The sequence below is a fragment of the Callospermophilus lateralis genome, chromosome 1, assembly GCF_048772815.1.
Source record: "Callospermophilus lateralis isolate mCalLat2 chromosome 1, mCalLat2.hap1, whole genome shotgun sequence".
In the NCBI taxonomy this organism is placed as follows: Eukaryota; Metazoa; Chordata; class Mammalia; order Rodentia; family Sciuridae; genus Callospermophilus; species Callospermophilus lateralis.
The window spans coordinates 212,555,364-212,692,284 of NC_135305.1; the positions used below are offsets into that span (position 1 = coordinate 212,555,364).

The following is a 136,921-nucleotide window of genomic DNA, read 5'->3' on the forward strand; positions in this document are numbered from 1 at the left end:
TTTCATTTGTTTCAATTGTTTCTTTTGTTTCAATTTTATTGATTTCAGCTCTGATTTTAGTTATTTCCTGTCTTCTACTGCTTTTGGTATTGATTTTATTATTTTCCTGGGACTTTGAGATGTAATGTTAGTCACTTATTTGTTGACTTGTTTTCTTTTAAGGAATGAACTTCTTAAAAAAAGTACCAGGATATAAAATCAACACCCACAAATCAAAGGCATTTCTGAACATCGGTGACAAATCTTCTGAAAGAGAAAGGAGAAAAATGACCCCATTTATAATAGCCACAAAAATAATACTTGGGAATCAACTTAATGAAAGAGGTGAAAGACCTCTACAATGAAACTACATAATGCTAAAGAAAGGAATTAAAGAAGACCTTAGAAGTTGGAAAGATCTACCTATCTCTTGGTTAGGCAAAATAATATTGTCAAAATGACCATACTACTAAAAGCCCTATACAGATTTCATACAATTCCATCAAAATATCATTGGCATTCCTCATAGAAACAGAAAAAGCAGTCATGAAATTCATTTGGAAAAATAAGTGACCCAGAATAGCTAAAGCAATTCTTAGCAGGAAGAGTGAAGCAGGTGGCATCACTATACCAGACTTGAAACTATACTATAGAGCAATAGAAACAGAAATGGCATGGTATTGACACCAAAATAAACTTGTAGACCAATAGACTTGTAGACTTGTACAGAATAGAGGACACAGAGACAACCCCACATAAATAAAGTCATTTCATATTAGACAAAGATGCCAAAACATATGTTGGAGAAAAGAGAGCCTCTTCAACAAATGGTGCTGGGAAAACTGGAAATCAATATGCAACAAAATGTAATTAAGGCCCCATCTCTCACCATGCACAAAATTCAAAGTGGATCAAGGACCTAGGAATTAAACCAGAGACTCTGTACCTAATAGAAGAAAAAGTAGGTCCAAATCTTCATGATGTTGGATTAGGGCTAGGCCCCAACTTCCTTAATAAGACTCCAATAGCACAAGAATTAAATTCAAGAATCAATAAATGGAATGGATTCAAACTAAAAAGTTCTTACCAGCAAAAGAAACAAACAATAAGGTGGATAGAGAGCCTACAGAATGGGATAAAATTTTTACCACACACATATCAGATAGAGCACTAATCTCTAGGGTATATAAAGAACTCAAAAATCTTAACAACAAAAATCCCAAATAACCCAATTAATAAATGGGCCTAGGAACTGAACCGACACTCCTCAGAAGATGATGTACAATCAATCAACAAATATACAAATATATGAAAAATGTTCAACATCTTTAGCAATTAGAGAAATGCAAATCAAAACTACTTAAAAATTTCATCTCACTCCAGTCAGAATGGCAGCTATTAAGAATACATACAACAATAAGTGTTGGTGAGGATGTGGGGAAAAAGGCACACTCATACATTGCTGGTGGGACTGCAAATTCGAGCAGCCAATATGGAAAACTTGGAATGGAACCACCATTTGATCCAGCTATCTCACTCCTTGGTCTATACCCAAAGGACTTGAAAACAGCATACTACAGGGACACAGCCACATCAATGTTTACAGCAGAACAATTCACAATAGCTAAACTGTGGAGCCAAAGTAGATGCCCTTCAGTAGATGAATGAATAAAGAAACTGTGGTATATATACACAATGGAATATTACTCTTCATTAAAAGAGAATAAAATCATGGCATTTGCAGGTAAATGGATGAAATTGGAGACTATAATACTAAGTGAAGTTAGCTTATCCGAAAAAAAACAAATGCTAAATGTTTTCTTTGAAATGTGGATGTTGACTCATAATGGTGATGGGGCAGTGAGCATGGGAGGAATGGAGAAACTCTATGTAGGGCAAAGGGGAGTAAAGGGAAGGGAGGGGGGTGAGGGTAGGAAAGATGGTGGAATGAGATGGACATCATTGCCCTAAATACATACATGAAGACAAGAATGTGTATAACTAGAGATATGAAAAGTTTTGCTCTATATGTATACTATGAATTGAAATGCATTCTGCTGTCATGTATAACTAATTAGAATAAATAAATTTTAAAAATAACTAAAATAACCATCATCATGAGTCTCTAGTTCAAGATTGAAAAATACCTGTAAATAAAATAATAAAAAATATGTTTTATTAGGAGCATTGAAAGTAGTGGTATTCCAACTTCTAATTATAGCCTGTAAAAACATAAGTGGATCCAAATGTGCTTAGGACACTGGATATAGCCGTGGGAGCGATGGAGTGAGTAACCACCATGGTTTGAGCACCACCAACGCTCCCTTCATGAGTTCCCACCACACACGTGGGCCAGGAGTGCTACCTGCATCTTTCCACCTATTCCCAGCTGTAAACCCGTGAGGCCAGGTGCCTATTCCAACTGTGCAGAGAGGCCATCTCTGTAGAGGTAATGAAACTCCTGTGTATGAAACCCGGGCTTCTGAGTAAGACACAGTCTATTTTTACTTGAATGCAACAGAATATGTTCCACAAGAGGGGAAAGGGTGTTGCTACTCATAAAAATAGAACCACCCCAAGGAAAAATGGATAAGAAATTAGATGAGAATGGCAAAAAAGGAACTTGATTATTACACATCATGCAGAGGAAGATTAAATATAAAAAGCAAAGCAGTGGTGGGGTGGATCAGCAACATGACCAACTCTTAGATTTGGCTACATGAAATTCATAAACTCACATGTTCCCTCTCTAAATTTCAAGATGTATATAAAGAGCTCATGGCAAGGAGCAATGTTTGTAAAAATAACTTCCAATTCTTTCTTTGAACGCAGAATATAAAGATGCTCAGTTCCCACAGAAGCTAAGTATTTGCAATTGCAAAGAGAAAAAGGCTAACAAGGTAAAAAATGTACTTACCCTGGGCAGTAAGGAAAGAACTGAAAAATAAAGCCCTTTAATTTTGTCTTTTGACCTATCAAATAAAAACTATTTCACTCAAGTGACCACCCAGCACTAGAGAGGATGCTGTGAGATGTGTGTCACCTGAAGGAGGGTGGCAAGGCAGTATTTGTGAGCAGGCCATTACTCTCACCTTTGTAATGAATATGGAAGTGGCTTGAATACTCTTCAGGTTGAAATTAAAGAAAGAAATGTCCTCACCTCACTGCACAACCCCCAACCCCTGAGACTCATTTTTCCCAACCTGCTCCTGGGGAGCTCCCTGGATATGTTCTCTTTTTACGGAAAATACTTGATACACTTTCCCAGTCTTTTCCAATAAGACTCTGAACCCATTATATGTTGTCAGCAATGCTCTAAGCATTGAGAGTCTGTGAGATGCTTCTCTTTTTAACATGTTAACCAGTGCAGATGGGTGAGTCAGCACTCAGCTCTCTCAGCTCTGGGCTGGCTGGGTCCATGCTGTCAGCTTCTATTCTTGATGAACATTTCCTGCAGGACCTACCAGGTCTCAGACTCACATGGATGGGGTCTCCAGGAAGGACTCCCTGTGGAAGTCTGGAGTCCACCTAGTTGATGGTGGAGACTCAAGCTCTGTCCCCAGAAAAAGACAGTAGGAGAGGGAAGCCCTGGCCCCCGAGCCAGACTTAGGACTCCAGAACAAGCCACCACATCCTGCTCAGCCTGCGATTGCCTGCTCTGAGGGACAACATCAGGGCATCTACACGTAGCTCCCTGTCTCTGCTCATTAGGTTCAGTCCTCTCCTAATTCCTTCCCCTGAGAACTTGACTTCTCTGGGGGACATTGTTGTGAGCAGCAAGGAAAATGTTCCTTCTCCTTCTATGTTCCCAGGAGATCAGAGCAATTAGCAATTTTCTTTGTCCATAAAATCCTCCATGTTCCAGAAATCCAAACTACTTAGCATTTGTGCCCAACCCTTAGCTACAATTCCCTCAAACATCTGAGCTACTTGGCTTTGCTAGATTCTGTTGATCTCCCAAGCAAGGTCTTATAGAGGGGCATATTTCCCATAATCTTTAGGAAATTGCTATTCCTTCTTTATCAAAGGAGAAAATGTGAAAACTTTTGTTAAAGTCATGGGAATTTGCCAGAACCCTTGGATTCATGATGCTTTTTACAAGGCACTTATGAGTTTCATGCTTGAATATCAAGTTAAAAATGATCATTTATGCCTTCATTTATAAAACATTAGGTAATAATTAGAGATATATTTAGAGATATTCTTGAGTTTGTACAGCATGGACTGAAGTTAAAATCTCACAAGAACTGCTTCATTTCATTTTTACAGATGTACGAGGATTAATTTTTTTTACTTCTGTATAAATGAGGCCCATAGACTAAGAGATCTGCCTCTAATTATGAACTGAGTAAGAAGGAGCTTTCCTCCTGGCCTTCCACATCTCTTGCTCCAGGGCACTGGTCTTCTACCAGGCAAGATGATGGAGACGGGTGGTTGAGGAAGTTTGGGGTTGTTACAACTTTGGATTTTAACTGTGCCTAGCAGGTTGAGTCCAAGGATGCTGCTCAGTGTCCAGCAAAGCACAGGACCCCTCACACCAAGGTGTTGTTTAGCTCAAATGTCAATGGTGGGGAGTTTGAGAAACACTTTTCTGACCAGAATCTTTCCAACTTCAGTGTGAATATGAATCACTTGGGGATCTGGTTGAAATGCAGGTTGTGATTTGGCACGTTGGTGAGGTGAGATTGTGTTTGTCTAAGAGCTCCCAGTTGGCATTGAGGGTGCCAGTTGGTGGTGGATAACTTTTCTTAAGTACACAGGAAAATTGTGTTTATGGCCTACAGCAGAACATTTTCAAGAATACATGCATTGTGCAATGACTGAATCCAGCTAATTTTCAGGTGCATCACGTCACATAATTATTATATTTTGTGGTGAGACACTCAATATCCACTCAGTGTTGTTAAAGATTCTGTAGCTAACTAGAGTCACCAAGTTGTAGAACTCTGAACTCTTCCTCCTGTCTGGCTGAACCTCAGATCCTTTGACCAACTTCTCTCCCCTCAACCCCACAAACCACATCAGTCCTTGGTGATCATCATTTCACTCTTTTTATTTCCATGAAATCAGTGTTTTTAGATTCCACATGTGAGATTCCATATGTGATATTTGTCTTTCTGTCTCCCTAATTTCACTTATTTAGGGACTTCCATTTCCATCTGTGTTGTCACAATTGACAGGATTTCTTACATTTTTATGATTGAACCATACTCCCCTGAGTATACATGAGGTGTTTTCTTATCCATCCATCCATGGACAGACACCTAAGTGGATTCAATATCTGCCTACTCTGGTAAATGCTGAAGTGATATGGAAGTACAGAAGCCTCTGAGATGCCACCGTCATTTTCTTGGATGACCATTTCCAGTGGTGGGACTGCAGGGTCACATGGTGGTTCCATTAATTAGCACTGAGGCTGTGGTCCAGTGTTACAGTCATGTGCAGGCATTCCAAGGCCTTCTCCACCATGAAGGCCTCCATTACCTCAGTTCTGATTTTAGGTGGTCAGAGGCTGGACTCTCTCGCTTGGCTTCTGTCTAAATAAGTTGACATAGCCTCTTGAAGGCTTCCCTTGTGACAGGAAATCAAATTACAAACATAGCCTCCTTATAGACATACTTGGTAGATTCCCCCTTCTTCAGTTTCTGTGTGAACTAAGGTTAAAGCTCACAGGAAATGACCTGCCCAGAGCAGATGCTCCACAGACAGCTGCCATTGTGACCATTACCTTGTCCTCATTGGCTCAGGTCACTGTGACATCACAAGGGTTTCCTGGCAACCCTTGTGATGAGTCCAGCATTGAATGGCTGCTGGAAGATAGTGATGGTGGTGGTGGAGGGGATGTCCTCCTAGGACCCATTCAGGCAGCTCAGAGCCTGAGTCCACCTCCCTGTGCTGTGCTGGACTCATGGACACCGTCACTGACCCACTCAAGATGGCTCTAACTAGGCACAGTAAGGATTTTCAGACTCTTTTCAGTTATTTTACTATGTTCCACTCTGGGGAAAATCTATAAAATTGATATTTCTTGGTGCATCAAATTACTTTGCTTCTCACCTTCCTGGTGCAAATTCATAGAATATAATTCATAAACTTTTTTGGTGCCACTGGAACAATAAACTATTTTTTTTCTCTGATTCTGCCACATGGAGACCTTGTTGTATATTTTACAGTTAGTCATCACTTCCACATTTTCTGCAGAAGGACTGTCCAGCCCTACCCACTACTTTGGGTCTTGACTCTGGACTGAAGCCAGGGATGTCACTCATCATTCCTCAGTGCACAGGAGGCCACACCACAGGGTTCCCTCGCACAGAGGTCAACATGGGGAGTTGAGAATCATCCTTTGTAGACCAGAACTTTTCCAAAATCAACCAACCAACCAACCAACCAACCAAAACCTTGAAGAAAGAAGCCAGGGTCTAGTTTTAGAGATCTGTATCTGTCCTGATTGTCTTCTCATCCAGTAGGTGTCGTCCTCCTTTGTAAGCTGGTGCCTCTGTCCTCTGGATGGTGGAGGTAAGCAGGGTGGGAAGACTAGTCTTGGAGCAGGGCTCCTGGATGGAGGCGTGCACTATCAGTCCCTGTAGAGAGCCTGCACCTCACGGGTCTCTTTTTGGGACCGCTCGCTCATATGACTTGAGTGCCTATTACTATCTCCCTCTCTTGCCTGGAGAGTTTCCGGTTCCTGGTCTTTCCCTCTCCCCTAGCAGTTCCAATTGAGGAAACTCTCAATTGAGCTGTGGTCAGCTCCCTGGTCTCACTACACACCTGTTTGGGCAACTACTGTGTTGGGTTACCTACATTGGGTAGGGGGAAAGGTTGGAAATCTGGTACCTGGCCACTAGAGAGCCTATCTGGGAACTGCCCCCAGATAATACGGCAAGAATGTTGAGCCAAGATGGCGGTGGCCTGCTTTCAGCGCCTGGGTGTCTGGTGAGGTGGAGGGAGCCTGGTGAGGTGGGGAGAGCTGGGTGATGGCGTTGGGCTGCAGGTAGGTAGCAGCTGAGTGACCTGTGTGGGAGCCGAGTAACATCTTGGCTATCTGTGAATGTGTTCCTTGGTGATTCTGCTAAGGCCCTCCCCCAGGCTTTGGGTCCTGCTCCAATGCTGGAAGACCTCCTGGAATGCTGAGTCTCAGAGCCCTGCATGGGGTCACAGCACTGGTGATTTCTGCAGAGAGCAGCTGGATAGGGGTGCTCTAACACCTCAGAGATGCAGTGACTAGGTGAGATCTGCAGGTCTGGCAACACAGGGCCCTGGCAGCTCATTCCCTTCCCACCACCATGTTTTTCCCTCCCAAATGCCTATTGAGCACCTGTTCAAGGCAGGTAGTTCCTGGTCTGGGGCAATTCTATTCTGTTGTTGACTTAATATTTCTGCCTCTTCCAAAATTCATGTATTGAGAACCTGACTCCCAATGGGCCCAATGGACACATCACTTAATCATTCCAAGCCTCATGGATAAGATAGGTTCTTCCTGTCAGACTCGGAAGAGAATTTCAGCTTGGGGTGTCTTGAGGTTAAATCTCTGGAAGGAAGAAGAGATGAAGTAATAGGATGAATTCTTCTGACTTTAATTCTGACTCTTGGGAATAGAGAATCTGCTTGAAAAAGAAGCATTCTTATGTACAGAGCAGTGTCCAGAAGGGGAATTGGTTGTGTGCCCAGTGTTGCCATAATGAGAAACACGCCTAATGAGCAGTCTGAGGAGCTGTATATGTCTCCTCTGCTGCCGTTCCTCAGAATGCTCCACCTTGGACTGACAGGACGTGGCTGTTCTCTTCCTCTCATGGCCAGAGAGCAGCAGCCTCAGGGAGGCCATTCCCCTGCTGTTCCGGGGACAGTGTGGAGAGCATTTTTTTTGTTCTTGGTAAACTTTCTTTTCTGGGTTGTTGGCTTGCAACATTCAGTTTCTCTATTTGAATGTGTATGTTTCTGGACGCTGAAAAGATGCCCTTTCTGTATTTTCATCCCTTATAGTTTTGCTGGCCACCGAGGGAAACTTGGGGGGGGAATGCCACCAGAATCAAGGCAGCTTCTCCTTCCTTGCAGCATCCTAGGGACCCTTGCCTCCTTAGAAGGTTCCTCTCTCTGGTCCCTTTTGCATCCCCTTCTCTTTATTGAGCATATTTCTTGTTTCTTTAAATGCAGAGCAGATAATGACCATACCAAAATGGATCTCCAAGATTACCTGTGATGGGAGACTGAGATCCTGGAGTTCCTGAGCACCATTGCTTCATTCATTAGGGGAAAGTGAATCTGAATTTGACAACTTGCCTTGTATCCATTCCTGTTGGATAGTGTGGCTGGGGTGAGAAGAGCATGAACACATTGGGCTATTGTGTGTATGTGTATGTGCGAGTGTGTGTGTTGGTTTTAGAGCAAGTGAACCTGGGAATGGTATGCAGACAGTCCCACAAATTATGAGGCTCAAAATAATCATGAATTTTTAAACTTTATGATCATCTAAAAATGATGTGCATTATAAAAAAATCTACTTTGAATTTTCAATTTTGATCTTTTCCAGGTTGGTGATAAGTAATACAATACCCTGTAATGATGCTGAACTCTGGTAGCACAGAGCTGGACTCCTGGTCAGCCAGACCATTCCCTGCGTGAGCACCTGAGACTCCACAGCTGCCATGCTACTCAGCTGGGATGTTGGTGGTTTGGGGATGTTAGTGCATTTTTGACTTATGATGTTACAACTCTTCTGGTGGCTTTATCAGGACAGAACCACATCATATATCCACTAGCTTCCACATTCCTAATGGGGGTCCCTGATACAGATCCCAGGACTCAAGATGACAGGTAGAAATCAAATAACAGTGCACTACAATTCAAAGGAAAAATTTTGTAGCAAATTTAATAGTGCAAAAGCAAAGAGTTGGGCAGAATCATTTGTCTTGATGTTTCAGTGGCACAAGATTACTTGGTTCTTCAACATGCTAAATATGATTTTTAAAATATTTTAATGGACACATAACATTCCTAAATTTATTAGGTACATAGAATAATTTGGAAGATGCATTGTATGTGAAATGAACCAATCAGGGTAGTTAGCATTTCCTTCTCCTCAAGCATTAATTGCTTCTACATATTGAGAAACTTCAGATTCTTCTAGTTACTTTGAAATGTTGGAAGGTTTCTATGGCTACCGTTCCTCTCCCCTGCTACAGACCACAGAGCTGCTCCTCCTGCCTATCAGTGTGTGGGAGCTTAGTGTCTCCCCTGCCTTGTTTTCCCTCCCTCCTAAACTTCCCTGTCTCCAGCGACCACGATTCCACTCTCTTTCAGGAGCTGTAGCTTCCACACATGAACGACAGCGGGAGATATTTGTCTTACTGTCCGGGCTCATCTCACTTATAATAATGAGCTCCATTTCCATCCACATTGTTACATGGCAGGATTTCATTGTTTTTTTAGGCTGAATAAGATTCTGTTGTGTTTTGTATCCATCCTCCTACCAATGGACATTTTTTTCCGCTATTGATCCCCTGATGGATGCCCTGGCAGATTCCACATCTTGGGTGTTAACATTGCTGCAATAATCAGAGCTGTGCAGGGATCTCAGCATGGATTCATTTATTTTGCATCTATATGCAACATTGTTTAGCATTCTCTGTCCACATCCCTCTCCACCTTCTGTAAATTAAGTTAAAATTACCTACACATTACCTCATTTGCTTCTCACAAGGTCCTTATGTATTGGGTACCATTATCGTCACATTTACAGTTAAAGAAATGGAGTTTCTGAGTGCATTACTATGTTCATGCAATTGTAACAAATATAATTACTGGGCTGACATTTTTGAACTCAGCAAGTTGCTTTAAGCTCTGAGATCCAAAGAGCTACACATGGATCTTCGCTTAATAAGCATAATCACATCTTGGGATAGATAACCACCAAAGAAAGTATCCTACAGAAGAAATTATAAGGAGAACCTTCTTTTTAAATTTATTTACATGTTCAGTTCACACAAAATTAATTGCATATATTTATGGTGGACTGTGTGATACTTTGCTACCTGTGTAAATGTTAAATGACCAAATTGGACTAATTATCATACCCATGTCCTTGAACGTTTATCATTACTACCGACAGGAAAATTCAAACTCCTATTTTCTAACTACTTTGAAATAAACAAAAAATATGGGTAGCCCAAGGCCCACTTCTGTGCTGTGGAACACTAGAATTTAATTCTCCTATCTGTGTTTTTGTACCCATCAATTAACCCATGTATGTCCTCCCTTCCTTGCTCACCTTCCCATCCTCGGGTTATCACTGTTGTGCTCTCAGCCCCTCTCCCTCTTGGTCTTTCCTCTTGGCACCCTAGTTCTTGTTAGCCCTGGATATCTGAAATGGGCAGCTTCCTCAGGGCCTTTGCACAGTCTGTACCTCCTGCCAGACATTGTCCCTGACGACTTGCTCTTTGTGGCACTTGCTCTTTCTTCCTTCAGATTTTGTTCAAATCTTATTTGTCACCTTCTTTGCTGGTCTTGCCAGAAGTCTGATTTTTATTTTTATTTTTTTTTGATTTTCATCCTATGCTTTATTAGTTGTGATTTAGGAGAGAGAATGGCACTGTTTACACAGCTGTAACATGTCAGGACCTGTATGTAGTACATTATTGGCTTGAGGCCTCCAAGTTGCAGTCCATTCTCAGCAGAATCAATCTGAACTTGAAAACATTCCCTCTAGGAAACATGCACATATCTACTAGTATAAAGCACTTCTTGTACAACTGAAAATAGTATTCACTTGAGTTAAGTCGCAAGTTCTCCTTCCAAAAATTGGCCCTGACTTGTCATCGCTCCCAACATGTTCTCAGTGGGAACAGAGGGCCACAGATGCATCTTAGCTCGGTGCCCAACATCGGTGCATGAGCCACACTCTGCTGCAAACAGACCTCAGACTCTGCAAGTGGGAGTCGCTGGCTGCTTAACATGCGTTCAGAGCATTGCCAATCTAAAATGGCTGCTCAGTAATACTTTAATTGCAGTTTCATGGAAACAAATTGCTATTTAACTGCAATAAGCATTTCTGTGACTTGGCTGGACTGACAATAGGTGAGTTTTAGTAACAAAGCCACAAGTAACATTAACTTGTAAATGGTCTGTGTTTCCAATGGCTCTCAAACTAAGTGGGTGGGGGGAGCAGCCAGAATTGAACTCCCCAGGGAAGGAGTCTCTGAAACACCGCCTTATAATTTAAATACAATTATTTAGGCTATATGGGAACTGTCGATACATAGCTCTTGGATTCACTGTTTATTATATAATTTATTGGCTTTAAGAAATATTTTATATAAATAGTATTGCACATTAAAATCTTACTGTATTGACATTTGAAGCCATTTAATTTAAGAGCTTCATTTTAGATGATTAGTTGTTTCAAATATCAGTGCTAATAAGGGCAAAAGAAAAAGAATTTAAATATAGTTAATATTAAGAGGATGACAATTTCACAGGTTTCATTTTGGTGTGACAGTTTTCTCATTTTGTATTTTATAAGACACTACAGTCCGTGTTAAACTAATTTCCTAATAAATCATGAAGAGCTGGAAATTGTTTCTGTGGCAAACGATTTGGTTTGGAAAGGCTTCAGGCTCCCCTGCTTTGCAGAATGTGTAAATCTAACTAGACAGTTAGATAGGTTAAAAAAAAAAAACAAAAACAAAAAACATTAAACCCTTTTAGAGGACAATCTTTTTACAAAATTGTTTCATTAGCAAGAGTGACAATTTGCATGATTGAGACATTTATATGTATCATAAACATAATTTTTTATCAGGAGTTCAGCAAGGCTCAGTAGCATTTGCTTTTATTTTGTAATTGCACTTGCTTGTAGGGACTGGGACCATCTTGTCCATGATGTGGTTAATATTAAGTCCTTTCAGAAGAGTGGTGTACACCTCACTAGAAGTCTGACTTTTAAAAAAGCATCTTTATCATCCACTCTCTTGCTTCTTACCTTCTTTCCTCTTCTTCCAAGCATCTGTCTTACCTGGCATGTTGTATAATTTTGCAAGTTTGCTTATAATTTTTCTCCATCTTTATGTTGTAGGGACATTTGTTTTTCTGCACGGTTCCTACATTTTCTAGATTATTCCTAGAACATAGTAAATACTCACCTTTTGTTCTTCAAATGCATTAGGATCTGTCACTATAATTGTAGAGTACTGAACTCGAGGAAATGCTGAGAAATGTGGGAAAAATTTTCTTTAAATATTGTAGGATGATGTTTTGAAAGGAGACCAGATTCAGATAAAATATAAAAATTATATGTTTACTATAAATAGAAATGAGAGCAAAATAGAAATTAAATAGTAATGCATCTCTCTCTCTCTCTCTCTCTCTCTCTCTCTCTCTCTCTCTCTCTCTCTCTCTTCTGCTAATAGTCACAGCCACCACATGAAGTCAAGGAATAGCACACAGATTTCAGAATTCATTCTTCTAGGATTTTCAGAGGACCCAGAACTGCAGCCCCTCATCTTTGGGCTGTTCACCTCCACCACCATCCCCAAGATGCTGCTGAACATCTAGACACAGAGCAAAGCCATTACCTACACAGGCTGCATCACCCAGATGTACTTTTTCATACACTTTGCAGGGCTGGACATCTTTCTTCTGACTGTGATGGCCTATGACCGGTATGTGGCCATCTTTCACCCCCTGCACTACACAGTCATCATGAACCATGGGCTCTGTGTGTTGCTGGTTCTGATTTGCTGGACCTTGAGTTTCCCAAATGCTCTGTTACAAAGCTTAATGATGTTGCGACTGTCCTTCTGCACAAATGCGGAAATCCCCCACTTCTTTTGTGAACTTAACCAGGTGGTCCACTGTGCTTGTTCTGACACTTTTCTCAATGACATAGTGATATATTTTTCATCTTTACTTCTGGCTTGCTGTACCTTCACTGGCATCATATACTCTTACTCTAAGATCGTGTCCTCTATCCGTGCAATCTCTTCAGCTCAGGGAAGGTACAAAGCCTTCTCCACCTGTGCATTTCACCTCTCTGTGGTCTCCTTATTTTATGGCACAAGCCTAGGTGTGTACCTCAGTTCTGCTGTGACCCCAAACTCATACTCTACTGCAGCAGCCTCTGTGATGTACACTGTGGTCACCCCCATGCTGAACCCCTTCATCTACAGTCTGAGGAACAAGGACATTAAGAGTGCTCTGAGAAGACACTTGGGAGGGCAACTATAGACAGTAATTTTCCTTCTTTGCCTGGTGAGTCCACTTAACATGATGTGCTCAAGTTCCATCCAAGTTGTGCTGAGTGACAGGACTTCATTCTTTTTTGGGGGGGGGGCTGAATTATAGTTGACCTTGTGCTTGTACTACATATATTTTTCTGCTCTTCAGCTAATGGACACCTTGGTTGATTTCTCATGTTGGCTATTGCAAATAGGGCAGTTAACATGTATATGCAGGTTGATCATAGTTTTTCTTACTCTAACACTTTTTTATTTTGTTAGTGGAATTTATACAACCAACCAGAAATATCATAATGTGCTTTCTGTTTGTGCCTCAACATATAGTTGTCTCCCTGTTTCACTGTGCAAGTCAAAGGGTTTCTTGGTTCTAGAACCTTGAAGTGCCTTGAAGTTCTGCAGCCTTGATGGGGTTCACCATCATCACCTCCTAAAGGAGCCTCCTCAGCCACAAACTGTGGAATAAAGACTTAAACTGGCCCAAAAATATTCTTTGGAAAGAAAGCCTTTTTCATGATAAAAAAGTGATTCTGATGGCTAAGCCCAAAGCTTCAAAGTCAGAAATGGTGATTCTCTGTCAGATGGTGGGAGGAGAGCCTATCTTTCCCTTTATATCCTGCAGTTTCCTTCTCTATATTCATTAATATTCTGCTCTCTCTGATTCTCACACGTTTCTTCCCTTGGCTGCCCTCCTGCTTTCCTGCAGTTATTACTTGTGTTGCATCAGAAAATATATAAAAATTCCTGTTTTGTTTAATATGATATTTGTGCACCATTATTACATCCTGTGTATGACAAAGTGATGGGAGTGTGTAAGACAGCCAGTTCTCATGGAGTGACAGGGAATGTGACAATGAGAAGGTCACCATGAAAGTGAGCTAAGGAGTTACAAATATATTTCCTGATTAGCCAAGATGGCCCTGGGAGGAGACCCAGCAGAGCAGCATCGGGAGGAATCCCATGATGGGCTGATGGGTGGGTGGATAGGTGGATGGGTGGATGGATGGGGGATGAGGAGTGAGTAGAGGGGAAGACATGTAAGAAAGCAAAAGTATCAGAAAGTTTCTTACAGATGTGTGGTGAGTTGGTGGGGCTGCTCTAGGCACAATTCGGTCACCTCAGTGTACCTCTGAAAATTTTAATAATGAACTGTTGGGAAAAGAACACCTGTTGCCTTGGTTGGGAGCAGATCCTGGAGAATGTATGTTTGGAGATGTCTCTGGATAATCAGGTGATACCACCCACACACACTTAAGTGAGAAACTTGACCAATAGCTGTGGACAGTGTTGACCACTGTGGAAATGAGGATGTCCAGAGCCCAACCTGGAGGTGAGGTGTGCACGTCTTCATGGCTCTGTGTCTAAGCACTACAAGCTTCTTACTGTTGGTGGATAGATCAGGGATGGGTAGATCATTGCTGTCACAGAAGCAGAGTGTGGCATACAGACCCTGATTTGCTGACAGGGAAGGGGGAAGGAGACAGAGGGAGATTGAAAAATGTTATTATATAATCTTTTTATTCATGTATGTTAATTATACAGAATGGTGGGTTTCATTGTGCATTGGTATATACATTAAAATAGACTTTATTACTGCTGTATTTGACATTTTTTCCATTATTTTTGTTGGTGGGGTGGTGGGTTGATCTCTTTTTTGACAAGCCTAATGGGTATGCTTCATTCCTGGCTCTAGTCTTCTTTCAAAATGCAAAGACCTCCCTGGACCATATTCCATAAGAATCTGTGCAGACTATGATGATGGTGTACTTTTAGGATGGCATTTTTCATAAGATTTATCCCTGAAGACAGCAACCATACACACATTTATCTCTTTGTTTTCTCTATTCACCAGAATGATATTCACCTGTCATCCACACAGATATCCAGGAACTTCACCTGCTATGTTGGTCCTTACATTCTCATGGTATTGTTTAAATGTATGTGCACTATGTATAGAAAATATAGTAAAGAAGCTTAGGAAACAAAAGGATGGCAAGAAATAAAATCAATTATATACAGTGCTTTTGATGTTCATTGGCACATTTATAAACACAATGTAGTATATATTACACAATGGAATACCATGCAGCTCTCATTCTTTAATTTACAACAACATGAGTGACATTGGAGCATGCCTCGCTAAGAGAAGTATGACAGGCACATTCTGTTAGGTGTCCGTGAAATAAGAAAAACATTATCTTAAACCATTTGCCTTGGGGATAGATAGTAATGCAGATAGATAGATAGTAATGGCTTACTGATACAGTGATTGATACAAACAGATCAGAGGTCATTAAGAATAATCTGTTGTTTCTTATTTTTGGCATCTGTTCTAATATTTGATGACATTATTCCTAATGACCTGGATATTCATGTTCATTTCAGATTGCTGTATTAAAAAACAGATTATGATTTATATTACCTTCTAAGAATTTTGGAGTGATTGAAAGGTATTTTTAAAATTTCATGTATTTTTTATTATAGCATTAAAATTTTAAATAAAAGAGAGGTTCTTTATGCCATATATGTGCATGCACATAGCAAAATTTGATGAATCTCATTCCCCAATAACTTCCTGTCCCTGCAGAGCAGGTTTTTTTTTTCCTCCTAGAAGTACCCTGTAGGTCCAAAGCAGAAGTCTCCATCACCAGAGCCATAACTGGGCCTCTTAGTCAATGTCTTGCATGAGTCATCCTTTGACCATGAGGTTTTAAGAGAATTTAGGAGATTAAAGAGGAACTGAGGACAGCGATGCTTCTGTCACTCACTTACACGCTAATGTGTGTGGCAAAGCTTGTAAAGGGGGAGATAGTTTGTTAATGACAATGGAGGGAGTTGTATTAGTTGGCAGCACTGGAGAGTTTTAAGCAGAAACATGAGATGAAATAATATAGAAAATTCACCAGGTCTTTCTGTCGAGTGGAACCCCATGGTGTGGACAGGGAGTGTCTATACTTTGGTGACTAGATGTGTGCATAGACCCACCGTGACACAGCTGCAGCCATCTGGAGTCTTAGCTACCACAATTGCCCCATAGTAACCCATGGTAGTGTTTCTTGCAGAGTTTCCAGCAAACTCTAGCAGACCAAGCCATCAGCCTGGTGTGTGCAGCTGTACAGCTGGACCTGGCTTCAGGGACGCCCCTGACTTGATATAAGCTTAAGATAAACCAGGTACGTTCTGGCTCAGATGAAGTCATTGTCCTAACACATATATATATATGCTCCTCCTTCTGACCCAAACTGCAGGGATCCACTTGGTGTCACTGTGGTCCAGGACCAGGCTTCTGTCAGTCAGTCCCCAGTAAACTCTGCACTCTGGGTCCATCTGCCTCACTTTCTTAAGCAGGTTGGGGCTGGTTCTCATGCACCAGGCCCAGTTGCTCCAGAACCATGTACATCACCATAAAGAAATCTTCCAGAGTAATTCAAGTATGGTTGAACATTTTAGTCCACAGGATTCTTGGTCATATCTGACTCTAAGTCAACCAAGACATTAAAATTGGTCTCTCAGTGTCGATTATATTTGTAACGTGTATTAGATTCATAATTTTCACCTTACTACACTATGCAGGGTAAACAGGATGCACTTAGGACCATGCTGGAGAGGAACAAGACCATCATGGGGGAGAACAAACACCCGTGATAGCTGGGAAACATACACTATAGTATGTTAAAGTCTGTGTTACCAGAGAGAGTAGTTAAGGAGAGACGAGCAAGGAATCAGGAACACAGGTGTCAAAAACTATACTTTCAGATTGTCTCCTGCTATAAAGTTATACAAATGACCTCAGCTGCCTAATGGAGTTCACACCGCATTAGTGCAAATAATAATCACATTGGACAGTGGGAAATTCAAAATATCCAAAAATTGGTAAAAATTTTGAGAAAGTAGGAAAAATGACAATACAGAAAATTACCATTGAATATTAGAAACAGCAGAAATTTTAATAAAAGGAGTTGTTTAAATTATATAAAGTCATCAAAGTTAAAGAAACTTGACACTCAAAGAAAAATCTTGGAGGAACAAGTTGTACTTCCGTGACCTGACCATGGAACTGCAGTCACTATCTCTGAGGAGGACAGTCCTGCAGTCAGGGAGAGTTCTGGAAAATCACCATTACAGTTTTCCTCAGGGGTATCTTCTTAGAGCGTTCTTGATGTCCTTATTCCTCAGACTATAGATGTAGGGGTTCAGCATGGGGTTAACCAGCTGCACATCACAGAGTCTATTGCACTTGAGTGTGAATTATGGTCACAGCAGAATTAAGGTACACACTGAAGCTCATTAAATAAAATAAGGAGACCACAGAGAGGTGAGACACACAGGTGGAGAGGGCTTTGTACTTGCCCTGAGCTGAAGAGATTGAATTTATGGAGGAAACTATCTTAGAATAAGAGTAAAGGATGCAATCAAGGGGCCCACTGCCCAGCAGCACAGATGTAAAGTACATCACCATATCATTAAGGAAAGTGTCAGAACAGGCAAGTTGGAACACCTGATTAGGTTCACAGAAAAAGTGGGGGATTTCCAAGTCTGTGCAGAAGGACAGTCGCAACACCATTAAGCTTTGTAACAGGGCACGCAGGACACTCAGGATCTAGCACACCACAACCATCAACATGTAGAGCTGGGGTTCATGATGACTGTGTAGTGCAGGGGGTGACAGATGGCCACAAAGTGGTCATAGGCCATCACAGCCAGGAGGAAGTTTCACAAACTGGTAGACTATGTAAAAGTGCATCTGCATGATGCAGCCTTCAAAGCTTATGGCCTTGCTCTGTGTCTGCATGTTCACCAGCATCTTGGGGACAGTGGTGGAGGTGATACAGATGTCAGAAAAAGACAGGTTGCTGAGGAAGGAGTATATGGGTGTGTGCAGGTGGGATACTGAGGTGATGACCAGGATAATGAGCAGGTTTCCAGACACAGTGACCAGGTACATGGAGAGGAACAGCCCAAAGGGGAAGGGTTGCCATCCAGGTTGCTCTGAAAATCCCAGAAGATGGAATTCTGAAATGTGTGTACCATTCCCTTGTTCCACATGGTCCATGTGATGAGAGAGAGAGAGAGAGAGAGAGAGAGACATAGAGAGGGAGTGACAACAACAACAACAATAATCAGACATGCATTACTAACCTTTCAGAAATTGTCTCATTTATGTTACAGCCAAGAAACTATTTTTATGTTTCCTATGTGAATCTTTTCCCCTTTAGGAAACACCCCAACATTTATGATTTCCCATTTTCAGTTTTTCCCAAGAGATCATGTATTCTACCATAACAAATGTCTTTATGCCTTTACAGAACCAAATTCAGTATAAACCCAGTTCCTGGGGCTGTGTAGACAATGTGAAATCAATGCAGAAAAAAGACAAGCATCCCTAAAATCTTTTTTTTTGTTTGTTTCAACACCTTTATTTATCTGTAGGAGGTGACATTCTCTTTCTGTTTTTCAAGTGCCATTTTTTTCAGCCTTCCTTTGGTTGGAGGGGTATATATTTAGTTTGGTTTTGAATCCAGTGAAGACTATGATTGAAATAAAAATGAAAAATAATGTCATGCTTTTCAGATTCTGTTTGTAAAATCTTGTACATTTAGAAGTTTTTGACTCTCTAGAGTTTCTGTGGCATTCAGTGTTTAGAATTGTAGTTTCTGAGGACATTTGGATAACATGCAGTATAACCTAAAACCTTATGATGTAGAAAGATATAAGAAAAAACTTAAATTGTATTACACTTTAGATGATAGAAGATCCTCTGGGCTCTGGATAATAAATCCCCATTAGGAATACAAAAGATATTCCATGATTTTTTTATTCCATAACTTATACTATGGCCTAATAAACCTAGAACAAGTGGGAAATATTATAAATTGAAAATGCCTTGACTGCCATAACCTCATGAATATGCCAGCTGGGCAACACAGTACCTGTAGCCTCAGTGCAGTTCTGAGCCCTTGCAAGCCCTTGCAATATAGAACTGGCAGGGCACATGCTGTCTGTTCTCAGCATCATGAGGGTATCATACAGCCTAACACCAGCCTGGAAAAGAATCTAAGTTCGAAATTCAATGCACAGTTTCTTCAGAATGCACATTACTTTACACCATTGAAAAGTCGTGAAATGACAGGTAGAACCATCAAACCTTGTGGAGAGTCTGTATACTGTGCCCAGGTACCCCTCCTCTGAAACCTGCTCTCATCACTAAAGGTACACACCCACCCAACACACACAGCCCTGTACGCACAGCATGGTGTGATAACACAAGGCTCTTCTCACTCCCAGCCACACCATAAGAAAGAAATGGATTCGAGCTACTGATATCAGATTAACTTGCCTGAACGAATGTAGAATTGGTCATCAGAGACTCAGGCTGTCAATTTTTCATCACAGGTTACATTGTAGTTCCCTTTTTCTATGGCCTTTATCTGTCCTGTGTTAAAAGAAACAATAAAAAATACGCTGAATGAACAGAGGGGGGTGATAAGTGGACCTGGAAGAGACAGAGCTAATAAACTCAGGAGGTCCCCAGGAGACTGTAAGGAAGAAACATTTTCCATTTTTCTAGTGGCATTCCCAGTCCCCTTGATGCCCAGCAAAACAAGAGATCAAAACCACATTAGTCAAGAGAACAGAGTAAGGATAACATCAGAGTGTTGAAAAGCACATATGTCAAACGTCTAAATAGAAGAAACTGTTACCTAGAGACTAAATCAACAACTCACCAAAGGAAATACACCAATAACCACAAATGCTCTTTGTCCTGTTTTGTGAGACAGAATGGCCTTTCATGTGCTCACCCCCATTGATTTCCCCACTGGTCTTCACAGGACTGGATGGCAGGTGAGGAGGGCCTCCGTCTCATTTTCCTCAGGCAGCTCTTTTCTTGGGTCTTAGTCTTTCTTTTTAATTGTTCTAAAGTTTACCACTGACGCATCATGATTGTTCATATTTGGGGTACAATGTGACATGACAATATACATCCACACTGTGTAACCATCAGGTCAGGGTTGTGTGTTCATCCAGCACCTTGAACTTCCATGGTTTCTTCATGTGGGAACAGTCACAAAGCCTCTCCACCAGCTGCTTTGAAACCCACAAGTGTTGTCCACCACAGTTACCACGACATGGGAAGTTATTGCTCCAGGCTGTACCCATGGGCCCTCCTCTCTCTCCAACATGTCCTCCCAGCCTCTGGTAACCACTGTTCTGCTCTCTGCTTCTATGATGCCCTCTCTCTGACACAACAGATGGCTCGTCCTGGTCCTGGTTCTGGACTTAGTCCAACATGGAAGACCCCCTCCCCATAATCTACAAAATTATGCTCCTGCTGTGATGAGTACAACCTTTCACATACAGGACACTCTCCATATGGTATATCCCTGAGGACGCTAGGCCACACACATTTATTTGGCCATACTCTGTGCCATTGTAATGCAAGGGACAAATGAGCAGGGACTTTCATCTGCTATTTTCACCTTTATGCTTTCACAATGATATGTGGATACATGTGCATTATTTTAAAAAGTTTATAGAATGGGAGAAGTTTTTTAATGTTGTGTTAGTATATTAGAGTTATACATCATAATAGGGTTCATTTTGAAGGAAGAAGTTTTGGAATAAAAATAAATGCAAGGCAATAGGACCAGGTTGAATACTTTAGTGTAAAAATAAGTGTAACAAAAAAAATTTAAAGAAGTATTAAACAAAGTAAAAAATATAAAATAGCAAAATTTAATTAAATTGGTACATCCTTAAGTATGTTTATCTGTATATATATATGTGTGTGTGTGTGTGTGTGTGTGTGTGTAATATTCTAGAATAATATATTCCTAAAATTATTTGGTTGAATGAATCAGGAATTATGTTTCAGCATAAATGCAAATTTATTAAATGACAAGATTATATTTGAATGTAGTTGGAAAAGCCTGAAAAGTTAAATAAAATCTGGTGTAAGTATCTGTTTTAGTCAGCTTTTTAGTTTTAACTATGTGACCAAAGGTCACAAGGAAGAAATGTTTATTTAGGAACTCATGGTATCATACATGTCACCCTAAAGATGGACAGCTTTAATGTTTGGGACTTGATGTGAGGCAGAATGTCATGGCAAAGGAGTGTGGTGGAGGAAAGCAGGCTAGGACATGAGGATCAGGAAGCAGAGAGCGCTCCACTCAACAAGGACAAAATATGAATCCCAAAGGCAGGCCCCCAGGGACCCACCTCCTGCAGCCACACCCCACCTGCCTACAGTCACCAGTCAGTTAATCCCTATCAGAGGATTAATTCACTGATTGGCTTGAAGATCTCATAACACCGATCATTTCAGCTCTATACTTTCTTGCATTGTTCCACAAATGAAATTTTGGGTTATCTAAACCATAACACTTTGTATCTGTAGGAAAATTAAGATGGCCCCCAGCTCCATATCTTACCAAAAAATCAGAGGAGTTAAAGAATTTGGTGTAAATGTAACCAATACATTTCAAATGAACCTCCAGGACTAATATATATACAAAATCTATGGGTAGGAGATTTATCTTAAATAAGGCAAGAAACTTCGAAGTATGAAGACAGACACATTTATCTGAATAAAATTTTAAAGTTTTTAAGGCCAAAATACCTGAAAATCAATTAAGAAATAATAATCTGCAATTCTCATTTGGAATGTTTACTGTAAATAATAGACTAGTATCAAAATAGACTGAAATGGTGATTGGGCATATAAATATTTACTGAAAACCAGTAATGCTGGAAGGACACCACTGTAAATCTCAAGCAATCCCATTTACATGGGAAAAACATGAAGAGCTATCAGATTGATGGGCTTGGAAGTTTTCAACAGGTGGGAAAAGGGATGCTCTAATTTTTCTGGAAATGGGAAGAATTATGGTACCTGGGAAAAATATCTAAATGCAGCTTTCAGTACCCAAAGTGCAGGTGATCCCAACCCAGCTTTCTGAGTCAAGGGACCATTGACTTCCTGGCCTCATTGCTGTGCTGTCCTCTGCCTGGTGGGATGTTAGCAAGTCACCCCTCCTGGTATCTCAGTCAAGGCCATCTCCAGCCATTTCCCAGTGTCCCCCAAGTACCAAAATAAACCTAGTCCAGAACCACAGTTTTAAATAACCAACCCCGAAATACCTTTGTAAAAATCATTGTATATTGATTATATTATAGTGGTTTTATGAAGAACGATATCATAGACCATCAGAAGTGTAAATTTTAAGCCATACCGTAAAATATTTTTCAGTCAGTTAAATATTTAGACTTTGTACTTACTTGATAGGACAGACTCTCTAGGGTGCTGTTGAATGTGAGGTAATGGGGGAAACAGGACAGAACCAGATGAGGTATTTGATAAAACCAAATTTTTCCATGTTCATACCTTCACACATATCTTGCTTCAGTTCATGTTAATGTTCTGTCAATTTTTTACTATCATTCTTTTAAATTTTTTATTATTGTTTACTTAAAACAATTATGTGTATTTGTGGAGCACAATGTGAAGTTTTGATGCATATACATGATACAAAATCTCAATCTAGTTAATTAACAATTTCATTACATCACCAATGCATTATTTTATGTGATGAGAACATAAAAACATCTATTTTATTATTATCATACACACATACTAATTGTCTAAATTAATGGGATTCACTGTGATATTTCCACCCATGCAAACATTGTTCACTGATCAAGTTCATCCATTCCTCTACCTGCTCCCACCCTTCCCAGGTGCCTAGCAATCCCTCTTCTACTTGCAGGTCATCTTTCTTTTTCTTGTTTCCACCTATGAAAGGGCAGATGCATTACCTGTGAAAGACCAAACAAGGCTCTTAGATGGAGAAAATGCCCGTTTATTGAGGAACAGCTCTGCATATTTATAGAGCCGGGGGTGGTTTGACAGTTATGACAGTTTAATGGTTGAAGGGTTGACAGTTGGCATGGGGTGCTTTTTGATTGGTGGGTAAGGATCATGTGAGCCAACAGGGCTAGTCTGATTGGTGGGTAAGGATCATGTGAGCCAGCAGGGCTAGTCTGATTGGTGGGTAAGGATCATGTGAGCTAGCAGCTCTTCTCGGGGGATGGGGAAGTTAGTCTTTGGAGCTGGGGCGACTCCCAACAAAGATGAGGTCATCAGCATGAGAGTCAGAAAACACTTTCCGTCAAAGCAGTGATGAAGTTCCAGGAGGCAGGACCTCTGGAAGGCAGGTGGGTCCATGGAGGAGCAATAAAAACTAGGTTCCCTGGGTTATAAATGGATCTCCTGGGAACAGAGAATCAGCAGGAAGAATATTCTGTCTTTCAAGGCCAGTGTCCCTTTGGGGAATAAGAGGGAAATGAGCTAATGAGCAGATAGATATAGGGAGCTGTGGCTCTCTGCTCTGATGTGGTTGGTCCCTCAGTGCACAGCCCTGTGCTGGACAGGTCGTGGAGGTGTCTTTGAGGTCTTCAGTATGCCCAGGAACCCAGCACTTGACTCCTTCCTGTTGTGTTTTCTGGGGACAGAGCTTCAGTCACCATCAAGCCCACCCAGGCAGGACCTTGAACTTCCACAGAGAGACCTTTCTCTCAGAAGTGGTCTCCAGGTGGGTCTGAGAGCTCAGTGGACACTGCAGGAAAGCAGCAGAGAGAACCAAACCCAAGACTCTTTAGCTGAGGTCAGGGGAGAGCCAGGCTGAGCTAGCCCAGAGCAGGGCTCCTGTGGCTGCTTGCTGTCCTGATGGATGATTTATTCACAGGCTGCATTGATTTATAACACTTCCAGAGAAGTGAATGTTGCACTAACACAGGGTTCTCTGCTGACCCTGAAGTGGTGCTAATAGAGGCTGAAGAGAAGGTGGGAGGGAGGTGTACAGAGCTTCCAGAGAAAGAACAGAGACCCAAGAATCTTTGCAATGAAGGGAGTAGAGGAACAGGCTTCAACTGTGGAGGTTCAAGAAGTTAGATTAGGGATTTTTAAAAATGTGTTTGCTTCCAATGAGAAATATTTGATTATGTTTGTGTATTGTTGGCAAGGATCCATATTAAAGATCTTGCAAGTATTATCTTGCAATGGAAGTTCATGGACACACTTCTGATAGTAGTGTCTCTCCTTTTGATATTCACATGGAAAAGCAATGTCACCCCTGAGTACAGATATGCCTAAGAGCCTTACTTTGCAATATCTGTGAGGCTGCATATTTGTGTGGGTTGGTAGGTGGTTACTCTGTATTACAAACTGTCTCCCTGGAGATGCAGGTGCATTTTCCCAATTTTCTTATGCATTCTTATAAAGTATTGGAGTAGCCCCACCCCAAACTCCCTGTTTGTCTTTTAGTTTATTTGTTTCAGGTGTGTATCGAGATATTTGTGGGGAATGTGTGAAAATTTATGAACTTTGTGTAGTCCAATATGTCAATTGGATTATGTTCCCACTTTATTTCTGAAAGAGCCCAGCAATTGGTATTTTTTTACTTGTGAGTTCTTGTTTCACAGTTCTTGGGCATCTCTGGTGCTGGTGGGTCGTGTTTTTTTTGTGTATTTCCAACTTGTTTTCACATTTCTGTTGTTGCTTATTGTGACCCTTAGCTTTTTGTGATCAGGTACATTTCTCAGAGAGGCATTGGCTTCAGCCCTCCCTGGGAAGGCATTCGAGCTTCCTTCCCATTTGATTAAAGCTCATCCCATCTATATTGTGTGTATTAGGATACGCTTACCTTTATATAAAACCAATTCATACTTTCATCATTGTTACCACTGTGCATTGTAGAGGATTTCGTTCATATTTTAATATTTAGGAGTTTTTGGCAATTTATTCCTTAGTTAGGAACCTGGGTGGATATTATTAAGTCATTAATATTTCATAACTTTTCTTTTAGATTTTCATTCAATTTTGTTTCAATCAGTGTGAGATTTTTGCTTGTTTTGGAAAATTATATGAGTCCCATTAATATGCACAATGAGTATAAACAAATAAAAATGATAAAATCAACAAATTAAATAGTGAAAAATAGAATGTGTGCTCAGTAGAGGGGAGGAAGTGTAGAGGAGAGTCAGGAGGAGGTTGTTGGTGGGCACCAACACACATTTATATAAGAGCCATAAATCCTGATGTTCAAGGATAATGACTGCAGCTCATCTTATTCTGTATTTTTATAGCCATAATTTTATATTGATGAAAAAACATAAAATTACTTCAAAACAGTAGACCATCTTTTAATTATATATTCTTATAAAGAATTAGAAGAGAGAAATTAGAAGTTTCCCCACACTGAAAATTGATAAATATTGAAGGAGAAGGAAATGCTGATTATTCTGATTTGAACATTTCATTTTGAATACATATACTGATTTCTCACACTGCACCCTGTTAACATGTACAGGTATTGTGTATCAATTCGGGCTAAAGTTGTAGTTCAATTGTAGAGAGCTTGCCTAGCATACACAAGGCCTTTGCCTTGAGACCCAGCCCTGCCAAAGAAAACAAAAACCAAAATATAATGAATAAATTCATGTCTGGGTATTAAATAAACTTTTAAGATAGAAATAAAACCCATACTCTCATGCCTTAAAGAAAAAAGCACTATACTTGTACTAATTCAATCTATGCTGCCATTCTCTGTTCTATAAAATCTCAGGCTATTTTAAAACTTTTCTTTCTATATTATGCATACACACATGCTCTTACACTTTTATGCAAACACATGAGTACAATCCTATGCACATCATAAATGCTCTCTGCAGTGGCGTAGTATTCTTTTCTAGTTTATCCCCCTAACCTTCTCACTCCATAATTCCTGTGGATTTCCTGAAGACAACTAACTCCATGCAGTTGAAGTATTTCAAAGAATGCACAGTATTTCATAATGGTATTGTGCTACTCCTACTTTCTAGGCCTTTCATATTTGTTCTCAATAATTCACTATTATATCAATGTTGCAAGAATATGTTGCTATTGTTAAGTTCAAACAAGTGCTTCTCAGCCAGTGTTGAGTTGATCTATGTTCTATGACCATCACACTGGCCTATCTGAGTCCCAGTGCCCTGCCTTGAGGTTGGCACATATGCACACACATCACACTGTCATCCCTGTGGCCTCTGACCTTCACACCACACTGTTAGACTCCTAGTGTATATAATGCAAGCTGACCCGATCAAATTATCTTTCTCCTAATGTAGAAATAGCACCCAGAATGTTCATTTTGTAAGCCTCCCCTGGACAAATAAACACAGGGAAAATGCTGTTACATTTTGCTAGATTACACCCTGCATTTAAAGAAGCACACATATGGAGAAAGATGTCAATAGACAGGAAAGTAGTGGGATGAAATGGACACTGGATGGGAGGGGTGAGGTAATCAGCTCAGGGTCCCTGAGAAACCAACAGGAGGAAACCGCTCCCTTGGTTCCAGCAGCATTCCAGCCCGGTCTGTCTCCTGGGTGCCCAGCAAAATAAGAAAGGAGCAGAAATAAACACATCCAAAGTCAAAAATAGAGATGTTTTTATAGTTTCAAAGTGATAAAGAAATGATCCTAAGATAAAAGGATAAAGGGGAATAAATTAACAATTCAGAAATTGTTCCATAAAAGTACAACAGAATCTTGTCATGGTGTTATATGAAAGAGGACCTCTTGTTTTTCCTGTGCCTCTTCCATGTGTCCTTGACCAGTTGGTTTTGACCTGGTGGCTGAGGAGTCCTCTTCCTCACTTCTCTCATGTGGCATCTTTTCTTTGTTATTCTTCAGGTTTGGATGTTAATTTTTTTAACAAAGCCCACAGGTGCCCTCTGGCCCTGGTTCTGGGCTTCAGCCAACCAGCAGAGGTCTCCCCAGCCTTTCTCCACAAACCCATGCACATGTCATGACCCTCCTGTCCTTCGCTCCCTTCGCATTGCTGGGGGCATTGTGTTATAACACATTTTGCTCTCTGTTGTCAGTCTATGACCTGATAAACCAGATACAGGTGAGCAGAGACTTCATCTGCTCTATTCACCTTTGTATTTTCCTAAAGGTAAAGAAGTCTATCTGCAATTACTAGAGAAAAATATAAGAAAGCAGTAAGTTAGGAAATTCAAAAAATGCAAGGAGAATGTAACCATGGTCCATAGAATTTCTTCCAAGCAATGGAGTTCAACAAATTGATCAGATGTCTGGGAGATCCAGAGGCAGACAGACCAGCCAGGACGTCCTCATGATGCTCCTGTGGCCTCCCCATGGAGGTGAATATTTGTCCTCTGCTTTGTCTCTCCATGATTAAAAGCTTCCAGGATTCTCAAGTATATCTCTGAGCCTGGCCCTGGTTTTGGGACCAGGGATCCCCCTGTCCTTTATGTCCTAGTGAAGAGGCTGGGATTCTGTTCATTAGTGAAAGACCTTAGCTGTGTCCCTCAGGATTCAGGCATGAATTTCTAGAACCTCAAGGATGTTTGGGATGTCAGTCTACATCTGGGACATGGTAGGGCATGGTCATCCCACACTGGGCATCTTCTTTCCCACAAGCAGGAGATGAACTTGGCAAACCCAGTACGTTGTCCCACTGTAAGTAAAGAGAGGAGCTGTGGAGCCCTGAGAGAGGAGTCTTCCCAGAGACCTGTTTAGGTGAGTTCAGGCAGACCTGGTGAGCACCAGCTCTAGGAGGCAAAAGGGGCGTAAGAGTTGGAAATTGTCATCAGGGGACATTCTCAGTGCCTTGAATGAGAGGGATGTTAGGTTGAGCTCCTTTAGAAAATCAACCTTTCCTTTTTATCTTTAATATATTCCTCTGATTTGACAGAAATATTTGTCCCTCCTCCTCTTCATTTTTACTATTTTTATGCATGTATTTTATCTGTACCTCCTCACTGTACATTCTTGCTAGTATTTCCCTTTAGTTTCAATCCCCGTCTTCATGGAATCTTTTCTCAGCAAATTGTCTATGATTCTTATCCCTTGTTCTGTGATTACGTAACTCTGCACATAGTCAAATGACTTCAGTAATTTAGCTTGGCTCTCTGATACATTCTTCCTCTTTGCAATAGTCTTCCTATGTTTGGGATCAGTATTGAAAAAATCCACACTAGCCTTATTATGCTTTTTGGTCATCTTGATCCCAGAGTTTCTTTCTCTGTGTCTTTAATTCTTTTACTCCCTAATTCATTTCAGAACCTCCACTTCAACCCCAAGAATCAATTCCCAGCCAAGATATTTCTGTGGGGATTTTTCCATTGACACAAAACAGATAAGATTCACAAGGGGTTACTCTTGGATCTCTATAGTAGGACAAGTCTGTGGTTGCCATAGGGTAGAAAAGCTGCCTAAGAGCTGAGAGAGAGATTGGTGGCAAAGGGTGCTTTCCCAGGAGGAAGCAGTTTTATTTTTAAGTCAGTGAATGTCCTAAGTTGGAGAAAACTTTAAATGTAGATTAAGACTTGTGTCTTGGTGCCAGGGTGTGAATAATAGCACATGGACTTAGCATTTGAGATAACCTGGGTTCCATCCCCAGCCCTGGAAAGAAACCCTTGTATCTTCAGAGTGTCCTTCAGTAATCATTTTCACAGATTGCATGCAGGTATTGGGTTTTCAAAACTTAATTTTGCTTAAACAATTCAGAAAACTTCTCATCTAAGAAGCCCTAGGAAAGTAATGAAAAGAGCTCTGGTGGAGAGTGTCCACCCTGTGCCTCTTGAGGGAACTCTGAGTAGATGTAGGACTGACTTTCTCCTGAATTCAGCTTCCATGGGGAAGACAATCTCTGAGTGTGATAAAGCTTTGTCTTCACATTTTCCTTAACCGAGAGGAGCAACCACAGCCTGGAGAAGATCTCTATGATTATAATGAGCCAGGGAAACTCTTTAGTACTATTGAAACAATATTTCAGGCAATTTCTGCTGGAGAGGACCCCCATGAATGTCAAGAGAGCAGGAAGTCCTTCTTCCAGAACACTCACCTAATCACACCTGAAAAAATCCTCAGCATGGATAAGTCTTATGCATGTGATCAGTGTGAAAAGTCCTTCTGCTACAGCTCTGACCTTTTGAGGCACAAGAAGTTCATACTGCATAGAAATTCTTCCAGTTCCAAGAATGTGGACAGGCCTTCAAGTATTCCTTGAATCTGAGGAGACACCTGAGAACTCACACTGGAGAGAAGCCCTTTGAATGCAGTCAGTGTGGGAAAACCTTCACCAGGAACTTCAACCTGATTCTGCACCAGAGAAACCACACAGGAGAGAAGCCCTATGCATGCAAAGACTGTGGGAAAGCCTTCAACCAGCCCTCATCTCTCCGGAGCCACGTGAGAACTCACACTGGAAAGAAGCCCTTCACGTGCAGCCAGTGTGGGAAAGCCTTCAGGGAACATTCATCATTGAAGACGCACCAGTGAACTTACACCAGAGAGAAACCCTATGAGTGCACTCAGTGTGGGAAGCAATTTTAGACCAGCACACACCTGAACGTGCACAAGAGGATCCACATGGGGGAGTTGTTGTATCATTGTGTGACCTGCGGTCAGGTCTAGAGTCATCTGTCCACCCTCAAGAGTCACATGCAGACTTACACTGGAGAGAAGACCTACCAGTGCCAGGAGTGTGGACAAGCTTTTAGTCATACTTCGTCTCTCAAAAAACACGTGAGGACTCACAGTGGCAAGAAGCCCTATGCGTGCCAGGAGTGTGGGCGAGCCTTCTGCCAGTCTTCACACCTCATTGTGCATGTGAGAACCCACACCTTGGGGAGACCCTACCAATGCAATCAGTGTGAGAAAGCCTTCAGGCACAGCTCCTCACTTGCCATGCACAAAAGAACCCACAGTGGCAGGGAGAACATCAGGAAAGGTGGTTTGCCTTTGTCAGCGTCTCACTCCTACAGTAGCCCCTCGTCAGTTAGCTGTGGGTTTGTGGAAGTGTAAACATTTGGGTTGTTCTCAGAATACTTGTTAGCATGTGTCTCATGTTTTCACATCCAGCAGATGAAACTAGCTCTGGCCTGTTTATTTCTTGTTATACGAAAAGAATGCATTTCTTACTAACATAAGACATTGTTTTTGAGGAAAGAATAGGAGAGAATGGGTGTGTGTTTGTTTATTTTACCACAAATCTCAAACTGATGCATTCATCATGTCCGTTTGTATAAACACTTCATGGTGGTTGAAATCAATGTATTAAGTTCTACATTAGCCCACTGGATCAAGCATATTATTTGTGTAAACACACACTTATAAATATTGATTTCTGATCAGTCATTTACTGAGAGAGGTATGTTATACTCCCACCATGGTGATGGAGAACTGAATAGTTACATCAGTTATTAAGTGCATGTGTATATTTTGAAGCAATGGAATTAAAGAAAGCTTTTCACATTTTGTGCATTTCCAGTGAACCATTACTTTTATAAACTGGCCATTTTCCCCTAAGTGTGGCCATTTAGCCCTACACCCTGTGATAGCCACTCGCCCTTAGAGCTTGCTGTTAATAGACTGCAGGCTCTGCCGGAGGCACTGTATCTCTTAGTCTCCTCAGCGATGCCTTGAGGTGGGTCCTGTGTTAATGTGGAAGCTGGGGCTCAGTAAGTTGAGGGGAGTACTAGAGGCCTCCGTGTGAGGGACAGGGAGTGACTTTCCATGGTGCTCTGACTCAGCATGGTGTCCATTTGTGTGTCTTCTCACTGTGTTCTTTTATGTTTTATAATACTGTTATTTGAGGGATGATTTACACCAAAGTTCATAAATCTTAGTGTGAACCTTGATGAGTTTTATGTATATCTACACTGACTACTACCCCATCAAAAAGTAAATACTTCATCACTGCAGAAGTCTCCCTTGGACTCCACCCCAGTCTGTAAACCCTGTCCCCAGAGGTCACCACTGCTCTGAGTTCTACCACCATAAGTTTTCACTTCCTGTTCATGGGGATTGAACCATACAGAGCCCTCTTCAGTTGTTTTTTCCACTGTATGTAACCTGTATTCACGTGGCACCCCTCAATACCATGTCAGTGAGGTTGATCCACGTTGCGTGGTAACAGTGGCTGGTGCTGCCCTTGAGGGGCTTGAACTCTTCTGTCAACAGCGCTTCTCCTGGGCCTGTGCAGCTGTGAACTGCCTCAGCATCTCTGCCTCCATATCATGTCCACCCCCTTTGCTGCCCCGACCACTGATGAGACTGTTTCTGCTCCATTCTGCATATAGGTGTGTTCATCTTTTGAGGTATGTTTCCCCCAAACTAGCAGCACAAATCTGATTTGTCTGAACCCTCCCTAATCTCTCTCTTCCCCCTTCAAGGCTGATGATACCAAGATAAGCATAACTAAGACATTTTCGGGATTTACAGGAGCACCATGATCAATAGGTGGCCAGCGTGGGGCCATTGGAGAGATGTCTAGAAGTCTGGTCACCTGTCATTTCCTAACCTAACTCCCCTTCTTTCCCCCTTGCCTGAAGATTGAAAGGAGCTCAAGCATCTGCTGAGTTAAGGAAGTCTTTCAGGCTGCTAGCCCTCCATCAGTTCCGTTTTGTTAGCAAATAAATGATTTTTCCTCACCCCCCAAACTGCCCTTGATTCATTGGGACCTTTTCCAGCAGGGGAGTAAAGGGACTTGGGTTTGGTGGGAGATGTAAGATTTTCAATTTTTATGTCCTTTTCTCTGATTACTGTGGCAGTATAATTAAAGAGTTCCAAAGAAACAACTCTATCATTGTATTTATGCCTAACCTGCCTGTGTAATTCCTAACCTCTTTCTTACCCACTGCTTAGTGATGTTGTTGTGAACAGAGGCATGGTGATCCTTGAGACAATTTAGTTATTTTCTATTGCAAAAGTGATCTATCCCATTGCCTAAAGGCTTAAAAAATGTCAAAAGGAGAACTTCTTTCTAAAACTCAAGACCCAGAGATAAACATTACACATATGGAAAAATATGTATCTGCATTTTATTTATAAAATTTGGAGTATGAAAATATTTAATGGCTTTTATTTAAGGCAAAAATTCTGATTTAAATTACTTTTGGAATGAAAACAAGATTATTACTAATGTAGCACAGAGCACGGGGTTGGGTTCTTTCTCTCATAAATTTAAAGAATAAACTTCTATGGACGCAAGAGTGAGAGCAAAGTAACAGGATTTATTAGACTAATAGAAAGCAGAGCTCCCCAAGAGGGAGGGGTCCCAGAGAGGGACACTGAAGTGTGGCTATTGTCTAGGGGTTTATATAGATCTAAGGTTTAAGGAAGTCAACCCCCTGCCCACTCCTGGGCATGGCACACAGTGTCCATGCAGCCTTCAGTCCAGTCAAAATGTCCATCAGGCATTTTTTCTTCTGTGGAGAAGCAAGGACCAGAGTCACATAGGTCCTGACTTAAAATTAGTCTTTTTGTGATTTCTTAGCAAATATCTGCAGGTGCTGTTTGTACTCACTGCCCAGGAAGTGACCCAGGCCAATCTCCCTGTCTGCTCAGTCTTATCTCCTCCTCCTGATTTCACTAACACATCTGTCATGACATTATCTGGGGATCTATTTACTTGGCAATTTGGCCATGACTTCACCGTTATGAAAGATTTAAGTGGGATATGGCATTCTTGGGAGCCTTCCATATCCTGAAAAGTCCAAATCTCACATAGGGTATGTCATCTTCCTTGCAGACACCACAATATTTCCATACAATCCTTTTATGTTTTCTTTTCTTCTTTATTTTTTTGTTAAAAATTTTAAAGCACAAAAATCCAAGTCCTTTTAAATATTGTTGATATGAGCATCCTGGGAGTCTAGTTTTTTGCTTCTAGAATTTGTGCATGTGGAAGAGGCCTCATAGGAAGGGGGGCAGTAGAAGAACGTTTAACAGAGAAACTGAGGAATTGGGCTGCAGATGGCATCTGGATGTTGACTTTGCTCAGCACCATGTCAGGCATGGACACATTTCAGGTTCTGCAGGAGTTGAATGTCGATCATGACCTCCAAGAATCCTTTCAGATGGTCAAAACCATGGATTTCTTGAAACACATAGCACAGAGTCTTTGTCCTGTCCTAATGGCTAAAAAGTGACCCAGTGGCAGTTCAGATTGTCCATGAGGAAGGAGGCTGTAGCTCAGATGGTCTTTCTAATCAGTCTGGAATGATAATTATTTAAAAATGACATATAAGATTGTCGAAAAATAACTTAGAAGTTACATTTAAAAAAAGGAAAGAAGAAATTTGTTATATAAATAGATTTTAGCTGCTTGATTTAAAAAAATGAATATGAGATGGTGGATAAGTTAATTTGCCTTATTACAGTAACCATTTTATTTTCTGTTTGTATCCTATATTCACGTGGCACACCTCAAATATACACAGGGAATTTTTAAATTATATCTGTTAAACCTGTTGTGCCTGGGGGATGACAACTGGCAGATCTTAGCGACCATCCTGCTCCCTAGTTTTTGAAATGTTTAGTCAGCAAATAATAATCATATATGTTTATGGAGTTTAGTCTCTCTCTCTCTCCCTCTCTTTCTCTCTCATACACACACACACACACACATACACACACACACTTTTCAAAGGAAGATTTCAATCACAAAATTGTCTTGCCTGATGGATTTCTTAGGACTTGACCAACAGGCTATATTTGATTTAATTTTGTTGATTTTTGTCTTTCTCAGAAGTCTCATCTTCCTACATTTCCTAACCCTTAAGTTACAGAAGATAAGAGCACATAAATGTGCTGCAAAAACACACAAAAAATGTATCTTTCAAAAGATGGATCTGAACCAGGTATGGTGGTCCCTGCCTGTAATCCCAGCAGCTTGAGAGGCTGAGGCAGGAGGATCATGAGCTCAAAGCCATTCTCAGCAACAGTGAGACACTAAGCTACTCAGTGAGACCCTGTCTCTAAATAAAATACAGTGTGGGGGTGGGATGTGGGTCAGTGGTTGAGCCCCTGAGTTCAATCCATGGTACCTCTCTGCCAAAAAAAAAAAAGATGTATCTGAACTCCACTTCAGGGTATGTGTTTTTCTGAGAACAGGAAGAACATTAAGGAAAGGCTGCCATTGTTATCTATTGCCCATCATCTACTATTAAAGGAAGGAGTGTTGAATTCTCTCTTTCCATATCTTCCATGTCCCCAGGGAATTATTTATTCCTGCATCTGTGGAAGCTCGGCACACTTCTAGTGTTTTCCACGGGCAACCTCACTTGAGCCTTATAAATGCTGTGCTTCAGAAACTTATTCAGAACTGATTACAAGACAAATATTTTGTTTTTATTAAATGAGCCAAGGAAGGCATTCCAAAATGAGAGGAATATTCTCCAATAACTCAAACCCTAGAGATGCCCAATTTAAGGAGACACTGGAAGATAAAATGACATCAGGGAAACAACACAGCGGTCCAGTGCCCAAGATGGTAGAAACACCTGAATTTCCCCATCTGATGGCTTCCTATTTTCTAGACAAAAAGTGGTGTTTCTTTTCCCCAATGTGTATATCATTCCTAGGGCTGTGGTGGAGGGATGGGGTGGTGAATCCATTCAATTATCTACAACATGAGGCAGATTTTGACGGCTCCATGAGAGAGAAACCCAACCTATTGTAATTGATGTGGTGGACAAAATAATGACCCCAAAGATGTCCACACCCTAATCCCATAGCCTGTGAGTGTTACCATGCCTGGAAAAGGAACTTCTCAAGAAGGAGTATGTTAAAGATTAAAAAAATCTAATTTTACATTAAGTCTATTTAGATGGCACATATTAATGGTATAATGGGATGTTTTCCTGCCTGTCTACAGTGTGAGTGTTTACATCAGGTTAAACATAACTATCTCCTCCAACATGCATTAGTTATTTGTGGCAAAATCTCAAAATTTTTTCTTCTGGCTTTTAAGGAGATGTGGCATTGGGATGGAGCCTGGGGCCTTGCATATGCCAGGCAAGGGCTCTCCCACTGAGAAGCCCCCAGTCCCTCAGAGCTGTTGGAAAGGCACAGCACACTTTGTGGTCTAGTGACCTACTGTGCGACACACCACAGAGCTTCTTTCTCCTAACTGTAACTTAGTACCCCCTGATCAAGCTTTTCCCACCCCCTCCTCCCCAGCCTCTGGGAACCACTCTTCAACTCTTTTTTTTCTATAAGATCAATGTTTGCATTTCACATATCAGTGGGATCATGCATGTTAAGCATCTTGAGATGAGATAATTGTCCTGGATTGTCCAGGTGAGCTTAAGGTCATCACCAGGGTCTTTAGGAGATTCAGATAAGGGTGGGGACACAATGATAATAAGAGGGAAGGAGGTGGGTGGGAGGGAGAGAGAATCATGTAAGGTCAGTGGACAGGCAGGCATGATGGTGGAGTCCAGGAGGCAGGGGAAGCATGGTCTGTGTACAGGAGGAGAGAAATCCTGCCAATACCAGGAACATGAGCTCTGGGAGCAGGGAGTGTCCCTACCGTGCTGGGTCTGGAGGTGTCAGACACAGCCTTGCTAGAGAGAGTGTAGGACTCAGATTCAGTTGTCCATTTCCAGATCCTCTTGAACCATTTCCTGTACTGCTCCTGGACCTGCAGAGGCAACCCACGCTCTGGGTTAGCTCACAGAGATTGGTATGGGTGGGGAGGCATGGGTGGTAGCTGGGCAGGGGTACCTGTTGGCTGAGGAGGCAGTACACCAGGAAGATGAAGACACCCTGCAGGCTGTTGACGATGGTGAAGAGGTAGGCCATGATGGGGGCCAGGGAGCCCACCTGCAGGACACCCAGACACCAGGTGCAGCCCAAGATGAAGAGATGAGCCATTGCTTTAAATGTCAGCATCCTAGGTTGGGGCAGAATGGAGGCTTATAATGCACCCACAACAAAATCAGGCTGTTCTCCTCTCCACCCATGGATGCACCTACTCTCCCCTGTAAGCGATTTCTTGGACTGAGCTCTGATTTTTACTCTCAGTGATACCCCACAATAGAAATGCCATTTTGGGTCAAGGATAGCTTTTTGACTTGGACCCAGGACAGTGAATATTCATAAGCTTACTTCAAAGAGTTTTATGATGTTCCATGAAGATCCTTAATTTCATTATTCCAGCATTACTGAGGATGCCCCGTGCTAGGGCTGGGACATAAAAAATTACAAAGAGAAGCTGGGGGCAGTGGTGCACACCTGTTGCCCCAGGTACTCAGGAGGCTGAGGCAAGAGAATTGGTTGAGCCCAGGAATTGGAGGCCAACCTGGGAAACATAGTGAGACTGTGTCTCAGAAAACAAACACAGGGCAAAATTTCTGTTTTCATTAATCGTATGCTCTGTTCAAGTGTCTAATACAACTAAATGATGATATGCAAAAATTTGAAAGGTTAATCAGAGAAACCCAGAAGAAAGAGCATGAATTTTACACAAGATGCTGAGTGAAGGAACAACCCTGCCCTCTGGAGGATTGAACTGGAGTAAGCAGCAGAGCCCTGAGTCTGAGATGGCAGCCATAGAAGTGGAGCTGCATTTCTTAATTGTGGGCCACTCAGAAGCCCCGGAGGAGGGACATGAGGGGCTGTTCAGGCACATGGCTCTGCTTTGGGCATCATTGTCATCTATGTCCCCTGGTCCATCTCACCTCGTGTTCTGGAGGGTGGACACATCTCTGTTGATGGAGGACAGCTTGCTCTTCACAATACAGAGGGTCATCAGGAAGAAAACCATATTGACCTTCAAGAAACGAAGAAGCAAAGGAAAGACAGCAGCATGAATCTGACATAATTTTCCTGTGTACATATATGACAACATCACCGTGAATCCCACCATCATGTACATTCACGAGAATGGGCTCTTAACTAGATAAGGTATATTCCATGCTTGTGTAATTATATCAGATGGATTCTACCATCACATATAACTAAAAGACTCCCCCAAAAGAAACTGCAGAATGTTTATAAATATTTTCTTTTCTCTTTTGCAGTTTTGGGGAGAGAACCCAGACCCTAGTGCATACCAGGCAAGCTCTCTGCCCTTGAGCTACACCCCCACATCCCCCATGTCAAAGTTTTATTGAATAAAAATTTAAATCTGTTATCTCTCCATTCTAGCCCTTGCAGCATCAATTATACAACCGAGTGGCTTTTAGTATTTGGCAATAGGGTTAGAATTTGTAGAGGTACAAGTCTTGGAAAACCCAACGCAACCCGTAACAATCCAGGGATAATCCTGTTATATCACCATCCTTAATATCCTGCTCTTCTAGTGACCCTCATGTGGACAACAAGGAACTCTGATGACATTACTCACACAAGAGATGGCACAGGCGGGTCCAAGGAAGCCCCACACAAACCCCTGTTCTGGATTGAGCCAGCACCTGAGCAAGAGAGAGAACAACATCACTTTGCTGTGTTCATGTAGGACTCCACGACCAGAGTCACTCCACACATGCCCAACCATAAGGACGGGAAGTCAGACTCCCTGTATGTGTGATATGTCACAGTACACTCTACTGCTTAAGCTCTGAAATACTCAAAATGCTACTTTGGTTCAAGTGATGATCGTGGACATGCTTGAGAGGAAAAGGACAAGTGGGGTGCGTATTTACCGAGTAGAGGTGCCATACAGGTGAGGTCTGGCTGCTGCAGACACAGCCACGATGGCAGCCGGGACCCCGTAGCCCACGGGGAACATGAGCCTCCTCATGAGCCTGTTTCTGCTGGAGGAACTGAGCACAGTCAGGTTCCGTGCTGTAAGGAAGAGGAACAGCCCTTCCAGCAGCATCCAGGTGAAGGAGGCCAGGTAGAGGTAGTGCAGGGCGCCTGCGGTGACCGCACACAGCACCTGGGGAGGAGAGAGATCCCAGGGCAGCAGTCAGGGTCCGGGCGTGGCCTGGGATGCCCCCTGCGCCCTGTGATGGGGGAATCTGCTGTGCACCAGGCCCTGCACTGTGGTGCTTCAGTCATGGGCTGCGTGTGTGCTCCCATAGATCACAGCAGAGCTGGAGAGGTCCTGCTGCCCAGTGACGTTACAGCCTCCCAGTGCTGCCCCGAAGAGTTCCTCATGCAGTAGTGGTGACGTCACAACCTCCCAGGGCTGCCCTGCGGCATTCCTCATGCAGTAGTGGGGATGCTCTTGTGAACAAACCTGCTGTGCTGCAGGTTACAGAACAGCAGGGCCACACAATGACCCACAGGACCTAATACTTACAAATGGCAACCAATGATCATGTGACGTCTTATGCATTTACTGCACTATGATTTTAACATTATTTTAGAAATGACTGTAGTTCACAGGGTTTAGTATCTTCTCCAAATGGTGCTGATCCTGGGAACAGCTGTGGGCGCACATTGAATGACAGTGTCAGTAGCTGGATATTCACCCATCCCTGGGCTCTTAAGAGACAGAAGCTCATTAAATAATCCTGTGCATCAAAGCAGAGAAGATAATCAACCCAGAACGTGGGCAGACCTACAAGCAGCAGGAAAGAGCAAGGGAGCAAACCACACAGCCCACAGCACTCCAACAACTGACTCTGTAGGCACGACAGTAGAGGAAATGTTGGAGAAGAATTTAGAAAGCTCCTAGTTAAAATGTTGAAAGAGCTAAAAGAATATGTAAGGAATGAATTTGGAGAAGATACAGGAAGTGGAAGAAAATTTCACTAAAGCCAGAATCTAAAAATGAACCAAATAGAAATTCTGAAAACGAAGGACTTGATTAACCAAATTAAAAATTCAGTAGAATCTCCTTTTTCTCCTGGTAAAAAATGTCTGCTGTAAAACGGGGTGCCGCGAGACATCAGCCCAGTCGCCTCCTTCGTGTCTCCTGATTGAATCAGGAGGCCACGTCCAGTGATTGACGGATGCCATCTAGAGTTTGCGTCAGTTCATCCTAAGGGTCCCCTAATGAAGGAACTTCCCCAGGATGCAAGCCCAGTTGCTAAGCAACAAGAGATGTGGGTGATGGAGTTGTAAAGAGGGTTCATTTTCTCGTTGAATCCGTCAACGTGAAATGGGCATTGACCTCCTCTGGACATCCCCGGGAGCCCAGGCTGTTTGATTAAGAGCCCAGGCAGCCTGTCTCCTGAGTTCAGCACCCCTGGGCGGGTGGGGCAGGGACACCTGGGTACCTTGGGCTGGGTTCTGTCGATGGCCGTGAGGAAGAGCAGGTGGGCCAGCAGGAGGCAGAGTGAGAGCTGCAGGTGCAGGGAGGTGCTGGTGTTCTGGATGGCTCTGCACAGGAGGAAGGTGAGGGCCGCCAGGACCAGGCACAGCAGTGACACGCCCAGCCCCACGCAGGTGATGAAGTCCAGCACAGGGTCGTTGTCCTGGGACAGAAAGAGGAGCCTTCACAGCCACGTGCCCTGCTCTGTCATTTGGTGCAGCAGATTCCGTAATGGAGGGACTGGGTCTAGGTGTGAAGTTGATGGGGGGGGGCGCTCCAGGTTCAGAAGGTTGGACTGTAAGGTTTTCTGAATGGAGCAGGTAAGCGGCTAGAAGGGCCCGGATGTGTAGAGTCCTAACTCAAGGAGGAGACCCAGGATTTCTGACTTTGGGCCACAGTAAGGTGGTATGTTGATGTGTAATTGAGTGTGTGTGAAGCCCATGCTGAGGGTCCCTCTGTCCCTGTCCCATAAGGCCACAGGACAGAACCTGCACCTCAGTGTCCAGGCATTAACCTCCCATCCCAGACACCACTGGCCTCAGTCCAGCTCTGCCTGTTTCTTACTGGCCACAAGTCCCTGTGTAGTCAGAATTAGATACTTGGTTAAAAAAATTAAATGAATGACAACAGTAGCTTAAAATTCACCTTTCCCACACTTCTTTCTGAAAGTCATCTTAAAGCCATAAGGACATTTAAAAGCCCACCATCAATTCTATTTCAATGTAATTGAGGGGAAGAGGAGAGAAGAGGAAAGAGGGAGGGGAAATGTTCAAATGGTAAATAATGAAGGCAACATTTCAAAGCAGGCACATTTGGATGAAGTGCACACAGATGTTGTTTGTGCGGATTTTGTTTTTGCAACATATCTGTAAATTTGAAATGGTTTCCCAAGAAAATGTTTGAAAACAAAGTACAAACCCTGCAGGTGACATTTGTGCATGCTACATTTGAGACTCTGGTGTAAAGACAAAATTGGGAAATTAGGAGGCAGGACAGAGGAGGAGCAGAGGGAAAGAATGACACCTGATAAATGAAACAGAGGCAAAACTTTCAAAATAGATGCCTCTGGGTAAAGAGTAATGGGTGGTGTGTTCTCTTTTCATTTCCTCATTGTTTTAAGAGGACTTGGAGAAATAGGTGGGAAAGTGTAAATTTTAAATTGCCATCATCATTAATTTTCTTCCTTTAACCAAGTATCTGATCTATTTCTTCTATTTTTTGTTCTTGAAATGTATCAAAAAATTGAAATTGTTTCCTAAGAAAGCACTTAAAAATAAACGGTCCTCCCAGTGATATTAACACGTGATGAATTTTGAGAACTTCTGATGTAAAGACAAAATCTAATTTCCGTAATATATAAAAAGCTCTTGGCTGAGATCTTTGTCATGCTCATGGTCACAGGTGCTCACAGGAAATACCCATACTGTGAGCTCACCTGAGAGTCTGAACCTGGGGAAGCAGAGGTGTCCAATCAGTTGGGTAGAGGAGGAGGTAAACAGCCCCAGGTCCAGCCATCCTCCTGACTCCCCGGACCCCCTCTGACCTCCACCTTCACCAGACCTTCCTTTTTTGTAAACCTGAAACCTGACCATGGTTGACTTACAGACCCTGGTGGTAAGTAGAATTCTAACGTGGTCTTCATATGTCCACCCCCTGCTGTTACACAAACCTTCTTCTAATTATTAAATTCTCTGATAAACTAGGTGTTGCTGTAGAGGGATTTTGCAGGTGGAATTTAGGACTCCATCTGTTGACTTTTAGATTAGGGAGTTTATTCTCCTGATCTGGTGTAATCAAGCAATTGCTTTAAAGATCTGGTTCTTCCTGGGAAAACAGATTCAAAATTTGAGAGGGATTCTATATAAGGGACATTTTCATGCTGGTTTTCAGATAGGAACATTTTGTGAGAAGGCCAACCAGGGGTCATAGGAGAGGAAATGTGGGTGGCTCTTAGGAACTGAGTGTGGTCCCCCCTGACAGCTGCTAAGAGAAGGTAACTGGACTCTGCCTGCAACCAGGGAGCTGGAAGAGGGCTGCAAGACCCAGGAGAGACTGCGGCCCTGGCTGATGTGATCTTGTCAGTCTTTTAGAACCTGTACAAGGAACTCATCCCCCTCTGCTGGGTTGCTGACCCACAGAAACCGCAAGGGAACAAATTTGTTTTACTTCAGCAGCGACATTTGATAAGTGTGTTTTGCAGCAATCGATGCTGAAGGCAGCCTCTCACCTGCACGTGGTAATGGACCATGAGGACGGCAAAGCTGCTGAGGTGGGTACAGTGGCAGGTGGTGCTGTCACCTCCGGTGCTCACTGTCCTGCAGCCTGCAGTGGTCCAGTGACTCCCATTCTGGCTGTGGTCCCAGGAGACACAGAGCACCTTGTGCCTTGGTGCAGGTGTCACCAGCTGTAGTAACAGGACAGGGGTGTGAGCTGGTCTTCCTGTGCTCAGAGATGCTGACCCAGGAAGGGCTGGCTTTCCTGTGTGGAGTCCTGCTGAACCTCAAGTTTAAGAGGACAACAAGGGTGTGCCTGGGCCTGGGGATCTTCCCACACGTGGTCCCCCCTGCTCCTGCAACTCACAGGATGGGAGAAGGTGAAGGTAACTGGCGAGCTGATGTTCTGGGTGTTGTTGCTACTCAAAAAGGCTGAGACGACATCTGAGAGCAGAACAGATGAGACTGTCGGCAGCAAGTCCTTGTGTGTTCCATGGGGAGCCACCTGCTTCTCAGGCTCCAGGACCAGGGGAGCCTCGGCCAGCAGCTTGTCCATCCCTGGGGTGGAGACCAAGCCCACCACAGAAGGGCCTGCAGGACGAGGCCACGGGTGAGTCTCAGGGTCTCCTCCAGGGCCTCCTCCTTAGATGGCCTCTCTTCCTTTTGAATTGTTGTATTATAATGATACATAATAGTGGGACTTGCTGCTCCATATTCACACGTGCACACAACAGAATGTGGCCTCATCACTCCCCAGAACCTCCCCTTTGGAGGCTCTTCTAGTGACCTCTTCCCACCCACATCACCCTTAAGTCTTTAATTCTGTATTTTTTCACATCCTTGTACATCTTTTCCCACCCTAAGGCCTCTTCCAAACAGGATGGTACTGGTGTAAGGCGGACATCCCACCTTCTCCCCATCTCAGATGTTACCTGTGTAACAAGATTCCTGTGCCAGATTCCAGTTCAGCTGCATCTTTGCCTGATTCAGACTCAAGGTGACATTGCAAACTCCGTGTTTCTGTACCTCTAGGGACAGTTCTATGAGTCATGGGAAGAAGAAGAGTTATGTTAGGAATATATATGTGTATAGTGGATATTGAATATCTACATGTGTATATCACATATATCAAGGACCTATGTGTAACTTCCAATTCACTATAACCACACACATGTATATGTATATGTATATATAGACACATATGTGTACACATACATATATGTATATAATCCTTTGTAATTTCAGATTTTATATGAATGTGTATATATATGTGTGTTGTGTATACTTATGTGTGTATACATACATGTGTATGAAATCTGAAGTTGTGAAGAATTTTAACCATAGGAGCAATTGTGCACCAACATATTAGATAACTGAGATGAAATGGACACATTCTGAGGGTCACAGAAACTACCAAAACTGACTCAAGAAGAAGTGGAAAACTTGAAGAGACCTATAATAGGTAAAGAGATTGAATCAATAGTGAAAAACCTCCTACATGAACATGAGAGATCAGATTTTCACCAAATTCATATGGCTGAATTTCACCAACCATATAGGGAAGAATGAACATGAATTCTTTCTAAACTCTGATTACAAAAGCATTATTCTAGGTGAAAGAAGCTAGAGGGACAGGTAACACTTTGTATGATTGCTTTTTACTAAATGGTGGAACAGGCAGCTCCATTAAGACAGCAAGCAGGTGAGTGGAAGCCAGGGTTGGGGGAGGGGAGGAATGAGAGATGAAAGCCGAGGAGGCACTGTGTTTGATTTTGGAGAAAAATGTCTTAGAAATGAAGGTGATGGCTGCATCAGTTTGTGAATGTTCTTGATTCCACTGAAATGTAGAACTGGTGGATTTTATTTATATATTTTGTTTTTTGGTGAATGATAAATGGTGAACTTAAATGGTGAATTTTATGTTATGTGAATTTTACCACAATGAAACAAAGCATACTTAAAAAGATTCATTTGTATTCTACCACATTAGTTTTCTGAATCTATTTCTATTTTGCTACCTATATGTGTACTAGTTTTGGTTTTCTGCCTTTTCACTGTTGTGATTATTTATGTGAGTCACTGAGGTACAGTGTGGCCACTCAGCTCTAGTGGGATCAGAAGAGGAGTGAGGCAATGAACAGGGGCTGGAGCAGACCCAGGGACTTACGTGTGCCTGCAGAATAATTGAAAGTTGATGTCCCCTCAGGCAGACCCCTGCTCAGGTGTGTCAGGGTACTCTCCAGACCTGTCAGCAGGTGAGTGGCCACGTTGTGCTTCTGTGAGGGAGGCAGGGTCTCCAGGTCCCCAGGGGTCTCCAGCAGCTCATCCACCTCCTGCATGATCCCCTGGAGGGATGGGGGCACAGAGCAGGTGGACTTGGTCCAGAAGCACCACACAAAGAGCTTGACCACTCAGCCCCAGAGAGCAGACCAGATAGTGTCCAGTTGGGGATAATGAGCATGGTTTGAGACTCCCTGGGTGGACCTTGCTCATCAGAGGTCAGCCCTGGTTTGTTACTGTCAAGAATGACAAAGACCAGGATGAGAGCAAGAGGACTGACAGTGCCCATGGGCATCCAACAGTGTGTGTGGCTCCCAGTGTCCTTTTCCACCTGCCCTGGGAGAGTGGCCAGCTCAGAACAGGATTTCACTGTGCTTGGGCCTGTTCCCCTTCTCCCAGACCAACAATGCCCCCTTCCCTCCGTGGGAGGTTTCCACCTGTTTCCCTGCATCCTGCCCTTACCTGGATGGTGTCGTTGGCCACAACTGGCTTGAAATCTCTGTGCAGATTGTTGACTTTGTCAAAGAAGTGGGAGAGACTCTGGGGAGGTGAGAGGGGGAGGGGTCATGGGTGGGTGGGAAGCTAATGGTAAAGGGGTTGACAGGGTTCTGCCCCAGGGATTCCCACCTCCGTGTTCTGGCTGGGGTGGCTCACCTTGCTTTTGACTTCAGGGGGCAGAGGCTTGGTGAAGAAGGCCTACAAGAGGTCATATGAGAAAAAAATGTGGGTGGCTTTTAGGAAGGGAGTATGGTCCCATGATGAAAGCTGCTAAGAGAAGGGAACTGTATTCTGCCTGCAACCAGGGAGCTGGGCGGAGGGCCATGAGTCCCAGGTGAGTCTGCAGACCTGGTCGATGTGATCATTTCAGCCTTGTAAGACCATGTGCAAGGAACCTATCCCTCCCTGCACTGGGATGCTGACCCACAGAAATGTGAGATAATAAATTTGTTTTACTTGAGCAGTGATATTTGGATAAATCTGTTTTGTAGCAATCCATGCTGAAGGCAGCCTCTCACCTGCACGTCGTAACTGGCCCTAAGGATTGCATGGCTGCTGAGGCGGGTACAGTGGCAGGTGGTGCTGCCATCTCTGGTGCCCAATGTTTTGCAGCCTTCAGTGGCCCAGTGACCACATCCATTCTGGCTATGGTCCCAAAAGACACAGAGAACTTCATGCTTTGGCTCAAAGGTCACCAGCTATAGGAACAGAACAGAGGTGTGAGCTGGTCTTTTTGTGCTTGAAGATACTGACCCCTTAGCGCTGCATTGGAAGGGCTGAATTTCCTGGATGGGGGGCACCTGGGGGTAGTCCCCCTGAACCTCAAGTTTAAGACAGACAACAAGAGTGTGCCTGGATCTGGAGCTCTTCCCACACCGTGGTCCCCCACCCCCCACTCACAGGATGGGAGAAGGTGAAGGTAACTGGCGAGCTGAGGTTCTGGGTGTTGTTGCTGCTCAAAAAGACTGAGATGACATCTGAGAGCAGGACAGGTGAGATTCTCGGCAGCAAGTCCTCATATATCCCATGGGGAGCCACCTGCTTCTCAGGCTCCAGGACCAGGGGAGCCTCAGCAAGTAGCTTGTCCATCCTTGGAGTGGAGACCAAGCCCACCACAGAAGGGCCTGCAGGATGAGGTCACGGGTGAGTCTCATGGTCTCCTCCAAGGCCCCATCCTTAGATGGCCTCCCCCTGCCTTTTGAATTGCTGTATTATAATGATACATAATAGTGGGACTTGCTGCTCCACATTCACACGTGCATACAACAGAATGTGGCCTCATCACTCCCCCGAACCTCCCCTTTGGACACTCTTCTAGTGACCTCTTCCCACCCACATCACCCTTTAGTCTTTAATTCTGTATTTTTTTCACATCCTTGGGTATCTTTTCCCTCCCTGAAGCCTCTTCCAAACAGTATGGTACTGGTGTAAGGTGGACATCCACCTTCTCCCCATCTCAGATGTTACCTGTGTGACCAGATTCCTGTGCCAGATTCCAGTTCAGCTGCATCTTTGCCTGATTCAGACTCAAGGTGACATTGCCATCTCCTTGCTTCAGCACTTTTACAGACAGTTCTATGAGTTGTAGGAATAAGAAGAGTTATGTTAGGAATATATATGTGTATGTGAATTTTATATATGTACACATATGTCACATGATATACATGTATTTGTTTTAGTTCCCATTTACTATAATCACACATATATTCAAGTGTATATAAAGACACATATATATATATGTATATAATATTATGTATTATTTCATATATATATGTTGTGTATACATGTAAGTACATACACACATGTATATGAAATCTGAAGTTATGAAGAACTGTAACAGTAGGAGCAATTTTGCACCAACAAATTAGAAAACTTAGATGAAATGGACAAATTCTTAGGGATGCAGAAACTACTAAAACTGACTCAAGAAGAAGTAGAAAATCTGAAGAGACCTATCATGGGTAAAGGGATTGAAGCAATAATGAAAAACCTCCTAAATGCACATCTGAAATCAGATGGTTTTGATTGTGAAATTCACGAACAATATAGGGAAGAATGAACAACTTTTTAAACTCTTTCAAATAACACCACCTGGTAATTCCTGGAGGCCAGTATTACTCTGATGCCCAAACCAGATAAATACATCACAAGAAAAGAAAATAAGAGACTTTATTGCTTATGAACACAATCTGTAACAAAATATTAGGAATCAATTTAACTAAGAAACTCAGGACTTGTCCTTAGAGAACTATAGATGGTTTTGAAAGGAGACCCTAACATGAACACCTCATGTTCATGGAATGGGAAACATTATATTGGTAAGATGGAGACACTCTCCAAAGAGATCTACAGGGTCAATGTCATCTTATCAATGTCCCAACAGCCCATTAACGTTATCATTTGCAAGAGATTCAAATAATTAAAGTGTGGCTGAAAAGAGCAACAAAGTGGGAGGACTCACACTCCTGATTTCAGAACTGACAGTCAATGAGAGGATCCTAAAGCAGGTACTGGCTTGAAGTCAGAGGGAAAGGTGAGCCAGAAATAAACCTACACCTCTGCAGTCAATTGGTTTTCAGCCAGGGGACCAAGACTATTGAATGGGCATAAGAACAGTCTCTTCAATGATTGATGAGGGATTACTGGATATCCAAGGAAAAAGAAGGATGAGGGACCCCTACCTCACACCACACACACAGATTAACTCAAAATAGAACAAAGGCCTCAATCTAAGTACTGAAACCCATAAGAGGACCTTGGATTTGGCAATGGATTGTTAGATATGACACTGAATGTACAACAATGAAGGAGAAAGTAGATAAAGTAGACTTCCTCAAAATTGAAAACATATGACATTAAAGTGAAACGATTGTCACAGATGTGTAAATATAATCTATAGGATGGAGAAAGCATTTCCAAGTTGCACATCTCATAATGGTCTCCTGTTAAAATAGATGAAAAGTTCTTATAACTCAAGAACCAAAGGACCAACCCAATCACAAATGCACAAAGGATTTGAACAGACATTTCTCCAAAAAGATACACAAATGGCCAGAGACACATGAAAAGATGCTAACCATTACCAGTCAACAGGGAGATGCAACTCAAACTGGCAATGAGACATCGCCTCACTTGCACTAGAACGGCCGTGATAAAACCAAATTAATCGGAAGTAACACTTTTTTTCCAAGGCTTAGCACCCCTCTGGTATAATATATAGTAATACATCCACTTTGCAGTCTTGTGGTTCCCCCCATAATTGAACCCAGAATTACCATGGTACCTAGCAAGTCTACTCTTTGGTAGATACTCCAAGAACTGCACATAATTATTCAAACAAACACTTATACATCAATATCTTTGCAGCACAATTTCAGCAGTCAAAAGGTGGAACCAACCCAAATGTTCATCATGGCTGAGTGGGTCAACTCAACACCTATAGGATGGAATAATACTCAACTGTGAAGAGGGATGGAGTGATGCTATGCCATGCTCAACCACATTATTCTAGGTGGAAGAAGCTAGAGGGACAGGTCACACTTTGCTTTACACTAAATAGTGGAATAGGCAGCTCCTTTAAGACAACAAGCAGGTGAGTGGATGCCAGGTTTGGGGGGCGGGTGGGAATGAGGAATGATAGCCGAGGAGGCACTGTGTTTAATTTTGGAGAAAAATGTCTTAGAAATGACAGTGATGGCTGCATCAGTTTGTGAATGTCCTTGATTCCACTGAAATGTAGTACAAGTAAATTTTATTTACATATTTTATTTTTTGGTGAATGATAAGTGATGAACTTAAATGGTGAATTTTATGTTATGTGAATTTTACCACAATGAAACAAAGCATACTTAAAAAAGATTCATTTGTATTCTTCCACATTAGTTTTGTGAATCTGTTTTTATTTGCTACCTAAATGTGAACTATTTTTGGTTTTTTGCCTTTTTCACTGTTGTGATTATTTATGTGAGTCACGCTGTGGTACAGTGTGGCCACTCAGCTCTAGTGGGATCAGAAGAGGATGAGGCTAGGAACAGGGGCTGGAGCAGACCCAGGGACTTACCTGTGCCTGCAGAATAATTGAAGGTTACTTTCCCCTCAGGCAGAGCCCTGCTCAGGTTTCTCAGGGCACTCTCCAGACCTGTCAGCAGGTGAGTGGCCACGCAGTGCTTCTGTGAGGGAGGCAGGGTCTCCAGGTCCCCAGGGGTCTCCAGCAGCTCATCCACCTCCTGCATGATCCCCTGGAGGGATGGGGGCACAGAGCAGGTGGACTTGGGCCAGAAGACCACACTAAAAGCTTGACCACTCAGCCCTAGAGAGCAGACCCAGACACTGTCCAGTTGGGGATAGAGAGAGCATGGTTTGGGACTCCTTGGGTGGCCCTTGCTCATCAGAGGTCAGCCCTGTTCATGACAGTCAAGGATGACAAAACCCAAAGACCAGAATGAGAGCAAGAGGACAGATAGTGCATGTGGGAATCCAACAGTGTGTGTGGCTACCTGTGTCCTTTTCTACTTGCCCTGGGAGAGTGGTCAGCTCAGAGTTGGACCCCACTGTGCTTGGGCCTGTCTCCTCCCCCCAGACCACAGCTGCCCTCTTCCCTGTGTGGGAGGTCTTCCCCCCTGTTTCCTCTGGATCCTGCCCTTACCTGGATGATGTCCTTGGCCACAACTGGTTTGAAATCTCTATGCAGATTGTTGACTTTGTCAAAGAAGCGGGAGAGACTCTGGGGAGGTGACATGAGGGGTCATGGGTGGATGGGAAGCTCAGGACTAAGGGGTGGACTCTCAGCCATGCCATGATTCCCACCTCCATGTACTGGCTGGGGTGGCTCACCTTGCTGTTGACTTCAGGGGGCAGAGGCCTGGTGAAGAAGGCCTACAAGAGGTCATATGAGAAGAAATGTGGGTGGCTCTTAGGAAGGGAGTGTGGTCCCCTGCTGAAAGCTGCTCAGAGAAGGGAACTGTATTCTGCCTGCAACCAGGGAGCTGGGAAAGGGCTGTGAGTCCCAGGTAAGACTGTAGCCCTGGCCAATGCAATCATTTCAGCCTTGTAAGACCATGTGAAAGGAACCTATCCCCTGCGTGCTGGTTTGCTGACCCACAGAAATGTGAGATAACAAATTTATTTTACTTAAGCAGTGACATTTGCATAAATCTGTTTTGCAGCAGTCGATGATGGAGGCAGCCTCTCACCTGCACGTTGTAGCTGGCCCTGAGGATTGCATGGCTGCTGAGGCGGGTACAGCGGCAGGTGGTGCTGCCATCTCTGGTGCCCAATGTCTTGCAGCCTGCAGTGGTCCAGTGACCACATCCATTTTGGCCATGGTCCCAAAAGACACAGAGAACTTCATGCCTTGGCTCAGAGGTCACCAGCTACAGGAACAGAACAGAGGTGTAAGCTGATCTTTTTGTGCTTGGAGATACTGACCCCTTAGCGCTGCGTTGTAAGGGCTGAATTTCCTGGATGGGGGGCACTGGTAGGGAGTCCCACCGAACCTCAATTTTAAGACAGACAACAAGAGTGTGCCTGGATCTGGGGCTCTTCCCACACCATGGTCCCCCCACACCCGCACACTCACAGGATGGGAGAAGGTGAAGGTAACTGGCCAGTTGAGGTTCTGGGTGTCCTTGTTGCTCAAAGAGACTGAGATGACATCTGAGAGCAGGACAGGTGAGACTCTCGGCAGTAAGTCCTCCTGTGTCCCATGAGGAGCCACCTGCTTCTCAGGCTCCAGGACCAGGGGAGCCTTGGCTAGCAGCTTGCCCATCCCTGGGCTGGAGACCAAGCCCACCACAGAAGGGCCTGCAGGACGAGGCCACCAGTGAGTCTCAGGATCTCCTCCAGGGCCTCCTCCTTAGATGGCCTCTGATTTTTTTGAATTGTTGCATTAAAATGATACATAATAGCAGGACTTGCTGCTCCACATTCTCAGGTGCACACAACAGAATGTGGCCTCATCACTTCCAAGAACCTCCCCTTTGGATGCTCTTCTAGTGACCTCTTCCCACCCACATCACCCTTTGGTCTTTAATTCTGTATTTTTTCACATCCTTGGGTATCTTTTCCTACCCTGAGGTCTCTTCCAACAGTATGGTACTGGTGTAAGGTGGACATCCCACCTTCTCCCCATCTCAGATGTTACCTCTGGTAGCAGATTTCTGTGCCAGATTCCAGTTCAGCTGCATCTTTGCCTGATTCAGACTCAAGGTGACATTGCCACCTCCTCGCTTCAGCACTTTTACAGACAGTTCTATGAGTTGTAGGAATAAGAAGAGTTATGTTAGGAATATATATGTGTATATGTGAATATTGTATATGTACACATATGTCACATGATATACATGTATTTGTTTTAGTTCCCATTTACTATAATCACACATATATTCAAGTGCATACAAAGACACATATATATGTATATAATACTTTGTAAACCTCAGATTTCATATATATATATATATATATATATATATATATATTGTGTGTGTGTGTGTACATGAGTGCATACACATTTGTATATGAAATCTTAAGTTATGAAGAACTGTAACAGTAGGAGCAATTTTGCACCAACAAATTAGAAAACTTAGATGAAATGGACAAATTCTTAGGGATGCAGAAACTACTAAAACTGACTCAAGAAGAAGTAGAAAATCTGAAGAGACCTATCATGGGTAAAGGGATTGAAGCAATAATGAAAAACCTCCTAAATGCACTTCTGAAATCAGATGGTTTTGATTGTGAAATTCACGAACAATATAGGGAAGAATGAACAACTTTTTAAACTCTTTCAAATAATACCACCTGGTAATTCCTGGAGGCCAATATTACTCTGATGCCCAAACCAGATAAATACATCACAAGAAAAGAAAATAAGAGACTTTATTGCTTATGAACACAATCTGTAACAAAATATTAGGAATCAATTTAACTAAGAAACTCAGGACTTGTCCTTAGAGAACTATCATGAACACCTCATGTTCATGGAATGGGAAACATTATATTGGTAAGATGGAGACACTCTCCAAAGAGATCTACAGGGTCAATGTCATCTTATCAATGTCCCAGCAGCCCATTAACATTATAATTTGCTTAAATGGAAAACTCACTTTAAAACTAAGACAGAATTGCAAGAGATCCAAATAGTTAAATCATGGCTGAAAAGAGCAACAAAGTGGGAGGACTCACACTCCTGATTTCTGAACTGACAGACAATGAGAGGAGCCCAAAGCAGAGTGGTACTGGCTTGAAGACAGAGGGAAAGGTGAGCCCAGAAATAAACCTACACCTCTGCAGTCAATTGGTTTTCAGCCAGGGGACCAAGACTATTGAATGGGCATAAGAATAGTCTCTTCAATGATTTTTTTTAAAAGAGAGAGTGAGGTAGAGAAAGTGAGGTAGAGAGGGAGAGAGAGAGAGAATTTTAATATTTATTTTTAGTTATCGGCGGGCACAACATCTTTTGTTTTTGTATGTGGTGCTGAGGATTGAACCCGGGTCGCATGCATTCCACACGAGTGTGCCACCGCTTGAGCCACATCCCCAGCCCTCTCTTCAATTATTGATATGAGATTACTGGATATCCAAGGAAACAGAAGGATGAGGGACCCCTACCTCACACCACACAGAGAGATTAACTCAAAATAAAACAAAGTCCTGAATCTAAGAACTGAAGCCCATAGGAGATTCTTGGATTTGGAAATGGATTGTTAGATATGGCACTGAATGTACAGCAATGAAGGAGAAAGTAGATAAAGTAGACCTCCTCAAAATTCAAAATATCTGACTTTAAAGTGAAACGATTATTACAGAGGTGAAAATATAATCCATAGGATGGAGAAAGCAATTCCAAGTGGCATATCTCATAATGATTTCCTGTCAAAGTAGGTGAAAAGCTCTTAAAACTCAAATAACCAACCCAATCACAAATGCACAAAGGATCTGAGCAGACATTTATCCAAAAAGATACACAAATGGCCAGAGGCACATAAAAAGACGCTAAAAATCACCAGTCAACAGGGAGATGCAACTCAAACCGGCAATGAGACATCTCCTCACATGCACTAGAACGGATGTGATAAAACCAAATTAATCAGAAATAACACTTTTTCCCAAGGTTTTGCACCCTCTGGTGTAATATACAGTAATACAGCCACTTTGAAAACAGTCTCGTGGTTCCCCCCCCCCCCATAATTGAACCCAGAATTACCATGGTACCTAGCAAGTCTACTCTTTGGTAGATACTCCAAGAACTGCAAATAGTTATTCAAACAAACACTTATACATCAATATCTTTGCAACAGCCAAAACGTGGGACTAACCCAAATGTTCATCAGTGGCTGAGTGGGTCAACTCAACACCTATAGGATGGAATAATACTCAACTGTGAAGAGGGATGGAGTGATGCTATGCCATGCTCAACAGCATTATTCTAGGTGGAAGAAGCTAGAGGGACAGGTCACACTTTGCTTCACACTAAATAGTGGAACAGGCAGCTCCTTTAAGACAACAAGCAGGTGAGTGGATGCCAGGTTTGTGGGAGGGGAGGAATGAGGAATGAAAGCCGAGGAGGCACTGTGTTTAATTTTAGAGAAAAATGTCTTAGAAATGACGGTGATGGCTGCATCAGTTTGTGAAGGTTCTTGATTCCACTGAAAAGTAGAACTGGTGGATTTTATTTACATATTTATTTTTTGGTGAATGATAAGTGTTGAAATTAAATGGTGAATTTTATGTGATGTGAATTTTACTACAATGAAACATAGAATACTTAAAAAAGATTCATTTGTATTCTTCCACATTAGTTTTTGAATCTGTTTTTATTTGCTACTTAAATGTGTACTATTTTTGGTTTTCTGCCTTTTTCACTGTTGTGATTATTTATGTGAGTCACTGAGGTACAGTGTGGCCACTCAGCTCAAGTGGGATCAGAAGAGGATGAGGCTAGGAACAGGGGCTGGAGCAGACCCAGGGACTTACCTGTGCCTGCAGAATAATTGAAGGTTGCTGTCCCCTCAGGCAGAGCCCTCCTCAGGTGTCTCAGGGCACTGGCTAGGTCTGCCAGCAGGTGAGTGGCCACACAGTGCTTCTGTGAGGGGGGCAGGTTCTCCAGGTCCCCAGGGGTCTCCAGCAGCTCATCCACCTCCTGCATGATCCCCTGGAGGGATGGGGGCACAGAGCAGGTGGACTTGGGTCAAAAGGACCACACGAAAAGCTTGACCACTCAGCCCAGAGAACAGACCCAGACACTGTCCAGTTGGTGATAGAGAGAGCATGGTTTGGGACTCCCTGGGTGGTCCTTGCTCCTCAAAGATCAGCCCTGGTTCGTGACCATCAAGGATGACAAAACCCAAAGACCAGGATGAGAGCAAGAGGTCAGACAGTGCATGTGGGCGTCCAACAGTGTGTGTGGCTCCCAGTGTCCTCTTCCACCTGCCCTGGGAGAGTGGCCAGCTCAGAGCAGAACCCCACTGTGCTTGGGCGTATTTCCACCCCCTAGACCAAAGCTGCCCCCCTCCCTCTATGGGAGGTCTCCACCAGCTTCCCCTGGATCCTGCCCTTACCTGAATGGTGTCCTTGGCCATGGCTGACTTTAAATGCTTTTGCAGATTGTTGACTTTGTCAATGAAGCGGGAGAGACTCTGGGAGGTGAGATGAGGGGTCACAGGTGGGTGGGATGCTCAGGGCCAAATAGTGGAATAGGCAGCTCCTTTCTCTCATGGCCCTCATTTGGTGGACAGGGTGCTGCACCAGGGATTCCCATCTCCGTGTCCTGGTTGGGGTGGCTCACCTGGCTGTGGACTCCAGGGGGCAGAGGCCAGTTGAAGAAGGGCTTGACTGCCAGGACAGGACAGTTATTCATTAGGAGGAGCATGTGTGTATGGGCATGTGTGTGCGTGTGCTCGTGTGGGGTGGAGGAAGTTCTGGGGTTAGGCAGGCTGGGTACCTTTGCAGATGTTGTTGTGCATGCCATTGATGCTCCCAGGAATCGGCTCCCAGCCTGGGAGGCAGTAGCACCAGTACCACCCCCCGGTGTTGGTGCAGGTGGTGGAGCGGTGGCACTTATGCTCTCCGGAGCTGCACTCGTCCACATCTGGGGACATAGAGAGAGGGGTTGGTTCCCGCTGAAGCCAGGACCAGTGCTCTCCACCATGCGAGCTCCACCCCCTTTTCCCCCATTAGTGCCCTGCCTGGGCTGTGGTGCTGCCACCTAGCGAACTACAACCTTGCATGTGTGATGAGGAGTGTGTGAGGCCTGATGCACCCCATGCCTTCTCTGTACTGATGCAAGTTGTGAGGCTGCAGAAACATGTCCCTCCCAGTTAGTTTTTTTCTGCTTCCCAGGTCCCTCAGGAGCCTCCCGTCAGAACCCCTGTTCCTTTCCCAGGACCCTGGTCTTTCCATACAGCCCCCTGAATACTTTGGCCAAGGTATGTACACATGGCACAATGTGCACCCATAGGAACCTTGTGTCCTCAGAGTCCCCTTGATCCCCAGTTTAACCCTGTGTACCTCCTACATTCATGCACCTTCCCTTTTCCCTCTGTGTACTTGGCACTACCATCTCCCTGGATGGGTCCTGGCTCCTGCCCACCCACTGCTGGATTCTGCCTGGCCCCATGGATCCTGGAAGCAGCTTTCTTTGCCTAACCACCTTGCCCTGGAAGGAGGCAAATCCTGCTCATGCGTGGAAGTTACTCCTCCTGGGAATCATGGTGTCAGGCCAGACCATGGCAAGGACCAGAGCAAGTTGTGTGGAACTAGCTTTCTTCTGAATGGCAGGGACATGGCCCCCAGGAAGACCCAAACCCTCTGGGCAACTCCTTAAATGGGTGCAGATGTGCTCATCTTTTAAACACATAAGACGAGTCCAGCACCCACCAGTGCCAGGCTGTCTTACAGGCACTTGTAATTTTCATAATCCTCCTGGAAGACACAGGAGGTAGGCACTGCTATGATCACCTTCCATATACATTTGGTAGACCAAGTTCAAAGAGAGGTAGGGATTTGACTAATAACATGCAGCTAACAGGTGGCACAGGCAGATTTTAGACCCAGGCAGCCAGATGCAGAGCTGCCCCTGACGTTCATGCTACCCTGCCTCTGTGCTGGGCAACAGGAACATGCACACCTGCCTCAGACCAGGGCACCACTCCTGTAACCAGGGTTCTGCCAAGTAGATGTCACAGGAAAGGGTCTGGCAACCTCAACCCTGTTGATGGGGAGGTGGGGGAAGGGCCTACCTTGCAGCTGTTTCCTCTCATTAATAAAGGATTCTTGGCTCCAGAAATGGGCACACAGCCTGGGCTGTGCATGCAGCAATAGTGCCCTCCATGACCTGGCCGTCTGCAGATTTTCCACGGGGCACTCTCATGGCCCTCATTTGGTGGTCTGCAACATAATGGGTCAAAGGCTCACCTCCCAAAGTTGTGCTTTCTCTCAGGGAAGAGACCCTGGTGCTCAGCCTGACCCTGCTGTGAGACAAACACAGACCTAAGACCCCAGATGGACCTCCTGAGCCGGGCTGCTCTGGAAGTCCCAGGACCACTCTGCTCTCTGGAGCAGAGCCCAAGGACATGTGGGTTCAGATTCTGTGCCATGGTGGGGCCTGGCAAGGGATCTACATCTCCTCTCCATCCTGGAGTGGCAGAGGGAGGCCAGCCATTCCCTGGACCCTCCCCTGTGGGAATCTTTGCACCACTGGGTCCTACAGGTGGTCTACGCTCAGGGAGCAGGTGGCAGTGATGGCCACCCTTGATGCCTAAGCAGTGGGGGGTGGGAGGTCATGGCCAAAGGCTTCCCAGAGTGACACTCATCATTAACACCTGAGGATAAAGCCAGGTGCTCAGAAACAGAGCAAAGCTGGGCACATCCCATGACTTGACTTCAGAATCTACTGGGAAGCTGTAGTGACAACACAGTGTGGTTCTGTATGGGGACAGACACACACAGCCACGGAGCAGAACAGACAGCCCAGAAAAACCCATGTATTTACAGCTGATTGTTGATGAAGGTGCCAAGAGCGCACAATGGGAAGGACTCTTCAGTAAAAGGTCTGGGGCCCTGGACATGCCTACCAGGAGGACGTCAGACCCTCCCCTCACACCACATAAAAATCACCTCAGATTAAACAGTGAAGGTCAGATTGGAGCTGCCCAGCTGCTTAGCGGAGAGCACAGGGAGAGCTGTGGGACAGTGGCCTGTCAGTGATGGTTTGGACTGGACCAAAGGCACAGGCAGCAAAATACAAATGGACCAAGGGGATCGTAGCCAACTAACAGCTTTTGAAAAGCAAAGGAAACAGTGGACAGAGTGAGGGACAACTCAGGGAACAGGAGACACACTCACAAGCCACGCATCTTATTAGGTGTCAATATGCAAAGTATCATGAGGAGCTTGATCAAGAAACTCAGCAGTAAGAAACCCGCTCACCCCATCTGCAAATGGGCAAATGACTTGAACAAACACTTCTCAAAGGACAACAGGAGAAGGGCCCAGAGGCCCAGGAGAAATCCCCCGCCATCGCCAATCCTCAGGGGACTAGAAATGAACAGTGATGAAATGTAGCCTCACACCAGCTGGGTAGCTGTTGGGGAAGGCTGATAGGCACAGGGTGGCCAGCAGTCAGAGAAAAGGACAATATGCACACCATGGCTGGGAACGCAAGTGAGCCCCGCTGTGATGGAAGGCAGTGGGGACGGTCCTCAGATATTAAAAATAGAACTGCATGGGATCCAGAAATCCTTCTTCTGGGTTTGCACGCAAAGAAACCAGATCAGAATATTGATCTGACCTCTATCTATCAGTAGAGAGACAAGCAGGCTTCATGTTGCAGCACTATTCACAATAGCCAAGCTCTGGAGTCAACTGAGGTGTCCATCCATCCACAGGAGAGTGAATAAGCAGAAAACCCACCTACAGGGGGATGCTTTTCAGCCTTAAAAAGGGAGGAAACTCTGTCAATCACAACAACACAGGTGAACCTGGAGGACATATGTAAAGTGAAATAAGCAAGAAACAGAAGGACAAATACCACACAGTGTCACCTCCACGTGGGACCTGAGCAGTCAAACTCCTGGAAGGAGAGGGTAGCATGGTGTTTCCCAGGGGTTGGGGCAACAGGAGGGGGTTGGAGAGATGTGCATCCAAGGCACAAAACTTCAGGTAGAATGAGCTAAGTTCAAGAGATCTATTGTTCATATTTATTTATTTTTGGTACCAGGGGTTGAACACTCTACTACTGAGCCACATCCCCAGCCCTTTTAATTTTTACTTTGAGGCAGGGTTTCACCAAACTGCTTAGGGCCTTGCTTGCTAAGTGCCGAGGCTGGCTTTGAACTTAAGATCCTCCTGCCTCAGCCTCCTGAGCTGCTGGATCCCAGGTGTGCACCACTGGCCAATGTTCTATATTCTTGAAAATCACTAAGGGATTAGATTTGAAGTGTTTTTACCACAAAAATCAGCACCTGAGGGCATTGCATATGCTAATCAGCTCCATTTAGCCATCCCAGTGGGCATGCATATTTCAAAATATCCTTCTGTACCTGATCAATATGTACAATATTTTTATTTGTTAATTAAATAAATACAGAAAAAAACCAGGAATATATTCCTGGAGAGGGATGACTGAGATGCCTGTGTAACAGGAATGTGATCAGGGCCACAGAAGTAATATACTGAAATGTGGTTAAAATGATAAGTTTTATGGTATACAGGTTTTATTAAAATTTCTAAAACCCAACCACTGAGCAGCAGCAAGAAGAACTAAAGCGAGGTGCTCAAGCAGGTGAGGTGGCACAGGCTGTAATCCCAGTGACTCAGGAGGCCAGGGATGTGGTTAGTGGTAAGGCCCCAGGGTTAGGTCCCCAGGACCAAAACAAACAAACAACTAGAAAACCAAAAGCCCCAGGTGCCCAGGCCCAGCAGGTCCCACCTGCCTTTCCTCACAGTGGCACAAATGCACCCTCGATCGTCCCCAGGAATCCCCCAGCTCCTGGTGTGGCACTCAGAACTGTGGGTGGACACTGACAGCCTTTCCAAGGTGCCCAGCTTGTCTCCGGGGAGTCTTGCTGTCCCCACCCCTGGAGGAAATTCCCCCTTATCAGAGAGGGCCACAGACAGGAAATGAGGAAGCTTCTGGAAGCAGCTCCCAGATGAGGCCTGGGGTGTTTCCTGGCGTCTCATCTCTCCTGGTCTCTAAACGTGAGGGGAACATGCTCAGGAAGCAGGTCCCCTCTGAGTGCCACAGGGACCCACAGGACAGAGGCCTGAGGTGAATGGCCACACAGCAGCCTCAGAGAACCCAGGACAGGAGTGAGTGATAGCTCATGGCAGATGGCCCTGGGTGTCCCAGAAAGGGCTCAAAGATTCCCGGAGCCCAGAGGATTCCTGGGTCAGGATGAGGCAGGGAGGGCTTCTGGTCTCCTGGACCCATTTTTGCACCTGAGGATGCCCTGCTGGAACCCCTCATTCTGGCTGTGTGGATCAACAGCAGGACGGGCCAGGACAGGGCTGATGCTCCCTAAGGGACCCTGTCCAGCCCCCATGGGGCGATCACAGTCCCCTCCCCTGTTCCCAGCTGGCAGCAATGGCTGCAGAGGTGTGCCATGGGTGGAGGGGACGAGGTGGGGTGGGGTCGCATGGGGACAGCTGGGAATGAGATGCAGCAGCACCCCCAGGGAACCTTCCACCAACTCCCACATTTCCCCACATCCTGGGCTCAGCCTCCCCCCGCAGCTCCCTGGGTTCCCCAGTAATGAGCCACTGAGAGCCCCCACCTCATGGGATCTCTGGGCTCCAGGCTCCTAGGGGCAGATGCAAGGAGGGCTCCAAGAGAGGAAGTGGTTTTGCTGATCCCATGCTGCTCACGGGTGGCCAGTCCAGGCTTTGGACCCAGGGAGCTGATCCCTGCCTCTGACCTTGGCCTTCACACCACCCTCCCTCTCTGTGCTGGTGGGACAGTGGCCTGGAGTGGGCACCACCTGTGTCACCCAGGGCCTTGGCCCCTGTGTGCCACAGGATAGCTCTGTCCCCGTCCTCTGTCCGACACCCCTGGATCTGGACCCAGGGGACAATGCTGAGGTGGACATGGGCTGGAAGCTCCTCATCCCCCCAGACCTAAAGGCAGGTGAGCACAACTCCTGGCGTCCAGGCCCTGTTCAGCTCAGAAGCCATTGCTAACAGCATGTTCTGGGAGCTGGGACCTGCTCAGTGCCTTTGGATCTCTTTCCCCTCCTTATGACTCTCCCCTCTCCCCCTTTCTTCCCCTGGAGCTGGGGACTGACCCAAGGACTCACAACTGTTAGACAAGTGCTCTACCACTGAGCTTCAGCCCAGTCCCAGGACTCCCCTTCTGCAGATGGACACACTGAAGCACAGAGAGGTGAGGTGACTTGACTGAAGTCACACAGTGAACTAAGAGCAAAACTACCTCTGGTTTGGTTTTGATTTCCTGCAGTTTTGGGGAGGGAGCCCAGGGCCCTGCTCATGCCAGGCAAGGCCTCTCCACGGGAGCCGCACCCCAGCCTCTATCTTTGTTTGTAGCTTTAGAAGATAGGGGCTCCTTCCTGTGGTTTTCTTTTTCTTTTCTCTCTCTCTCCCACTTTTCCCTGCTAGGGATGAGGTCCCTCTGTTTCCCAGGCTGGGTTGGACTCCTGGGCTCTAGTGATCCTCCTGCCCCAGCCTCCCAACTAACTGAGATCACAGGCACAGGCCACTGGTGCCTGGCATTTTTTTTTTTAAAACAGAAAACAACAATGATGTTGTGTCATCTCACATGTCCACAGGGTTTCCTGATAAGCATCCTGGTCATCGTCACATGCAGAGCTATCAGAATGGGGCCAAGCAGCTGGTCCCAGAGTGCCCTGACCCTCCGGCGCCTCTCACACTGGTGACGGGTGCACACACAGTTGCCACATCTCACAGTCCAGGCGCTAAGAATATAACTGGGTGTTGTCCCCAGATCAGGTTTGTTGCCCTGAACTGCATGGGGCAGGGTGGGCCTTACCTTGATATGTGTTCTCACTCGCATTACTGAATGTTTTTGCCCCAGAAACAAACTCAAATCCTGGGAAGCACGTGCAGTAGTAGCTCCCCTGCACATTGTGGCAGTCAGCAAAATATCCAAAGGACACTTTCTGAGGCAACAAACATTCGTTGATATCTGCAACATAATAGGGTCACCTCCCAAAGGTGTGTGGTCTCTTAGGGAAGAGACTCCTGTCCCCTACCTGACCCTCCAGCATGGGGTCTAATGTTGAGTTAGTATCTTTTGGGCAGAATCCTGGGATGCACTGCTGAGGCTATGCTGGGGCAAGCCATTCCTGAAGTCCACACAGTCTGATCTGCTCAACACAGTCCTCTGACTAACACCCCCAGTTTAGACAATTGTACAAAGGGGGCAATTGGACAATTGGACATTGTCCCCAGGGGACAATGCCAAGGTAGTGTGTGGGCTACAAGTTCAGTGTCATCCTCCCCAGACCTAAGGGCAGGCTGAGACCAACTCCTGGGACCCAGGTCCTTTCTTTGCAGGAAGGGATGCAATTCCCTCGTCTCTCTGCCATCTTACTCTTCCCTTTCTCTTTTCTGTCTTTGAAGATGACCTTGATATCAAAGGCTCAGCCTTGACCATTACCCATGACCCCACTGGCACTGGGCACCCGCAGTCTCTGATGTGCCTCTGCCCCTCCCCCATCCTCTTTACCATCACAGATCTCCAGGGGGTCAGTGAAGATCTCTGTGGATGAAGAGGCAAACCCCGGCTTGCAGCGACAGGCGGTGGCGTTGACACATTCCGAGTTGAGAGGGCACCGGGGGTTACAGGCTGTGGGGGCACAGAGGGTTAAGAGGCTGGGAGGGGGCAATGGGGTCACTAGAGGAGGGTCCCAGGAAGTTGGGAGCTGCCCTGAGCCTCCCTGCCCAGGCCTCTCCTGCCTGGGCTGCGGGTGCAGGGCCCCTCCCAGGCTCTGGCTGTGGACACGCTGCTCCCCACACACTCACCCTGAGAGCCCTGGGCTCCAGCTCTGGAGAGACTCAGCAGGACACACAGCAGCCCTGAGACACAGAGAGGGCGGGTCAGTGGGCCCAGAAGAAAGAGGAGGCCGGAGGTGATGCACTGCAGGGCAGGGGCTGAGGACCCTCCTGGGCTTGGACCTGGTCTACTCCTCAGAGGGAGCCCAGGTGGTGCCTCCCAGAGGGTCTGGGTGATGGGAAGGGGGCTGAGCCTGGCAAGCTCTGGGCTCCAGCCGTGGCTCTCCTGGCCTGTGGGTGGGGGACTGGAGCCTGGTGGCCCTGGTTCCGATCCTGGAGCACAGGCAGGCTGCCTCACTGCCTGCCTCAGTTTCCCTTTCTGTGGAGTGGGGACAAGATGACACCCATGTCCTAGAATCACGTGGGAACAAACCCCAGTGTGTCAGGGTGTTTACCACCATTCCTGGCCTTTAGGTAGGAAGGGAGGGTCACGGCCATCTGTTCTCTCAGGTCCCCTGCCTGGTCTCTCAGGTGCTCTGGCCCTGTCCCCTTCCTGGGACACACAACACACTAGCCACCTGGCCTGCAGCTGTGGCTGGAGCACCTGAGAGCCACATCTGCCACCACCACTGTCAGCCCCACAGCCTGTCCTGGGACCCCATGGTGCCCTATTACCCCCCCACAGGAAGGTGCTGTGGGCAGGTGCTGGGCTCAGGCTGGGGGCCTCCTCCTGCTGTTCCTGCCACTCAGCAGCTTCCCCCTCCCAGGGCACATCCTGGGGACCCTCCTCAAGTCAATGGAGCCTTAGGTACATGAGCCTCTTGCTGTTCAACAGAGAGACAGGCAAGGAGTCAAAGAGAGTCTGGTTCTCAATCCCTAAAACAAAGTCTAGGGGTATTGGTGGTTCCTTCTTGGTCAATTTATCTAATGCGCTGCCTGGACAGCTGGTCAGGCTCTAAACATTGCCGTGAGGCCTTCATCAGAGGAGACCCCATTGAATGTGAAGATGCAAGGAAAGCAGGATCCCCTCTCCTGTGTGGGCTCATCTAACCCATGGAGGCCCTAAGAGACCAAGACTGGCCCCCTGAGGAAGACGGAGTTCTGGCCCAGACTGCTTCTGGACCTGAGATGGAACATCAGCTCCTCCCTGGTCTCCATCCTGCCCCCTCTTTCCTGGTCTCCATCCTGCCCCCTCCTCCCTGGTCTCCATCCTGCCCCCTCCTCCCTGGTCTCCATCCTGCCCCCTCTTTCCTGGTCTGGATCTTGTCATTGCTTCCCTGGTTTCCATCTTGCCACCTCTTCCTTGCTTCTCCATCATGCCACTTTTTCTCTGGGTTTCCATTCTGCCACCTCTTCCCTGGGTCCCCATCCTGCCACCTATTTCCTGGTTTATCTACTGCCACCTCTTTTTTGGTCTCCACCCCGCCAACTCTTCCCTCGCCTGGATCCTGTCATGTCTTCCCTGGGTCTACATCCTGCCCTCTCTTCCCTGGTCTGGCACCTGCCACCTTATTCTGGATCCTTATCCTGCCAACTCTGCCTTGGGTCTCCATCCTGCCACCTCTTCCCTGGTCTCCATCCTGCCACCTCCTCCCTGGTCTCCATCTTGCCACCTCCTCCTTGGTCTCCATCCTGCCACCTCTTCCTTGGTCTCCATCCTGCCACCTCTTCCCTGATCTAAATCCTGTCAGTTCTTTCCTGGTCTCCATCTTGACGTCTCTGCCTTGAGTCTTCATCTTGCCATATCTTCCCTGGGTCTCTTTCTCCATCCTACCACCTCTTCCCTGTTTTCCATTCTGTTACCTCTTCTCTGGGACTTCATTCTGCCACCTGTTCCTCTTCTCTGGGTCTCCATCCTGCCACTTCTTCCCTGTCTCCATCTTGTCACCTCTTCGTTGGTCTGGATCCTACCACCTCTTTCTTGGGTCTCCATTCTTCCACCTCTTCCCTGGTCTGGATTCTTTCACGTTTGCCCTAGGTCTCCAGTCTGCTGCCTCTTCCTCATATCTGTGTCTTCTCTGGACTCTATTTTGCTACCTCTTCCCTGGTCTCCATCCTGCTACCTCTTCCCCGTGTCTCCATCCTGACCCCTATTCCTTAGATCTTCATCCTGCCATCTCTTTTCTTGTTTCCACCCTGCCACCTTTTCTCTGGTCTGTATACTGGCACCACTTCCCTAGTCTCCATCCTACCACCTCTTTTCTGGGTCTCCATCCTGCCACCTCTTTCCTGGTCCATCCTGTCATCTTATTTTGAATCTCCATCCTTCCACCTCTTTTCTGGGATTACATTTTGCTATCTCTTCCCTGGTTTCCATCCTTCCTCCTCTTCCCTGGTCTTCATCTTGCCACCTCTTCCCTGGGTCTCCATCATTCAACCCCTTTTCGTGGTCTCCATTTTGCCAACTCTTCCTAGTCTGGATTCTGTACCTCTTTCCTAGTCTCCATTCTTCGACCTCTTCCCAGGTCTCCCTCCTGCCACATACCCAGTATAGTCTGGACTTCTCAGCCTGTAGAACTGCATGAGAATATCCTTATAACAATCATCCTTCCCTCTTTCTGAATAGTGCCCTATTGGTCTTATTCATCTGGAGAACCCTGATACACGTGGGGAGTATAATGACAAATCCCTGCTAAGTCCCAAAGTTTTCACTAAGAGTAACTTTGTAGGAATAAATTTGTCCTTTGAGAACTTAATTTTTTTAAAAAGAGCTGATAGCTTTTAAAAATACCCTTCCTGCTCTCCTTTACAGGGACAGTGAGAAAACCAGTCAAAAATGAAGCAAAGGACTTGCTGGTGGCTCCTAGCTCCCTTTCTTGCCTGTCACATGTCACGATTCCACTTACCTTGGAGCAGTCTTAGACATCCACTCCTCATGGTGCCAAGACCAGCCAGCCCAGTGACCGAGGGCATTTGGTTCTGGTTGGAGTTCAGAATGCTTCCTGTTTAAATATGACTCGTGACGAAGTTGACCACAGAGAGGAAATCACAGTCTGGATGCTTTCTTCCTCCGATCAGTTCCCTGGTGAATTTCTCAGAACTCAGAGGTTTGTTTCCAAATATTTGCTTAGTTTGGGTAATAATCATGCTGAAGATCTCCTTGGGGGTGACTCACATCTTCTGAGACAGGAAGGTAGGACACTGTATATTAGATGCCTCAAGCAGGAAGGATCATTCTCCTGGTCTTCTTGCCCCATAAGGACCTTGGTTCAGAATGAATAGACTTATCTATTTATTACCTATCCCTAGACTTACTTGTGTAACTTACATGAAAACAAGGCTCATGATTAAATATAGAATTCAGGGCTTCAGTAGATGGCACAGGAGAAGTCAAACAACCCAACACGTGACTCTCCTCTGGGGCAGGGAGAAGGTGAGTCTGTATAAGTTTGTGTCTTACTGTTTCCTTTCCACCAAAAGCACTGAGTCCTCAACCAGAGACAAGACTTGGAATTCCCAAAACTCACACCTGGAAAGTCTAAGAAGGCAGTTCCTGCAGAGCCACCTGGTCCCCATACTACTATTGTTTGTTACAAATTTTAGTATTGTGTTTTCTGTATTTATGATGCATAATCACATTGAAAGAAAAATGGGTAATTGCTGTGAAAAATTAAGCTATTATTTCAAATACCTGGTAGACATCTTATTCTTTGCAGTCTTTATTGTTAAGTGTACTAGTGTGCCGTGGGGAATATAATGACAAATCCCTACACTGAAAGTTTGAATGTCCCCATCCCCAGGTTACACCAAATTCTATATTGCTTCCTGGCCCAATTTGAGTTTGCTAGGCAGAAGTCTCATCTATTATGAATATGATGTGTATTCTCCCTTATAATCCCTAAGCCAACTCTTGTTATAATGAAATAATATTAATAATTATATGTACTATTGAAAAGAAACTCATGTTACCAATGGGGGCTATTATGTTTAAAATCATTGCTCCTAAACACAGGCTCATCACCTTGCACTTATAAAAATATACAATATTATACTGTAAGTATTAACTTGATAATACAATATGGATTATATTTCAACTTGCCTTTCCCATTCAACTTCGTGTATTGAAGGGTTTTTAAATTAATTTTTATTTGTTTTAATTAGGTATACATGACAGTAGAATGCATTGATGCCCTATGGTGGGGGGACAATAATGAAGATCTTTTTAAATATCTGTGTAAGAGCTATATCATGCAAGGTGTATCCTGTTTTTAAAATTTATACCAATATATCCTATTCATTTTGCTATTCTTTATTGATGGTTGCTTGTATGTAGTGAAATTTTTCACTCTTGCAAATATACTGCAGTAAACCTTATAAATAGCTTTCTGTGAACATGGGATTGTTTAATGTGACATAGATTAAAAGAGGTGTGATTGCTGGGCCTTAGGTATATCCAGATTAAATTTTCATAACTGGTACCAAATTGTTGAATAAAATGTCTATGTAAGTTTACTGTAGTATCTACCATATAGGAATATCCATTTCACCCCTGGTCTAACAACTGTTGAATATAATCAATTTGGTAGATTTTTCCTAAACTAATGCTTGACATTTTAGCTCTTTTTAAAAAATTAATTTCAGTTTTCTTGATTGCTGTGTATTTATTTGCCATTCATTTTTCTTTTTCAGTTAAGAACATATAAATTTCTCTTTGTCTCAGTGGCTCAGGAGGCTGAGGCAGGAGGATTATAAATATAAAGCCAGCCTCAGCAACTCAGCACTAAATATGTGCTATGAACATTGGTGTACAAGCATCTATTTGAGACCCAATTTTCTATTCTTTGGGGTGCACACAGATGGGGTGGAGTTGCTGTGTGATATGATAATTCTATGTTTAACTTTCTGAGGAACTGCCAAACTATTTTCCACACTGGCTGGACCATTTTCCATTCCTATCCTCACCAATATTTTTATTTTCTTTTAAAAATGATACTTTTTATATTACTTATTGATACCTATGGTCAATAATATGTAATGATCATTTTAGGGTAATTGTCACATGCATCACTTTAAACATATATCATTTCTTTGTGCTGAGATTATCCAAAATATTCTAGATTTTAAAAAATTACATTCTGATTAGCTTTAGTGACTCTAGAATGCAACAGAACACCAGTACTCATTCCTCCTATCTGTGACTTTGTGCCTGTTGACGACCTCTACTACCCTTCCTCTTCCCTGTCCGGCCCTGGTAACCATTGGTCTCCTCTCTCTCCCCAGACACCAGCAGTTCTGGGTTCCACCTCATGGGGATTCTGCAGTCTTTGCCTCTCTATGTTCATTCTGGGGTGTGAAGTGCATCTCACTGTGGTTTTGCATCAAGTTCAAATTTTGGTCTCCATTAGTAAAGTTTGGTTGGGAGACAGTCACACCTGCTCCTTTGGTATATATGGTGACTGCCACCCTCATGGAAGAGATGAATCACTGTGAGAGACCATGTGGCCTGTGAAGCCCAAGACATTGACTATCTGCCCCTTCTCAGAAATTTGCTGGGCCCCCCATTCAAGCAAGTTGGCAAGGTGAGAACCATGTTAGTGAGTGTGTGTGTGTGTGTGTGTGTGTGTGTGTGTGTGTGTGTTTGCATGAGCTTCTCTAGGTCAGAGCTGCTGGGTAAGTGGGGGATGTGATGGACAGAAGGACAATCCCCTACAGGTATTCAAGCTCTCATCTTTGCAAACTGTGACTACTTTACCCCACCTTTTATATCCAAATGTGAATATTGTCTTTAAAATGAGAACAAATACCAAAGAAAGAAACTGGCAGTTTATTACAATTACCCTTAACTCTGTTCTCTTTAGTTATTGCAAGAGCTAGCTATTGCTGTAGAACAAGCAGTCCTCAATGCAAATGGTTTAATAAGGTTTTTTTATTACCTAATGGGACTACCTATTGGGGTTTTCTGAGTCTGACTCAGGAAAAGAACAGTCATGTTCCTAGGAGAGCCTGTGGCCAGAAATCCCATGAAGGGCAGGAATCAAGCCCCCTTGTGAGCCATCCTTTGATCTTGAGGACTGAAGTCATTCTGAGCCTGAAGACACACATAATGGAGGATATGGGTATTGCTCATTTACTACCCTGCTCTTGCTGTGGCAAAATTCAGAAAGGGGAGGAAGATTTTACTTAGAACAATGGAAGGATTAATATTTCCAGGCAGCACTGAACATTTTCAAGCAGAAACACATCACTGACTCAATAGTGCAACGTAGAAAATACCGACCAACCTCAACGATCAAACCCCTGACACACGAACACCAACCTTCCACACCTTGGTGATTGTATTTGCCAGATGAAAAGATATATTTTACATAGCAATACAATGTGTAATGTAGAGGTTTGTCTCATCATATTTAATGTCCTCTCTGTTTCTGAGACCAAATTAACCAAACTTTCCTTTTAAGTTTTATTTCTATCTAGACTTCAAGTGGAGACAAGTATTTGAAAATAAACTTTGTCAGTGATTATGGTAGAGACTGTGGACACCAAGCTGGGCAAGAGAAAAGAATCCCAATGGTGAGAAGAAATGCCAGTGTGCAGCCATGAAGCTCACTGGTTTGTTAGAATCTGCCTCATCAGGAAGAGCAGCTGAGATGGGGACACGTGGAGGCATGAGGGACCCACAAGGGCAAAACCATGCTGTGGGATTCCCTCCAGTACAGGATTATTACACAGGCCATCTTAACTGTCAAATGCATTCCCCCCACAGGAGTACCATGCACGACTGTGTGTTTTAGTATCAATAAAAGAAAAATTATTCCATATGATCCATCATGGGAGAAGAAATGGTTTTCAGAAACGCATGTCATCCCATGAGATGAAACTGAATTTCCAATATCTCTAATCCAGGATTGAAAATAAGTTTGTAGGGCTGGGGATGTGGCTCAAGCGGTAGCGCACTTGCCTGGCATTCGTGTGGCCCTGGGTTTGATCCTCAGCACCACATACAAATAAAGATGTTGTGTCTGCTGAAAACTTTAAAATAAATATTAAAAAATTATCTCTCTCTCTCTTAAAAATAAAGAAAACAAAATAAGTTTGAGGAAGTATGCAAGTGGTTAAGAGGAACACTGTTCATATCTCAGAAGGAACAGAAAGCATATCAGGGTGTGCTTTATAACTTTTGTAGAGAAGTTGAGATCAAAGGAAGAGAAACTCCAGAAAATGAACAGAAGGAACAGTTGTACTTCTAAAATCAGATGAAAAAAATTGTAATATTTTTCCCTGAGGCTTTGAGCTCTGTGATCTAAAAAAAATCTTTCAGACCCAGCAACATGGACCCTTTTATAGTTTTATCTTGAACTTTTTTTTCAGAGCTCTCTTGATGTCTCTATCCCTCAGACTGTAGATGAAGGGGTTCAACATCGGGGTGACCACTGTGTACATTACTGAGGCTGTGGAAGTACAGCATTGATTTTGGGTCACAGCAGAACTAAAGTCCACCCCCAGGAGGATACTATAAAATAAGGAGTGAGAAGAGGTGAGATGCACCTGTGGAGAATACTTTGTATTTTACCTGCACTGGTAAGATTGCACTCATGGAAGACACTATTCTGGAGTAATAGTAACGGATACCCATGAGGGAACCTCCATCCAGTAGCAAAGGTGCAAAATATTTCACTGTTTCATTAAGAAAAGTGTCAGAGCAGGCAAGTAGGACCAGTTGATTCAGTTCACAAAGTGTGGGATTTCCAGGTCTGTGCAGAAGGACAGCCTCAATGCCATTACAGTTTCTAGTAAGGAATTCAGGACATTTGTGACCCAGCATGCCAGCACCAGCACACCAGTGATCCTGTGGTTCACGATGACAATGCAGTGTAGGGGGTGGCAGATGGCCACATACCCGTCATAGGCCATCACGCCCAGGAGGAAGTCGTCCAACCCTACAAATAATATATAAAGGTAAATTTGTATGAAGCAGTCTTCATGTGTTATGGCCTTGCTCTGTGTCTGGATGTTCACCAGCATCTTTGGGACGGTGGTGGAGGTGAAGCAGATGTCCACAAAGGACAGGTTGGAGAGGAAGAAGTACATTGAAATAAAACAAAACTAAAATAAAACTTCCATCAAAAGAACTAATATAGACCTCAGCTGTGTATCCATCTGATCCTGGGCTTTTCTTGGTTGGTAGGCTTCTCATGGCGTCTTCTAGTTCATTGCTTAAAAGTGATCCGGTCTAACTTGTATATATCATCCTGATTGAGTTTGGGCAAATCCTATGACTCTAGAAATTTGTTGATGGCTTCAATATTTTTCATTTTATTGGAATACAAATTTTCAAAATAATTTCTAATTATCTTCTGTATTTCTGTAGTGTCCATTCTGATATTTCCTTTTTCATCGTGGATGTTAGTAGTTTGACTTTTCTCTCTCCTCTCTTCATTAGCATGGTTTATCAATTTTATTTATTTTTTCAAAGAAACAACTTTTTGTTTTGTCAATTTTTTTCAGTTTTTTCTTTTGTTTCAATTTCATTGATTTCAGCTCTGATTTTAGTTATTTCCTGTCTTCTACTGCTTTTGGTGTTGATTTGTTCTTTTTCTAGAACTTTGAGATGTAATGTTAGTTCACTTATTTGTTTACTTTTTTCTTGTAAGGAATGAACTCCTTAAAAAAAGTAGCAGGATATAAAATCAACACCCACAAATCAAAGGCATTTCTGTACATCAGTGACAAATTTTCTGAAAGAGAAATGAGAAAAATGACCCTATTTACAACAGCCTCAAAAAAAAAAAAAACCCTTGGGAATCAACTAAATGAAAGAGGTGAAAGACCTCTACAATGAAAACTACATAATGCTAAAGAAAGGAATTAAAGAAGACCTTAGAAGATGGAAAGATCTACCTATCTCTTGGTTAGGCAGAAATAATATTGTCAAAGTGATCATTTTTCCAAAAGCCCTATACAGATTTCATGCAATTCAAATAAAAATACCATTGGCATTCCTCATAGAAACAGAAAAAGCAGTCATGAAATTCATCTGGAAAAATAAGAGACCCAGAATAGCTGAAGCAATCTTTAGCAGGAAGAGTGAAGCAGGTGGCATCACTATACCAGACTTGAAACTATACTACAGAGCAATAGTAAAAAAATGGCATGGTATTGACACCAAAATAAACTTGTAGACCAATAGACTTGTAGACTTGTACAGAATAGAGGACACAGAGACAACCCCACATAAATACAGTCATCTCATATTAGACAAAGGTGCCGAAACATATGTTGGAGAAAAGAGAGCCTCTTCAACAAATGGTGCTGGGAAAACTGGAAATCAATATGCAGCAAAATGAAATTTAAGGCCCTATTAAGGCCCTATCTCTCACCATGCACAAAATTCAAAGTGGATCAAGGACCTAGGAATTAAACCAGAGACTCTGTGCCTAATAGAAGAAAAAGTAGGTCCAAATCTTCATGATGTTGGATTAGGGCTAGGGCCCGACTTCCTTAATAAGACTCCAATAGCACAAGAATTAAATAAATGGGGTGGATTAAAAAGTTAAACAAAAAAGTTCTTCTCAGCAAAAGAAACAATCAATAAGGAGGATAGAGAGCCTACAGAATGGAGAAAATTTTTACCACACACATATCAGAGTACTAATCTCTTGGATATAGAAAGTACTCAAAAATCTTAACACCCAATAAACAAATAACCCAATCAATAAATGGGCCAAGGAACTGAACCGACACTTCTCAGAAGATGATATACAACCAATCAACAAATATACAAATATATGAAAAATGTTCAATATCTTTAGCAATTAGAGAAATACAAATCAAAACTACTCAAAGATTTCATCTCACTCCAGTCAGAATGGCAACTATTAAGAATACATACAACAATAAGTGTTGGTGAGGATGTGGGGAAAAAGGCACACTCATACATTGCTGGTGGGACTGCAAATTCGAGCAGCCAATAAGGGAAACTTGGAATGGAACCACCATTTGATCCAGCTATCTCACTCCTTGGTCTATACCCAAAGGACTTAAAAACAGCATACTACAGGGACACAGCCACATCAATGTTTACAGCAGCACAATTCACAATAGCTAAACTGTGGAGCCAAACTAGATGCCCCTCAGCAGATGAATGAATAAAGAAACTGTGATACACACACACACACACACACACACACACACACACACACACATACACACAATGGAATATTACTCTTCATTAAAAGAGAATAAAATGGCATTTGCAGGTAAATGGATGGAGTTGGAGAATATAATGCTAAGTGAAGCTAGCTAATCCCCAAAAAACAAATGCTAAATGTTTTATCTCCTATGTGGATGCTGACCCATAATAGTGATGGGGCAGTGAGCATGGGAGGAATGGAGAAACTCTAGATAGGGCAAAGGGTAGGGTAAGGAAGGGAGGGTCATGAGGGTAGGAAAGATGGTGGAATGAGATGGACATCATTGCCCTAAGTACATATATGAAGACATAAATGTGTACAACCAGAGACATGAAAAATTGTGCTCTACATGTGTACTATGGATTGAAATGCATTCTGCTGTCATGTATAACTAATTAGAATAAATAAATTTAAATAATAACTAAAATAACCATCGCCATGAGTCTCTAGTGCAAGATTGATGAATACCTGCAAATAAAATAATTAAAAAAATCCTTTTTTAAGGAGCATTGAAAGTAGTGGTATTCCAACTTCTAATTTCAGCCTGTAAAAACATAAGTGGATCCAAATGTGCTTAGGACACTGGATATAGCAGTGGGAGCGATGGAGTGAGTAACCACCATGGTTTGAGCACCACCAACGCTCCCTTCATGAGTTCCCACCACACACGTGGGCCAGGAGTGCTACCTGCACCTTCCCACCTATTCCCAGCTGTAAACCTGTGAGGCCAGGTGCCTATTCCAACTGTGCAGAGAGGCCATCTCTGTAGAGGTAATGAAACTCCTGTGTATGAAACAGGGGCTTCTGAGTAAGACACAGTCTATTTTTACTTGAATGTAACAGAATATGTTCCACAAGAGGGGAAAGGGTGTTGCTACTCATAAAAATAGAACCACCCCACGGAATAAGGGAATAATAAGGAAAAACAGATAAGAAAATAGAAGAAAATGGTAAAAAAAAAGGAACTTGATTATCACAGATCATGCAGAGGAAGATTAAATATAAAAAGCAGTGGTGGGGTGGGTCAGCAACATGACCAACTCTTAGATTTTGCTACATGAAATTCATAAACTCACATGTTCCCATTCTAAATTTCAAGACATATTTAGAGAGCTCAACGGCAAGCAGCAATCTTAGTGAAAACAACTTCCAGTTCTTTGAATGCAGAATATAAAGATGCCGAATTCCCACAAAAACAAAGCATTTGCAATTGCAAATCGAAAGAAAAAGGCTAACAAGATAAAAAATGTACTTACCCTGTGCAGTAAGGAAAGAAATTCAAAATAAAACCCTTTAATTTTCTCTTTTGACCCATCAAATAAAAACTATTTCACTCAAGTGACCACCCAGCACGAGAGAGGATGCCTTGGGATGTGTGTCCCCTGAAGGAAGGTGGCAAGGCAGTATTTGTAAACAGCCCATTAGTCTCCCCTTTGTAATGAATATGGAAATAGCTTGAATACACTCCAGGCTGAAATTAAAGAAAGAAACGCCCTCACCTCACTGCACAACCCGCCACCCCTGAGACTCATTTTGCCCAACCTGCTACTGGGGAGCTCCCTGGATATGTTCTCATTTTATGGAAAATACTTGATACACTTTCCCAGTCTTGTCCAATGGGACTCTGATCCCATTATATGTTGTCAGCAATGATCTAAGCACTGCAGAGTCTGAGAGTCGCTTCTCTTTTTAACATGTTAACCAGTGGCAGATGAGTGAGTCAGCACTCAGCTCTCTCAGCTCTGGGCTTGGTGGGTTGATGTTGTCAGCTTCTGTTCTTGCTGAACGTTTCCTGCAGGACCTACCAGGTCTGAGACTCACATGGATGGGGTCTCTGAGAAGGTCTTCCTGTGGAAGTCTGGAGTTTGCCTAGCTGATGGTGGAGACTGAAGCTTTGTCCCCTGACAAGGCAGCAGGAGAGGGAAGTCCAGGCCCCTGGGCAGACTTAGGACTCCAGAACAAGCCACCACGTCCTGCTCAGCCTGCGATTGCCTGCTCTGAGGGACAACATCAGGGCATCTACACGTAGCTCCCTGTCTCTGCTCATTAGGTTCAGTCCTCTCCTAACTCCTTCCCCTGAGCACTTGACTTCCCTGGGGGACAATGTTGTGAGCAGCAAGGAAAATGTTCCTGCTCCTTCTATGTTCCCAGGAGACCAGAGCAATTAGGTGAAACTAGGCTTTGCTTTTCTTTGTTCACAAAATCCTCCACGTTCCAGAAGTCCAAACTTCTTAGCATTTGTGCCCAACCCTCAAAACTTCTGAGCTACTTGGCTTTGCTAGATTCTGTGGATCTCCCAAGCACGGTCTTGTAGAGGGGCACATTTCCCATTATCTTTAGGAAATTGCTATTTCCTCTTCATCAAGGGACAGAACTGTCTTCATTTGTTAAAGTCATGGGAATTTGCCAGAACCCTTGGATTCATGATGCTTTTTACAAAGCACTTGTGAGTTTCATGCTTGGATATCAAGTATAAAATGGTCACTTATGCCTTAATTTATAAAACATTAGGTAATTATTAGAGATATATTTAGAGATATTCTTGAGTGTGTGTAGCATAGATTGAAGTTAAAATCTTACAAGGATTGCTTCTTTTCATTTTTACAGATGTACGAGGATTAATTTTTTTTTACATCTGTATAAATGAGGCTGAGAGGCTAAGAGATCTGCCTCTAATTATGAACTGAGTAAGAAGGAGCTTTCCTCCTGGCATTCCAGTTCTCTTGCTTCAGGGCACTGGTCTTCTACCAGGCATGATGATGGAGATGGGTGGCTATGGTTGAGGAAGTTTGGGGTTGTTACAACTTGGGATTTTTACCGTGCCTAGCAGGTTGAGGCCAAGGATGCTCCTCAGTGGCCAGCAAAGCACAGGACCCCTCACACCAAGGTGTTGTTTAGCTCAAATGTCAATGGTCAGGAGTTTGAGAAACACTTTTCTGATCAGAATCTTTCCAACTTCAGTGTGAATATGAGTCACTTGGGGATCTGGTTGAAATGCAGGTTGTGATTTGGCACGTTGGTGAGGTGAGATTGTGTTTGTCTAAGAGCTCCCAGTTGGCATTGAGGCTGCCAGTTGGTGGTGGATAACTCTTCTTAAATACACAGGAAAATTGTGTTTATGGCCTACAGCAGAACATTTTCAAGAACACATGCATTGTGCAATGACTGAATCCAGCTAATTTTCAGGTGCATCACTTCACATAATTGTTATATTTTGTGGTGAGACACTCAATATCCACTCAGTGTTGTTAAAGATTCTGTAGCTAACTAGAGTCACCAAGTTGTAGAACTCTGAACTCTTCCTCCTGTCTGGCTGAACCTCAGATCCTTTGACCAACTTCTCTCCCCTCAACCCCATAAAACATATCAGTCCCTGGTGACCACCATTTCACTCTTTTTATTTCCATAAAATCAGTGTTTTTAGATTCTACATGTGTGATTCCATATGTGGCATTTGTCTTGCTGTCTCCCTAATTTCACTTATTTAGGGACTTCCATTCCCATCTGTGTTGTCACAATTGACAGGATTTCTTCCATTTTTATGGTTGAACCATACTCCCCTGAGTATACATATGGTGTTTTCTTTATCCATCCATGGACAGACACCTAAGTGGATTCCGCTCTGCCTACTCTGGTAAATGCTGAAGTGATATGGAAGTACAGAAGTCTCTGAGATGCCACCTTCATTTTCTTGGATGACCATTTCCAGTGGTGGGACTGCAGGGTCACATGGTGGTTCCATTAATTAGCACTGAGGCTGTGGTCCAGTGTTACAGTCAAGTGCAGGCATTCCAAGGCCTTCTCCACCATGAAGGCCTCCATTACCTCAGTTCTGATTTTAGGTGGTCAGAGGCTGGACTCTCTCGCTTGGCTTCTGTCTAAATAAGTTGACACTAGCCTCTTGAAGGCTTCCCTTGTGACAGGAAATCAAACTTACAAACATAGCCTCCTTATAGACATACTTGGTAGATTCCCCCTTCTTTAGTTTCTGTGTGAACTAAGGTTAAAGCTCACAGGAAATGACCTGCCCAGAGCAGATGCTCCACAGACAGCTGCCATTGTGACCATTACCTTGTCCTCATTGGCTCAGGTCACTGTGACATCACAAGGGTTTCCTGGCAACCCTTGTGATGAGTCCAGCATTGAATGGCTGCTGGAAGATAGTGATGGTGGTGGTGGAGAGGATGTCCTCCCAGGACCCATTCAGGCAGCTCAGAGCCTGAGTCCACCTCCCTGTGCTGTGCTGGACTCATGGACACCGTCACTGATCCACTCAAGATGGCTCCAACTAGGCACAGTAAGGATTTTCAGACTCTTTTCAGTTGTTTTACTATGTTCCACTCTTGGGAAAATCTATAAAATTGATATTTCTTGGTGCATCAAATTACTTTGCTTCTCACCTTCCTGGTGCAAATTCATAGAATATAATTCATAAACTTTTTTGGTGCCACTGGAACAATAAACTATTTTTTTTTCTCTGATTCTGCCACATGGAGACCTTGTTGTATATTTTACAGTTAGTCATTACTTTCACATTTTCTGCAGAAGGACTGTCCAGCCCTACCAACTACTTTGGGTCTTAACTGTTATCTGAAGCCAGGGATGTCACTCATCACTCCTCAGTGCACAGGAGGCCACACCACAGGGTTCCCTCGCACAGAAGTCAACATGGGGAGGTGAGAAACATCCTTTGTAGACCAGAACTTTTCCAAAGTCAATGCAAATATGAATCACTTGGGGATTTGTTTGAATGTAGATTATGATCAGGGAGGTCAGGGTGGCCCAGAGACTGTGCATTTGAAACTAATACCCAGTTGATCTTGAGGCTCCCAGACTTGATTGGTGGACTACCTTTTTTAATTGACAGATAAAGTTGCATTCATTTATAGCATAAACCATAATGTTCTGATTGTATGTGAACACTTCAAATATATATGTCTATATGTGCACATTCCTATATACATATCATATATAGATACATATGAATGACTACATATAGCTCATCATCATATACATAACGGATTTTTAATTTGTGGTGAAGAATTACAGCCTTAATATCTAATTAATAAGCTTAATATCTACTCTTGGTACTTTTGAAGATTCAATATATTATTAACTCTATTGACCATGTTGTACAGTAGAGCTCATGAACTTATTCTTCTTTTTCTGATGGAAATATGTATTCTTTGCCCAACATTTTCCCAACTTTCTCTCCCCCAAACCAACTCATCCCTCATATTTGAATCTGGAGTTTGATGAAATTAAAATTTTTACGTTTCATACTGGAGTGAGGTCATGTGGCACTTGTCTTTCTGTGTCTGCTAATTTCTCTTCACATTATGACCTTTAGTTCCATCCATTTTGTAAGAACAGGACTTCATCTATTTTTATGGATGAATCCTGTTCCATTGTGTATATGTGGTGCATTTTCTTTATCCATTCATCTGTTGATGGGTACTTAGGTGGATTCCAGGTCTTGACTATTTTGAATAATGTACCAAATGTAGAAATGGAGATATTTGAGATACTTCATTCTTTTGAATGAATACTGACTCTTATGGTCTAGATATGAGGTGTTTCCCAAAAGCTCATGTGTTAAACAGTACAAGAAAGTTCAGAGGTGAAATAACGTAATCAGTGTACTCATCCACTGATAGAGAATTATTGGGTGGTAACTGGTGGTAGGTAGGATGTAGTTGGAACATTAGGTCAGTGGGGTTGTTCCTTTGGGGTTTATATTTTGTCCATGGTGAGTAGAGCTCTCTCTGACTCCTTATTATTTTCCATCTCCAAACCCTTCTGTGATAATGTTCTGTCTCATCTCAGATTCAGAGCAATGGAGTCAGCCATCTATGTACTGAGACCTCTGAAACCATGAGCCCTAAATCAACTTTCCCGCTCTGTGCTGCTCTTGTCGGGTCTTTTCCTCACAACAATGACAAGGCTGACTAAACAAACAGCAGTGGTGGGATTGTGGGGTCACACGGTGGTTCCATATTTAGCACTGAGGCTGTGGTACAGAGTTAGAGTAAAGTGCAAGCATTCCAAAGCCTTCTCCACCATGAAGGCCTCCACCAACTCAGTTCTGATTTTAGGTTAGATGCTGGACTTTGTAGCTCAGTTTCTGCCTAAACAATTTGACATTTGCCCCTTGAATGTTGCCTCATGACAAATCAAACTTACAGACCTTGGCACATTATGTATAAATGGGGTATATTCTCCCTTCTTCATGGAGGATCTGTGTAAACTAAGCCACAGGATGAAGTTCACAAGGAATGACCTGCCCAGGGTCACCAAATAGTGTTAATTTAAGTTCAGTTTTTACTATATATATCCTTTTAATTTCTTTCGTCTAATTGCTCTGGCCAGTGTTTCAAGGACTAAGTTAAATAGAAGTGGTGAAAGAGGGTATCCCTGTCATGGTCCAGATTTTAGAGCGAATGGCTTCAATTTTTCTCCATTTAGAATGATGTTGGCCTGGGGCTTAGTATAGATAGCCTTTACGATGTTGAGATATATTCCTGTTATCCCTAGTTTTTCTAGTGGTTTGAACATGAAGGGATGCTGTATTTTGTCAAATGCTTTTTCTGTGTCTATTGAGATGATCATATGATTCTTATCTTTGAGTCTATTGATGTGATGAAATACATTTATTGATTTCCTTATGTTAAACCAACCTTGCATCCCTGCGATGAATCCCACGTGATCATGGTGCATGATCTTTTTGATATGTTTTTGTATTCGATTTGCCAGAATTTTATTGAGAATTTTTTGCATCTATGTTCATTAGGATATTGGTTTATTTAAAGTTTTCTTTCTTTGGTGTGTCTTTGCCTGGTTTTGAAATCAGGATGATATTGGCCTCATAGAATGAGTTTGGAAGTGCTGCTTCTTTTTCTATTTACTAAAATAAATGGAATACTATTGGTATTAGTTCTTCTTTAAAGGTTTTGTAGAAATTGGCTATGTAACCGTCTGGTCCTGGGCTTTTCTTGGTTGGTAGGCTTTTGATGGCGTCTTCTATTTCATCACTTGATACTGTATAAATTGTGTATATCTTCCTGAATCAGTCTGGGCAAGTCATATGACTTAAGAAATTCGTCAATGCCTTCACTATCTTCTATTTTATTGGAATATAAGTTTTCAAAGTAATTTCTAATTATCTTCTATATTTCTGTAGTGTCTGTTGTGATATTACATTTTTCATCATATATGCTAGTAATTTGAGTTCTCTTTCTCCTTCTCTTCATAAGCATAGCTAAGGATCTGTCAATTTTATTTATTTTTTCAAAGAACCAACTTTTTGTTTTGTCAATTTTTTTCAATTGTTTCTTTTGTTTTGATTTCATTGATTTCAGCCCTAATTTTCATTATTTCTTGCCTTCTACTGCTTTTGATGCTGACTTGTTCTTCTTTTTCTAGGGCTTTGAGATGTAAAATGAGGTCATTTATTTGTTGACTTTTTCTTCTTTCAAGGAATGAACTCTATGCAATGAACTTTCCTCTTAGATTTACTTTCATAGATTTTGATATGTTGTGTCTATGTTCTCATTTACCTCTAAGAATTTTTTAATCACTTCTTTGATGTCTTCTGCAACCCATTGTTCATTCAGTAGCATATTGTTTAGTCTCCAGGTGTTGTAGTAATTTTTATTTTGTCATTGATTTCCAATTTCATTCCACTATGATCTGATAAAATACATAGTAGTATCTCTACTCTTTTGTATTTGCTAAGGGTTGCTTTGTGGCATAGCATATGGTCTCTTTTAGAGAAGGTTCTATGTGCTGCTGAGAAGAAAGTGTTTTCACTTGATGCAGGTTGAAATATTCTATATATGTCAGTTAAGTCTAAGTTATTGATTGTATTATTGAGTTCTAGACTCTCTTTATTCAACTTTTGTTTCAAAGATATATTCAAAGATATATTTCAAAGAGAGGTGTGTTAAAGTCACCCAAGATTATTGTGTTGTGATCAATTTGACTCTTGAACTTGAGAAGAATTTGTTTGATGAACATAGCTGCACCATTGTTTGGGGCATATATATTTATGATTGTTATGTATTGTTGGTGTATGGTTCCCTTGAGCAGTATGTAATGTCCATCTTTATCCTTTTTGATTAAACTTGGCTTGAAGTCTACTTTATTTGGTATGAGGATGGAAACCCTTGCTTGCTTCTGCAATCCATGTGAGTGGTATGATTTGTCTCAACCTTTCACCTTCAGTCTGTGGATGTGTTTTCCTATCAGATGAGTCTCCTGGAGGCAGCATATTGTTGGGTCTTTTTAAAATCCAATCTGTTAGTCTATGTCTTTTGATTGGTGAGTTTAAGCCATTAACATTCAGGATTTCTATTGAGACATTGTTTATATTTCAAGTCATATTTATTTATTTTTGTTATTTAACTTGACTTGATTTTCTTCTTTGATTAGTTTTTCCTTTAGGGAACTACCTCCCTCTGCTAATTTTTTTTTGTTTGTTTCATCTTCATGGAATATTTTTCCAATGATGTTTTGTTGTGTCAGTTTTCTAGTTATAAATTCTTTTAACCTTTGTTTATCATGGAATGTTTTTATTTCATCTTCAAATCTAAAGCTTAATTTTGCTGGATACACGATTCTTGGTTGGCACCCATTTTCTTTCAGAGCTTGATATTTGTTGTTCCAGGATCTTCTAGCTTTTGGGGACTGTGTTGAAAAATCTTCCATTATCCTAATTGATTTTCCACTATAGATAATCTTATTCCTTTCTCTTGTGGCTTTTAAAATTCTCTTCTCATTCTGTATGTTGGGCATTTTCATTATAATGTGTCTTGGTGTGGATCTGTTGAGATTTTTGTACACTTGGCATCCTGTAGGCCTCTTGAATTTGGATTTCCAATTCATTCTTCATGTATGGAAAATTTTCTGATATTGTTTCATTGAATAGATTGTTCATTCCTTTGGTTTGGACCTCTATGCCTTCCTCTATCCCAATAACTGTTAAATTTGTTCTTTTTATACTAACCCATAATTCTTGAATGTTCTGCTCATGGTTTCTTACCATTATCACTGTGTGCTCTATATTCTTTCAAGATTATATATTTTGTCTTCATTGTCTGATGACCTATCTTCTAAGTGGTCTACTCTGTTGGTGGTGCTTTCATTTGAGCTTTTAATTTGGTTTATTGTTTCTTTAATTTCAAGGATTTCTGTTTGTTTTTTTAGCACCTCTATCTCCCTGTTGAGGTTACCTTTTGCTTCCTGTATTTGTTTATGTAGCTCCTGGTCAAAGTGACCTTTCACTTCCTGGAATTTCTTTCTTATATCTTCCTTGAGCTCACAGAACACTGTAACCATGTACATCCCAAACTCCTTCTCTGTCATTCCTCCTGCTGTGGCTGCCAATGATTCTAATGATGTGGTGTCATCATTTGTTTGTGGTACTTTCTTCCCTTGTCTTTTCATGTTGCTCATGTCTTCCTTTCCAGCTCTGTGGGTCTAGATTGTTATTGTTTTTACCCTATAGGTTTGTAGGGCTCTTGTAGGGCTCCAAGACCTCTCCTTTGTTGGTAAGAACAATGTTAACAGACCCCGATATCAACAATATATCACCTAAGAAACAATTTCTTGTTATTAAAATGTTTACAGTTTAGTCTCGATGTACAGAAATGTTGGATTCAATTATTATCTAAAATATAATCACTAATTTTGTAAAAAGGTTTACACTTTTTGACAGTGGACAATAAACTGGGGGCATGGCTTAGGACGATGTGCTGAGGAGGTAGGATGTGAGGATATAGGGTTAATATATCTTAGGAAGTGGGAAGGAGAAATCTAGTGAAAGAGGGTTAGTAGCAAGAGGATTAGTCACGGACATGGAATGACAGTAGAGTACATAAAACAAACACACATAGGTATTCAGAAAATTACAGATGTTAACACAGTAAAAATTGGAGGGGGAAAAGAAAAATGAAAGAATAAAAAGGAAGAGAAAAAAGGGGCATATACAACACCTCTATATTACATTATTCAGATGACTCAGTCCTCAAAGTCTTATTTCATGCAAAGTTCTATCTTCACATATGTTGGGGATGTGAGGGATGGAGGATGGAGGGGTAGAAGAGAAAAAAATTAAACAATTTATAATGCATATCATTTTTAGATCCTCATCCAGAGCAGCTGGATAGGGGTGCACTAACACCTCAGAGATGCAGTGACTAGGTGAGATCTGCAGGTCTGGCAACACGGGGCCCTGGTGGCTCACTCCCTTCCCACCACCATTTTTTTCCCTCCTAAATGCCTATTGAGCACCTGTTCAAGGCAGGTAGTTCCTGGTCTGGGGCAATTCTATTCTGTTATTGAATTAATATTTCTGCCTCTTCCAAAATTCATGTGTTGAGATCCTGACTCCCAATGGGCCCAATGGACACATCACCTAACCATTCCAAGCCTCATGGGAAAGATAGGTTCTTCCTGTCAGACCAGGAAGAGAACTTCAGCTTGGGGTGTCTTGAGGTTAAATCTCTGGAAGGAAGAAGAGATGAAGTAATAGGATGAATTCTTCTGACTTTAATTCTGTCTCTTGGGAATAGAGAATCTGCTTGAAAAAGAAGCATTCTTGTGTACAGAGCAGTGTCCAGCAGGGGAATTGGTTGTGTGCCCAGTGTTGCCATAATGAGAAACACGCCTAATGAGCAGTCTGAGGAGCTGTATATGTCTCCTCTGCTGCCGTTCCTCAGAATGCTCCACCTTGGACTGACAGGACGTGGCTGTTCTCTTCCTGTCATGGCCAGAGAGCAGCAGCCTCAGGGAGGCCATTCCCCTGCTGTCCCGGGGACAGTGTGGAGAGCATTTGTTGTTCTTGGTGAACTTCCTTTCATGGGTTGTTGGCTTGCAACATTCAGTTTGTCTATTTGAATGTTGATGTGTATGTTTCTGGACGCTGAAAAGATGCCCTTTCTTTATTTTGACCCCTTATAGTTTTGCTGGCCACCGAGGGAGACATGGGCGGGAAATGCCACCAGAATCAAAGCAGCTTCTCCTTCCTTGCAGCATCCTAGGGACCCCTGCCTCCTTAGACGGTTCCTCTCTCTGGTTCCTTTTGCATCCCCTTCCCTTTATTGAGCATATTTCTTGTTTCTTTAAATGCAGAGCAGATAATGACCATACAAAAATGGAACTCTAACACCTGTGATGGGAGACCGAGAGCCTGGAGTTCCTGAGCACCATTGCTTCATTCTTTAGGGGAAAGTGAATCTGAATTTGACAACTTGCCTTGTATCCATTCCTGTTGGATAGTGTGGCTGGGGTGAGAAGAGCATGATGCGAACACGTTGGGCTGTTGTGTGTATGTGTGTATGTGTGAGTGTGTGTGTTGGTTTCAGAGCAAGTGGACCTGAGAATAGTATGCAGACAGTCCCCCAAATTATGAGGCTCAAAATAATCATGACTTTTTAAACTTTATGATCATCTAAAAATGATGTGCATTATAAAAAAATCTACTTTGAATTTTCAATTTTGATCTTTTCCAGGCTGGTGATATGTAATACAATACCCTTTAATGATGCTGGACTCTGGTAGCACAGAGCTGGACTCTTGGTCAGCCAGACTATCACCTGGGTAAGCACCTGAGACTCCATAGCTACCACGCTGCTCAGCTGAAATGCTGGTGGGTTGGGGATGTTAGTGCATTTTTGACTTAGGATGTTACAACTCTTCTGGGGCTTTATCAGGACATAACCCCATCATAAGTCCACCAGCTTCCACATTCCTAATGGGGATTCCTGATAGATATCCCAGGACTCAACGTGACAGAAATCAAATGACAATGCACTACAATTCAATGGAATAATTTTGTAGCAAATTTAATAGTGCAAAAGCAAAGAGTTGGGCAGAATCATTTTTCTTGATGTTTCAGTGGCACAAGATTACTTGGTTCTTCAACATGGTAAATACAATTTTTAAAACATTTTAATAGACACATAACATTCCTATATTTATTAGGTACATAGAATAATTTGAAAGATGCATGATATGTGAAATGAACCAGTCAGGGTAGTTATCATTTCCTTCTCCTCAAGCATTAATCACTTCTACATATTGAGAAACTTCAGACTCTTCTAGTTACTTTGAAGTGTTGGACGGTTTCTGTGGCTACCATTCCCTTCCCCTGCTACAGACCACCAGAGCTTTTCCTCCTGCCTATCAGTGTGTGGGAGCTTAGTGTCTCCCTTTCTTCCTTCTTCTCTCCCTCCTAAACTTCCCTGTCTCCAGCAACCACAATTCCACTCTCTTTCAGAGCTGTATCTTCCACACATGAATGACAGCAGGAGGGATTTGTCTTTCTGTCTGGGCTTATCTCACTTATAATAATGAGCTCCATTTCCATCCACATTGGTATAAATGGCAGGATTTCATTGTTTCTTAGGCTGAATAAGATTGTTGTTTTTTGTATGCATCCTCCTACTAATGGACGTTTTCTTTCCCTATTCATCCCCTAATGGAATTCCCTGGCAGATTCCACATCTTGGGTGTTGTTAACAGTGCTGCAATAATCAGAGCTGTGCAGGGATCTCAGCATGGATTCATTTATTTTGCATCCATATGCAACATTGTTCAGCATTTTCTGTCCACATCCCTCTCCACTACCCACTTCTGTAAATTAAGAAATTTACCTTTTGTAAATTTTTCCACACATTGCCTCATTTGCTTCTCACAAGGTCCTTATGTATTGGGTACCATTATCGTCACATTTACAGTTAAAGAAATGAAGTTTCTGGGAGCTTTACTATGTTTACAATTACTGGGCTGACATTTTTGAACTCAGAAAGTTGCTTTAAGCTCTGAGATCCAAAGAGCTACACATGGATCTTCTCTTAACAAGCCTAATCACATCTTGGGATAGATACTACCAAGGAAACTATCCTACAGAAGAAATTATAAGGAGAACCTTCTTTTTAAATTTATTCACATGTTCAGTTCACACAAACTTAATTGCATATATTTATGGTGGACTGTGTGGTACTTTGCTACCTGTGTAAATGTTTAATGACCAAATTGGGGTAATTATCAAACCCATGTCCTTGAACTTTTATCATTACTATAGACAGGAAAATTCACACTCCTGTTTTCTAACTACTTTGAAATAAACAAAAAAATATGGGTAGCCCAAGGCCCACTTCTGGGCTGTGGAACACTAGAATTTAATTCTCCTATCTGTGTTTTTGTACACATCAATTCACCCATGTATGTCCTCCCTTCCTTGCTCACCTTCACATCCTCGGGTTATCACTGTTGTGCTCTCAGCCTTTGAGCTGCCCCTCTCCCTCTTGGTCTTTCCTCTTGGCACCCTAGTTCTTGTTAGCCCTGGATATCTGACATGGGCAGCTTCCTCAGGGCCTTTGCACAGTCTGTACCTCCTGCCAGACAATCTTCCCAGATGACTTGCTCTTTGTGGCACTTGCTCTTTCTCCCTTCAGATCTTGGTCAAATCTTATTTGTCACTTTCTTTGCTGGTTTTGCCAGAAGTCTGATTTTTTTAAAAAGCATCTTTATCATTCACTCTCTTGTTTCTTACCTTCTTTCCTCTTCTTCCAAGCATCTGTCTTACCTGGCATGTTGTATAATTTTGCAAATTTGCTTATAATTTTTCCCCATCTTTATGTTGTAGGGACATTTGTTTTTCTGCATAGTTCCTACATTTTCTATATTATTCGTAGAACATAGTAAATACTCAACCTTTGTTCTTCAAATGCTTTAGGAGTCTCTCACTATAATTGTAGAGTACTGAACTCGAGTAAATGCTGAGAAATGGGAAGAATTTTCTTTAAAAAATGTAGGATGATGTTTTGAAAGGAGACCAGATTCAGATAAAATATAAAAATGATGTCTTTACTATAAATAGAAATGTGAGCAAAATAGAAATTAAATAGTAATGCTTCTCTCTCTCTCTCTCTCTCTCTCTCTCTCTCTCTCTCTCTCTCTCTCTCTCTTCCACTCATTGTCACAGCCACCACATGAAATCAAGGAATGACACACAGATTTCAGAATTCATTCTTCTAGGATTTTCAGAGGACCCAGAACTGCAGCTCCTTATCTTTGGGCTGTTCCTCTCTATGTACCTGGTCACTGTGCTGGGGAACCTGCTCATCATCCTGGCCATCATCTCAGACTCCCACCTGCACACACCCATGTACTTCTTCCTCTCCAACCTGTCCTTTGTGGACATCTGCTTCACCTCCACCACTATCCCCAAGATGCTGCTGAACATCCAGACACAGAGCAAGGCCATTACCTACACAGGCTGCATCACCCAGATGTACTTTTTCATACACTTTGCAGGGCTGGACATCTTTCTTCTGACTGTGATGGCCTATGACCGGTATGTGGCCATCTGTCACCCCCTGTACTACACAGTAATCATGAACCATGGGCTCTGTGTGTTGCTGGTTCTGATGTGCTGGACCTTGAGTGTTCCGAATGCTCTGTTACAAAGCTTAATGGTGTTGCGACTGTCCTTCTGCACAAATGTGGAAATTCCCCACTTCTTTTGTGAACTTAACCAGGTGGTCCACCGAGCTTGTTCTGACACTTTTCTCAATGACATAGTGATATATTTTTCGTCTTTACTTCTGGCTTTCTGTACCTTCACTGGCATCATTTACTCTTACTCCAAGATCGTGTCCTCCATCCGTGCAATCTCTTCAGCTCAGGGAAAGCACAAAGCCTTCTCCACCTGTGCATCTCACCTCTCTGTGGTCTCTTTATTTTATGGCACAAGCCTGGGTGTGTACCTCAGTTCTGCTGTGACCCCAAACTCATACTCTACTGCAACAGCCTCTGTGATGTACACTGTGGTCACCCCCATGCTGAACCCCTTCATCTACAGTCTGAGGAACAAGGACATTAAGAGTGCTCTGAGAAGACACTTGGGAGGGCAACTATAGACAGTAATTTTCCTTCTTTGCCTGGTGAGTCCACTGAACATGATGTGCTCCAGTTCCATCCAAGTTGTGCTGAATGACAGGACTTCATTCTTTTTTTTTTTTTTTTGACTGAATACTAGTCGATCATATGCATGTACTACATATATTTTTCTGCTCTTCAGCTAGTGGACACCTTGGTTGATTTTTCATATTGACTATTGCAAATAGGGCAGTTAACATGTATATGCAGGTTGATCATAGTTTTTCTTTCTCTAACACTTTTTTATTTTGTTAGTGGAGTTTATACAACAAAGCAGAAATATTATATTGTGCTTTCTGTTTGTGTCTCAACACATAGTTGTCTCCCTGTTTCACTGCGCAAGTCAAAGGGTTTCTTGGTTCTAGAACCTTGAAGTGCCTTGAAGTGCTGCAGCCTTGATGGGGTTCACCATCATCACCTCCTAAAGGAGCCTCCTCAGCCACAATCTGTGGAATAAAGACTTAAAGCTGGCCCAAAAATATTCTTTGGGAAGAAAGCCTCTAAGGGCTCCCAGGATGAAAAAGTGATTCTGATGGCAAAGCCCAAAGCTTCAAAGCCAGAAAGGTGATTCTCTGTCAGGTGGTGGGAGGAGAGCCTATCTTTCCCTTTATATCCCACAGTTTCCTTCTCTATCTTCATTAATATTCTGATTTCTCTGATTCTCACACGTTTCTTCCCTTGGCCGCCCTCCTGCTTTCTTGCAGTTATTACTTGTGTTGCATCAGAAAATATAGAAAATTCCTGTTTTGTTTAACATGATATTTTGTGCACCATTATTACATCCTGTGTATGACCAAGTGATGGGAGTGTGTAAGGCAGCCAGTTCTCAAGGAGTGACAGGGAATGTGACAATGAGAAGGTCACCATGGAACTGAGCTAAGGAGTTACAAATATATTTCCTGATTAGCCAAGATGGCCCTGGGAGGAGACCCAGCAGAGCAGCATCCAGAGGAATAAACTCCCATGATGGGCTGATGGGTGGGTGCATGGGTGGATGGGTGCATGGGTGGATGGGTGGATGGATGGGGGATGAGGAGTGAGTAGAGGGGAAGACATGTAAGAAAGCAAAAGTATCAGAAAGTTTCTTGAAGATGCGTGGTGAGTTGGTGGGGCTGCTCTAGGCACAATTCGGTCACCTCAGTGTACCTCTGAAAATTTTAATAATGAAATGTTGGGAAAAGAACACCTGATTGTTTTGGGGAAAGATATATCTTTGTCTTGGTTGGGAGCAGATCCTGGAGAATGTATGTTTGGAGATGTCTCTGGATAATCAGGGGCTACCACCCACACTCACTTAAGTGACAAACTTGACCAATAGCTGTGGACAGTGTTGACCACTGTGGGAATGAGGATGTCCAGAGCCCAACCTGGAGGTGAGGTGTGCACGTCTTCATGGGCTCTGTGTCTAAGCACTGCAAGCTTCTCCCTGTTGGTGGGTAGATCAGGGATGGGTAGATCTTTGCTGTCACGGAAGCAGAGCGTGGAATAGAGACCCCAATTTGCTGACAGGGAAGGGGGAAGGAGACAGAGGGAGGTTGGAAAATGTTATTATATAATCTTTTTATTCATGTATGTTAATTATACAGAATGGTGGGATTCATTGTGCATTGGTATATACATTAAAATAGACTTTATTACTGTTGTATGTGGCATTTTTTCCATTTCTTTTTTTTGGTGGTGGTGGGGGGTGGGGTTGATCTATTTTTTGACAAGTCTAATGGGTATGCTTCATTCCTGGCTCTAGTCTTCTTTCAAAATGCAAAGAACTCCCCGGACCAAATTCCATAAGAATCTGTGCCAACCATGATGATGGTGTACTTTTAGGATGGCATTTTTTCATAAGATTTATTCCTGAAGACAGCAACCATACACACCTTTATTTTATTGTTTTCTCTATTCACCAGAATGATAGCCGCACGTCATCCACACAGATATCCAGGGACTTCACCTGCTATGTTGGTCCTTACATTCTCATGGTATTGTGTAAATCTATGTGCACTATGAGAGAAAATATAGCAAAGAAGCTTAGGAAACAAAAGGATGGCAAGAAATAAAGCCAATTATATATAGTGCTTTTGATGTTCATTGGCACATTTATAAATACAATGTAGTAAATATTACACAATGGAATGCCATGCAGCTCTCATTGTTTCATTTACAACAACATGAGTGACATTGGAGCATGCCATGCTAAGAGAAGTATGACAGGCACATTCTGTTAGATGCCCATGAAATAAGAAAAACATTATCTTAAACCATTTGCCTTGGGGATAGATAGTTATACAGCAATGGCTTACTGATACAGTGATTGATACAAATAGATCAGAAGTCATTCAGAATAATCTGTTGTTTCTTATTTTTGGCATCTGTTCTAATATTTGATGGCATTATTCCTAATGATCTGGATATTCATGTTCATTTCAGATAACTGTATTAAAAAACAGAATATGAATTATATTACCTTCTAAGCATTTAGAAGTGATTGAAACCATATTTTAAAATTTTCATTTTTTTATTGCATTACAATTATAAATAAAAGAGAGGTTCTTTATGCCATATCTGCGCATGCACATAACAATTTTTTTAAAGATAGAGAGAGAGAGAATTTTTTAATATCTATCTATTTTTTTTTAGTTTTCGGTGGACAAACATTCTTATTTTTTAATTTTTATGTGGTGCTGAGGATCAAACCCAGCGCCCCGCTCATGCCAGGTGAGCGCATTACCGCTTGAGCCAACTCCCCAGCCCCCATAACAAAATTTGATGACTCTCATTCCCCAATACCTTCCTTTCCCTCCAGAGCAGGGTTTTTTCCCCCCTAGAAGTACCCTGTAGGCCCAGAGCAGAAGTCTCCATCCCCAGAGCCATAACTGGGCCTCTTAGTCAATGTCTTGCATGAGTCATCCTTTGATTTTAAGAGAGTTTAGGAGATTAAAGAGAAACTGATGACGGCAATGCTTCTGTCACTCACTTGCACACTAGTGTGTGTGGCAACGTGTTTAAAGGGGGAGATAGTTTGTTATTGGCAATGGAGGGAGTCATATTAGTTAGCAGCACTGGAGAGTTTTAAGCAGAAACATGAGATGGAATAATATAGAAAATTCACCAGGTCTTTCTGCCAAGTGGAACCCCATGGTGTGGACAACAAGTGTCTATACTTTGGTGACTAGATGTGTGCATAGACCCAGCGTGACACAGCTGCAGCCATCTGGAATCTTATCCACCACAATTGCTCCAGAGTAACCCATGTTGGTGTTTCCTGCAGAGTTTCCAGCAAACTCTAGCAGACCAAGCCATCAGCCCGGTGTGTGCAGCTGTACAGCTGGACCTGGCTCCAAGGATGCCCCTGATTTGATATAAGCTTAAGGTAAACCAGGTACATTCTGGCTCTGATGAAGTCATTGTCCTAACCCAGATGTATATGCTCTTCCTTCTGACCCAAACTGCAGGGATCAACAGCAGAATTAAGGTACACACCAAAGCTTACAAAATAAAATAAGGAGACCACAGAGAGGTGAGATGCACAGGAGGAGAGGGCTTTGTACTTGCCCTGAGCTGATGGTCCAGGACCAAGCTTCTGTCAGTAAGTCCCCAATAAACTGTACTCTGCACTCTGGGTCCATCTGCCTCACTTTCATAGGCCCCCAGTAGGTTGGGGCTGGTTCTCATACACCAGGCCCATTTGCTCCAGAACCATGTACCTCACCAAAAAGAAATCTTCCAGAGTAATTCAAGAATGTTGAACATTTTAGTCCACAGGATTCTTGGTCGTATCTGACTCTAAGTCAACCAAGGCATTAAAATTGGTCTCTCAGTGTGAGTTACACTTTCAGTATGTATTGGATTCATAATTTTGGCCTTACTACACTATGCAGTGTAAACAGGATGCACTGAGGACCATGCTAGAGAGAGACAAGACCATCATGGGGAGAACAAACACCCGTGACAGCTGGGAAACATACTAGTATGTTAAGGTCTGTGTTACCAGAGAGAGCAGTTAAGGAGAGATGGAGCAAGGAATCAGGAACGCAGGTGTCAAAAAAATTGCTTTCAGATTGTCTCCTGCTATAAAGTTATACAAATGACCTCAGCTGCCTAGTGTAGTTCATACCGCATTAGTGCAAATAATAATCACATTGGACAGTGGGAAACTCAAAATATTTTCAAAAATTGGTAAAAACTTTGAGAAAGTAGCAAAAAATGACAACATGAAAAAATACCATTGAATATTAGAAACAGCAGAAATTTTAATAAAAGGAGTTGTTTAAATTATATGAAGTCATGAAAGTTAAAGAAACTTGACACTCAAAGAAAAATCTGGTAGCAACAAGTTGTACTTCCGTGACCTGACTATGGAACTGCAGTCACTATCTCAGAGGAGGACAGTCCTGCAAGCATCGAGAGTTCTGGAAAATCACCATTACAGTTTTCCTCGGGGGTATTTTCTTAGGGCACTCTTGATGTCCTTATTCCTCAGACTATAGATGTAGGGGTTCAGCATGGGGGTGACCACGCTGTACATCACCGAGGCTGTTGCACTTGAGTGTGAATTATGGTCACAGCAGAATTAAGGTACACACCAAAGCTCACGAAATAAAATAAGGAGACCACAGAGAGGTGAGATGCACAGGTGGAGAGGGCTTTGTACTTGCCCTGAGCTGAAGAGACTGAACTTATGGAGGAAACTATCTTAGAATAAGAGTAAAGGATACCAGCGAGCTGGCCACTGCCCAGCAGTCCGATGTAAGGTACATCACCATGTCATTAGGAAAAATGTCAGAACAGGCATGTTGGACCACCTGATTAAGTTCACAGAAAAAGTGGGGGATTTCCAAGTCTGTGCAGAAGGACAGTCTCAACACCATTAAGCTTTGTAACAGGGCATGCAGGACACTCAGGATCTAGGACACCATAACCAACAACATGCAGAGCTGGGGGTTTATGATGACTGTGTAGTGCAGGGGGTGACAGAGGGCCACAAAGTGGTCATAGGCCATCACAGCCAGGAGGAAGTTTCACAAACTGGTAGACTATGAAAAAGTGCTTCTGCATGATGCACCCTTCAAAGCTTATGGCCTTGCTCTGTGTCTGCATGTTCACCAGCATCTTTGGGACAGTGGTGGAGGTGATATAGATGTCAGAAAAAGACAGGTTGCTGAGGAAGAAGTGTATGGGTGTATGCAGGTGGGAGACTGAGATGATGACCAGGATAATGAGCAGGTTTCCACACAGTGATCAGGTACATGGAGAGGAACAGTCCAAGGAGGAAAGGTTGCCATCCAGGTTGCTCTGAAAATTCCAGAAGATGGAATTCTGAAATGTATGTACCATTCCCTTGTTCTATGTGGTCCATCTGACGAGAGAGAGAGAGAGAGAGAGAGAGAGAGAGAGAGAGAGAGAGAGAGAGAGAGACACAGAGAGGGAGAGACAACAACAACAATAATCAGACATGCATGACTAACCTTTCAGAAATGGTCTCATTTATGTTACAGCCAAGAAACTATTTTTATGTTTCCTATGTGAATCTTCTCCCCTTTACGAAACACCCCAACATTTATGATTTCCCATTCTCAGCTTTTCCCAAGAGATCATGTATTCTACAATAACAAATTTCTTCATGCCTTTACAGAACCAAATTCAGTATAAACCCAGTTCATGGGGCTGTCTAGACAATGTGCAATCAATGCAGAAAAAAGACAAGCATCCCTAAAATCCTTTTTTTTGTTTGTTTGTTTGTTTCAACACCTTTATTTCTGTGCAGGAGGTGACATTCTCTTTCTGTTTTTCAAGTGCCATTTTTTCAGCCTTCCTTTGGTTGGAGGGATATATATTTAGTTTGGTTTTGAATCCAGTGAAAACTATGATTGAAATAAAAATGAAAAATAATGTCATGCTTTTCAGATTCTGTTCATAAAAATCTTGTACATTTAGAAGTTTTTGACTTTCTAGAGTTTTCTGTGTCATTCAGTGTTTAGAATTTTAGTTTCTGGTGACATTTGAATAACATGCAGTATAAACTAAAATCTTATGATGTAGAAATATTAAGAAAAAACTTAAATTGTGTAACACTTTAGATGATAGAAGATGTTCTGGGCTCTGGATAATAAATCCCCATTAGGAATACAAAAGATCTTCCATAAATTTTTATTCCATAATTTATATTATGGCCTAATAAACCTAGAACAAATGAAAAATATTGTAAACTGAAAATGCCTTGACTGCCTGTAACCTCATGAACAACCCAGCTGGGCAACACAGTACCTGTAGCCTCAGTGCAGTTCTGAGCCCTTGAAAGTCTTGCAATATAGAACTGGCAGGGCACATGCTGTCTGTTCTCAGCATCATGAGGGTATCATACAGCCTAACACCAGCCTGGAAAAGAACCTAAGTTTGAAATTCAATGCACAGTTTCTTCAGAATGCACATTGCTTTATACCATTGAAAAGTCGGGAAATGACAGGTAGAACCATCAAACCTTGGGGAGAGTCTGTATATTGTGCCCAGGTACCCCTCCTCTGAAACCTGCTCTCATCACTAAAGGTACACACACCCACCCAACACACACAGCCCTGTACGCACAGCATGGTGTGATAACACAAGGCTCTTCTCACTCCCAGCCACACCATAAGAAAGAAATGGATTCGAGCTACAGATATCAAATTAACTTGCCTGAAAGAATGTAGAATTGGTCATCAGAGACTCCAGGATGTCAATTTTTCATCACAGGTTATATTGTGGTTCCCTTTTTCTGTGACCTTTATCTGCCCTGTGTTAAAAGAAACAATAAAAAATACGCTGAATAAACAGAGGGGGCAGGGTACGTGGACCTGGAAGAGACAGAGCTAATAAACTCAGGAGGTCCCCAGGAGACTGTTAGGAAGGAACAGTTTCCATTTTTCTGGTGGCATTCCAAGTCCCATTCTATCTCCTTGATGCCCAGCAAAACAAGAGATCAAAACCACATTAACCAAGAGGACAGAGTAAGGATAACATCAGAGGGTTGAAAAGCACATACGTCAAATGTCTAAATAGAAGAAACTGTTACCTAGAGAGTAAATCAACAACTCACAAAGGAAATACACCAATAACCACAAATGCTCTTTGTCCTGTTTTGTGAGACAGAATGGCCTTTCATGTGCTCACCCCCATTGATTTCCCCACTGGTCTTCACAGGACTGGATGGCAGGTGAGGAGGGCCTCCGTCTCATTTTCCTCAGGCAGCTCTTTTCTTGGGTCTTAGTCTTCCTTTTTAATAGTTCTAAAATTTACCACTGACGCATCATGATTGTTCATATTTGGGGTACAATGTGACATGTCAATATACATTCACACTGTGTAACCATCAGGTCAGGGTTGTGTGGGTATCCAGCACCTTGAACTTTCACGGTTTCTTCATGTGGGAACAGTCACAAAGCCTCTCCACCAGCTGCTTTGAAACCCACAAGTGTTGTCCACCACAGTTACCACGACATGGGAAGTTATTGCTCCAGGCTGTACCCATGGGCCCTCCTCTCTCTCCACCATGTCCTCCAGCCTCTGGTAACCACTGTTCTGGTCTCTGCTTCTATGATGCCCTCTCTCTGACACACCAGATGGCTCGTCCTGGTCCTGGTTCTGGACTTAGTCCAACATTTGAAGGCCCCCTCCCCATACTCTTCAAAATTGTTTTCCTGTGATGAGTACAACCTTTCACACACATGACACTCTCCATATGGTATATCTCTGAGGACACAATGGCACATACATTTATTTAGCTATACTCTGTGCCATTGTAATGCAAGGGACAAATGAGCAGGGACTTTCATCTGCTATTTTCTCCTTTATGTTTTCGCCTTTATGTTTATTATATGTGGATACATGTGCGTTATTTAGAAAAGTTTATAGAATGGGAGAAGTTTTTTAATGTTTTTGATAGTATATTATAGTTACTCATCATAATAGGGTTCATTTTAAAGGAAGAAGTTTTAAAATAAAAATAATTTCAAGGCGATAGAGCCAGGTTGAATACATTAGTGTCAAAACAACTGTAACAAACAAAATGAAAGAAGTATTAAACAAAGTGAAAAATATAAAATAGCAATAATTTAATTAAATTGGTACATCCTTAAATATGTATATCTCTGTGTGTGTGTATATTCATACACATTCATATACCTATATAATATTCTAGAATAATATATTCCTAGAATTATTTGTTGAACAAATCAGGGATTATGTTTCAGCATATATGCAAATTTAGTAAATGACAAGATTATATTTGAATATAGTTGGAAGAGCCTGAAAAAGTAAATAAAAGCTGGTGTAAGTGGCTATGTTTTATTCAGTTTTTTCAATGACCAAAGGAACTTAGGAGAAAAATTTTAAGGAGGAAATGTTTATTTGGTGACTCACGGTTTCATAGGTTTCACCCCAAAGATGGCTAGCTTCAATATTTGGGACTTGTTGTGAGGCAGAATATTGTGGCAAAAGAGTATGGTGGAGGAAAACAGGCTAGGACATGAGGATCAGGAAGCAGAGAGTGCTCCACTCAACAAGGACAAGCCCCCAGGGACCTACCTCCTGCAGCCACACCCCACCTGCCTACAGTCACCACTCACTTAATCTCTATCAGGGGATTAATTCACTGATTGGATTGAGGATCTCAAAACACCAATCATTTCACCTCAATACTTTCTTTTTTTTTTGTTGGTTGTTCAAAACATTACAAAGCTCTTAACATATCATATTTCATACATTAGATTCAAGTGGGTTATGAACTCCCATTTTTACCCCAAATACAGATTGCAGAATCACATCGGTTACACATCCACATTTTTACATAATGCCATATTAGTAACTGTTGTATTCTGCTACCTTTCCTATCCTCTACTATCCCCCCATCCCCTCCCCTCCCATCTTCTCTCTCTACCCCATCTACTGTAATTCATTTTTCTCCTTGTTTTTTTTCCCATTCACCTCTATACTTTCTTGCATTGTTCCACAAATGAACTTTGGGGTTATCTAAACATAACACTGTGTATCTGGAGGAAAATTAAGATGCCCCCCTAGCTCCATATCTTAGCAAAATATCAGAGGAGTTAAAGAACTTGGTGTAAATGTAACCAATACATTTCAGATGAACATCCAGGAAGAATATATATACAAAATCTATGGGTAGGAGATTTATCTTAAATAAGGCAAGAAACTTAGAAGTATGAAGACACACACATTTATCTGAATAAAATTTTAAAGTTTTTATGGCCAAAATACCTGAAAACCAATTAAGAAATAATAATCTGCAATGCTTATTTGGAATGTTTACTGTAAATAATAGACTAGTATCAAAATAGACTGAAATGGTGATTGGACATATAAATATTTACTGAAAAACAGTAATGCTGGAAGGACAACACTGTAAATCTCGAGCACGCCCATTTACATGGGAAAAACATGAAGAGCTATCAGATTGATGGGGTTGGAAGTTTTAAACAGGTGGGAAAAGGGATGCTCTAATTTTTCTGGAAATGGGAAGAATTGTGGTACCTGGAAAAATATCTAAATGCAGCTTTCAATACCCAAAGTGCAGGTGATACCAACCCAGCTTTCTGAGTCAAGGGACCATTGACTTCCCAGGCCTCATTGCTGTGCTGTCCTCTGCCTGGTGGGATGTTAGCAGGTCACCCCTCCTGGTGTCTCTGTCAAGGCCATCTCCAGCCATTTCCCAGTGTCCCCCAGAGTACCAAAATAAACCAAGTCCAGAACCACAGTTTGAAATAACCAACCCCGAAATACCTTTGTAAAAATCATTGTAGATTGATTATATTATAGTGGTTTAATGAAGAATGATATCATAGACCGTCAGACGTGTAAATGTTAAGCCATAGCATAAAATATTTTTCAGTCAGTTAAATAATTAGACTTTGTACTTACGTGGACAGACTCTCTAGGGTGCTGTTGAATGTGAAGTAATGAGGGAAACAGGACAGAACCAGATGAGATGTTTGATAAAACTAAATTTTTTCATGTTCATACCTTCTCACATATCTTGCTTCAGTTCATGTTAATGTTCTGTCAAATTTTGTTTATTATCATTCTTTTAAATTTTTTATTGATTTTTAATTGAAACAATTATGTGTATTTGTGGGGCACAATGTGAAGTTCTGATGCATATACATGATATAAAATCTCAATCTAGTTAATTATCAATTTCATTTCTTCACCAATGCATTATTTTATGTGATGAGAACATGAAACATCTATTTTATTATTATCATACACACATACTAATTGTCTAAATTAATGGGATTCACTGTGATATTTCCACCCATGCAAATATTGCCCACTGATCAAGTCCATCCATTCCTCTACCTGCTCCCACCCTTCCCAGGTGCCTAGCAATCCCTCTTCTACTTGCCAGTCATCTTCGTTTTTCTTGTTTCTATCTATGAAAGGGCAGATGCATTACCTGTGAAAGACCGAACAAGGCTTGTAGTTGGAGAAAATGCCCGTTTATTGAGGAAGAGCTCTGCATATTTATAGAGCTGGGGATGGTTTGACAGTTATGACAGTTTAATGGTTAAAGGGTTTGACAGCATGGGGTGCTTTCTGATTGGTGGGTAAGGATCATGTGAGCCAGCAGGGCTAGTCTGATTGATGTGTAAGGATCATGTGAGCCAGCAGGGCTAGTCTGATTGGTGGGTAAGGATCATGTGAGCCAGCAGGGCTAGTCTGATTGGTGGGTAAGGATCATGTGAGCCAGCAGGGCTCACCATTGGATGGCTCTTCTCAGGGGATGGGAAAGTTAGTCTTTGGAGTTGGGGAGACTCCCAACAACCTGTCTTTCTGTTTCTGACTTTTCTCCAGTTCTATTCATTCTGCTGCAAATGGCAGGATTTCCTTCTTTATGTCTCAGAAACACTCCCTTGTGTGGATATGCCCTATTCTCTTTATGCATTCGTCTATTGATGGGCACAAAACTCACCCCACGTTACAAGCCTATTTCAGGAATTTTAACATATACAATATTTTTTTATAAACTGCAGTCACCCTGCAGAGCAGTAGGTCACTAAAACTTATTCCTCCAGTCTGACTGAAACTTTGTGTTTTTTTTCAACATCTGCTTCTCCCATCTTCTAATTTTAAAGAATTGCTCTACTGGGTGGCAATCGTAGGCAGGTGGGGTAGAGCTGGAATAAGTGGGTCTCTGGGGGTGTGTCCTTGGGGATTATGTATTGTGCCCTTGTCAACTATTATCCTCTCTCTCTACTTCCTGTCTACAGTGAGGAGAGAGGCTTCCTCTACCAATACCTCCTGCCATTCATCATTGAAGGGCACCTAGGTTGGTTCCAGAGCTTGGTTCCATAGCTTGCCTATTGTGAATTTAGCTGTAATATGCTGATTTTAAGTCATTTGGGTATATGCTGAGGAGTGGGATAACTGGGTCAAATGGTGGTTCCATTCCAAGTTCACTAAGGAATCTCCATATTGCTTTCCAGAGTGAGTGTACCCATTTGCAGTCCCACCAGCATTTATGAGTGAACCTTTTCCTCTACATCCTCACAAAACATTTATTGTTACTTGTGATAATTGCCATTCTAACTGGAGTGAGATGAAATCTAAGTGTAGTTTTAATTTGTATTCTCTAATTGCTAGAGATAGATCCACAACACTCTTAAGGCTCAGGATAATGAGGGCTTTTGTGGCTTCCTTCCAAAAAGTTCTTTCAGAGCATTCTTGATGTCCTTATTCTTCAGACTATAGATGAAGGGGTTCAGCATAGGGGTGACCACAGTGTACATCACTGAGACTGCTGCAATGGAGTGTGCATTTGGGGTCACATCAGTGCTGAGGTACACACCTAGGCTTGTGCCATAAAATAAGGAGACCACAGAGAGGTGAGACGCACAGGTGGAGAATGCTCTGTACTTGCCCTGAGCTGAAGAGATTTTACAGATGGAGGACACTGAAAGAACGAACAAGGCTTGTCATCAGAGCAAATGCCCATTTATTGAGGAATAGCTCTGCATATTTATAGAGCCAGGGGTAGTTTCACAGTTGGCATGGGGTGCTTTTTGATTGGAGGGTAAGGATCAGGTGAGCCAGCAGGGCTAGTCTGATTGGTGAGTAGGATCAGATGAGCCAGCAGGGCTCTGATTGGTGGGTAAGGATCATGTGAGCCAACAGGGCTCTAATTGGTGGGTAAGGAACATGTGAGCCAGCAGGGCTCACAATTGGTCAGCTCTTCTTGGGTGATGGGGAAGTTAGTCTTTGGAGCCCCAGCGACTCCCAACAGACATGATCTTGGAGTATGAGTAAAGCATGCCAATGAGGGGACCAAAAAGCAGAGCTGTGATGTAAACCACCAGGTCATTAAGAAAGGTGTCAGAGCAGGCAAGGTGGACCACCTGATTAAGCTCACAGAAAAAGTGGGGGATTTCCAAATCTGTGCAGAAGGACAGTCGCAACACCATTAAGCTTTGTAATAAGGAATTCATGTCACTCATGATCCAGGATGCCAGCACCATCAATCCACAGAGCCTGGGGTTCATGATGACCATGTAGTGCAGGGGGTGACAGATGGCCACATACCGGTCATCAGCTATCACAGTCAGAAGGAAGTTGTCCATCACTACAAATAATGTAAAAAAAATAAATCTGTGTGATGCAGCCTTCGTAGGTAATGTCCTTGTTCTGTGCCTGGATGTTCACCAACATATTTGGGATGGTGGTGGAGGTGAAGCAGATGTCCACAAAGGACAGGATGGAGAGGAAGAAGTACATGGGCGTGTGCAGGTGGGAGTCTGAGATGACAGCCAGGATGATGAGCAGGTTCCCCAGCACAGTGACCAGGTACATGGACAGGAAAAGGCCAAAGATGAGGGGCTGCAGTTCTGGGTCCTCTGAAAATCCCAGAAGAAGAAACTTTGTAATTTGTGTGTCATTTTCTGAAATTTGCCTGTCATAATTTGGTTACGTGGCTAATATGTGTATCAGCTCCCCTTTTAGATGTTCCTGGTGTCAACTGGTGATTAGGAATTGGGGTCCCTCTATATCTTTTCCTCAATATGTTATCTATGCCACAGTTTTAATGATTAATTTTTCATGCCCTTGAGGAGTGCAAATTGAGTTCCTAACATGTTCCTGGCACTGTCCACGCAATGAACACAGAGTCCTGAAAGAGCAAAATACCTAAAATCAGAACAGAATCACACAAGCCAATTTGAAAAATAGATCTAGACTAGGATTTTGAATGTATTCACCATAAATGAATTACACATGCTTGAGAAGATAGACTTGAACATTATAAATGTATTTACAAATTAAAACATCATGTGGCAATCCATAAATACATTTATGTGTGTGTGTGTGTGTGTGTGTGTGTGTGTGTGTAATTTCTATGTATCAGTTAAAAATTTAAAAAAATGACCCAGAATGTTCACATGGTACAATTTCTAAGAATAAAACATACAGGTAATAAGTGAGGGAGATGGAGGTGCTATTCCTATGGGGGTCCAGGTAAGAGAGGTAAAGGTGATGTTTAAGCAGAGACCTCCAGGAGAGGAGGGTGCCCCGAGGTGGTCTGTAGAGGCCTGGGCCTGGTAGGAGGAGCAAGATGGGCAGGGGTCCAGGGGAAGAGCTGGCTGCACACATCCACGTTTCAAGGGAAGCCATGGTGGCAGCCAGCATTAGCCAAGGGGTGGAGGAGAGACCTCATCTTGAATGCTGAGGAAGGAGCAGCTTCCTGGCTGCTATGGAGATGCTAAGCTTCTCAGGATGCAGAGGGTCCTTAGTTCCCATGTTGTCAAAAATATCAGCTTTAGGTAGGTGTATAGTTGATAGATGATGAACAGCACATATGCAATCAGTGCAATCAGATGAATTCAGATACTTTAAACCCTGGCAATCCTGTCACCACATTTAATGTGCTAGACATATTCATCAGCTCTCAGACTCTTCTTGCTCCTCTTATTTTTAATTTTATTTGTGTTTTTTTCTTCTTAACACAAGGTATATATTCTAATAGCTAAATTTCACATACACAATATCATAATGTTAGTGCTAGGTACTGAATTGTACAGCAGGTATCTAGAAGTTAGTCATCTTACATAACTGTGACTTTATAAACCTGAACACACAGCCCACATCTCCCCTTAACCATTCCTGACACTGCCATTCTACTCGAGGTATCTATGAGCTTGACGGCTTTAGATATTGCTCTCTGTGGAATCATGCAGTATTTTTATTTCAAAAGTATCCTGTGGATCAAAGTGGATCCCTCCTTATCTCTCTGTTTCTTATGTTTCAGGGGTGAATATCATAAAGGTCACAATTTGGCCAGACAAGCACACTACCAAAAAATTAAATTACAGGCCAGTGTACTTGATGAACAGTAGTGGGAAACATCCCCCAATAAAATACTAGCAAAACGATAGCACCTGCACGTTAAAGGGTCATTCCCATTGTGGAATGTAGGAGCTCAGAAACTGGTTCCAGGGCTGCTCACTCTCTATCAATTTCCGTGCATAGCGCACCTCTCCTGAAGACCTGCCCTCTGCTCCTGGGGTTCACCCCAGAGAACGTGATCACATGGATGGGTGATGTCATCATTGTCTACCTTTGCCATTGTAACATAAGAACCAGTGAAGCAGAGATCTTACCTGCTTTGTTATCTTCATGTTTTCACAAAGGCAGGCATATGTTGGACTCAGATGTGCTTCTGACACTGGACCCAATGGACAGGATAATGAAACTGAGTAGTGATCATGATTCAAGTATTCCGGTAGATGCTTTTAGGAGTCTCACCATGCAGGTGAGCTAGACACATGTTACATGCATTATCTCATTCATTCTCCAAGGGAAACCTAGGATGCTGATTATTGATACCAATTGTACAGCTAGGCAGTCTCCATAAACATAGTGAAATTCCTGTGTATAAACACATCTACTTGTTAGAAAGATGTGGGTCACCTGTAGTTGAATACAAAAGAATCAGCCCCATAAGGAGGTGGAAAAGGAAAGACAGTTGTAAAACTGAAATCAATACCAAAAGGCAAAAAAGGTACTGGTGAGGAAAAAACCTATGTGAAATAGATTGGCAAAAGGAATTTTAAAAAATACCTTACAATAGACCATGCAGAATAACTTTCTAATTTAAAAAGTGACTGAGGTGATTGGCCTGAAGTATGACTGATGGGCTTCCCGACATGAAATCTAGGAACTTCCACTTACCCTCTCACCACGTGGAAGACCCATGTAAAATATCTCCATGGCAAACAGCAAAATTAGTGAAAAGTCTCCATTTTTCCACTTTGAAAGAAGGAAACTATAAGATAAAAGTACTCAGTCCCCACAAAATACGTTCACAAGGATTTTGGAATTGTAAAGGGAAAGGAAAAGGCTAACAGAATATGTTCTACCTCCGCAGTGACAAAGGCATTGCCATATAAGGCCACTTGGTTTTCCTCCTTCTTATCAAATAAAACTGTGTCTTCCCCATGCAAACACCAAGCACGGAAGAAGGCCTTGTAAAACGACTTCTCAGGACCTGTTTCATGGTAGATTTAGTAAGTAATCCGTTATCAGGTCCTGTGACGAGTACAGGGCCAGGCTCAGATATAGTTCATGTTAAAAATTTAAGAAAAATTATTCTCACTTCACGGCACAGATGTCGACACCTTATAATCAATTTTCCCATTCCCAAACTGCAAAACTCTTTAGATAGACTATACTTTATGAGAAATGCATTACACCATTTCTTTAGTCTCATCCAGATAGAATTCTATTCCCATCTCATAATTGTCAATGAGGATTTATGCATTCAAAACTCTAAAAGACACCTCTTTATAAAATGCTGATGAGGTTGAAATGAGTCAGTTAGGATAACAAACCAAGACATGGGTCTCAGCTCGAGGCTGGGATGGCTTGGTTCTCAGGTACCTCAGGTCAATTTTATCACCTTCTCTTCTTGCGGAACCTTTCCTGTATACCTGCTGGGATCTCAGACTCACCTGGACGGGGTGTCTGAGAAGAAGGTCTCAGTATGGCCTTCTGGATTAACCCTGGTTGGTTGATGATGAAGGCCACAGCTCTATCCCAGTCAAGAAAACAGGAAGGAGTGAAGTACTGGTCCCCTAACCACCCCTAGGTCTCCACAAGAAACCATCATGTCCTGTCCAGACTATAATTGTGCAGAGGGAGAGCATCAGAGGATCTATTTATAGCTCCCTTTCTCTGCTCATTAGGTACATCTCCTCTGGTTCCTGCAATCCCTGTGCACCCGATGTCCCTCTGGGACACTGGTCAGAGCAGAAAAGATAATTGTCCTGCTTGTTCTCTGTTCCCAAGAGAGAAGGTTAGAAATCAGGGGGATCCAGTCATTATGCTCCTTCTTCATGAAGCCTCCTGCCTCCCAGAAGTCTAACCTCCACAGCACTTTTGCCCAATCCTTAGTTAACAATTTACCCCAAAGTCCAAGATGCCTGACTTTGCTACATTTCTTGGAACTCCAAAGTCCTGGCTTATGAGGGAAAACAATTCCTGATGTCTTCAGATTTTTTTTTCCCTTTCATCAAACAAGAAAATTGTGTTTACTTATTATAAAACCATGAGAAGTTTCTACAACTCTTAGCTTCATTTCTATGAAGCACGTTGGAGGTTCTTGCTGAGATCACAAATCAAGAATTGTCATTTCCTCTTTCCTTTATGAAACACTTGGTAGGTCTAATAGGTACATTTAGATGTTTTATGGCACCATGGACTGAATCTATTATAGTTTCATTTACATTTTACAGGTGTCCATCGTAACTCATTTCTATTAGGGATTCATTTTACCTTTGTAAATGTGGCTCAAAAGGCTAATCCATCTGCCCTGAGTGGAGCTTTGGTGGGACCTCCATCAAGACGTTCTCAGTTCTGCTCCAGGTCAGTGAGCTCCACCAGGAGTGATGATGCCTTCAGGAGACTCTTGCCAATGTCTGGAGAGACTTTGGATTGTAACAGCTTGGGAGTTGGTACTGAACCTAGCAGGCTGAAGCCTGGAATGTTGTTTGACATCCTATAAGAGACAGGACACCACACCACAAGGTATAGCACAAATGTCCACAGGGGAGGGTTCGAGGACAGCACACCCAAACTTCTCCAGCTTCAATGTGAATGTGAATTGCTCCAGAGTCTTGTTCAAAGTCAGACTGTGGTTTGTGATTTGGCAGGTCTAGGGTCACCCAGAGACTCTGCATTTGTTAATAGCCCTCGATGTTGATGCTGCCTGTACCAGACTGTACATCATGCTTGGAGCATGGAGGGTATGATGCGGAATAAGAGTCAGGTTTAGGCATTTTGAGGACTTCTCCACTGAGGATTACCTCCACAATCTTAGTTCTGATTTTAGGTGGTCCAATGTGGACTTAGCAGCTCAGCTTCTGCCTAAAAACGTTGACACTGTTTTCCTCAATATTCCCTTCACAACAGGAAATCGAATTTACTGACTTTGTCTCCTTATATATAAACTTGGTAGATTCTCCTTTTTTCATATAGTTTTGGTGTGAACTGGTTCATAAGTTGAAGCTCACAGGAAATTACCTGCCCAGGGCAGGTGCCCCACAGATAGCAGCTATTGTGACCATCACCTTGCTCCTCATTGGCTCAGGTCACTGTGATGTCACAAGAGTTTCCTGGTACAGGACGTGAGTCCAGCATTGAGATGCTCCTGGGAGACAGGGAGGGGTGGTGCAAGGGAAAGCACCCTAGGACCCAGGCAGGCAGCTCAAGCGAGGTCTGAGTCCACCACCTTATTCTGTGTTAGATTCACAGGCACCATCTCTGAATCACTCACGGTGGCTCCAAGTAGGCCCAGGAAGGATTGTTAGATTCTTTTCTACTATTTTACACTCTTAGCAAAGCAATGCAGCTGATGGTTCTTGATGCATTAAGTAATTTCTCCCTCTTTTCTCATCCTCCTTGTTGCAAATCCAAAACACACAATTAGTAAACATTTGATGCTTGAAGGAGTGTGAAATGCCTCACCTGTTTTCCATTTCGCAGTTGGTTGTCACTTTTGGGTTGTCTACAGGAAGACTGCACCACCCCACCCACTACCTGGCTCTAGACAGTGCCTCACATGGTAGGACCCGCGTCCCTTCTTTGTGCCTTTTGAGTTGGACAACATGATGATCTACTTGGGATATGAAATTTATTGCCTGGAGGGATTCCTGAAAAACTGGTAGACCATTACTTCTGAGTGTGTCTGGGAGGGTGTTTCCAGAGAAGAACTGTGTGGGGGTCAGTGGGTGGGTGAGGACCACCCACCCTGAATGTGTGTAGTGAGGGAAACCTCCATTGTCAAGGGGATGGATGTGACAGGAACAAGGGGAAACTCTCGCTGGGTTTTCCTTCTTGAGCAGGGCACAGTCTCTCCTGCTGCTATCCTTGGATGTCAGACTCTAATTTTCAGTCTTTGGACTATGGGACCAGCACCATCAGCCCTCGGGGGTCTCGTAGCCTTTATTTGGACCAGGGGCTGCACCCTTGACCTCCATGGCTCTGCAGCTTTCACCTTCTAGATAGAATCACAAGATTGGCTTTTCTGGCCCCCGATTATAGAGAGTTTTCATTATGAAAATACTCAGCCTTTGTGATTGTGTGAGTCGATATTCTATTTCTATCTATCTCTGTTATCCTATGAGTCTCTTTATTTACCTTCTGTTTGTTCTTTTTCTTTGGACAACGCTGACTAATAAAGAAAATGACCTGCTTTATTTGATAGGACATGTGCCAATATGATGTGCTTCTGATTCAGAAGAAGTTGCAAGAGGCTTGTGATATTCTACTGCTTCTCCTTTCTTCCCTTGTTAGGAGAATGGGCACCTCTCACATAAGGGCTGTTCCTGTGGCCACATTCTCAATTTGATGCCACCTGTGGAGCACAAGGTACAGGACAGAGCAATGTTCCTTAAAGCCTGCATGCAACATCACTGGGACTCATTTTTCTTCATATGAAAACATGGGAATTTGAGGCACTGTTTGTTATGAAAGCAAACATGAACAAAACCACCCTTTTATTGTGTTGAAAAATATTGAATTGTTAACTACTAGCCAGATGGACACTGCAATTACAAGCTTGTTCAAGTCTGCATCTCTGGGAGGCATGCAAATAGGAATTAAACACTGACTGGCAGATGGGTAGAGGAGGTGCCAAAATAGAAATAAGTTCAAGTTTCCTCCAGCACAGTCTGGTGTCTATGGTCCTAGATAACCTATCATATATTTTATGAACAACTAGAATAGATCAGCTTGGAGGCCCAATTGAATATTAACTACCTTGATTTGATCAGTACATAATAAATTCATGTATTGAAATATCATTATACCTAATAAATATGCTCAACTTTAATATTTTAATAAAAAATTAAAAATGTTGAAGGAGATTAAAATGTTAAATGCTTTGAATCGATGGGTATGTATTACATATATGTACTAAATTGCACACTATCACATAAATTTGTACAATTAAAAATCATAATTTATAAAAAAATTTAAAGCTTGTGTCTTATATTTTTAAAGCTATTCATGGTCAGTGTCTTCTGTTCCCCAATGATTGATATAAAACCCCATAAAATCATAATCATACTAATTATTTGTGTTACCAATCAGTTGAGAGTTCTTTTGCTCAATTTGCATAGAAATCACAGACATGCAAAGTAGAGCTCCCTTGGTGTTAGCAGCTCTGAGACTTGACTACCCGCAGCTCTCAGGTACTAGTATTAGCAGCTCCCCTCACTGCTCCCTAGTGGACAAAGGTAGCAGCTCCTGGCAGTTCTGTGAAGCTCTACATCACTCACTGGCTACTACTCACTGCTCTCAGTGTTACTAGCTCCAGCTGCTGACTACCTGGAGTGCCAGCAAGCTGTAGTGTTACTTGATCTTAGAGAAATCTGTTTTTCTTACTCTACTTCAGACAGATATAATTATTAGGAAAAGCAAAACCATCTGAAAGAAGCTCTATTAGAACCCATGCTGCAGCATAAGGGGAAGGAACACATGGACTGACCCCAAAATGCTAGAGGAAGGTCAGTTTTATGGATAAAATGGTCAGGTTCATGCATATGCACAGTGTCCAGCTGGCTCAACCCAGATTTTCTGCTCATGGGTGGGGAAGGCAGTTCTCATGGATTGGAGTGAGGAGATGTGAAGCAGCTGCAGAGGGGAGGAGTCGTCCAGAGAGGCTGTAGACAGAGACATCTGAGAGGGTCAGGTGTGGGACATCCCAAGCTGCCCTAGTCTGTTGGGGTGTTGTGGGATGTCAGATGTAGCCACAGGGTATCACAAAGACAGTCTGAATAGAAGTGGCAGCTCGGCTGGGTTCCAGGGTCAGTTGCACCAGAGCAGCCAGACGTGTGTGTGTGTGTGTGTGTGTGTGTGTGTGTGTGTGTGTGTGTGTAGGGTCTGGCATATTATCAGCAAAGCAATAATGTATATGTAAAATGCAGGATCACAGAAAGAGCAGAAATACACCTTCTCAGGGAAGGTTGGTAATTTTTCTTCTGGCTCATATATACAGCTGCTCCTCCCATTAACCATCATAAATTGCAAATATCATAGGTGTTATGGTTTGGATGTGAGGTGTCCCCCAAAAGCTCACCTGTGAGACAGTGCAAGAAGGGTCAGAGGAGAAATGATTGGGTTGTAAGAGAAGAAATGATTGGGTTACTAACCCAATCAGTGATTTAATCCCCTGATGGGGATTAACTGAGTGGTAACTGAAGTGATGGGGTGTAGATGGAGGAGGTGGGATTTGGGGGCATAGCTTTGGGTCTTATATATTTGTATTGGAGGAGTGGAGCTCTGCCTCCTGATCACCATGTGAGCTCCTTCCCTCTGCCATACACTCCATGATGATGTTCAGTCTCACCTCCAGGGACAAGGAATGGAGCTGGACTTCTATCAACCAAGACCTTTGAAATCATGATCCCTCAAGTAAACTTTTCCTCCTCTACAGTTGTCCTGGTCAGGTCCTTTATACAGAGCAGTAAAATAGCTGAGTAAAACAATGAGTCACACATGGATTTACATGCCCAATCCACCAGACATCATGGCTGAGTATGCTGTAGGGGATCTGTGTTGGTCATGATGACCGTGTGTCTGACCGGGCGCTACTTGGCCCTGGGCCACATAGTGCTGGCCTGGGAAAAGGTAAAAATTCAAAATTCAGTGAAACATTTCTACTCAATGCCATCACATTCCATCATCCTTCAGTGAAAAGAAAGTAAAGGAACCATCTCTATTACTTTCTGAGCTCAAATGGTTCTTGTGATCCAAAGTATTGATCCATAGAAAGAAAGATAATTTTACAAAGGGAAAAATTGGACTTCATCAAAATTGTATAAATTTTCTCATCAAAAGGTCCTGCAAATAAAATGGAAAGGGGGCCCTCTTATAAAAAGATAGATAAATAGATAAACAAATCTGATAAAGAAATTACATCCTTTTACAAATTAAAAAGAAGATAGAAAAAGTCAAAAGACTTAAAGACCACCTTCAAAAATATTTTCAGATGTCCACAGCAAAGCAAAGGATCTGCAAGGAAGACCAGCCAGGAAAGCTGCAAAATCCAAGGCATGAAGTGCTCTGTTTCATCGACCTTGGTCACACTTGCCCAGGCACAGGGTCAGTATTGCCATCTGCAGGTCAACAAGTTGTACAGAAGTGCTCTCAGGACCCTCTTCATGTCCCTGTCCCTCAGGCTGTAGGTGAAGGGATTCACCCTGGGTGATCACCATGTTGTCCTGTACACCATGACCAGGGTGTACAGGGAGGAGGCAGGCACCCCTGTCCAGGAGGTATGTGTCCATGTGGAGCTGAGGTAGACCCCCAGACAAGGTCTTAGAATAGGGGGACAAGAGATGAGAATCACAGGGGCCGTAGATGCTTTATACTTCCTTCCTGCTTTTGAGATCTACAGCACAGAAGCCATAATTTGAAAGTAAGTGAAAATGATTCAGAAATTGGGGGGAAGCCCCCACATGCATTACACTATATGACAGGAAGTTATTGATGAAGGTGTCAGAGCAGGTGAGCATGAGGATTTCAGAGAGTTGACAGAAATAGTGCAGGATTTCCATGACTGAGAAGAAAGAGAGCCACAGTAAACTTCAGCTCCCAGGAAGAGTTGTTGTCTAGTGGAGGTTGTGAATCTATTTTAAACCAGCACACTGACAACCAGCTAGGAGAAGTAGCTGGGCACAGAGCCTGGGGCTTATGAGGGTGCTGTGTTGCAGGGGGTGCCAGATACCCTGGAAGTGACCACAGGCCACCAGAATAAGAAGAAAATTGTTCAGCAGTCCAAACACTGTGAAACAGCACATCTGGGTGATGCAGCCTAAGTAGGTAATGGCCTTGCTCCATGTCTGGATGTTCACCAGCATCTTTGAGATAGTGGTGGAGGTGAAGCAGATGTCCACAAAGGACAGGTTGGAGAGGAAGAAGTACACGGGCATGTGCAGGTGGGAGTCTGAGATGGTGGCCAGGATGATGAGCAGGTTCCTAAAGACAATCACCAGGTACAAGGACAGGAACAGTCTAGAAAGAATGGCTTCTCAGAAAGTCCCTGGAGGAGAAATACTGAAATCCCTGTGTGGTTTTCTGGTTCCATATAAAGTAAACGTCTCCAGGAGAGAGGTATCAGCTGGGGAAATGAGAAGTTCACAGCCATCTCCAGAACCTGGCTGCCTGGGGCTAGGGCCCAGTGCTCTAGGAAGCATTGGCTTGGTTCCTCCTCTACTGTTGCTCAAATTGGGGCTTCTTAATGCCACCAAATCCCCATGTTACAACCACTATCTGGAAACACCCAGACACAAATCTAAATTTGTATCCACAGCTGACTTCCATCTATTCAACGGCCCTGACACCTACTCAGCCATCCTTGGTCATCTCAGATGAGCTTGAATTGATACCCTAATAGTACTAAGAATTTTAATAAAAAATGTTTAAAGTCATGAATCTATAATTTCCATAATGGTTGATACTATCAGATTTTAAATAATGGTTAGTTTTTAGTTAAAAGTATAATGCAAGGAGTAATCAAGGAAGAAAACACATACCAACAAAATATATCTTTCATGAAAGAAAAGACACCACATTAGTAATTTTTAAATCTCACCTATTTGCAGTTTGTAAAAAATATCTGAGAATATATGAAAACAGTTGTCCAATGGAGTTTGTGAATCTATTTTAACATTGAGGCCAAAAATATAGCAGCATAAGAATAATCACCCATTGATTTAATTAATTAGTGCAAATGAGAAAAACATGAACCAATCAGCTCTAAAATATAGTCATGAATTTGTCAAGCAGACTATATATGATGACCAGATAGCTTGCAACCCAAGAAGGCAATGCTCATTTGTCATGAGCCGATGAAGGGTTGTGTGTGGGTCACCACACATAGAAGCCTAGTGGATAGAAATACCTGGGGTCTGGGAATGACCAGTGGACATTTTCTCTGGTCAGTTGCCCAGGGACAGTGTGAATTTCTATCCTCCTCTGCCGTGTCCCACATAGCACCTGAGATGGACGTGACCAGCCAAGATGCCAATTGACCTGCGATCAGCAAGACTCTGCCCTTAAAACCTTATCCCTGCCTTTGATATACCCCCTTAAATAAACCACCAGAGCCATGTTTCCTTTGTCTAGTTCCAACCTCATGTGGACTCCATCTATCAGGGGCTCTGCTTTTTGTAAACACGTTTCTATTTGTGTTTTGTTCTTCACTAATTATTTTAGATTTTAATTTTCCAGGTGGCTTACACCCTCCTCGGCAGGAAGAAGGACCCCCCAGGAAGACGTTGCTGTTGCCCTATTACACATTTTATAATGATAATTCAATTATTATGTTATCATAAATAAGTGGAAACAGTACCTAGATATAATAAGGTCATTTTAATAGATGGAAAAGATACTCCATGAAAATAGTTGGGAGAAAACTGTACATAGGGATGGGGCTGTGGCTTAATGGGAGAGCGCTTGCCTCACATGTGTGAGGCACTGGGTTCGATCCTTAGCACCACATAAAAATAAATAAATAAAATAAAGGTATTGTGTTCACCCACAACTAAAAAAAAATTTAAATTGTAAATAGGCACATATTTCTTAAACATTAAAAAATAGATTCTTTAACTATCAGCCAGTATCTTCCCTGACATGAAATTACTTGGAGAATCTTCATGAAACTCACTGAAGTCAATGTACCTGCCGCTGGCTCTACCAACACTGTTCTGAAACTTTAAGTCAGTGTGACCAAGGAAGCAAGAGCTATCACAGCTTGATGTGGTGGGAAGAAGTGAATTGATCACATTTTCAGATGATAAAATTGACAATCTAAATAATAATCTAAAACAAAAAACAACCCAGGGTCAGTGGCACCCACCTACTGAAATACCAGCTACTCAGAAGACCGAGGAAGATTGTTAATTTGAAGTCATCCTGGGCAACTTGGAGAGACCCTATCTCGAAATAGAAAGGACTGGGTATGTAGCTCGGTGGTAGAGAACTTGCCTAGCATGCATGAGGCCAGAATCATGCAAAAAAAATCCATATTATTGTATTATTTTCTTTCCTATATCCACCAATAGATATATCATAGGAAAAACAACTTATTCAATACAGTTTAGAAATGTAACATACACTGACCAGGATTGGGCTTATTGAGGAAATTATATGAATGTTAAGTCATATTCACAAACACTTCCAAGCTGCAGGAACGGTGCCAATCCTTTCTTCTGAATGACCTCATTTCATCTCCCGGAAACACTTGGGAGAGCTGTCATTCATGCATACTGCAGAAACAACTGTCAGCTTGAATGCTAGTAGAATGTTCGAGTAAATGTCCTATGCTTTTTAGTGTTGAGGTATGTTCTATCTTTCTATCTTTCATTTATCTGGTGTTTTAAACATGATTGAATGCTGGATTTTCCCAAAGGCTTTTTCTGCATCTATTGAGTTGGTCATATGATTTTTGTCCTTTATTTATACCAAATGCCTACTGAGCACCTATGTTCAAGTGTGTAGTTGCTGCACCTATGGTGATTCCATCCTGTTATGAGATGAATCTTTCTGTGTCCTCTAAAATTCTTATATTGAGATCCTAAGTCTCCATGGACCCAGTTGGGCACATCCATTTAGCCAGGCTGAATCTCATTTGTATGAATGTAGAATGAGGCTCACAATAGTAGAGAACACCAAGAATGGGCTTTTATCATACCTATGTCTATAGCAGCATAATAGCCAAACTATGGACCAGCCTAGGTGTCCATCAATGGATGAATGGATAAAGAAGTATGTTATACATGCACAATGGAATTTTATTCAGCCATAAAAAATGAAATTATGGCACTTGCAGGAAATTGGATGGAGCTGGAGATCATCATGTTAAGTGAAATAAATCAAACTCAGAAGGTCAAAGTGTGTTTACTCTCATATATGCATAAGTTAGGAAAAAGGAAAAGCAAGGTGAGGTGGAACTCCTAAAAATCAAACAGAGATCAGTAGAAAGGGGTGGGAGGAGGGGAGTGTTGGGGGAAGTGCTGGGAGTGATATTGGTCAAATTATATTGTTATATTGTGTGTGTATGTGCAAATATGTATCCCATCATCATGCACAGCTATAATGCACCAATACAATGTGGAAAAAAGAAAGGACTTTTGTAAAAACAAAACAAGAAAAAATTTAAAAGTTACTAATCTCAGGAAATGTGCACAAAAATATCTAAATGTATCTCTTTGAATTATTGAAAGGTGAGTGGTTTGTAAATGCAAGACTCAATACCACTTCTTAACTTCTGTTGTAAAATATAGCATGAACCCACGGGTTGTAGTGCTCATGGTTTTGTATCAAGAGACCACAGACCCCTCATTAAAGAGAGGAGTAGCCAATTTTCTGGAGATGTCAGGGGTTTATCCCTAGCACAAGTCAAAGCTTTTGCGACCCAGGGGAACTGCTCAAGACAGGATCATGCATTTTAGATCTTGGACAAGACTTTCGGTCAGGCTTGGGACTCATGTTAATAGGTTAGATCTCTAAAAGAAAAAAATTATAAAGGAAAAATAAACACTTATTCCCCTGATATCAACCTTGTACCTTGGGAACAGAGACTCATCAAGAACAAATTCCCTTTGGTGCAGAGCAAGGTCTCAGTGGGAAACCATGTTTCAGGCTTGGAATAACAAGAGGGAGAGGGCCCAATGAGCAGACACACACAGCTGAAGCTACTCCCTGCTGGCCTCTTCTGTGTGCTCTGCTTTGATTTGGATGGGCCTTGGCTGTTTGCTTTGAGTCTTGCATCTGGCTGGGGGATGATTCTCGACCCCTTCCTGCTGTCTTGCCTGGCAACATAGTCTCAGGCTGCATCATTAAAGAGAGGATTTGGATTCCACATTGAGACCTTGCACTCAGAAGACCCATCCAGGTGAGTCTGAGGGGGTGGTGGATGCTGCAGGAAAGCTTCTCAGAGGTCAGAAGCCAAGGACATTTCCCTAAGGTCATCTGAGAGCCACTCCAGCCCCACCCAGAGATGAGAGGTGGCTGTGGGTTTTAGTTAGTTTGCTTGGGGGAACCCTGACTCAACAGTGCCTGAGTCATCCTCACCATAGAATGAGGTCCTGGAATCTCAGCTAGAATTGGGATGAGAGGCTTGAAGCATTTTCCAAATAAGGCCATGTGTCCAAGGACTTTTGTAATTAATTTGGTGGCAATCAGAATGAGAGCCTTATCTGCGGAGGGATGAACAGGAAGAGAGAACATTTCTTGTTTCCAAGATGGAGCATCAATTTGATTGGATTATTATTATTATAAACCCATTTTTTTCTATTGTTATCAATATTTCAGTGGATTTTTCCAGTTCTTTGTTTCTCTACTGATTTTTGGAGTGGTAATTTGTAGCTATTCAGTGTTTCAAATATTAGCTAAGTATGGTGGCACATGCCTGTAACCCCCGCTGCTCAGGAGGCTGAGGCAGGAGGACCAAAATTTCGAAGCCAGTGCCGGCAACTTGGTGAAACCCTGTCTCAAAATAAAAAATAGAAAAATGACTGGGACTGTATTTCAATAGTAAAGAGAGACTGCGTTCAATCTTCTGTAATCCCCCCCAAAAAAGTCTCTATTTTTTTTTTAGTGAAGTACATCTATCTTATTACTTCTGAATTTCTTGCTTTACTTAACATTTCTTTTCACCTGTGAACTTTATATGTAATTTTCCTGATCTCCTCTAAAATGTGTTTATTACTTTCATACTGTGATCTTCACTTCCTCTGAACTAGGAGACCAACTTCATTTTCCTAAAGTATCTAATAACACCAGTTTTATTTAAGTATTCAAACTTTTCCAACAAAACTGAATTATAACTTTTTCATAGTTTCTGTGTTCATATGGACTGAGGCAGAATTTCTGATCCATTCCACACATGAGCATCTCTCTGTGCCACAACTTTCAAGGACCATTCTGAATTATGCCCAAATTTGTGCCAACTTAGTTATTAATTCATCATGTCAGCATTAAATCTTAGTATTATATATCTTCTTTTATTTAGTGCTTGATGCTGCCTTCAATTTTGTTTACTGCATTTATCTTGAGGTCCTCAGCTTGACCTGGTTCCAGTCCCCCACTATTCCTTTTAACATCACTTCTCTTTTCTTTAATTTTGTTCTATGTAATGGACACACGTTCACACACTGCTATGAAACAGAGAGGTGAATGAAGCAGGCAAAGTCTGCCCTCTTGGATCTTGCCCCATGATGCTGAGGACAGTCAGCATATTGTAATGGCTGTGTGATGAGCTGTGATGTGTTGGGGATGAATCATGCGAGGGATTTTATTCAGTGTAAAAGGATAAACATCATGGCATGGGCAGGATTTTATAGAAAAGGGTCTTTGCACCTTTGAGGAAAACCATAACCAGGACTGGAATGTGCCCTTTGGATTCGTTCAAGGAGTTCAAAACAGAAAGCCCAGGAATAACACAGAAGGCAAACCTCACAAGAAAATGAGGAGAGTGTCTGCCTCTGCTGCTGTCCACACAGGAACCAGTTGATATTGATCTTTCTGTGTCCTGCTTATTGCGTAGAATGAGAGATATCAGTTGGTTTTTACTGTGGAATCTAAAAAGTAGATTTCAGAGAAGTAGGAAGTAGACGGTAGTTACTCAGAAATAATAATGGGGAAAGTCCTATTAAGAGGCACAACATGTCAGTTACACAGGAGGAAAGTTTGGTATTCTATTGCAGAGCAGGGTGACTAGAGTTAATAATGCACATTTCAAAGTAAATATAAAGGAGGATTTTGATTGTTCTCACCACAACAAAATAATAAATATTACCCCAGTTTGATAATTACACAATAAATAAATGCAGAGACTTCATGTCATACTCCATAAGTGTGTGCAATCATTATGTGTCAATCAAAAATGCAATGCCACATTAAAAAAGCAATCATTGAAATCAATATTGAATGTCACAGAAACAAATCTTCTAATATCTTATATAAAAATACTCATTTTTTTGTTCTTTGTATACTTCCCTTTTTGAATTTCTGTAGTATTATTCCCTTCACATATTTTTTTCCTACATGAATATTTCATCTGAGCTGGGTGTGGTGGCCCATGCCTGTGATTCCAGTGGCTCAGGAGGCTGAGGCAGGAGGATCTCAAGTTCAAAGCCAGTCTCAGCATAAAGTGAGGCACTAAGCAACTCAGTGAGACCCTGTCTCTAAATAAAATACAAAATAGGACTGGGAATGTGGCTCAGTGGTCAAGTGCCCATGAGTTCAATCCCCAATACCACTTTCCCCCCAAAATTCCATCTCTAAGTGTCTTTGACCAAATAATCATTATTATCACCTTTGACTTTGAGAAATTTTGCCTTGTTATTTCATTCATTTTTTCCTAGTCCACAATGGATATAACCTCAGTTGAATGCTGCCAGAAATAGGGGTCATTTTCTTCCATATAGTCTCTTGGGGACTGAGGTCATCACTGTTTTCCCCCTCAAGGTCTTTTAATTTCTCTCCACATTGAGCAGGTTTCTTATATTCCTTTAACCACAGGGTAGAAAATGGCAATGCCAAAAGGACCCTCCAGGTCCCGTGTCTATGGGAGATTTTCAAACTGGGATTTTGGGGTACCACTTTTTTCTTGTCATTATTTCCTTTTCTAAATGTTTTTATTGGTGCATTGTAGTTATGCATAATATCTGGGTCATTTTGAAGGAGCCACACATGCATGGGATAGAATTTGTTCCATGTTGGTCCCTGGTCCTTCATCTTTCCCTTCCCCATGCCCTTTCTCACTGTACTCCTTCTCCTTCTACTTACTTATTTCCTTTTAATTGGTGCTTTGTAGATACACATAAAGGTGGATCTGGGCACCATCTTTTACCTCGCTTTGCAGAATGAGGCATTGATACAGACAGCTCGCCTGGTTCCATTCCCTCTGAATAGTGACACTGAGTGTGAGAAGCGGATGGAATTCACACAGGCCTGGGAGCTCAGGGCTGGTGGTGTGCTTTTGTGGAGTGTGTGTTTTGTGTGTGTCTGCCTATAAAGGTGAGAGTAGGTTTCAGAAAAGGGGGACCTGGATTCAATACATTCCCAAAGTCACTTTATACTCCAGAGGTCAGAAGATCAGGCACCAGATGGAAATGAACCAGGATTACATTTCAATCCACACAGGCACCTTGTCAATCAACTTAATAAAAGGCCAAGGCAGGACACCTGGACAGAAGCTCCTGGCGTCTTAAACCTACAGCAAGTGTGAGGCTGCTTTGTTCTTCATTCTTCTCTGATATCAGCTCATGTCACCCTCTCCTCTCCTTGCTCTTGGGGACTTTGAACATTTGTATCAGGCATCTTCCTCAGGACCTTTGCACTGGCCATACCTCCAGCCAGGCACACACTTCTGCAGATGGTTTCTCCCATCCTGTCTTCCTGGAGGTCTCTTTTCAAATGCCACTTATTGGCCTCTCTTGCCTGGACACCTGTACAAAATTAGACTCCCTCTCAATCTTCTCACTTATAGCTGTTTTTTTCTCTTAATAGTAACTGTCACCATTTGGCTTGCCACATGATGATTTTTTTCACCTCTTTATATGTGCTTGCATTATTTCTTCATCATTAGAGATTAGGAATACCTGCTTGCTTAGCCCTGATCCATCATTGCCTAGATTTTTCCTGGAACATGATCATCACTGAATTAAATTCCTTAAATGCATAAAGTAAATTCAAATTATTGAATATATAATCTATTGGGAAAGGGTGAGGGTGGGACTGGGATTCCAAATCAAAGACAGAAAAGGGATCCCCAAAGGGGAGCAGATTCATACACAAAACATAGGAACTGTGTCTTGAGTGTGAAATGGAAATGATAGTATGTGTGTCAAGTTTCATGTTCTTTTTACTCTCTCTCTTTTAGTTACAACAACCACATGGGGTCAGAGAATGAGACACGGATTTCAGAATTTCTACTTCTGGGAATTTCAGAGGAATCCAGATGGCAGCCCCTCATCTTTGGGCTTTTCCTGTCCATGTACCTGGTCACTGTGCTGGGGAACCTGCTCATCATCCTGGCCACCATCTCAGACTCCCACCTGCACACGCCCATGTACTTCTTCCTCTCCAACCTGTCCTTTGTGGACATCTGCTTCACCTCCACCACCATCCCCAAGATGCTGGTGAACATCCAGGCACAGAGCAAGGCCATAACATATGAGGGATGCATCGTGCAGATATATTTTTTCATACTCTTTGGAGTTTTGGACAATTTCCTTCTAACTGTGATGGCTTATGACCGCTTTGTAGCTATCTGTCACCCTCTGCACTACACGGTCATCATGAACCGCCGACTGTGTGTGTCCCTGGTGCTGGCATCCTGGACCACAAGTGCCCTGAATTCCCTGCTGCAAAGCTTAATGGTATTGCGACTGTCCTTCTGCACAGACTTGGAAATCCCCCACTTCTTCTGTGAACTGAATCAAGTGGTCCTGCTTGCCTGTTCTGACACTTTTCCTAATGACATGGTGATGTATTTTGCAGCAGGACTGCTGTTCTGTGGCCCCCTCGCTGGCATCCTGTACTCCTACTCAAAGATAGTCTCCTCCATCCGTGCAATCTCATCAGCTCAGGGCAAGTACAAAGCCTTCTCCACCTGTGCGTCTCACCTCTCCGTGGTCTCCTTATTCTATTGCACATGCCTAGGAGTCTACTTTAGCTCATCTGCTACGCACAACTCACACTCCAGTGCAACAGCCTCGGTGATGTACAGCGTGGTCACCCCCATGCTGAACCCCTTCATCTACAGTCTGAGGAACAAGGACATCATGGGAGCTCTGAGGAGACTCTTTGTTGGCAAGCTGTAGAGGTGATATTTTTTCAGGAAGTGCCTGGGGCCCTACTGCTCTCACCTGCAGAGCCAGAAATCACAGTCCTTTAATCAGATCCTAATGTAGAATGTGCTTTTTAAATTCATTTCCTGTAGTTTTGATTTCTTTCACTTCAACTTCTTTGTTGAACGTAGGCAACCCCATTAGTAAGTTTTCTACTCTGTTAGCCAATGTTGTTCTCTTTCTCCTTTTCCCAATGTTCTTCCAGATCTCAGATCAGGCGCGGTTTAGAGATCCCCACCAGTCCCACAGAGAGAAGATGCACTAATCCTGAAATGAACTGCACTTGCAGCTGGGTCGTGTGTCATTTTATTATAGAAAAAAACCCTGAGACCACAACTCTTCAATGTTCTGTTCTTTCTTGGTGTCTACAAAGCTGCCTTACTTGGTCTATGTTATAATATAAACTTCAACATACCAGTGATTTTATACTTCATCGTGGAAGATTATATTCACAGGTATATGATGCTCTTATTCAGCACAGTTTTCAAAACATGTTATATTTCATGGTAAAGAGTAATAATGAAAAACTGCAATTGAATACACATGAAACATGTGTGATGTTACATGTTTATATTGAACACACCAAGAAGGACAAATCGCACACATCAATGACTTAGTGTGATCTTAGAGTCAGGGGAACTTATGTTTTCAAGTTTCAATCAGACGTTGAATTTTCAGCCATACCTCTCTGATAGGTCTATTTTTGATAATGTACATCTACTCATTGAAATGTGAAATCTTGGTGTCTGCACAAAGGAATTTATTCAGTGCCTGAAGGATTCAGCATCAAGTTCTTACTATTCAGGACATAACCTTGCTCTTCTTGTTTAAAAATTCCTGGTGCTGACAAAAATCATGACTTCTTCCCTTGACATTAACAAAATACCTCACCCGTTACATTTTTTTTTTTGTAGACATTAATGAGCAGGTGAGTGAATTGTGTGAACATTTACTCTAATTTTATTTTCATTTCATCTTTTATGTACTAAACTTTCTTCAGGGCTTATGAGCAAAGGATGACTTCAGTAAGAACTTGAATCCTGCCTGTAGAGCCACAACCAGGGTGGCCAAACTCACAATTCCGGTGAGCAATGATGGGGGATTAGAAAATAAAGGCTCACACAGATTGTGAAGATAGTTGGGATGAGGTGGAGTGCTGCTCTCTGATGGAGAATGATATCTAAAGAGTTATGCCAGCAGTCTTTATTATATGTGTATCATTACCAGGTTAAAGACTATGAAAACATTATTCTTTGCACTGAGAAAGTTACAGAATTAGAAACATCTATGCAGCTTTCCCAAGTTGCAATCCATAGTTGCAATTTAAGGAGTTTTGTGTAGCACTCAAGGAGGTCCATTGTTTAAAGTTACTGTTAAGCAGGCCAGCAGAGCTGGGGAAACAGTGTGGTCATCTAGCATGAGAATTCCTCTGCCCCCTGAAGCTATGCTCCTGAGATCAAGGTCGAAGCTCGTAAGACTCTTCCTCAGAGTCTCCTCATGCAGGGTATTACCACAGCAGCTAGGTAATATCTAGACATTAACAAAATACCTCACCCTTCACAATCCACAAGAGAAATATTGCCAGGCACCAGGAACACTGCAGCCATGAGGTCATCAGAGACTCCAGTCTCAGTCCCTGCTCTCCATTCTGTGGTGCCTTGGCAAGGAGGTTGTGCACGGAGCAGAAGGGATTCCCCTACAAACATGCATCTTCTTCCCATCTCCCCTGCTTTCCTGGAATGGAAACTCAACCATGGTCACTTTCTAAAATACCTCAGTGAATCACATATATTTGGTGACATGTAAAATATTTATTCCATAATTAAAATAACAATACTAATAATACTAGAAAAGAGATTATTAGAGTAGAACAACAGATCAAAGGAAGGGGGAGGGGAGGGAAAAGGAAGGTACTAGGAATGAGATTGAGTGAATCTTGTTACCTGCATATCTGAACATGGAATAGTACATCCCACTATCATGTATAACTTTAATAACAAACAAATAAAAGGCATAGATACACAATGGACTATTACACAACTTTGAGAAAGAAGAAATGGCTGTCATGTATAACAACGTGAAAGGAACTTGAGGACACTGTGCAGAGATATAAGGCAGACTCAGAAAAATAAACACTGTATGATGTCACTCATGTGTAGAATCTGAACAAGTTGACCTTGTAGAAAAAGAGCAGAAAGGTGGTTACCAAGGGTGGGAAGCGGGTGTTGGAAGAAAGAGTACTTGTCCAAAGATGCAGAGCTTCAGTTACACTCTCCAGAATGTGCTTTAGGGATCTATCCCACTGCCTGGTGACCTCAGGTGATGATAATGTATTGCATAGTTTTAAATTACTAGGCAGATTTTTAAATATAGAATTACCTGTGCACCTGGCAACCAGTGAATCGAGAGAAATCCCAAGGGATTATCAGAGATAAACAAGACTGGAATCCTGCCACTGACAGCAAAATGGCTGAGCTAGAGGACGTCAAGGTGGTCCAAATGAGACAGAAACAGCAGGGCAGATATCACTACCTCCCTCTCCTGAACAGAAACCCAAACAGAGAGGGACTGGAGTGGAGGGGGCTGCCAGGGACTGTGCTGGGTGCTGTGGGAGGCAGAAGGGAGAGTAGAGTGGAGGGGTGACCACGATCAGTTCCCCATGCAGGCCTGGGTGTGTAAGTCACTGTGAATCCCATTAATCTGCACCAGAGATGTGGGCCAATAACAGTGAAAATAACATACAAATAATACAGCAAAACATAGCTGAGCAACATCTCTGGGCTCCCCCTAATGGCAGGGAGGAGAACAATTTTCTGAAGGTATCAGAGAAGTCAACCCAAAGTCCATGCTTTGGAGATGCAGGGACTTGGTAAACGCAGCTTCCTAAATTTCATGAGACAAGCCTTGCTACGGTGCCTGGGCAGGCCCAGAACTCCTGGGTTCAAGTGATCCTCTCACCCCAGCCTCCTAAAAACCTGGGATTACAGGTGTGTGACACGTTACCCAAAGAGAAGGGACATCTGTAAAAAACAAAAGAGACTATTTATAAGGTACTAATCTCAGAGCAGTGTGCATAAAAGGATCTAAATATTATCACTTATAATTACCAATGGTCTGATGGTGTGCTTGCTTGCTTAATTATTAATTTATTTACTTAAGATGCTAAAAGGGACATGGCAATTTAACCACTTTTTGTCAAAAAGAGATCAATCCTAGAAATGGAGGAGCTGTGGCTACCAGAGCTGGGGAGGGTGTGGGAAGGAACTGAGAGGAGGGCAGGGAAGCAGGGTGACGTTCATAGGAGGGATGACTCCAAGTGCTCTCTGGCTCAGTGGGGTAGCTGTGGGCCACAGCTGCTGGTTGTAGATTTTGAAATAGATGGTAGAGAAGATTCCAGTTGTTCCCACCACAGAATTGATGAATGCCGCAGTCTGGCTGGGCACAATTCAGGAGCCACTTGTCAAAAGAAACGAACTTTATTTTTAGAACACACACACCACACCACCCAGCTCCTCAGGAAAAACCTTCAGAGCCCAAGTGCCACCACCGGCTTCCCACAAGCCTCTCAACCTCCCCCACTCCTCCTGCTCTTGAGGCTGATTGGCTGGGTCGCGTGGGCAGAGCCAAAAAAAGTCCCCCAGTGAGCAGCTCCTGGTCTGAAAGGGCAGGAAAACAGCCCAATGAGCATCACCGCAGAGGAGCCAATCAGTTGGCAGCTAGAAGTTTGCTGGCAGCTGGAAGTTTGCTGGGGCCCAACTCAACAGATGAGTGTTGAGGGTGATGGATATGTTAATTCACTAATTATCACACACTGCACACATGCATTGAATGATCACGCTGTACCCATAAATACACACAATTATTTGTTGATTAATTTTTAACAATAAAAATGTTGGGAAAATATCACCTGATTGTTTGTGGAATGATATATTCTTTGTCCTGGTTGGGATCAGCTTCTGTGGAAAATGTGTGTTGGGAGATGTCTCTGTACAGTCAGGTGCTAGACACACACACACACACACACACACACACACACTTTGACAAATAGCTGTGGACAGTGTTATCACTGTGAGAGTGAGGACATCAAGAGCCCAACATGGAAATGAGGTGTGCATGTCTTCATGGGCTCTATGTCTAAGAACTGCAAGCTTCTCACTGTTGTGAAAGGGATGAGTAGATCATTGCTGTCACAGAAGCAGAATGTGGCATAGAGACCCTGATTAGCTGACAGGAAAGAGGGAGGTGGAATAATGGGTCAAACAGGAGAAAATCCTAGTCCTGTATATGAAGCAAGGTGATGATACTTTATGATTATTCACTATGTGTTTTCTAAAACACTAGAAGAGAGAAGTTGAAACATTCTCAACACAAAGAAATGGTAAATGTATAAGGAACTCAAATTGCCACTTATTCCAAGTAGGTTCGTACACATTTTATACATGTATTGAATTATCACATTGTACAATCATTACATAACAATTCAAATATCAAAAGAAAGGAAGCTTTGGTAAATATACCATATGTTCTCCTCAAAGATGCCAAAATTCTATGCAACACATTTACCAGAGCCTTACCCAATTTTGGGGAAGAAAAATCTGAAATATTCAGCTTCTTGTCTCACCTAGCATGAATAGAACCAAGAATACTTGCAAAGAACCTAGTCCAGATAACAAGAAGACATGAAGACATGAACAAATTCTTTAAGAGATGCCATTTACCAAAACTCACAGAATGAGAACTAGCTCACTTAAATGGTCCTGTATCTATTAAAGAAATGAATCAGTATTTACTCACCATCTACACCAGGAAGCATTATATGGTTTTACAGGTGAATTCTACCACACATTTATACAGAAAATATCTCATTCTCTACAATACTCTACAGAAAGCAGAAACAGAGACCCCATTTCCTAATTCATTTTGTGAAGTCAGAATTACTCTGATACCAAAACCACACAATGACCTGGGAGAGAAAAACAACAACTTGGAATAAAGACAACCTATGGAACAGTACTTACCATGAGCATACATGCAAATACATACAAAATAATAACTAATCATATCCAACAGTGTATAAAAATAATTTTATTGTATGACTAAGTGGGATTAATTCCAGAATATTCAACATTCAAAACCACTTTGCTATAAATACAACAAAATATTTAAAGGATGTATTTGAGAGAAACAGCAAAACTCTATTGAAAGATCAAAATCTCTGATGGAAAATTATCCTATGTATGGATTGGAACACTCAATATTGTCAAGCTGTAAGTCCTTACCAAATTGTTCTGTGGATTCCTCCCAATCCCAATCAAAATCCCACATTGTACTTTATGTATATTGATGAGCTGGTTCTGTGGTTTATTTGGAAAGGCAAAAGACTCAGAATATCTTTTTCAAAGATCAAAGAAGTTGGACTTCTTGGGAGTTGCCCCAGCTAACCATCTCATCTCCTCACTATCTAAAGGATTTTCTCACTTACAAGGAGCTACAGTCACTTCCTCCTTCCAGGGTTCTATCCCTCCTTGTCTCTCCTTGAAAATACCTCCCTCTCTTTTCAGCCCTGCTCTCCATTAAACCCTGCCTCCCTCCTCCCATCTTCTCCCTCACAAGATCCCATCCACAAATGCCTGGAGGTATTAGAGACGATTTTACCCTGCCATTTCTGAGGGACCCTTGCCCTCTTCGGACTTTGTCTGGTTCTCAGATGGTAGCTCCTTTATACACGAAGGGGTTAAAGTGGCGGGGTATGATGTCATTTCCCTCTCATCCATCATAGAGGCAAAACCTCTCCCACCCAATACCACCAACCAACAAGCTGAACTCATAGCTTCCACAAGGGCATGTGAGCTAACAGAGGGAAAAACCCTCTCCCTATATACAGATTCTAAATACATCTTCCATATCCTGATCCCCCAAACAGCCATTTGGAAAGAAAGGGGGCTATTTACCACCAGAGGGATGGCAGTCATTAATTCCACACTTATTTCTGGCCTACTAAGAGCCTCCAGGCTGCCTTCCCAACTGGGAATAATCCATTGCAAGGCCCACCAAACTGACTCCTCCTTACTACTATGGGGAATTCCAAGGCCAATCAAGCGGCTCGATCAGCTGCCCTACAGAGCCTTACCTCCTCTCTGCTACTCTTCGTTACCACCGGGGATCGGCCCAAAGATCCCCAACAACTCTTCCAGTTTCTTCACTCTCTATTCCATTCTAGTCTACAGAGCCTCACTACTTTCCTTCACTCCTTTTTCACCCTTTCCCCACACGATAAGACCCTCCTACAACAGATCACTTCCACTTGTCAGATCTGCCAGAGAACCAATACCAATACTCCATTAAAACCTAAACCTTTCCCTTCTCATCAAGCCCTCCGTCATACCCCGGCTGCAGACTGGCAGATTGATTTCACCAACATGCCCTGAGTAAAAAACAAGCCTTTCCCACTTCTAACAAGCAGGCCTCTACGGTAGTCAACTCACATAATCCCCCGTTTCAGGATGCCCACTTCTACAATGGCCCAGAATTCACCTTGCAGATAACTCAGGGACTGGCTCACGCGCTATCACACCCTTGGCATTTCCATTGCCCTTACGGGCCCCCAGGCTTCCGGAAAAGTTGAAAAGACCAATAGGTCCCTTAAAGAGACCCTTACCAAGCTCTCCATGGAATTAAGCCTGGACTGGGTAAAGGTGCTCTCCTTGGCTTTATTGCCATTAGGGCCTTGCCAAAGAAGCCTTCTAATCTCTCACCTATGGAAGTCATGTATGGCCGCCCCCTCATTCCACACGGACTGCCTACAGAACCCCTACCCATCTCCCAAACCTATGCCCTGCCCCTCCTCTTCCATCTATGCTCTGAACTCTGGTGCTATCAAGACTGGCTCCTTCCTGACCCCAGTCTCTTTCAAAACCCTACCTCCTTAACACCTGGTCAACTTGTTTACTATTGCCCACCAGGGGAAAAGCCCCCTCTAAAACCAAAATGGGAGGGTCCTGCTCAGGTGATTATGTGCACTCCCTTGGTTACCAAACTCAAACTACCTAATAACCCACTTACCCCATGGATTCACATTTCCAGGGTTAAGCCCGGCACTCCTACACCTTCATCAGGAGAGCCAATGATCATCACCTGTCATTAAGTACTCTTGTCAATGCTCCCCCTCATTTCTGGCCCCTCTTGGGTCCTCTCTTTGCCCTATGTCTAAGGGCCCTCTCCAGCCAGACCCCTCCAACTTGCTTAAATCTGGCCAGTAGTGGGGCTGTTGTGTGTTGTCCTTCTGACAAACCACTTAGATGTCTGGAGCATGGTGACCCCTGAATAAGTGTGAACTACCTTTATCATAAGAGAGCACTTTATCAGTTGCCTTCTGGGCCTAAGGAGGAACATGTGTGTTTTGTTGACCCTCCCAGTTTTGTATCAGTATTTAAGGTTGAGGTGTTTCACATAAATCCTGGAGAGATCTGACTGCTCTCAAAGGGAAATCTGGTAGCAATGGGCCACCGTCCTCCCTTGGCCACCTTTGTTCAGAGCATGGGAGAAGCAGCCTTCTTTACAAAGCCCGTGCTTTCTTGGTGTGAAGAGAGACAAGACTAGGGAAAGCTGGGAACAGTGATATTTCAGGATCCAAGGGCCAGAGAAAGGTAAAGAGAGAAGCAAGGCTGGTTTCAGAGACACCCAGGTAGGAGGGAGCTAGATTGGACTAGGAATGAAGAGTGGAATTGAGGGTGTTAGATGCAGGGCAGGCTGGTCTGCAGGTCCCAAACAAAGTTAGCTGCAGGATGACCTGGCTTCTCAAACCCTCTGTCTGGTTCTTTATCACCTGTTTGCTTCAAGCCCAAACGCCTAAGCCCCTGCTCAAGTTTGAGCATTTAATGCCCCTTGTGCCAACAAGGCAGCTTGCAGACCCAGAGACACCATATATAAACTCCCTGTGCCGGTTCCTTCCCTTTATCATAAAGTTCATTCAGACTCAGGTGGGTCAAAAATTTCTAATCAAGCTTTTAACCAGCTTCTCCTCAGGAATTACCAACTCCTGGCTACTGATGATCCCTCCAGTGGAGACCTATGCCGAATGGACTGACATCATCTTGGATCTGTGGTGGCAAGGAACCTTCATTGATCTGGTTCCTGAAGTTATACTGGTCCTCTCTGCCCTCCTGTGGGGGCTCCTTACTTCCCTCGTCTCTGATTCTCCCATGCTGCCCCATCTCAGCAAGAAGCAGCCAGAATGAGTTGATGCCCACTCTCATTTACTAACAAAGAGGGGGGAATGTTGGGAGTCACCCCGGCTCCAAAGACTAACTTCCCCATCCCCCATGAAGAGCCATCCAATGATGAGCCCTTCTGGCTCACATGATCCTGCCGTCCAATGGTGAGCCCTGCTGGCTCACATGATCCTTACCCACCAATCAGACTAGCCCTGCTGGCTCACCTGATCCTTACCCACCAATCAGACTAGCCCTGCTGGCTCACCTGATCCTTACCCACCAATCAAAAAGCACCCCATGCCAACTGTCAGACCACCCCCAGCTCCATAAATATACAGAGCTGTTCCTCAATAAACAGACATTTTCTCTCATGGCAAGCCTTGATAGTTCTTTCAGGACTGACCCTATGTGGTCTCTTATAGTAAATGGACAGTAATCACAACAGTATGAAATCTACAGAAAACAAGACAAATAACTAATGGGACAGAATCTCCAGCCAGAAAAGGACCCACACAAATGCCATTAACTGATTTGACAGAGGAGTTTAGGCAATTCAATGGAGATAGGATGGTCTTCCAAGAAGTGGTTCTAGAGCAATTGGATATCACATACATGAATAATCTAGAACCTGGAACTTAGCCCCAAAGGACAAATAAACTCAAAATGGATACAAGCCTTGAGGTCAAATGCAAAACTGTAGAAATCTCAAAGATAACAGAGAACAATCTTGATGACATTGGATTTGGCAATGGCCTTTTAGATAAAATGCAAAAAGCCCAATATACTAAAGGAAGAATTGATAGATCAGTAAAATGAAAAACTTCTCTGAGAAATGAATTGTTAGTAAAAAGAAATTCAGGTCATAGATGGGATACAGTCTCTGCAAAACAAATATCTGATAAAATACTGCTGTTCAAAATATATAGATAACTCTTAAAAGTCACTAATAAGGAGTCAGATGGCCCAATTGGAAAAACTGACATAAGTTCTGAGTGGAGACATCACCAAGGAAGACATACAGATGGCAAATAAGCACACAAGGACATCCCTAGTGTCATCTGTCCTTAGAGAGCTGCCAAATAAAATAATGAGATTCCATGACACACCTATTGAAATAATTAAGATTCAAATGAATGGAAACAGTAAGTGTTGACAATAGTTTGGAGCAAGAGTAAACTCTGTTCATTGCTGATAGGAATGCAAAACATGAGGACCAATTCAGAATACGGTTTAGTAATTTCTTATAAAACTAAACATACTGTTCCTATTAATTAAGCAGTTGCACTCCTTAGTTGTTACCTAAATCAGTTAAAAACTAATGTCCACGCAGGCAAAAACAACAATAAAATATCCACTTGCACATAAATATTGATAGTGATTTTATTTGTATTTGCCAAAACTTGGAAGCAACCAACATGTCCTTTAATAGGTAAACCAAATCAGGGTACATCCACACAATGGAAAATTCATTACTGAGCTATGGAAAGGAGAGAGCTTTCGGGTCTTAAAAAGTCATTGAGGAACCTTAAATGTTCACCACTAAGTGAAAAAGCCAACCTCATTGGGCTCCATGCTGAATGTTTCCACCTGTATGACCCAATGTTGTGGGTGTCACTTGGTGGTACAGCTTAGCACATACGAGGCCCTGGGTTTAATCTTCAAGATCATGAAAACAAACTGGAACAAAAAACGCAAACTGTATAACATTGAAGACAAGAGAGTACTGTGAAGATGGCAAAAACAAAACACAAAGCAGTAGTTGGCCACTATGGGGTTGGATGCTTGGAGATAAAAATAGGTGGAATAGAGAAGATTTTTAGGAGAGTCACATGATTTTGTAAGAGACTGTGGATGAGTGTCATTATACATTTGTCAGAAGTCATAGAATGTACAACTGAGAGAGTGGACTCTAATGCAAAGAATGCTTTTGAAATAATAATTATAATAGCAACAAGGAATCCAGGGTGGTGAGGGGGATGAGCAGGAGGGTGACAGAGAAGATGAAGATGGTGACAGAGAAGGCTGAAGAACCAGGCGCCCCATAGTGTGTAAGGACCTGAGGAGTCCCTCGGACCAGGTGTTGTTGCATGTACATTACACTAAATTGGACACAAAGGTGCCCTGTGGAATGAAATATGGACCTCTATAACTCCATTTATCTTGAATTCTGTTCTGTGTAGTGTTAAGTCACCTTTTGGAGTATAATTAAGCCCAACCGTACAACCCACATATAACATAGCCTCCTGGGGCCATGTTGGTACCATGATATTCTCATTTTGGTACTTTCTAATGTTAGAAAAGATATGGATACAAGGAAAGCTGTCAATATCAGACTGTCTTTCCCTTAGTAAGTGTTATGAATTTTTTTTTTAAAAAGAATGTATTTATGGAACCCAGAATTTCCAGTTCAACATTCTCTTATACATGTGTAAGCTTGGGGCTCCATTTGCTGTGGCTATTTTCTTTTCTGATTGCTAGAGAAAACATTTAGAAATTCTCATCAGTAAACAGTAAGAATGGAATTAATTGGACCTGATTGAAAGAGGAAGGTCTAATAAGCTCAGTGATTCCCCAAGAGACTATAAGAGCAAAAGCTCCCTTGTTTCTGGAAGCATTCCAACTACATCACAGCCCCTTGGTGGCCAGCCAAAGTCATAAAAAATAATGAAAACTAATCCATGCAAAAGATGTATTTGAAATAATTATATATTTTTAATAATGTCAGGACATTTGCAGATTGAACATTACAGGATAAAGTAATAAACAAAGGAAATAAGTAAGAAATTAGGAACAATTTAATAATAAAAACAACACAAATTGGTCATATACTATATAAGAAAATATAAGATTGGTATTTCTTTTGCTTATTATATATTTATTCGAATGATTGGCTTTTATACACACCAATAACAGACAAGCATGTCTGTGTCTCACTTTTTTTTTGAGTTTCACATAATTTTCATGTCATCATATTATCTTTTTAAAATCATGCATGTAATTATACAGAATGATGGGCTTTGTTGTATATTTGTATATACATTAAAATAAAATTGATTATTGCTATTTGTGGCATTTTTTTTTCTTTTTCCTTTCTTTCTTTTTTTTTTTGCAGGGAGTGGATGAGGTGTGTTGATCTCCTTTTTGAGAAATCTAATTGGTATGCTTAATTCCTGTTCTGGTCTTTTTCCAACATGTAGAGACCTCTCCAGACCATATTCTGTAAGGTTCTGTGCCGACCATGATGATTGTATCCTTTCACATTGGATGGCATTTTTTTTTCATAAGATTTATCCCTGAAGAAAGCAGCCTAACACATTTATCTGGTCATTTTCTCTATTCACCAGAATAATATCTACATGATATCCCACAGATATCCACAGAAGCAGGGACTTAATTTGCATTGTTGGTCCTCACAGTCTCATGGTATTGTGTAAATGTATGGGCACTATGTAAATATAGAAAAAAAGCTTAGCAATTAAAAGGATGTCAAAGAAATAAAACCAATTTAATATAGTGCTTTTGATGTTCATTGGTAGATGAATAAATACAATGTAGTATATATTACACAATGGAATACCATGCACCTGTCATTCATTCACTTAAAACAATATGAATGACATTAGAGCATGCCATGCTAAGAGAAGTATGACAGGCACCTTCTGTTAGATGCCTATGAGGTAAGAAAAACATCATCTTAAATCATTCACCTTGGGGATAGCTTGTTATGCAGCAACGGCTTACTGATACAGTGGTCAATGCAAATAGAACTGAGATTATTGGGAATAATCAGTTGATTCTTATTTTTGGCATTTGTTCTGATATTTGAAGGCAATATTCCTAATGACCAGGATTTTCCATGTTCATTTCAGATAATGGTATTAAAAAACAGAATTCTATTGATTTTCCCTTTTATGTATTTGGGAGTGATTAAAACAATGTTTTAAAAAATCCATTTATTTTTATTAGTACATTATAATTGTACATAAAAAGAGGTTTTGTGTCATTCCCCAAAACTTTCCCTTCCCTACCAGAGCAGGTTTTTGTTTTTCCCATAAGTACCCTGTAGGCAAAAGCAGAAGTCTCCATCCCCAGAGCCATACCTGGGCGTCTTAGTCAATGTCTTGCATGAGTCGTCCTTTGACCATGAGGATTTAGAACATTAAAGATAAACTGATGATAGCGATGCTCCTGTCACTCACTTGCACACTAATGTGGGTGGCAAAGTGTGTAAAGGGGGAGACACTTTGTTAATGGCAATGGAGGGAGTCATATTAGTTGGCAGCACTGGAGAGTTTTAAGCAGAAACATGATATAAAACAATATAGAAAATTGTTTGAGGACTTTCTGTCTAGTGGAACCCCATGGTGTGGACAGCAAGTGTCTATACTTTGGTGACTAGATGTGTGCATGGACCCAGTGCGACATAGCTGCAGCCATCTGGAGTCTTAGCCACTACAATTGCCCCAGAGTAACCCACGGTGGTGTTTCTTGCAGAGTTTCCAGCAAACTCTAGCAGACCAAGCCATCAACCTGGTGTGTGCAGCTGTACAGCTGGACCTGGCTCCAGGGACGTCCCTGACTTGATATAAGCTTAAGATAAACCAGGTACATTCTGGCTCAGATGAAGTCATTGTCCAAACCCACATATATATATGCTCTTCCTTCTGACCCAAACTGCAGGAATCCACTTGGTCTCACTGTGGCCCAGGACCAGGCTTCTGTCAGTCAGTCCCCAGTAAACTCTGCACTCTGGGTCCATCTGCCTCGCTTTCTTAAGCCCCTCAGCAGGTTGGGGCTGGTTCTCATGCACCAGTCCTAGTCGCTCCAGAACCATGTACATCACCAAAAAGAAATCTTCCAGAGTAATTCAAGTATGGTTGAACATTTTAGTCCACAGGATTCTTGGTCATATCTGACTCTAAGTTTACCAAGACAGTAAAATTGGTCTCTCGGTGTCCATTATAGTTCTAACTATAGTTCTAACTTGGATTCATAATTTTGGCCTTACTACACTATGCAGGGTAAACAGGACGCACTGAGGACCATGCTGGAGAGAAACAAGACCATCATGGGGGGAACAAACACCCGTGACAGCTGGGAAACATACTCGTATGTTAAGGTCTGTGTTACCAGAGAGAGTAGTTAAGGAGAGACGAGCAAGGAGTCAGGAACACAGGTGTCAAAAAATTTACTTTCAGATTGTCTCCTGCTATAAAGTCATACAAACCACCTTAACTTCCTAATGTAGCTTATACCACATTAGTACAGTTCATCACCATCAGACAGTGGGAATCTCAAAATATTTCCAAAATTGGTGATAACTTTGAGAAAGTAGGAACATGACAAAAAGGAAAAGAAAACACTGAATATCAGAAAGAGCAGAAATGTTGATAAGGGGCTTATTTAAATTATGTAAAGTCATTGAAGTTAAATGAGATGAAACTTGAAGAAAAATCAAGTTGTACTTCTGTGACCTGACATGGAACTGGGGTCACCAGCTCTGAGGACGACAGCCGTGCAGTCAGGGAGAGTTCTGGAAAACCACCATTACAGTTTCCCTGGGGGGTATCTTCTCAGAGCGCTCTTGATGTCCTTGTTCCTCAGACTGTAGATGTAGGGGTTCAGCATGGGGGTGACCACACTGTACATCACCGAGGCTGTTGCACTTGAGTGTGAATTATGGGTTGCAGCAGCACTGAAGTACACTCCGAGGATCGTAAAATAGAACAAGGAGACCACGGAGAGGTGAGATGCACAGGTGGAGAAGGCTTTGTACTTGCCCTGAACTGATGAGATTGCATGGATGGAGGAGACGATCTTGGAATAAGAGTAAAGGATGCCAGCGAGGGGGCCACCTCCCAGCAGCACAGATGTAAAGTACATCACCATGTCATTAGGAGAAGTGTCAGAACAGGCAAGTTGGACCACCTGATTAAGTTCACAGAAAAAGTGGGGAATTTCCAAGTCTGTGCAGAAGGACAGTTGCAACACCATTAAGCTCTGTAACAGGGCACGCAGGACACTCAGGATCCAGGACACCACAACCATCAACATGCAGAGCCGGGGGCTCATGATGACTGTGTAGTGCAGGGGGTGACAGATGGCCACAAAGCGGTCATAGGCCATCACGGCCAGGAGGAAGTTTTCCAAACTGGCAAAGACTATGAAAAAGTGCATCTGCATGATGCAGCCTTCAAAGCTTATGGCCTTGCTCTGTGTCTGCAGGTTCACCAGCATCTTGGGGACAGTGGTGGAGGTGATACAGATGTCAGAAAAAGACAGGTTGCTGAGGAAGAAGTACATGGGTGTGTGCAGGTGGGAGTCCAAGGTGATGGCCAGGATGATGAGCAGGTTCCCACACACAGTGATCAGGTACATGGAGAGGAAAAGCCCAAAGAGGAAGCGTTGCCATCCAGGTTGCTCTGAAAATCCCAGAAGATGGAATTCTGAAATGTGTGTACCATTCCCTTGTTCCACGTGGTCCATCTGATGAGAGAGAGAGAGAGAGAGAGAGAGAGAGAGAGAGAGACATAGAGAGGGAGAGACAACAACAACAACAATCAGACAAGTATTACTAACTTTTCAGAAATGGTCTCATTTATGTTACAGCCAAGAAATGATTTTTATGTTTCATATATGAATCTGTTCCTCTTTCAGGAATCACCCCAGCATTTACAATTGAGAACTCCTTTCCCATTCTCATTCTATCCCAAGAGATTAAGTAATCTACTAAACTCAGTTTTTTTTTTTTGCACTTAAAAATAAAATTTAGTATAAACCTTGTCCCTGGGGTTTCTAGACAATGTGTCAACAATGCAGAAGAAAATAAACATCCCTAAAATCTTATGATGTAGAAAGAATATAAGAAAAAAAATTAAAGCACATAACACTTCAGATGATAACTGATGCTTAAAAGAAAAGAGTGGATGAAGGTGGTTTCTTCTAAAAACCAAAAGTCAATTCCAAAAAAAACATTGTGACATCTGAAAAAAGATCTCACAGAATTTAGAAAGGATAATCGTATAAGATGATGGAAATGATAGCTACTGTGATTTGGACAACACAAAGTATACATGTTTCAAAATATCATACAGTATATCTCACATATATAGAAAATGATTATGTGCTGGTTAAAAAATTTTAAAGGTACAGAAGTTTCTCATTGTAATCACACCTGCACCATAATTGTTTCTTTCGTAGTTTATAAGATGCAACTATGTATTTAAGAAAGAGCCAGTAAGTGTAGCCCTTATGATTACAGGGCTGAGGATAACCCTCTGGTCTCCCCAAATTCCAACATGCTAATCACTTTTGTGTTTCTATACACAGTAATAGATAAATGTTCTGAGTCTCGATTTTTTAAGTTGTAAAATGTGGTGATCATATTAACCAGTTTGTAAAGCTCTTGTAAGAATTAAATGAGATGATATATGACAAAATCTTAATTTATTTGGAAGGAGGAGGGAGACTGTTAAGAGTCGGTTTTCCAAAGTGTTGAAGGTTGCTAGGTACATATCCACAGGAAGCAAAATCAGAGAGTGAACAGATCTCTGCATCCCACGTTTATTGTGGAACTGTTCATAATCGTTAAGATACAGAATCAGGCCAAGTGCCCATTCATGGATGAATGAAGAGAATGTGTACATAAGTACACAGGGATATTATTCAGCCTTAAAAAGAATGAAACCTTGTCACTTCCAGGATCATGGAAGAACTGGTAGACATTAAGTAAGTGAAATATGCAGGCCCAGAAAGACACACACTGCCTGTCCTCACCCATGTGTGGAAGCTAAAGAAAGGGATCTCATAGGAGACAAGGGTGGGAATGATGGTCACTGGAGCCTGGGAAGAATAGGGCACAGGAGAGAGAAAGATTAGATAACAGGCACCAAAACAGATAATACAAATGTGTTCTACTGTTTTATCACATAGGAGTGCAATTATACACTAACCAACCTGTCTTTCAAAAAAGCTAAAAAAGAAGACTCCAAAGTTTCCCAAATAAACAGTAATGACAAGTACTCACAGAGGTGGAAGTGATAGTCCCCCTCAGTTCATCTCTACACATTGGACACATGTCAAGCTATCTTATTGTGCCCTGAAATATGTGCCAATATTATGTTTCCATTGAAAGTATATAAAAAGTATAGAAGAAGGGGTCTCTTGCTGCCACTGAACCTTCAGGACCAAAGGACTGCCTTGGCCCAATTTTTTGCATTTGCGCTTCTTTAAGTTGTCTGAACAACTTTCCTTGAATTGAAGTGGATTCTCTTTTTACTTCGATTTATTGTCTTGAGTTCTGGGCTCTGGATAATGAATCCCCATTAGGAATACAAAAGATCTTTCCCTAATTTACTATTTTATAATTTATATTATGGCCTAATAAACCTAGAACAAGTGGAAAATATTATAAACTGAAATTGCCTTGACTGCCTGTAACCTCATGAACAACCCAGCTGGGCAACACAGTACCTGTAGCCTCAGTGCAGTTCTGAGCCCTTGCAAGCCCTTGCAATGTAGAACTGGCAGGGCACATGCTGTCTGTTCTCAGCATCATGAGGGTATCATACAGCCTAACACCAGCCTGGAAAAGAACCTAAGTTTGAAATTCAATGTACAGTTTCTTCAGAGTGCACATTACTTTACACCATTGTAAAGTCAAGGAATAACAGGTAGAACCATCAAATCTTGGGGAGAGTCTGTATACTGTGCTCAGGTACCCCTCCTCTGAAACCTGCTCTCATCACTAAAGGTACACACACCCACACAACACACACAGCCCTGTACGCACAGCACAATGTGATAACACAAGGCTCTTCTCACTCCCAGCCACACCATAAGAAAGAAATGGATTCGAGCTACTAATATCAGATTAACTTGCCTGAATGAATGTAGAATTGCTCATCAGAAATGCTAGGCTGTCAGTTTTCAATCACAGGTTACAAGTTCCCTTTCGCGATAGCCATTATCTGACCTGTGTTAAAATAAACAATCAAAAAATATTCTCAATAAACAGAGGGGGTTGGCAAATGGACCTGGAGGAAGAAGTTCTAATAAACACAAGGAGGTCCCCAGGAGACTTTAAGGAAGGAACAGTTTCCATTTGTCTGGTGGCATTCCCAGTCTCATTCTATCTCCTTGATGTCCTTGAGGTCAAAACCACATTAGCCAAGAGAACAGAGTAAGGATAACATTAGTGTGTGGAAAAACACATGCATCAAATATCTAAATAGAAGACACTGTGCTTAGAGAGTAAATCAACAATTCACCAAGGAAATACACCTAGAGCCACAAATGCTCTTTGTCCTGTTTTGTGAGACAGAATGGCCCTTCCTGTGCTCACCCCCATTGATTTCCCCACTGGTCTTCACAGGACTGGATGGCAGGTGAGGAGGGCCTCCATCTCATTTTCCGTAGGCAGCTCTTTTCTTGTGTCTTGGTCTTTCTTTTTAATAATTCTAAAATTTACTGATTTTTAATAATTCTAAAATTTGCTGATTTTTAATAATTCTAAAATTTACAACTGATGCATCACAATTGTTGATATTTGGGGTACAATGTGACATGTCAATATACGTCTACATTGTGCAATGATCAGGTCAGGGTCGTGTGTGTATCCAGCACCTTGAACTTCCATGGTTTCTTCATGTGGGAACAGTCACAAAGCCTCTCCAACAGCTGCTTTGAAACCCACAAGTGTTGTCCACCACAGTTACCACGACATGGGAAGTTACTGCTCCAGGCTGTACCCATGGGCCCTCCTCTCTCTCCACCATGTCCTCCAGCCTCTGGTAACCACTGTTCTGCTCTCTGCTTCTATGATGCCCTCTCTCTGACACACCAGATGGGCTCATCCTGGTTCTTGTTCTAGACTTAGTCCAACATGGAAGGCCCCCTCCCCATACTCTACAAAATTGTGCTCCTTCTATGATGAGTACAACCTTTCACATACAGGACACTCTCCATATGGTATATCTCTGAGGACGCGATGCCACACACATTTATTTGGCTATACTCTGTGCCATTGTAATGCAAGGGACAAATGAGCAGGGACTTTCATCTGCTATTTTCACCTTTATGTATTCACAATGATATGTGGATACATGTGCATTATTTTAAAAAAGTTTACAGTATGGGAGAAGTTTTTTAATATTTTTGTTAGTATATTATAGTTATACATCTTAATAGGGTTCATTTTGAAGGAAGAAGTTTTGAAAGAAAAATAATTGCAAGGCAATAGAACCAGGTTGAATACCTTGGTTCCAAAATAAATGGAACAAACAACATTTTAAAAAGAATTAAATAAAGAAAGAAATTATAGCAATTTAATTATATCAACATGGGTTCATAATTAATTTGATATGTGTGTATACACACACACACACAGACACACATACATATATCGTTTTCCTATAATTATTTGTTGAATTAGGAATTATGTCTCAGCATATATGGAAATTTATTAAATGGCAAAATTATATTTGGTAAAGCTTGAAAAGTTAAATAAAAGCTGGTGTAAGTGGCTGTGTGCTTTAGTCAGCTTTTTCACTACTGAGATCAAAGCACCCAACAAGAATAATTTTAAGGAGGAAATGTTGATTTGGTGACTCACAGCTTCAGAGGTCTCAGTCCATTAGATGGCTGACTCCACTCCTTGGGGCTCGGGGTGAGGGACAACATCATGGTGGAGGAAAGCAGGTCAGGGCATGACAATCGGGGAGCACTGAGCTCCACTCAACAAGGACAAAATATAAACCCCAAAGGCACGTCCCCAGGGACCCACCTCCTGCAGCCACACCCCACCTGCCTACAGTCACCACTCAGTTAATCCCTATCAGGGGATTAATTCACTGACTGGCTTGAGGATCTCATAACCCCAATCATTTCGCTTCTAAACTTTCTTGCATTTTCTCACAAACGAGCTTTTGGAAGACAAATATCTAAGCCAGATCACTGTGTATCTGGAGGACAATAAAGATGGCCCCCTAGCTCACATATCATATGTTACCAAAAGG

The 136,921-nt window shown here is 42.6% G+C and overlaps 4 protein-coding genes and 2 pseudogenes across 4 annotated transcripts; 3 read left to right on the plus strand and 3 right to left on the minus strand.

Annotated features, from left to right (window-relative positions):
* Window positions 1-27,615: 27,615 nt before the first annotated feature.
* Window positions 27,616-30,080, plus strand: LOC143400046 (uncharacterized; annotated as a pseudogene).
* Window positions 30,081-33,186: 3,106 nt separating this feature from the next.
* Window positions 33,187-69,074, minus strand: LOC143400055 (adhesion G protein-coupled receptor E2-like). Its single transcript, XM_077110239.1, has 18 exons — window positions 69,002-69,074; window positions 61,254-61,307; window positions 60,958-61,077; window positions 60,259-60,414; window positions 54,199-54,345; window positions 54,043-54,089; window positions 48,904-48,981; window positions 48,319-48,496; window positions 45,726-45,833; window positions 45,159-45,382; window positions 44,777-44,956; window positions 39,233-39,430; window positions 37,709-37,944; window positions 37,411-37,477; window positions 36,743-36,834; window positions 35,787-35,955; window positions 35,593-35,703; window positions 33,187-33,273 (listed from the first exon to the last, which is right to left on the minus strand). The coding sequence occupies exons 1-18, from the start codon at window positions 69,072-69,074 to the stop codon at window positions 33,265-33,267; spliced, it is 2,247 nt and encodes a 748-aa protein (XP_076966354.1). The 3' UTR covers window positions 33,187-33,264.
* A 16,273-nt stretch (window positions 69,075-85,347) lies between these two features.
* LOC143410218 (olfactory receptor 7A10-like) lies at window positions 85,348-86,277 on the plus strand. The gene has a single exon (XM_076870978.2). It carries the CDS (start codon window positions 85,348-85,350, stop codon window positions 86,275-86,277), a length of 930 nt encoding a protein of 309 aa, XP_076727093.2.
* An 11,676-nt stretch (window positions 86,278-97,953) lies between these two features.
* LOC143400060 (olfactory receptor 7A10-like) lies at window positions 97,954-109,188 on the minus strand (annotated as a pseudogene).
* A 7,548-nt stretch (window positions 109,189-116,736) lies between these two features.
* Window positions 116,737-117,666, plus strand: LOC143410224 (olfactory receptor 7A40-like). Its single transcript, XM_076870989.2, has one exon. The coding sequence runs from the start codon at window positions 116,737-116,739 to the stop codon at window positions 117,664-117,666; it is 930 nt and encodes a 309-aa protein (XP_076727104.2).
* Window positions 117,667-131,453: 13,787 nt separating this feature from the next.
* On the minus strand, window positions 131,454-132,392 carry LOC143400068 (olfactory receptor 7A5-like). Its single transcript, XM_076857332.2, has one exon. The coding sequence runs from the start codon at window positions 132,390-132,392 to the stop codon at window positions 131,454-131,456; it is 939 nt and encodes a 312-aa protein (XP_076713447.2).
* Between the last annotated feature and the right edge of the window lie 4,529 nt (window positions 132,393-136,921).

Bases quoted from the DNA above. Each gene is read 5' to 3' on its own strand.
- LOC143410224 (XM_076870989.2), top strand. From the start codon at position 116,737: ATGGGGTCAGAGAATGAGACACGGATTTCAGAATTTCTACTTCTGGGA.
- LOC143400068 (XM_076857332.2), bottom strand. From the start codon at position 132,392: ATGGACCACGTGGAACAAGGGAATGGTACACACATTTCAGAATTCCAT.
- LOC143410218 (XM_076870978.2), top strand. From the start codon at position 85,348: ATGAAATCAAGGAATGACACACAGATTTCAGAATTCATTCTTCTAGGA.
- LOC143400055 (XM_077110239.1), bottom strand. From the start codon at position 69,074: ATGGCCTATGACGGGTATGTGGCCATCTGCCACCCCCTACACTGCATT. The intron at 45,834-48,318 runs GTAAGTCCCTGG...TACAACTCATAG, and splicing joins CAATTATTCTGCAGGCACAG to AACTGTCTGTAAAAGTGCTG. The intron at 37,945-39,232 runs GTACCCAGGTGT...TCTCCTCCCCAG, and splicing joins TCGACAGAACCCAGCCCAAG to GTGCTGTGTGCGGTCACCGC.